This window comes from Sus scrofa, chromosome X (genome assembly GCF_000003025.6).
Source record: "Sus scrofa isolate TJ Tabasco breed Duroc chromosome X, Sscrofa11.1, whole genome shotgun sequence".
In the NCBI taxonomy this organism is placed as follows: Eukaryota; Metazoa; Chordata; class Mammalia; order Artiodactyla; family Suidae; genus Sus; species Sus scrofa.
In genome coordinates, this window is record NC_010461.5 from 110795981 (window position 1) to 110915728 (window position 119748).

At 48.8% G+C, this 119748-nt stretch overlaps 6 protein-coding genes, 2 long non-coding RNA genes and 1 pseudogene across 13 annotated transcripts; 5 read left to right on the forward strand and 4 right to left on the reverse strand.

Annotated features, from left to right (window-relative positions):
* On the reverse strand, positions 14170-15495 carry LOC100521485 (protein FAM127). Its single transcript, XM_003135416.6, has one exon. The coding sequence runs from the start codon at positions 15418-15420 to the stop codon at positions 15079-15081; it is 342 nt and encodes a 113-aa protein (XP_003135464.1). The 5' UTR covers positions 15421-15495; the 3' UTR covers positions 14170-15078.
* On the forward strand, positions 17932-19259 carry LOC110257712 (protein FAM127). Its single transcript, XM_021079958.1, has one exon. The coding sequence runs from the start codon at positions 17997-17999 to the stop codon at positions 18336-18338; it is 342 nt and encodes a 113-aa protein (XP_020935617.1). The 5' UTR covers positions 17932-17996; the 3' UTR covers positions 18339-19259.
* On the forward strand, positions 21344-24886 carry LOC106508243. Its single transcript, XR_001304961.2, has 3 exons — positions 21344-21756; positions 22430-22514; positions 24084-24886. It is a non-coding gene; the product is annotated as an uncharacterized LOC106508243 (long non-coding RNA).
* LOC100517446 lies at positions 30386-30821 on the reverse strand (annotated as a pseudogene).
* Positions 37267-38608, reverse strand: LOC100518170 (protein FAM127). The gene has a single exon (XM_021080821.1). It carries the CDS (start codon positions 38530-38532, stop codon positions 38191-38193), a length of 342 nt encoding a protein of 113 aa, XP_020936480.1. The 5' UTR covers positions 38533-38608; the 3' UTR covers positions 37267-38190.
* Positions 38969-46978, forward strand: LOC102157543. Of its 2 annotated transcripts, XR_002340885.1 has the most exons (3): positions 38969-39280; positions 44303-44404; positions 46668-46978. It is a non-coding gene; the product is annotated as an uncharacterized LOC102157543 (long non-coding RNA). The 2 variants fall into 2 exon arrangements; XR_002340886.1 differs by lacking the exon at positions 44303-44404 and having other exon boundaries at positions 38995-39280.
* CT55 (cancer/testis antigen 55) lies at positions 52247-94297 on the reverse strand. Of its 3 annotated transcripts, none has more exons than XM_021080816.1 (5): positions 94023-94295; positions 65781-65962; positions 61581-61725; positions 53403-53515; positions 52247-52653 (listed from the first exon to the last, which is right to left on the reverse strand). In XM_021080816.1, exons 1-5 carry the CDS (start codon positions 94138-94140, stop codon positions 52462-52464), a joined length of 750 nt encoding a protein of 249 aa, XP_020936475.1. In that variant the 5' UTR covers positions 94141-94295; the 3' UTR covers positions 52247-52461. The 3 variants fall into 3 exon arrangements, with proteins under 3 accessions (XP_020936475.1, XP_020936476.1, XP_020936479.1); XM_021080817.1 differs by lacking the exon at positions 94023-94295 and adding an exon at positions 68945-69545; XM_021080820.1 differs by lacking the exon at positions 53403-53515 and having other exon boundaries at positions 52625-52653; positions 94023-94297.
* On the forward strand, positions 76836-80743 carry LOC110255250 (small integral membrane protein 10-like protein 2A). The gene is made up of 3 exons (XM_021080823.1): positions 76836-78081; positions 78855-80159; positions 80568-80743. Exon 1 carries the CDS (start codon positions 77521-77523, stop codon positions 77755-77757), a length of 237 nt encoding a protein of 78 aa, XP_020936482.1. The 5' UTR covers positions 76836-77520; the 3' UTR covers positions 77758-78081; positions 78855-80159; positions 80568-80743.
* Positions 94330-108087, forward strand: ZNF75D (zinc finger protein 75D). 3 transcript variants are annotated; one of them, XM_005657920.3, is made up of 6 exons: positions 94330-94630; positions 96923-97450; positions 98639-98831; positions 99531-99622; positions 99957-100083; positions 107164-108087. In XM_005657920.3, exons 2-6 carry the CDS (start codon positions 97004-97006, stop codon positions 107880-107882), a joined length of 1578 nt encoding a protein of 525 aa, XP_005657977.1. In that variant the 5' UTR covers positions 94330-94630; positions 96923-97003; the 3' UTR covers positions 107883-108087. The 3 variants fall into 3 exon arrangements, with proteins under 3 accessions (XP_005657977.1, XP_005657978.1, XP_003135457.2); XM_003135409.4 differs by having other exon boundaries at positions 94347-94713; XM_005657921.3 differs by lacking the exons at positions 98639-98831; positions 99531-99622.

A 119748-nucleotide genomic window follows, 5' to 3' on the forward strand; every position in this document is an offset into this window, starting at 1 on the left:
GTTAATCAGGACCATTTTTGGAAGATTGAAGAAGAAATGGCATTTGTAAATAGAAAAGGGAGGTTATTTTTCATTACCGTCTCAGCTCTGAACCCTATAATAAAATAGCAGAGACTTGGTGGCTTAAACATCAAAACATTTATTTCTCAGAGTTCTAGAAGCTGGGATGTCCAAATTCAAGGAGCTAGTTCATCAGTGTCTTGTGAGAGCTGGGTTTTTCCTTTATCCTTACACCTTACACGGTCGGGGGCAGGAGGGGGCACTCCTATCTCTTTTTAAAGGGACTCTACTCTCGGGAGTTCCCATCGTGGCGCAATGGTTAACGAATCCAACTGGGAACCATGGGGTTGCAGGTTCGATCCCTGGCCTCGCTCCATGGGTTAAGGATCCAGCGTTGCCGTGAGCTGTGGTGTAGGTCACAGACGTGGCTCGGATCCCGTGTTGCTGTGGCTCTGGCGTAGGCCGGCAGCTACAGTTCCGGTTAGCCCCCTAGCCTGGGAACCTCCACATGCCGCGGGAGTGGCCCTAGAAAAGGCAAAATAAAAAATAAAAAAATAAAAGGACCGTACTCTCATTTTGGCACTCCAACCTCTTGACCTCTTCTAAACCTAATAACCTCCCCAAATGTTCAAACACCATCACATTGGGAATTAGAGCTTCAACATATGGATTTGGGAGGAGGAATACGAAGATTTAGTTCATAGCAATTACTTTGCCATCTCAATCATTACAGTTGTCATTCATACTTTGTTTCCCTAACTTCGTTCTCAGCAATTTATTCTGTCCCCCACCATAAAGCCCCACCTCAGAAGTGACTATCAAAGGAAGGAGAAACATAAATACTGAAACGAGAAGATGTATATAAATATCAGAGGCATGAGAGAGAAAATGCAATCAACCTTGGTGGTGGTTGGGGCCAATGTTGATTTGAACTCTAAAAGTTAAGATAATATCACACCAATTTTGTAACACACGTGTACAAAATGTTCATACAGAAAATACAGACACAGAGGGGACAACGTGGTCCTCGAGTGGTTTCGCGTCCTGAGTTTTCAGGTTCTGGAGCAATCCTGGTAGAGAGAATTTGTGTAATAAGTGGTTTGAAAGCACAACTTTCAAATTGATACAACCATAATTCCCACACAGCTTGTTGATGAACACCTGTCAAAATTTTATTTAATGCATTATTCAGGAAAGCAGCAGAATGACAGAGTTAGTTCAAAAAATCCTTTATAGCTTGTGGGAAAAAGAATTCAGTAATAATTTTGTTAATTTATGTACAACCCTGGCCTATGTCCAGAAGAACATCACTTCTTACTATATTTCTACAAATGAATTCCTTAAGTCTATAATATTTTTTGCAATTTTCAGAAGGCTCACTTTATTGCATTTAAAAGATGTCCTTGGGTGTTCCCATTGTGGGGCAGCAGAAATGGATCTGACTAGTATCAATGAGGATGCAGGTTCGATCCCTGGCCTCGCTCAGTAGGTCAGGGATCCAGCATTGCCTTGAGCTGTGGTGTAGTTCGCAGACGCGGCTCAGATCCAGAATTTCTGTGCCTGTAGTGTAGGTGGGCAGCTATAGCTAGGATTTGACCCTTAGCCTGGGAACTTCCATATGCCTCTGGTGCGCTCCCCCCCACACACAAAAATGTCCTTGAATTAGAGGTGAAAGTCCATGGCATAACAATGTGGCTGACGTTTTTGAGCACTCCCTATGTTCCAGAACCTTACACAAATGTTCTTGTTTGATCTTTAGCACCCTCGTGAAGTAAGTGTTGCTGTGGCTATGGTGTAGGCCGGCCTGGGAACCTCCATATGCCACAGGTTTGGCCCTAAAAAGCAAAACAAAAAGAGAAGTGGTAGAACTGGGACTCACATTGAAGATTCCAGAAGCTCTGTACTCTTAACCAATACGATGCCTGTGCTGCAAGCATTTTTATTTTTATCTTTTGTCTTTTTTTTGAGGGCCACACCCGAGGCATATAGAGGTTCCCAGGCTAGGGGTCTAATCGGAGGTATAGCTGCCGGTCTACACCACAGCCACAGCAATGCCAGATCTGAGCCACGTCTTCGACCTACATCACAGCTCATGGCAACGCCAGATCCTCAACCCACTGAGCGAGGCCAAGGATGGAACCCGAAACCTCATGGTTCCTAGTTGGATTCATTTCCGCTGCACCACGATGGGAACTCCCATTTGTATTTTTCACAGCTCTATTGAGATATATTGGGCACACCATAAAATTCAGCCATTTAAAACGTGGGCGTCCAGGTCTTTTAGTTCATTTACAGAGTTATACAGACTGCTTAACCTCACTAATCATCAGGGAAACGCAAATCAAAACTGCAATGAGATGTCACCTCCCAGCTGTTAGGATGGTTATTATTAAACATAAGAAAAAAAGTGTCGGCGGAGATGGAGAGCTCCTCCTACAACAGCTGTCACGCTCTTGGTGGGAATGTAAAGTTGTGCAGCCACTAGGGAAACCCCTATAGAGGGCCCCCCCCAAATTAAAAACAGAATTACCATGTGATCCAGCGATTCCACCTCAGTGTATTTATCCAAAGAAATTGAAATCAAGATCTCCAAGAAAGACCTGCACTCCCACGTTCACTGTGGTATTATTCACAATAGCCAAAATATGGAAATAATCTAAACCTCCATCAGTGAGTAAATGGTTAAAAAAAAATGTTGTATAGGAGTTCCCGTCGTGGCTCAGTGGCTAATGAATCCGATTAGGAACCATGAGGTTGCAGGTTCGATCCCTGCCCTTGCTCAGTGGGTTAAGGATCTGGCATTGTGGTGAGCTGTGGTGTAGGTCACAGACGCAGCTCAGATCCCACGTTGCTGTGGCTGTAGTGTAGGCCGGCGGCTACAGCTTTGATTCGACCCCTAGCCTGGGAACCTCCATACATACAACGAAATATTCTTCAGCCTTAAAAAAGAAAGAAATGAACTCTAGTTGGCTTGAGCCCAGGTCATTCACTTGGCATCTCCTGGGACTCTCTTGCTCAGTCTTAACTGTCAGTTGTGGCACATTTGCAGCAACCCCCGCCTGGAAAGGACATGGAGGCCAAGGGCCCAAGCCCTTAGGACCAGGTAAGCCACCAGGACTTGCAAGGTGAAAACCCGAAAAGGATGGCATTTTATGCTGGGTAGTAAAGGAGGAAGAGGGTGAGCCACGATTGTGGCGGGGAGACCAATTACAGCAACAGGAGCTCATTACACGAACCTACATCTTCTTTTTTTTTTTTTTTTTTTTTTTTTTTTTTTTGTCTTTTTGCCTTTTCTAGGGCCGCTCTCGAGGCATATGGAGGTTCCCAGGCTAGGGGTCCAATCGGAGCTGCAGCCACCTGCCTACACCACAGCCACAGCAACGCGGGATCCAAGCTGAGTCTGCGACCTACACCACAGCTCACGGCAACACTGGATTCCTACCCACTGAGCAAGGGCAGGGATCAAATCCGCAACCTCATGGTTCCTAGTCGGATTCATTAACCACTGCGCCACGACGGGAACTCCCCTACATCTTCTAAGTGTCCTCTCAGGAAGAGAAGCCACGGAAACCATGAAGAAGATGCTCCCCTAACCTGGATGGAGAAGCAGATCCATGCCACACAAGGGGTGCACAAAGGTACACGTGAAAGTGTGCCACTCAGATCTCCCTTCAGCCAAACCTTCTCTGAGGATAAGACTGAGCAAGCACCCTCCAGAGGCTGCACTTTTGGACCCCATGTCATCTTCACACTGAGGTCATGCTCTCTTTAGGCTGCTGCCAGTCAATGCCTAGCGGAGCAGGGATACCAGAGCTGGACCATTTCTGTCTGACACAGGACTCTACTAACAGCTCATCTTTGCTCGGAGCTCCCCATTTCCCAAAATGAGATTTTTTTGCAGGCATAACCTGCAGACTAAGGCTGTTTCTTTTTTTTTTTTGTCTTTTTTTTTTTTTTTTGTCTTTTTAGGGCTGCACTCATGGCATATGGAGGTTCCCAGGCTAGGGGTCCAACTGGATCTGTAGCTGCCACCAGCCTATGCCACAGCCACAGCAAAGCATGATCCGAGCCATGTCTGCGACCTACACCACAGCTCATGGCAATGCCGGATCCTCAACCCACTGAGCAAAGCCAGGGATCGAACCTGCAACCTCATGGTTCCTAGTCCAATTCATTTCCACTGTGCCACGACGGGAACTCCTAAGGCTGTTTCTTCTCTATCTCCTTTACAGGTGTCAGCCTAGCATCATAGGCTGAAGACTCTCCCCACCTGTCCCTTCTCCTCTTCTTTATCCTCCACAGGCCTTCCCCCCAGTAAACTACTTTTTTTTTCTTTTTACAGCTGCACTTTCAACATATGGAAGTTCCCAGGCTAGGGGTCAAAACAGAGCTGCAGCTGCCAGCCTACACCACAGCCATGACAACACCAGATCTGAGCTACATCTATGCCCTACGCCGATGCTTGCAGCAACACTGGATGCTGAACCCACTGTGCCAGGCCAGGGATGGAACCCACATTCTCACAGAGACAACATTGGGTTTAGCCCACTGAGCCGCAGTGGGAACGCCTCTCCCAGTAAACTGCTTGAATGAATAATTAGCATCGGCTTTTTGGAGGACTGCAAATCACAATTGACAAAAATTATAAATTGGACTTCATATAAACTGTAAAAACCATAATACTTAAAAAGATAACTCTCAGAAGATTGAAAAGCAAGGTATAGACCTAGAAAAAAATGTTTGGAATACACATATCTGACAAAGGACTCTTAGCTAGAATATATAAAGAACCATTATAACTCAGTAATAAGGAGAAAAATGGCAATTAAAAAATGGCCCAGGGATTTGAACAGACTCCTCATAAAAGGAGATATATATATATAAATGGGCAATAAAGACATCACTATTCATCAGGGAACTGAAAATAAAAAATACACTGAGATAAGATTCACACACTGGAATGTCTAAAACTAAAAATAATAAATTAAGGAAGTTCCCTTGTGGCACAGCAGGTTAAAGATCCTGTGTTGCCACAGCAGTGGCACAGGATGCAACTGTGGTGCAGGTTCCATCCCTGGCCCAGGAACTTCCACATGCCATGGGTGTGGGCAAAAAAATAATTAGTTAAAATATGTTAAAATGATGACAATATCAAGTGTTGATGAGAATGTGGAGGAACCGGAACTTTCATGTATTGGTGATGAGAGTGTATAATTGAAAAACTGTTTTTCAGAGTTCCCGATGTGGCGCAGTGGAAACGAACCCGACGAGTATCCATGAGGACTCGGGTTCCATCCCTGGCTCACTCAGTGGGTCAAGGATCCCACGTTGCTGTGAGCTGTGGTGTAGGTGGCAGACTTGGCTCCGATCTGGTGTTGCTGTGGTTGTGGTGTAGGCCAGCAGGTGCAGCTCTGATTTGACCCCTAGCTGAGAACTTTGCACATGCCACAACTTCAGCCCTAAAAAGCAAATTAAAAAAAAAAAGAAAAAGAAAAACTATTTTGGAAAACAGCTTGGCAGTTTCTTATAAAGTTAAATATACAATATACACCAACCAGACAACGTAGAAATTCCACTCCTAGGTATTTGCCCTAGAAATAAGAACATATGCCCACATCAAGACTTGCATACGTATTTTCCTAAAAGCTTTACTCACAATAGCCTCAAAGTAGAAACTACTCACATTTCCATCAAACAGATTAATAAAGAAAACAAATATGGTATATCCATGCATTGGACTACTCCTTGGTAATAAGAAGGAATGAACTACCAAAACACGCTATAATATGGATGAGTATTAAAACATTATGCTATGGTGAGGGAAGTCAGATATCAAATAGTACATACTGGATCATTCCGTTTATATGAAGACCTAGACTAGGAAAAAACTAATTTCCAGTGGTAGATTGCTCGGACTAGGGGTATGACTGGTTGCAAAGTGGCACAAGCCAACATTGGGGAGTGACAAACCCTGTCTCTATCTCGATTCCGGTGGCTCAGACACACATATACGTATGTACATACACATTTACATACCGCGGGGTAAGCCTAAAATTAAGGCCCAGTAATGGTGTGCCGCTTGACTGCTGAGCAAGCCTGGAGGGCCTCCATGGCCCTCTCCGCTCTGCTCCCAAGGTGGGGTGGGGGTGGGGGGGTCCCCCGGCCAAACACCTCTTCCCATCACGGAGACGACACGCAGTTCTTGCTCATCTCCGCGTAGAGGGTTTCCGTCTCCCACCAGCGTGAGGAATGATCCACGCAAGCCCATCACATCCTCCCCCGGGGCAATGCGTGCACCGCACCCTCTTGATGCTGCAGCGCCTGCCTCCCCTAGCCCCTGCTGGCTCCCTGTGTTCCAAGCACACCCCCCACCAGGTGGCGTGCAGTGTGCCCCCTCCGAGGAGGATACGTGATCAATAAACTGTTGTTGATCTTGTCTGCCCAATGTCAGGGGTCATGTTGGTTCAGCCACCCCCATAACCCTAGGGCAGGAATCCCTCCCTCACCGACACGGTGCGTAGCGGGCAATTAAAACCCGCTCATACACACACATATACACATAGCCGCTGCGTATACTTTCCAAGACCTCCGAGTGGATGCCTGAAGCCAGGGGTAGTAGCCGACCCCACACATACCATGCTTTTTCTTATACGTGCAGGCGTCTGGCAAAGTTTAATTTATAAATGAGGCACAGCTGGAGTTCTCTTCGTGGCTCAGTGGTTCGCGAACCCAAATAGGAACCATGAGAATGACGGTTCGATCCCTTGCCTCGCTCAGTGGGTTAAGGATCGGGCGTTACCCTGAGCTGTGGTGTAGGTCGCAGGCGCGGCTGGGAACCCACGTTGCTGTGGTTCTGGTGCAGGCTGGCAGCCATAGCTCCGATTCCACCCCTAGCCTGGGAACCTCCACGTGCTGCAAGTGCGGCCCTAAAAAAATGAATAAATAAATAAATAAATAGGCACAGTTAAGAGATTAACAACAGTAACTAGTAATAAAAAAAAACAGTAATTAGTAATAAAATAGAACAATTATAACAATATACAAGAGTTGGGAGTTCCCGTCATAGCTCAGCAGAAATGAATCTGACTAGTATCCATGAGGCTGCGGGTTCGATTCCTGGCCTCGCTCAGTGGGTCAGTGATCCAGCACTGCCGTGAGCTGTGGTGTAGGCCAGCGCTATACCTCCGATTTGACCCCAAGCGTGGAAATTTCCATATGCTGCCGGTGCGACCCTGAAAAGCAATATGTATATATATATATACATACACACAAGAGTAAAGGTATGTGAATGTGGTCACTCTCTCTTAAAATATCTCATTAGGGAGTTCCCGTCGTGGCCCAGTGGTTAACGAATCCGACTAGGAATCATGAGGTCGCGGGTTCGGTCCCTGCCCTTGCTCAGTGGGTTAACGATCCGGCGTTGCCGTGAGCTGTGGTGTAGGTTGCAGACGCGGCTCGGATCCTGCGTTGCTGTGGCTCTGGCGTAGGCTGGTGGCTGCAGCTCCGATTCAGCCCCTAGCCTGGGAACCTCCATATGCCGCAGGAGCGGCCCAAGAAATAGCAAAAAAAAAAAATAAAAAATAAAAAAATAAATAAAAAAAAATAAAACTTATGAAATGGAAAATGGTATTTTCCATTTAACATTTTCGAACCATGGTTGACTGTGGGTGAGTAACTGAAACCACGGAAAGAGAAACGTTAAGATAAGGTAGGAGTCCTGTATGTATGCATGTATTATTCCAAAGTGCACTGAATAGACACTTAAAATGGGTTTTTGCTGCCTGTAAATTGTAACTCAATCCAGAGTTAATGTTTAAGCCTGTTAAAAAATGAGTTGAATATTCACAATTTAATGAGAGTCATCCTATTGTAATATGGTGCTATATGCCCATTAGATGAACTACTGAAACAGACTTCGTGGCTCAGGAAGAACTTCTGAGTGAAGTGGACAGATCCACTGAGTAGGAACTGGTCTGGTGAAAGTTGTGGGAAAGCAAAGAATACAAAATATTCCAGGCAAAGGGATTGAAAACCTAGAGAGAGCCTGGCCCATGTCAGATCCAAGAGTGGTCCAAATCCTACGCCAGAAACTTGGTCCCGTCCCAGCTCTCTACCTCCCACAACCTCCACATTCCAAAAAATCACCAGTGTCACTTTTTTGTCTTTTTAGGGCCGCACCCTCGGCATATGGAGGTTCCCAGGCTAGGGGTTGAATCAGAGCTGTAGCCACTGGCCTACACCACAGCCACAGCAACACCAAATCCGAGCTGCATCTGCAACCTATGCTGCAGCTTGTGGCAATGCCGGATCCTTAACCCACTGAGTAAGGCCACGGATCAAACCTGCATCCTCATGGATACTATTTGGGTTCTTAACCCGCTGAGCCACAGCGGGAACTTCCTGAATGTCACTTTTCTCGGCACATCCTCTTTGTCTTTAGGCCCTGGATAACTATTACCTGCAAAACAGGCATGATTGGACTTGGCCCATATTCCATCTTCCCGCATGCTATCTTCACATCAGCTTCAGAGTGAATACTAAAACACACATCTAGAAGTTCCCATCGTGGCTCAGCGGTTAACACACCCAACGTGTATCCATGAGGATACGGGTTCAATCCCTGGCCTCACTCTGTGGGTTAAAGATCCAGTGTTGCCATGAGCTGTGATGTAGGTCGCTCATGTGGCTCAGATCGTACGTTGCTGTGGCTGTGGCGTAGGCCGGTGGCTACAGCTCCGATTCGACCCCTAGCCTGGGAACCTCCATGTGCCACGAGTGTGGCCCTAAAAAGACAAATAAAAACCCCCCCCACAAATCTAATCATATCAGTCTTCCATTCTCTAACTTTCCACTGTTCCATGGTGAATACAGAGTAATTGATACAGGCCTTAGCATGACGTAGGAGACTTTCATGATATAGTTTTCTAGCCGTGCCATCTAGACTCCTAAAATGTCCTTTCCTGACTTTTATATACTAACCATTCTCGTATTCTTCTGAGCCTCAGATAGAGGTGGTCCTCTTTGATTGGAACCAAGTCTCAGCTCACCTCCTATTCCCTCTATTGAGATGGCCCTGCCTCATCTAGGGCAGACTTAAATGTTCCTTACCTTATGCTCTCACTATGTTGTATAAAAGCCCCAAGTCATTATCATTCCCTAAAAATAATTTAAATTATTGTTATCATAGCAAGTCCCATTTATGGAGTGCTCAGGCTGTATATTTAATTAAAATCTCATAAGGAACCTATATATATATATATGATCTTATCCACTTTACCTATGGCCTGGGAAGGTTAAGGAATTTGGGTAATGTCATAACAGCTGGTGCAACCAAGCATGGATTCTAGAACTTCTTAAATCCAAATGTGAGATTCCATATTCAATACGTTGCTGCAAAAACATCTGTGTTGCTAGCACTCTCGTATGTCTTTATATTATGTTATACAGAGATTTTGGAATGTACAAGAATTTATTAGGACAATTCTTAGCTCCCCAAATTATCCAGGTCCCATGACCAATATATAGACCTACTAACTAAGGGACACGTCTGATAGGGAGGATGGCAGAGTGAGTGTGCTGACCTATCTAAAAGGTTTTCTGAAGCTCTGTATAAGATTGACCAGAAAAGGGAGTTCCCGTCATGGCGCAGTGGTTAATGAACCCAACTAGGAACCATTAGGTTGCAGGTTGTTCCCTGGCCTCGCTCAGTGGGTGAAGGATCTGGCATTGCTGTGGCTATGGGAGTCTACAGCTCCAATTCGACCCCTACCTGGGAACCTCCATATGTCGCAGGTGCAGCCTTAGAAAAGGCAAAAAGACCAGCAGAAACGAATCTAATATCCGTGAGGATGCAGTTTCAATCCCTGGCCTCACTTAGTGGGTCAGGGATCTGGCATTGCTGCGACCTGCGGTGTAGGTCGCAGACACGGCGTGGATCCCGAGTTGCGGTGGCTGTAGCGTAGGCTGGCAGCTTTAGCTCCAATTTGCCCCCTAGGCTGGGAACTTTCATATGCTGTGGGTGCAGCCCTAAAAAGCAACCAAAAAAAAAAGAGTGACTAGACAATAAAGTTCGTACATGCTTACATGATCAAGGGGCCAATCCAGAGGTTAAGGGCCGACTGCACTGAGATTAATTTTCTTTCTCCCTATCTCTCTCTCTCTCCTCCCACAGACCTCCTGCACTGAGAGGAGCAGAGGTCCTCTTCCTATTTAAAGGGAGGTGAGGGAGTTCCCTTGGGGCTCAGTGGATTAAGGACCGGCATGGCTGCAGGTAGCACAGGTTCCATACCTGGCCCAGGAACTTCTGCATGCTGTGGGCATGGCCAAAAAAAAAATAAAATAAAGGGAGGGGAGTCTCCTCACATCTACCCATGTCAGAGTGAAGTGACATACAGTTTCTAGAAAAAGAAGCCACATGGACAGAACAGACCAGAGAGGTTTTCTCTTGAGACACAGGAACACTGGGCCTGTATTGGTTGAATTGCAACCCCCTAAAATCATGTTGGAGTCCTAACCAGCAGGGACCTTATTTGGAGATAAGGTCTTTTCAAGGGTAATCAAGTTATAATTGAGTTGAAAGAGTGCTGTCCTAAAAGCCCACCTTTTATCTGACTCTACTGGGATTTTTAACTTTTCCCTGATACATAAAGGCTGTTTTCAGCACTGGTGATTTAAGAGCTTAGCATGAGGAGCAGCAGTGAGGAGTAACGTTTTTACCTTTTCTGCCCATTTGAGAGCTCTGGTTTTACTGTCCTGCAGGTCATCGAGCAGGTTTGAACCTGGTTCACAACCTCAGTTGGGAATTCTTGCTGCACTTCTCACACCATCGAGGCTCTATAAATGGAAATGCTTTTCGGAAGCACGTCTGTCATTCTGCTGATCACTTGACTCTAATCCAGAAAGACCGAATCCTCATAAAAAGGGCAAGTTTGGGCACAGAGATAGACATGCCTCAAGGGACGATAATGCAAAGAGCCATGGGGAGAAGACAGCCAACTACAGGCCAAGGGCAGAGGTCTGAACAGAGCCTCCACTCCCAGCCTCAGAAGGGACCAACCTTGGAGACCTTGACCTTTAAATTCTAGCCTCCAGAGCTGTGAGACAACTGCTGCTGTTTCTTTGGGCAGCCCAGGCAAATGAATACAGAACCATACTTCTAATTTTTCTCTGCAGAATAAAGAAATGTCTAAGGGTCGTAAATCTACTTGAATTTTGAAAATGCCTGAACAAAATCCCTCTGTAACTTAGCAAATATCTGCCAATAGGCGCCCATGTTGTTAGGTAAATTCCCTCCCAGACGACAAACAAGCGCTACAATCCCAGGCCGCAATTCCTGCCTGACCGCAGGTGTCTCGCCCTCCAAGAACGTGAACCATGTGGGCTGAAAAAACCCTTCACAGCCCATGCGGCTGCCTTAGTGCCCTTCTCTCCCAGCACATGGTGTGTTTCCAGGAAGGAATAAGGAAGGTGGGTTCTTTTTTATTTGTTTGGAACAGTAAACAGTTTTAATTCCAAATTTGTGTTTCTGAGGGTGGGCTCTCTCAAATAACATCCTCAGAAGTCCCTCCAGCTTGCTGCAGGAGGCCGTGGTCGGCCCTAATTTCCATAGATTGGGCCCTGCACTGGGAATCATTTCTCATGAAAAATGGTTTAAAGTTAGCTTCTTTTACTGCCTGGCAGCTCATATATTTTCATTCCTTTTCCCAGTCTACTTCCCAAGTGTGTTTTCCTATTTAGACTAGAGTAGGAAATGAGAGAGAGGAAACAGAATGACAACTGAAAGGTGTGAGACTGCAAAGCAACGAAAAATGAACATCCCTTCTCTTGTTACAAAAGCCACTCCTTCATTCCCTCTACGGAATCTTGCTAAGGAATCTTGCTAAGATGTTACGATTAATTCTTGCAGAATATTGCCTCTCCCCTAGACATGTGTATCCCGAAAAAGGGCTTGGCAAGACACGACTGCCACAGGCCGAAGAACAATCCCCAACAGAGCCATTCCGGCAAGACGAAGAATGAAGGGGCATTTTGTGGGGTTTTGTTTTGTTTTGGTCTTTTTGTCTTTTTGCCTTTTCTGGGGCCGCACCCGAGGCATATGGAGGTTCCCAGGCTAGGGGTCGAATCGGAGCTGCAGCCACCGGCCTCCGCCAGAGCCACAGCAACGCGGGATCCGAGCCGCGTCTGCGACCAACTCCACAGCTCACGGCCACGCCGGATCCTTAAGCCCCTGAGCAAGGCCAGGGACCGAACCCGCAACCTCATGGTTCCTAGTCGGATTCGTTAACCACTGAGCCACGGCGGGAACTCCTGAAGGGGCATTTGGACTACTGTTTGTATTTTGTTTTTTTCAATGGCCCCACCTTCGGCATATGGAAGGCCCCTGGCTAGGGATCAAATCGGAGCTGCAACTGCTGGCCGACACCACAGCTTGCTGCGACGCTGGATCCTTAACCCTGAGCGAGGCCAGGGGTTGAACCCACATCCTCGTGGATACCAGTCGGGTTCTTAACCCACTGAGACACAGCAAGAACTCCGGGGGCATTTTGGTTGAGGGAGGTGGGGGCGACCAGCACTGTTCAAAGGACGCCCAGTCGCCCGCCCCAGCCCATCCTGCCTACCTCGAGAGCCAGGAGGACGCAGGCCATGGGAATGCGCTGGATCCACTGCAGAAAGTAAACTGCTTCCCAGCAGCTCCCAAACCGCTTGAGCAGACAGAATCTATGTTTAAACCAAACAGGGCATGTGCTTAGCACGATCAGCCTTCAACCCATCCAGGAAGCCTTCCTGCTGGCACCTTGAATCGGAACCTCAATCATGAGCGGCTTTCCATTGTTTGCGGGTTCCTGCGAAACCTAGCAACCCCACATTTTGAAAAGTAGCTCAAGGGGTTCCCGTTGTGGCTCAGTGCTAACGAATCCAACTAGTACCCATGAGGACGCAGGTTTGATCCCTGGCCCCGATCAGTGAGTTAAGGATCCGGGGTTGCCCTGAGCTGCGGTGTAGCTCGCAGTCGTGGCTCCGATCCCAAGTTGCTGTGCCTGGGGCATCTAGGCCGGCACCTGTAGCTCTGATTTGACCCCTGGCCTGGGAACTTCCACAGGCCCCAGCTGCGGCAGCCCTAAGAAGCAAAGCAAATAAAACGAAATAAAACACACCCTCTGACTTCAAGAAGCCTTGACCCATTACCAGCTCAGAGCAAGTTAACAATGTTTCCACTATTTCTGATAATAAAAGATGACTGATGCAAAACGAGGAGAATGTACCTCCAGCCCCACATACAGCCCTACGAACCAGGGCACGTGGATGGCAAAAATTACCTGTTCAGATGAAGAGGGTCAATACAGTGAAAAACCACTGCTGTCACGGACTCGTCTTGGCCCCGTTCTGGAAAAATCGCTCAAATTAGCAACGAGGCAGACTCGATGGAGCATTGTCCTATAAGCCCGTCTTTATCTGACCTGACTGGAAGGTTTAACTTTTCCCAGCCACAGTTGAAGCCGTGGAGGCTTTTGGCAGCCCTGGGGATTCAACAGGATGGTGTGAAGAGACACAGTAGGGAGTAACATTTTTTGCTTTTCTGCCCGTTGGAGCAAGTTGTCATTTTACTGTCCTGCAGGCCATCAACCGGGTCTTTACCTAGATTGACAAGAGCAGTTCTGCACTCCCTTCTCCTCCACTTCACAACCAAGCCTCCATAGAGGCATTTTTCTGAACCACCTGTCATTCCGCTGCTTCCCTGAATAATGGATTAAATAAAACCCTGACAGGTGTTCCCCAACAAACGTGTGGGATGCCTGATTTGTAAAAATTAGGTATTGTGCTCTCAGGCAGCGTTTTGGAAATGAGGGGATCTTTCCCCAAAGCCCCTAGCTGCCCTCTCCTTGCACCGCCTTGGCCAAAACCAGATCAAGAGCCTTTTCCCAAGGGGGCACGGAACTGACCGCTGTGCAAGAGTCAGCACCCCGCAGTGAATGACGCCCCCGCGCACGCGCGCGCACGGGGGGGTCTCCATCCCCGGGACCACCACGAGTCCAGGGCTTCTGCCTGGTGATGCAAGACTCAGCAGGAGCCACAGAAGGGCGGGGGCGGGACACACCTTCTGAGCAAGCCACGGGCTCCACTTACTGGACCAGGGAGGGAGAGGTGCCCTAGTCACTGAGACTCACTTCCTTTTTGAACAGCGTCTGACATTTATTGAAAATCAGGAAAAGACGTTTGTCCAGGTAGTGTAGAAGAGCTGGGCAGAGTGCTGGGGTTACTGTGTTGGACAAAAGGCACACGTCAGAGAGACAGCTGCACATTCAGAAGAGAACTGGATTCTGGGCGAAACTAACAGGTCCACAGGAGACAATGAGTGACTCGACGTGGCTGCCAGGCACCCCCGGGACCTGGCAGCCTCCTGGCAGGAGCAGGAGCAGGAGCAGGAGCAGGAGCGGGAGCAGGAGATGTCTCTGGGAGTAGGGAGGGAGTGGGCCCCGCTGACGGTGAAAGGCTGGCCGGCCCCTCCGCGGCGGTGGAGAGCTGTTGCAATCATCGTCTCGGGGGGCAGTGAGCGGCTCAGGCACCCCACCCCCCGGGGGGGTGGTGGTGAGTCCAGATCCCCGAAGGCTGCAGGGCGTCGGCGGGAGCGATGCGGTGGACGGTGGGGGCACGGCAGCGGCAGCGCAGGTCTCTGGGCACCCGGATGCCGGCCTGGGAGTCCGGCCAGGCGCCGGCGGTCGGCGGGCGCCGGGCTGCAGGTGGTCCGTCCCGCGTGTAACAGGAGCCCGGCTTGCAGCTGGAGCGCAGGACCGGGTCCAAGTGTGCACGGGAGGGGCCGGGCCGGCCCGAGAGGGCGGCGGCCGGTCCGCACCAGGCCTGGAGGCGGCGGAGGCGGCGGGAACCTGGAGCGCTATTCCTGGAACAAAGGCAAGCACGACGCGGGAGGGGACACGAGCGCGCGGGGAGAGCGCGGCCACCCGAAGGTGAGGGACGGGGGAGGCGCGGCGGGAGGGCGCCCGCGGCGGTCTGCGCGGCTGGGCGACGGGCAGAGCGGACCCTCCCGCGGGCACCCGCCCCCGGGCCCGAGGGGCTCCCGGCCTAGAAGTCCTCGTCCTCCACCCATCCAAAGACCCGCTTCATCTCGGCCAGGAAGCCCCGGTAATCGTTGAGGAGGGGGCTCTGCTTCCTGATGTAGGGGATCACCCACTGCAGGGCCGGCCCGGTGAGGCGGGTGATGAGGAACGTCACCTTCAGGCTGTCGTTGGAGAACAGGGTCTCGTCCACGAGCATGTAGGCGCCCGTCTGCACGATAAACTCCGGGAGCCGGTCGGTGTCGCCGTCAAACGTCTCGGGGAAGGGGATCGGGTTCCTCCACCGACGCGTCTGGGGCCGGATGGGTAAGGCCAGGAGGGCCTTGATCAGCTGCACCCGGCCGTCCATCGCGCCTCGCTCGCCTGGCTGGGCTGCAGGGGCCTCTCGGCGAGGTGGGCGAGGAGGCGGGGCGGGAAGTGCGTGTGCGGGGAGGCGGGGCGGGCCCGCCGGGGCGGGCGGGGCCGTGGGCGGTGCTCGGCGCCGGCGGGCCCCGCCCACAGTGCCTGGCGTCACGTAGTGCGCAGGCGCAAGATGGAGCCCGCGTAGGGCGGGCGGGGAGGGGTGTGGAGAGGCGCGTGGGGGCGGAGTTAGCGCTCGCTCGAGGAGGCGGGGTCAGAAACAGAGGGGCGGGGCTTAATATATGTATGTATATACAAATAAAGCACACAGAAAAGTTGGTGAACATTATTAATAATTAGGGATTGCAAACTAAAACCACAATGAGTTACCACTTCACTCCTATTAGCTTGGATAAGTAACAACAAAACCAAACGGGACAATACTAAGTGCCATTGAGTTTGAAGAACAAATTTATAACTCATACATTGCTGGTGGGAATACAGAATAGTAGAGCCACTTTGGAAAATACTTCTGGCATGTTTTAGGTTTCTTCCATGCAACTTTGCAGATACAATACCTCCTCTCTTGTGATAATCATTATTCTGAATTCTATAAACAGTTGTGCCTATTCTTGAAATTGATATGAAAAGAAATCATATGAAAAGATACATGTACAATGTTTATTGCTGCACTATATACAATAGCCAAGACATGGAAGCAACTTTAATGTTCATCAACAGCAGAGTGGATAAAGAAGAAGTGGTACATATACACAATGGAATATTACTCAGCCATAAAAAGGTATGAAATAATGGCATTTGTAGCAACATGAATGGACCTAGAAACTATCATGCTATGAGAGGTTAGACAGTGAGACACAAACATCATATGCTCTCACTTATATGTGGAATCTAAAAAAAGGATACGATTAACTTATTTGCAGAGCAGAAACACTCATAGACGGAAAAACTTATGGTTACCAAAGGAGACAGGTTGGTGGGTGAGGGATGTACTGGGTATTGGGATGGAAACGTTCTAAAATTAGGTTGTGATGATGGCTGTACAAGTATAAATGTAACAAAATTCATTGAATTAAAAAATAACTAGCTCAAAAAACAGAAGATAAAAAAAAATACCACAAAAAGTGATTCATATAGGTCTCTTTTATTTTGTTGCTAATCATCAGGGAAATGTAAATCAATACCACAGTGAGACAGCACCTCAAACTTGTAGGAACATTTATCATCAGAAATAACACACAAAACAAGAGTTCCCGTCGTGGCGCAGTGGTTGACGAATCCGACTAGCAACCAGGAGGTTGCGGGTTCGGTCCCTGCCCTTGCTCAGTGGGTTAACGATCCGGTGTTGCCATGAGCTGTGGTGTAGGTTGCAGACGCGGCTTGGATCCTGCGTTGCTATGGCTCGGGCGTAGGCTAGTGGCTACAGCTCTGATTCGACCACTAGCCTGGGAACCTCCATGTGCCGCGGGAGCGGACCAAGAAATAGCAGAAAGACAAAAAAAAGAATGAAATAACACACAAAACAAATGTTATCAAGGATGTACAAATATGGAACGCTTGTGCATAGTTGGAGGGAATGTAAATTGGTACAGCCAACTGTGGAAAAGAATATGGCGGGTTCTCAAACTATGATTAGAACTACCGTAAGTGCCAGCAATTCGAATCCTAGGTACATTTCTCAGAAAACACTAAAACTAATTCAAAAAATACATGCAGTGGAATTCCCGTCATGGCTCAATGGTTACAGAATCCGACTAGGAACCATGAGGTTGCAGGTTCCATCCCTGGCCTCGCTCAGTGGGTTAAGGATCTGATGTTGCCATGACCTGCGTAGGTCGCAGACACAGCTTGGATCCGTTTTGCTGTGGCTCTGGCACAGGCCGGTGGCTGCAACTCCGATTTGACCCCTAGCTGGGGAACCTTCATGTGCCCCGGTGCGGCCCTAAAAGCAAAAAAATATATGTATATAGCACAACATAAGAAAAAGACCCAATATTTTATAATAACTACAAATGGTATAACATTTAAAAATTATGACTCACTATACTAGACACCCGTAAATAACACAATATTATACGTGAATACACTTCATTTGAAAGTAAAATATAATAGAAATAATATGATATTAATTATAAAAAAGATTAGGTGCCTTAGGCTCTGACCCTGGTCCCTGACTCTCTACCTGGGCCCTTACACAGAACTCCTTGGCCGCGCCCCTCCAGTTCAGTCTACTTCACCCTCCAGAGGCCAAAAACCTAGACCAGGCCTTAGGAAAGTTCAGCCGCGCCCCTCTGTTTCTGACCCCGCCTCCTCGAGCGAGCGCTAACACCGCCCCCACGCGCCTCTCCACACCCCTCCCCGCCCGCCCTACGCGGGCTCCATCTTGCGCCTGCGCACTACGTGACGCCAGGCACTGTGGGCGGGGCCCGCCGGCGCCGAGCACCGCCCACGGCCCCGCCCGCCCCGGCGGGCCCGCCCCGCCTCCCCGCACACGCACTTCCCGCCCCGCCTCCTCGCCCACCTCGCCGAGAGGGCCCTGCAGCCCAGCCAGGCGAGCGAGGCGCGATGGACGGCCGGGTGCAGCTGATCAAGGCCCTCCTGGCCTTACCCATCCGGCCCCAGACGCGTCGGTGGAGGAACCCGATCCCCTTCCCCGAGACGTTTGACGGCGACACCGACCGGCTCCCGGAGTTTATCGTGCAGACGGGCGCCTACATGCTCGTGGACGAGACCCTGTTCTCCAACGACAGCCTGAAGGTGACGTTCCTCATCACCCGCCTCACCGGGCCGGCCCTGCAGTGGGTGATCCCCTACATCAGGAAGCAGAGCCCCCTCCTCAACGATTACCGGGGCTTCCTGGCCGAGATGAAGCGGGTCTTTGGATGGGTGGAGGACGAGGACTTCTAGGCCGGGAGCCCCTCGGGCCCGGGGGCGGGTGCCCGCGGGAGGGTCCGCTCTGCCCGTCGCCCAGCCGCGCAGACCGCCGCGGGCGCCCTCCCGCCGCGCCTCCCGCGTCCCTCACCTTCGGGTGGCCGCGCTCTCCCCGCGCGCTCGTGTCCCCTCCCGCGTCGTGCTTGCCTTTGTTCCAGGAATAGCGCTCCAGGTTCCCGCCGCCTCCGCCGCCTCCAGGCCTGGTTCGGACCGGCCGCCGCCCTCTCGGGCCGGCCCGGCCCCTCCCGTGCACCCTTGGACCCGGTCCTGCGCTCCAGCTGCAAGCCGGGCTCCTGTTACACGCGGGACGGACCACCTGCAGCCCGGCGCCCGCCGACCGCCGGCGCCTGGCCGGACTCCCAGGCCGGCATCCGGGTGCCCAGAGACCTGCGCTGCCGCTGCCGTGCCCCCACCGTCCACCGCATCGCTCCCGCCGACGCCCTGCAGCCTTCGGGGATCTGGACTCACCACCACCCCCCGGGGGGGTGGGGTGCCTGAGCCGCTCACTGCCCCCCGAGACGATGATTGCAACAGCTCTCCACCGCCGCGGAGGGGCCGGCCAGCCTTTCACCGTCAGCGGGGCCCACTCCCTCCCTACTCCCAGAGACATCTCCTGCTCCCGCTCCCGCTCCTGCTCCCGCTCCTGCTCCTGCTCCTGCTCCTGCCAGGAGGCTGCCAGGTCCCGGGGGTGCCTGGCAGCCACGTCGAGTCACTCATTGTCTCCTGTGGACCTGTTAGTTTCGCCCAGAATCCAGTTCTCTTCTGAATGTGCAGCTGTCTCTCTGACGTGTGCCTTTTGTCCAACACAGTAACCCCAGCACTCTGCCCAGCTCTTCTACACTACCTGGACAAACGTCTTTTCCTGATTTTCAATAAATGTCAGACGCTGTTCAAAAAGGAAGTGAGTCTCAGTGACTAGGGCACCTCTCCCTCCCTGGTCCAGTAAGTGGGGCCCGTGGCTTGCTCAGAAGGTGTGTCCCGCCCCCGCCCTTCTGTGGCTCCTGCTGAGTCTTGCATCACCAGGCAGAAGCCCTGGACTCGTGGTGGTCCCGGGGATGGAGACCCCCCCCGTGCGCGCGCGTGCGCGGGGGCGTCATTCACTGCGGGGTGCTGACTCTTGCACAGCGGTCAGTTCCGTGCCCCCTTGGGAAAAGGCTCTTGATCTGGTTTTGGCCAAGGCGGTGCAAGGAGAGGGCAGCTAGGGGCTTTGGGGAAAGATCCCCTCATTTCCAAAACGCTGCCTGAGAGCACAATACCTAATTTTTACAAATCAGGCATCCCACACGTTTGTTGGGGAACACCTGTCAGGGTTTTATTTAATCCATTATTCAGGGAAGCAGCGGAATGACAGGTGGTTCAGAAAAATGCCTCTATGGAGGCTTGGTTGTGAAGTGGAGGAGAAGGGAGTGCAGAACTGCTCTTGTCAATCTAGGTAAAGACCCGGTTGATGGCCTGCAGGACAGTAAAATGACAACTTGCTCCAACGGGCAGAAAAGCAAAAAATGTTACTCCCTACTGTGTCTCTTCACACCATCCTGTTGAATCCCCAGGGCTGCCAAAAGCCTCCACGGCTTCAACTGTGGCTGGGAAAAGTTAAACCTTCCAGTCAGGTCAGATAAAGACGGGCTTATAGGACAATGCTCCATCGAGTCTGCCTCGTTGCTAATTTGAGCGATTTTTCCAGAACGGGGCCAAGACGAGTCCGTGACAGCAGTGGTTTTTCACTGTATTGACCCTCTTCATCTGAACAGGTAATTTTTGCCATCCACGTGCCCTGGTTCGTAGGGCTGTATGTGGGGCTGGAGGTACATTCTCCTCGTTTTGCATCAGTCATCTTTTATTATCAGAAATAGTGGAAACATTGTTAACTTGCTCTGAGCTGGTAATGGGTCAAGGCTTCTTGAAGTCAGAGGGTGTGTTTTATTTCGTTTTATTTGCTTTGCTTCTTAGGGCTGCCGCAGCTGGGGCCTGTGGAAGTTCCCAGGCCAGGGGTCAAATCAGAGCTACAGGTGCCGGCCTAGATGCCCCAGGCACAGCAACTTGGGATCGGAGCCACGACTGCGAGCTACACCGCAGCTCAGGGCAACCCCGGATCCTTAACTCACTGATCGGGGCCAGGGATCAAACCTGCGTCCTCATGGGTACTAGTTGGATTCGTTAGCACTGAGCCACAACGGGAACCCCTTGAGCTACTTTTCAAAATGTGGGGTTGCTAGGTTTCGCAGGAACCCGCAAACAATGGAAAGCCGCTCATGATTGAGGTTCCGATTCAAGGTGCCAGCAGGAAGGCTTCCTGGATGGGTTGAAGGCTGATCGTGCTAAGCACATGCCCTGTTTGGTTTAAACATAGATTCTGTCTGCTCAAGCGGTTTGGGAGCTGCTGGGAAGCAGTTTACTTTCTGCAGTGGATCCAGCGCATTCCCCATGGCCTGCGTCCTCCTGGCTCTCGAGGTAGGCAGGATGGGCTGGGGCGGGCGACTGGGCGTCCTTTGAACAGTGCTGGTCGCCCCCACCTCCCTCAACCAAAATGCCCCCGGAGTTCTTGCTGTGTCTCAGTGGGTTAAGAACCCGACTGGTATCCACGAGGATGTGGGTTCAACCCCTGGCCTCGCTCAGGGTTAAAGAATCCAGCGTCGCAGCAAGCTGTGGTGTCGGCCAGCAGTTGCAGCTCCGATTTGATCCCTAGCCAGGGGCCTTCCATATGCCGAAGGTGGGGCCATTGAAAAAAAACAAAATACAAACAGTAGTCCAAGATGCCCCTTCAGGAGTTCCCGCCGTGGCTCAGTGGTTAACGAATCCGACTAGGAACCATGAGGTTGCGGGTTCGGTCCCTGGCCTTGCTCAGGGGCTTAAGGATCCGGCGTGGCCGTGAGCTGTGGAGTTGGTCGCAGACGCGGCTCGGATCCCGCGTTGCTGTGGCTCTGGCGGAGGCCGGTGGCTGCAGCTCCGATTCGACCCCTAGCCTGGGAACCTCCATATGCCTCGGGTGCGGCCCCAGAAAAGGCAAAAAGACAAAAAGACCAAAACAAAACAAAACCCCACAAAATGCCCCTTCATTCTTCGTCTTGCCGGAATGGCTCTGTTGGGGATTGTTCTTCGGCCTGTGGCAGTCGTGTCTTGCCAAGCCCTTTTTCGGGATACACATGTCTAGGGGAGAGGCAATATTCTGCAAGAATTAATCGTAACATCTTAGCAAGATTCCTTAGCAAGATTCCGTAGAGGGAATGAAGGAGTGGCTTTTGTAACAAGAGAAGGGATGTTCATTTTTCGTTGCTTTGCAATCTCACACCTTGCAGTTGCATTCTTTGTTTCCCCCACCTTGTTTGAGCAGTCTAATCAGTACCCATCCAAGAAGCCTCACTTCAGGAGAGAGAAATATTATGCACAGTAAAAGGTAAGATGGATGAACACATGTGAGATGAGTGCAAAATGCAATCACTACTTGTGTGTGGGTGCTCAGTGCCCATAATTAGTTGAAACCCATAATTATGATAACATACAGAAATTTTGTGGAGTTCCCCTTGTGGCCCAGCGGAAACGAATCCAACTAGGAACCAGAAGATTGCAGGTTCGAACCCTCACCTCAGTCAGTGGGTTAAGGATCCATCGTTGCTGTGAGCTGTGGTATTGGTTGCAGATGAGGCTCAGATCCCGCGTTGCTGTGGCTATGGTGTAGGCCGGCAGCTGTAGCTCCAGTTCTGCCCCTAGCCTGGGAACCTCCATATGCCGCAGGTGTGGCCCTTAAAAAAAAAAATTGGTGACACTGAAATATATGAAAATTTAATTTGGGAACAAATTGGCCTTTGGATGATTCAACATCCCAGGGGACACTTGGATCTCGGGGGAATCCTTGTAGATTGCACTGGTGAAATATTTCACTCTTCTCTCGACCCCAGTAGCCTAAGTGTGCCCCTATACAGATAGGCAGCCTGAGGGTAGAGATGGAGTAGGCAAGGGAATTCCAAACCGACCCTGTGGGAGGGTCCCTGATCTGTCTACCAGAAACTTGGTGGGTGCGAAAGGGCAGGCTGAGAGAGGGTGTACCAGAAATCCCTTGTGCATCACAGCTTCCTCCAGCAGCCTTTGCAAGGATCTCACACCCAATTGCTTCTGAAGATGCTGAGACACCGATTCGGCTTCCATCATGGTACCGTAAGTACTTCAATTCTGCATCAAGCAGTTCTGAGCAGCAATGAGTCTAAAATGAGAAGTAGCACATCTAATGGGACCAGGGATGGAAAGAAAGGACAAAGACGGGTCAAAACACACACTCAGTAAAAAAAAAAAAAAAATAAAAAATAAATACAATGAAAAAGTAAAAGGAAAGCGTATCATGATGTCACACTATTTAGTAGCCTGGGAAATGGTCATGCCCGAACATTAAGGAAAAACTGCATTCTAGCAGTTGAGGGCAATCAAGACCCCCACTGCCTTCCCACCAAGCATCTAATCACAGACCCCCTACTGAAAGCACTGGACTTTGTGTTTGGTGCGAAGGAAATTCCTGACGTCATGGTGAGGGAGGTTTTGGCCCAGAGAAGACGGCCTGGCTGCATTCGGCGGCTGCTGGCCGGGACCGGAGCTCCCTGTCTGCCCCGAACGGGCTCCGTTTGGTCCTCTTGGCGGTCGCACCACCGTCCCCCACTCATGCCCAGGGCTCTTCGCGCCCACGCTCGCCCTGGCCCTTGATCGACGGTCACTCAGGGCCTGCTGGCCCGGACTCCCGCCTCGGCGGGTCCCCTCTTCTCCAGCCCCGACTCCAGGCGCCCGCCCTCGTCGGCCTCCTGATGGCAGAGGCCCTGCCGCGAGGGCCCGGCCGCTCCCAGAACCCATTTTCCGCTCCCTGCTGTCGCTGCTCCTCCGCGTATTATGGCAGCTGAGAGCGTGGTGCCACCCGATCAGAGGGCGAGCATTTAGAATTTCAGAACTTGTTGGAGCTACAGGCACTGTAAGCCTGAATCTGGGTCTTGAGCTAAAGACTACAGCTGTACCTGTTTTGCAACCTGCATCATGTCTGAGTGACATATTGACTCAAGCTAGAAGCAAACACATTCTTTGCCGGGTCCTGACGGCAGAGTCCTAAAACGAAAGTGTGGATCAAAATCTGTGACATGCTATTTTGACCAGTCACAATCTCACTCCAGAAAAGTTTTTCAGGTTACACTCTCACTATGGTGTGAGGGAATGTCTCTTTGCTCCTGTCATTAAATTTTCAATTTTTTTTTTGTCTTTTTGCCATTTCTTAGGCCGCTCCCACGGCATATGGAGGTTCCCAGGCTAGGGGTCAAATCCGAGCTGTAGCCGCCGGCCTACACCAGAGCCACAGCAATGCGGGATCCAAGCTGAGTCTGCCACCTGCACCACAGCTCACGACAACGCCGGATCCTTAACCCACTGAGCGAGGCCAGGGATGCAACCCGCCACCTCATGGTTCCTAGTTGGATTCATTTCCACTGAGCCACGACGGGAACTCCTGTCCTTCCACTTTTGCACCCCGTTCTCACCCCCAAGTAATGAGGTGGATGAAGGCAGGTAACATCTGAAAATATGAAAATAATATAGCTAGGATTTTTTAAAAAAACATTTTTAGATCTCTGTAAGAAGCAATATTTAACTTGTAATGTGAAAGCCTCTCAATCAGCTTTCAGATATTGGATGTTAAATAACATCCTAGGGACGAAGTCAGTGGCGAAGTTGAATTTAGACCTTTTCAAATTCCAGGGAGGCCTGCAGGGATGAGCGGTTCTCATCTTCCCGGAAGAAAAAAAAGAAGTATGTTCAAGGGATGAGTTAGCCACGTTGCCAGGCAGAAGAGGGGATGAAAAGGAAAGAATGCCTGCCATGAGATGTTGAGAGAAAATAAGAGGATCAAACATCAAAAAACTTCCGAGGCAACTACCGCAAATGTGGAGCCCACGGTCACACGCGTCAAGAAATCTTAAGCAGGGGATTTAGTTTAAAGTGGGTCTGGACTGATTGTTTAGAGAATATAGAGTTAAAGAATATGAACATCCAAACTGACTTTCAACTTGGAGAATTGACTACAACCTTCCCAAAGTCTCCACTACTGCCGTTGTTACCTTCCTGGAATCTCACAGAGACAGCCTGTCTTGGAAGCCAAAGTTGGGTAACAGCATCCTTCTCAGCTCTTTTCTCTGCTGTCATTACTTGAATGGCAATATGACCCTGGCTGGATCCAGAGTCCGTCTCTCCTCAACCACCCAGTTATCGCCCAAGAGTTCGGTGGATATTCTGGCTGAATGTCCAGTTTTAGCAGCTCCCTAGATAGCCGAGTGCATTGAGTAGGACCCTCCTGGGCAATCCTGGCATCTCAGACCGCCAGGGGTCATTTCGGCCCATTTTTTGATGAATCTATATCCACACAATTTACATAATGAATGCCCATCAGGATGAGGAGCAAAGACCTTGCTGTTTAAGGTAGCTGTAACATCAGGGCCAGCCCTGTCCACTCTGCCTAAAATAAAACATGTTAATATCTAGGAGTTCCCGTCGTGGCGCAGTGGTTAACGAATCCGACTAGAAACCATGAGGTTGCGGGTTCGATCCCTGCCCTTGCTCAGTGGGTTAACGATCCGGCGTTGCCGTGAGCTGTGGTGTAGGTTGCAGACGCGGCTCGGATCCAGCGTTGCTGTGGCTCTGGCGTAGGCCGGTGGCTACAGCTCCGATTCGACCCCTAGCCTGGGAACCTCCATATGCCGCGGGAGTGGCCCAAGAAATAGCAACAACAACAACAACAACAACAAAAGACAAAAGACAAAAAAAAAAAGGACAAAAAGACAAAAAAATAAAAATAAAAATAAATAAAACATGTTAATATCTAATATTAAAAGTGATGAAGACCTATGTGTATTGGGATCCTAATATGTACAAAAAATGTTAGATGTACCACGTGCCCATAACTTTATCTCATCATCACTCCTAGGATGAGGCCCATATATCTTCCCATTTCTTCAGAATAGCACACATAGACAGAGAAACGGGTATTTGCAAACAAAAGGATATATTCCAGGTATCTTTTTTCCTTTTTGTGTCTTTTTAGGGCCGCACCCTCATGTGGAGGTTCGAAGGCTAGGGGTCAAATGGGAGCTATAGCTGCCGGCCTACACCTCAGCCACAGCAATGCGGGATCCAAGCCTCATGTGAGACCTACACCACAGCTCACGACAACACCGGATCCTTAACTCACTGACTGAGGCCAGGGATCGAACCTGCATCCTCATGGATGCTAGTCAGATTCATTTCCTCTGAGCCACGATGGGAACTCCTACTCCAGGTATCTTAAGCAGGTATGTTTAAGCATTTAGTACAAATAACTGTAAGAAGGGCTGGAGGGGCAGGCTCTAGCTCTCATGTCATTTTGCATAGTATTAAGGGTATTAAAACTAATGCCCATCAGAGTTCCTGTCGTGGCACAGCGGTTAGCGACCCGACTAGCATCCATGAGAACATGGGTTCGATCCCTGGCCTCGTTCATTGGATTAAGGATCCGGCATTGCTTCGAGCTGTGGTGTAGACTGCAGTTGCAGCTCGGATCCAGCATTGCTGTAGCTGGGGTGTAGGCCAGCGGCTACAGCTCCAATTGGACCCTTAGCCTGGGAACCTCCATATGCCGCGAGAGCGGCCCTAAAAAGACAGAAAAACAAAAAACAAACAAACAGACAAACCAAAAAACTAATGCCCATTGACGCAGATGCTGTTAGTACTCTGTTTTTACCCCTTTAGGGCTCTTGACCATTTTCCAACGTCTCAGCTCCCCTGTGCTTTTGCTCCTAATAGCCAGAATCTGCGTCTCTTTCTTATAGGACTGCCCCCAAACTACCAGAACCCCTTTGTCTGTAAGCATGAAGAGCTAGTATCTCACAATTTAGGACATTCAGAGAAGAGTCTTTAGCCAATAATTGCTGGCTGTTAGGTGTCCATACCTTCGCTCCCTTGCGCCTGATTAGGACCAGAATGAAGAGTGACCTACACTGCGTCCAGAGTTCCCCCGCTGGATTGTGTCAAAGTGAACCTCTCTGAGACCTTGGTTGATAAAGTATTGCTTGGCTTTTTTCCCTTCCCCAGTCTACCTGGTCTACTTCCTCAGTCTCCTGTCAGGGTATATTTTGGAACTGTTTTTTTTTTGTTTGTTTTTTTTGTTTTGTTTTGTTTTGTTTTGGTCATGCCCATGACATGTGGAAGTTTTTGGGCCAGGGATCAAACCTGCGCCACAATAGCAACCTGAGCTCTGGTGACAGTGCCAGATCCTTAACCCGCTGTGCCAATGCAGAATTCCTCGGACCACTTCTTTTTGTTGTTGTTGTTGGCCTTTTAGGCCTGCGCCTATAGCATATGGAGGTTCCCAGCCTCGGGGTTGAATCGGAGCTACAGCCAGCGGCCTACACCAGAGCCATAGCAACATCAGATCTGACCCTCGTCTGGGACCTACACCACAGCTCAGGGCAACACCAGATCCTAGCGAGGCCAGGGATCGAACCCACAACCTCATGGTTCTTAGTCGGATTTGTTTCCACTGCGCCATGACGGGAACTCCGAACCACTTCCTGATATACTACTTTTATATGAGCCCTTGGTCAAATACCATATGATATCATTTATATGTGGGATCTAAAATATGACAAACATGAACTTATCTATGAAATAGAAACAGACTCAGACGTAGAGGACAGACTTGTGTTTGCCAAGGAAGAGAGGGGGAGGGAGTGGGATGGATTGGAAGTTTGGGGTTAGCATAGACAAACTAGTATATATAGGATGGTTACACGACAAGGTCCTACTGTATAGCACAGGGAACTATATTCAATATCTTGTGATAAAGCATAATGGAAAAGAATATGGATGTGTATAACCGAGTCACGTTGCGGTACAGCAGAAATTAACACAACCTTGTAAATCAACTGTACTTCGAAAAAATTTTTTAAAACATCATCCATTTTAAAGTTCGCTTTATCGGGGGAGTTCCCGTCGTGGCACAGTGGTTAACGAATCTGACTAGGAACCATGAGGTTGAGGGTTCGATCCCTGCCCTTGCTCAGTGGGTTAAGGATCCGGCGTTGCCGTGAGCTGTGGTGTAGGTTGCAGACGCGGCTCGGATCCAGCATTGCTGTGGCTCTGGCGTAGGCCAGCGGCTACAGCTCCGATTCGACCCCTAGCCTGGGAACCTCCATATGCCGCGGGAGCAGCCCTAGAAATAGCGAAAAGACAAAAAAAATAAAAATAAAAAATAAAGTTCGCTTTATCTATCTTCTTCTTATTGACGGGTGCCAGTTCTTTATATATTCTTCATATTAATGTTCTACATCTAAAGAACACACCTGTAATTGAACAAATTGGGTTTATTACTCATTGCAGCAAAGGAGAACCTACATCATGGAGAACCATGGGGAACTCAGTTAAGACGGTGCTTTACCGTAAGACGGTAAAGTATTTGGGCTTTAGCTGGGTAATTTGGGGGAGGTTTTGAGTAAGCAAGGTTTTGCTCTGGATTGGCTGCTGTCAGGAAGTGGGGGAAATTATATTGTTGGGTGTCTGAATAAATATTATCTATAGGGAGGGCAGACATAATTAGTGCTTTTTTGTGTCCTGTTTGAGAAATCTTTGCCAAACCTAATATCATAGTCTCCTCTAAAACTTAAATTGCTTTAGCTTTTAGATTTAAGTCTATAATCTATAGTGAGTTAATTTTTACGTATGCTTGGAGGTAGGGGTCAATGTTTACTTTTTTCAATATGGATATCCAGTTGACCCAATAACCTTTATTGAAAAGACCATTCTTGGAGTTCCCACTGTGGTTCAACAGTAAGGAACCTGACTAGAACCCATGAGGATGCAGGTTTCATCCCTGGCCCCGCTCAGTGGGTTAAGGATCTGGCATTGCTGTGAGCTGCAGTGTAGGTCAAAGACAAATTGCGGATCTGGCAGTGCTGTGGCTATGGCGTAGGCTGGCAGCCGCAGCTCCAATTTGACCCCTAGCCTGGAAACTTCTGTATGTGACAGTTGCACCACTATTAAGGAAAAAAAAAAGACCATTCTTACCCTCACTGAATTGAGATGGTGTCTTGGTCATCAATCAGGTGACCATTGGAGTTCCCATCGTGGTGCAGTGGAAACAAATCTGACTAGTATTCATGAGGATGCGGGTTCGATCCCTGGCCTCTCAGTGGGTTAAGGATCTGGTGTTGCTGTGGCTGTGGTGTAGGCTGGCAGCTGCAGCTCTGATTCGACCCCTAACTTGGGAACTTCCATATGCCATGGGTGTGGCCCTAAAAAGCAAAAAAATAATAATAATAAAATAGAATAAAATAAGAAATAAAATAAATCAGGTGAGAATATAAGTGTAGTTTCTTTCTGGATTGTTCATCGTATTTCATTCATCTGTCTATCCTTGTACTAATATGATATGCTTTTTTTTTTTACAATAAGCCTTGCTGTCATCCAACTTTGTATTTCTTTTCAACAGTGACTCAGCTATTCCAGATGCTTTGCCTTTCCATATAAATTTTAGAGTCACTTTTAAATTTTTCTTATGGTTAATAATTTTTGTATCATGTTTAAGAAATCTTTGCTTAACCCAAGATCACGAAGATATCCTCCTGTATTTTCTTCTAAAGCCCGCTTGATTTTTTTTTTTTTAGGGCTGCACCTATGGCATATGGAAGTTCCTGGGCTAGGGGTCTATTCAGAGCTGCATCTGCAACCTACGCCACAGCTTGTGGCAATGCCAGATCCTTAACCTGCCGAGCCAGGCCAGGCATCACCAGCATCCTCACTGACACTCTGACAGGTCCTTAACCCACTGAGCCTCAAGGGGAACTCCTAAAGCCTGCTTGATTTTGTTGGAATTACATTGAATCTAAAAATAAATTGGGGGAGAATATATATTGTAACAATTTTCAGCCTATTTATTAACATCTTATAGACTTCCATGTACTTTATCATTTAATTCAGTAATATTTTGGATTTTCCAGTGTTGAAGTATTGTGAATATTTTATTCCTGGGTATTTGTTCATTCATAACGCTATCATAAATGGTATTATTTTTGTTAAATACTATTCCCACTAATTTGTGCTTTTTTTAGAATAACAAAAAATATTTTACTAAAACATAAGATTTACAGAAGTTTCCAGACAAGCCATACAAAATGGTCACAAGCTTTTTCCCAAGGGGAGGATTCTATACTTGACAGCAAAATCACAATGTTCTTAGTGAGGGCTGTGATGTTTAATGTTCCCTTTTTGGTTCAAACAATCAAGCTTGTCCCTCTACAGCATCTAAATAAAGTTAGACTTGGTAGAAAGCATATTCTAAGGAACTGGTCAGCTGCTTTTATCCAATGCAATTAGGTCACCATAAAAGGGGGGAAAGGAGCCCATAAAATTAAAGTAAAACTACTCCCCCCCAAAAAAATAAATAAATAAAAACACCCACACGCCTGCAGCTAACCCTGACAACTACCTTCATTCACAGGGAATATGCTTAAACCATGTCGGGCGGGGGGGTTGGGGGAGAATAAAAGCAGAGAGGGCCACTGCTTTTAAACGTTTCACAGTCATCCCGATGGTACTTCTAGCCTCTGCTCATGCTTTACAACAGTAAATCAGGACAAGACATAGATTTGCTAATGTGCATTTAATCATCAAAAGACGGAAGATATTTGAGCTTTTATTCCGTAATGTTTCTAAGACTGTGTCCATTAAATGCAAACAAAAAAGGGAGAAGTCTTGGCAGAGCAGAAGTGATGCATACTTGATGATCGATCGCAACGGAATGAATCTGATTAGGAACCATGAGGGTGTGGGTTCGATCCCTGGCCTCACTCAGTGGGTTAAGGAGCCAGTGTTGCCGTGTGCTGTGGTGGAAGTCGCAGACGCCACTTGGATCCTGCGTTGCTGTGGCTGTGGTGGAGGCCGGCAGCTGTAGCTCCAATTCGACCCCTAGCCTGGGAACCTCCATATGCTGCGGTGCAACCCTAGAAAAGACAATAAATAAATAAATAAATAAATTTCATGGCATATAGCCTAGTCCATGCTCCAGCTGTTTCTATGGCTCAGGCTTCATTGGTCTTCCACTGTCCACTTGGGAGCACTTCACCAAACCTGGATCAATAGCAGAGCTGTGCGGATCTGCAGTGCTGGGAACCACTTTCAAAATATCTAAACATATTCTTCCCAATTTGTCTACATTAGGATGATAAATTTTGGTCATGAAACGGACTTTAGGGGCTGCCATTGGGTATTCTTCTGGAAAGAATAGTTGAAGTTTAAAAGTCCCTCCCTCAAAGAGGGAGTCCTGGGGGCCAGCTATGACCACAGGAAAATGACGAGCGTTGCTCTCATCTGGTTCTGCCTTAATGCCAGGAACTGGTTCTGCCAGCAAACGCTGGGTTTCCTTGATAATCCTGCAGGGTAGCCTGGCCATCCTGTCACATCCCAAGGACGGCCTCTGGTCTTGTCTCTGGCTCTGCTCGCCTCACACACGAGTTTAATTTGTTGTTAGTAAATAGAAATATAATGAATTTAAAAAATTTTTAATTTTTTGGCAGCCCCTGTGGCATATGGAAGTTCCCTGTCCAGGGATTGAATCCAAGCTGAAGTTGTGACCTATGCCACAGCTGCAGCGACACTGGATCCTTCACTCACAACACGACAGCAGGAACTCCCAAATACGGTAAAGTTTGCTTTTGGTCTTTGGGTTTTGTTTTTTTTTTTTTTTTTGCTTTTTAGGGCTGCAGCCGCAGCATATGGAAGTTCCCAGGCCAGGGGTTGAATCAGAGCTGCAGCTGCCGGCCTACACCGCAGCCCACAGCAACGCCGGATCCTTAAGCCACTGAATGAGGCCAGGGATTGAACCCAGTCCTCATGTATCCGAGGTGGGTTCATGACCACTGAGCCACGATGGGAACTCCCAGTTAATTTTTTATAACAGCTTTATTGAGATATAACCCACACACTACAATATCATTCTTTTAAAGTACCGCACACGTAAGCAGTTTTGAGTATATTCCTCATATCCCTTCAACACTTGATATTGTCATTATGTTTTCTATTACCAATATAAAATAGTTTTGAAATGGGATCCTACTTTTTTTTTTTTTGGCCGCCCCATGTAGAGTTCCCAGGCTAGGGATCAGATCCAAGCCGCAGTCATGACCTAAGCAACAGCTGTGACAACACAGGATCTTTAACCAGGACCAGGGATCGAATCTTCATCCCAGTGCTCCCAAGATGCTGCTGATCATTTGTGCCACAGCGGGAACCCCTGGGATCCCATTTTTATTCTACTTAAAATCTCTCTGATTACTAATGTGCTTATGCATCTCTCTGAATATTCCTCACTTGGAATGGATAGTTCATATATCTTTTGAATATCCTCTATTTGTCCTTATCTAACCATGCTTCTCCACCCTACTCTGTGCCCAGGAGGCTGATCTTTATGGACTGCATAAATGGTTTCCTTGCCTTCTGGCTTCTGGTTGAGTTTGGTCCATGGGAGGGCTCTAACTCTACCAGATTGAAAGATGGTTGTGGCTTAATTCCTCTACCTCTATCTCAGGCCACAAATCCCCCTGTCCAGGGACTCTCTTCTATAGCTTCTATGTTCTAGTAACCGGTCCTTGCCCTTACCTTACTTTATGCTTTGGTGGGAGATAACAGCTCATCACTTTTGCTAGCCTCAGGCTCTTTCAAAATCCCTTGTTGGTTTCAGTATTAGTTAGCTATTGCTGCAATAATGCTGTATAAGAAATCTCTCCCAAGCTTATGACAGTCACCTGTTCTCCCTGCTCAAGTGCTGTGGTCTGGAGTTCCCGTTGTGGCTCAGCAGTTAACAAACCCGACTAGGATCCATGAGGATGCAGGTTCGATCCCTGGCCTGGTTCATTGGGTTAGGATTCGGCCTTGATGTGAGCTGTGGTGTGGGCTGCAGATGTGGCTTGGATCCCATGTTGCTGTGGCTGTGGTGTAGGCCAGCAACGACAGCTCCATATTCGACCCCTAGCCTGGGAACCTCCACATGCCGCGAGTGCAGCTTGAGAAAGCAAAAAAAAAAAAATAAATAAATAAAAAATAAAAAAGTGCTGTAGACTGTCTGGAGACTGTTCTGCCTCAGGATTCAGTTTACAGTTAAGGTGGGTTTGGCTCTAGGATGCAAATGGTGTTAAGATCTGTTCCACATGAATTACTGTGTTGCCCAAACAGAAGGATCAGCAGCTACCTGGAGCAAAGCTTCCACAGGAGTGCAACAAGAGGATCTCAGATCCACCTCTCAGAGTATTGACAACAAAAGCAAAAATAAACAAATGGGACCTACTCAAACTTCAAAGTTTCTGCACAGCAAAGGAAACCCTAAACAACACAAAAAGACAACCCACAGAATGGGAGAAAATCTTTGCAAATGAATCAGCTGACAAGGGATTAATCTCCAAAATTTATAAACACCTTCTGCAGCTCCATACCAAAAAAACAAACAAACAAACAAAAAAAAAACAACCCCATCAAAAAATGGGCAGAAGATCTAAACAGACCGTTCTCCAAAGAAGACATACAGATGGCCGAGAAACACATGAAAAGATGTTCAGCCTCACTCATTATTAGAGAAATGCACATCAAAACCACCCTGAGGTACCACCTTACACCAGCCAGAATGGCCATCATCCAAAAGTCTACAAACAATAAGTGCTGGAGAGGGTGTGGAGAAAAAGGAATCCTAGTACACTGTTGGTGGGATGGGATATTGGTGCAACCACTGTGGAAAACAGAATGGAGATTCCTCAGAAAACTAAACATAGAACTACCATCTGATCCAGCAATCCCACTCCTGGACATCTACCCAGGGAAAACCACGACTTGCAAAGACACATGTACTCCAATGTTCATTGCAGCACTATTTACAATAGCCAAAACATGGAAACAACCTAATTGTCCATTGACAGAGGAGTGGATCCAGAAGATGTGGTACATATACACAATGGAATATGACTCAGCCATCAAAAAGAACGAAGTACCAGCATTTTTAGCAACATGGATGGACCTAGAAACTATCATGCTAAGTGAAGTCAGCCATACAATGAGACACCAACATCCAATGCTTTCACTGACATGTGGAATCTGAAAAAAGGACAGACGGAACTTCTCTGCAGAACAGATGCTGACTCACAGACATTGAAAAACTTATGGTCTCCGGAGGAGGCAGTTTGGGGGGTGGGGGGATGTGCTTGGGCTGTGGGATGGAAATCCTGTGAAATCAGATTGTTATGAGCATTATACAACTACAGATGTGATAAATTCATTTGAGTAATTAAAAAAAAAAAAGAAGACGAGCAAAACCACACAAGCAGGACCAAGCCTAGATTCAGAGGATCAGGTGTATACACTCCATCCCAAAGATTGGGGGGGAGGGCAATGAGGAGCGAATATTGGCACCTCAGTTATCCAACCTATCACAATTCCTTTTAATCATAACAGACCCTTTAACTGTCTCGTCATTTAATTCTCTCTTGTTACTGCAGTTGTGTGGACAGCTGTTTCTTGTCCGGACTCTGATTAAGACTATCACGGAGTTCCCATCGTGGCTCAGTGGTTAACGAACCCGACTAGCATCCATGAGGACGCAGGTTCGATCCCTGGCCTTGCACAGTGGATTAAGGATCCTGCGTTGCTGTGAGCTGGGGTGTAGTTCATAGACTCAGCTTAGATCCTGCGTGGCTGTAGCTCTGATTCGACCCCTAGCCTGGGAACTTCCACACACTGAGGGTGCAGCCCTAAAAAAAAAAATTAAAAAAAAAGGACTATATCGTTCTCATAAATTTCTATAGATGTTCCAGTTTTCAGGGACACACATTAATACCCCATTTTTAGTGCAGCTTCCTTACTTTCCTTTTTTGTGGGGGTCCCCCCAAAGTCTTTACTCCATCTATGGCATCAAAGCTCTCCCACCTCTTGTGACTCCTACTAACAACCTAGACTGTATATGTCTATATTTTTCTTGATATCTAGCAAATCATTCATATGTAAGCCTTTTGGGGTTAATGTGTATTATCATAAAGGGGGGCACATTATGCAGTTTTATGCATATTGCATTTTGAAACCTTGCAAGTATCTCTCCAAATCAACTGCCATAAATCCGTCTCATTCCTTTTTTTTATTTTTATTTTTATTTTTTTTTTTTGTCTTTTTGTTGTTGTTGTTGTTGTTATTTCTTGGGCCGCTCCCGCGGCATATGGAGGTTCCCAGGCTAGGGGTTGAATTGGAGCTGTAGCCACCGGCCTACGCCAGAGGCACAGCAACGCAGGATCCGAGCCGCGTCTGCAACCTACACCACAGCTCACGGCAACGCCGGATCGTTAACCCACTGAGCAAGGGCAGGGACCGAACCCGCGACCTCATGATTCCTAGTCGGATTCGTTAACCACTGCGCCACGACGGGAACTCCCGTCTCATTCCTTTTAAGTCCCGAATTATGTTCCATCGTGTTGATTCCATTCCCCCACTGATGAGTGAAGTGGGTAATGTGACGTTCCCAGACCTCACCTTTAGGATGAAGGCACTTGTTGCCCTAGCTGCTAGGAGTGAGGCTGCTGGGAGTCACAGCAGCAGTAATTCCCTCCAGGAATTACTACGGCTCGAAGGGAGCTGCCGTGCCCGGAGTAGATGACTTGCTCTAGGTGAGACCCCATCCAACCATTAGTCAGTGTGGGGGCAAAAAGACCTGGCCTCATCTCCTCCATTCATTTTTCTGAATGGCCATCCTAGCTTTAGCGATGCCTGTAGGACCAGCTGAGGCCTCTAGTGCAACTGCATAGCTCGTCAAATTCTCCCTTTGCTCCAGCCTGCTGCCTTCACTCTCTTACAAGTGTTTATGAGATCTGTTTCGGGGGAACGTTCAAGTATAATTATTTGGTGCTAGAAGTGGTCCTAAGAAGCAGATTAGGAAATAGGATTTTGGAGAACAAATATTTGCCAAGTGACTAGAAATGGGGACTTTATCACAGGTGGTAAGTGATATACTGATAACCCCTGTGATATGGTTGTGGTGCAATTGTCAAAACTTTCATGGAGTTCCCTGGTGGCCTAACAGGTTAAAGATCTGGCATTGTCACTACCGTAGCTCAAGTGCTAGGGGTTGGATCAGAGCTGTAGCTGCTGGCCTGAACCACAGCCACAGCAACTCGGGATCTGAGCCACGTCTGTGACCTACATGACAGCTCATGGCAACGCCGGATACTTAACCCACTAAGCAAGGCCAGGGATCAAACCTGCATCCTCATGGATGCTAGTCAGATTCATTTCCGCTGAGCCACGACAGGAACTCCCTGGCCTAAGAACTTCTACATGCGACAGTTGTGGCCAAAAAACAAAACAAAACAAAACAAAAAACAACAGCAACAACAAAAAAAACCACCACAAAAAACAAACGACTGAACAAAAAAACCTTGGCTAGTGGTAAAATGAGATTGGATGCCAATGGAAGGAATTTTCTTGGAAGGTACAGTATCTCAGGAGTTTGAGAGTTCAGGGGAAGGGATAATCATAAAGATTACGAAAATAGACGATTGTTACCAGAGGCTACTGATAAAACTGCAGAAGGACAATGAAAGGCTAAGGATGATTAAATACCAATTTAATGTAAAGCTGAAAGCCAAAGGGTCTGAAGGCAGAAGGCAGAGAAGTCGAAGGATAGGCCTGTAGGCTTTATTCCTTTCTCAGGCAGTCACAGTCGTCTTTGCTTTCTACCACACATCAGGCCAATCCATGGTGAACTGAGCTCAGCCTTTCCCCACCGCTTTCTGTATTCTGGAACAATAACCCAAATTAAAAATGAGGCAGGAGTTCCTTTGGGGCTCATCAATTAACGAACCCGACTAGGAACCATAAGGTTACAGGTTTAATCCCTGGCCTGGTTCAGTGGGTTAAGGATCCGGCGTTGCCATGAGCTGTGGTGTGGGTCACAGACGCGCCTTGGATCTCGTGTTGCTGTGGCTGTGGTTTAGGCTGGCGTCTACTGCTCTGATTCCACCCATAGCCCGGGAACCTCCATATGCCACGGGGGCAGCCCTAAAAAGCAAAAAAAAGAAAAAGAAAAAACCCCCACAAAAATCAAAAAAGAGGCAGAGCTGATTCCATGGCCTTTTAACATCACACCAGAGTGGGGCCCTATAAGCCCATCTGAGCATCATTTGACTATAAGGCAATTGACCTTTCCCAGCCAAAATAAAGCAGCAGAGGCTTTTATTCAGAGTAGCGATATAATGGTTAGCATGAAGGGAAACAGGATGGAATAACATTTTTTGCTTTTCTGCCCATTGGAGCAAGTTGTCATTTTACTGTCCTGCAGGCCATCAGCCGGGTCTTTACCTAGATTGACAAGAGCAGTTCTGCACTCCCTTCTCCTCCACTTCACAACCAAGCCTCCATAGAGGCATTTTTCTGAACCACCTGTCATTCCGCTGCTTCCCTGAATAATGGATTAAATAAAACCCTGACAGGTGTTCCCCAACAAACGTGTGGGATGCCTGATTTGTAAAAATTAGGTATTGTGCTCTCAGGCAGCGTTTTGGAAATGAGGGGATCTTTCCCCAAAGCCCCTAGCTGCCCTCTCCTTGCACCGCCTTGGCCAAAACCAGATCAAGAGCCATTTCCCAAGGGGGCACGGAACTGACCGCTGTGCAAGAGTCAGCACCCCGCAGTGAATGACGCCCCCGCGCACGCGCACGCGCGCGTGGGGGTCTCCATCCCCGGGACCACCACGAGTCCAGGGCTTCTGCCTGGTGATGCAAGACTCAGCAGGAGCCACACAAGGGCGGGGGCGGGACACACCTTCTGAGCAAGCCACGGGCCCCACTTACTGGACCAGGGAGGGAGAGGTGCCCTAGTCACTGAGACTCAATTCCTTTTTGAACAGCGTCTGACATTTATTGAAAATCAGGAAAAGACGTTTGTCCAGGTAGTGTAGAAGAGCTGGGCAGAGTGCTGGGGTTACTGTGTTGGACAAAAGGCACACGTCAGAGAGACAGCTGCACATTCAGAAGAGAACTGGATTCTGGGCGAAACTAACAGGTCCACAGGAGACAATGAGTGACTCGACGTGGCTGCCAGGCACCCCCGGGACCTGGCAGCCTCCTGGCAGGAGCAGGAGCAGGAGCGGGAGCGGGAGCGGGAGCGGGAGCAGGAGCAGGAGATGTCTCTGGGAGTAGGGAGGGAGTGGGCCCCGCTGACGGTGAAAGGCTGGCCGGCCCCTCCGCGGCGGTGGAGAGCTGTTGCAATCATCGTCTCGGGGGGCAGTGAGCGGCTCAGGCACCCCACCCCCCGGGGGGTGGTGGTGAGTCCAGATCCCCGAAGGCTGCAGGGCGTCGGCGGGAGCGATGCGGTGGACGGTGGGGGCACGGCAGCGGCAGCGCAGGTCTCTGGGCACCCGGATGCCGGCCTGGGAGTCCGGCCAGGCGCCGGCGGTCGGCGGGCGCCGGGCTGCAGGTGGTCCGTCCCGCGTGTAACAGGAGCCCGGCTTGCAGCTGGAGCGCAGGACCGGGTCCAAGGGTGCACGGGAGGGGCCGGGCCGGCCCGAGAGGGCGGCGGCCGGTCCGCACCAGGCCTGGAGGCGGCGGAGGCGGCGGGAACCTGGAGCGCTATTCCTGGAACAAAGGCAAGCACGACGCGGGAGGGGACACGAGCGCGCGGGGAGAGCGCGGCCACCCGAAGGTGAGGGACGCGGGAGGCGCGGCGGGAGGGCGCCCGCGGCGGTCTGCGCGGCTGGGCGACGGGCAGAGCGGACCCTCCCGCGGGCACCCGCCCCCGGGCCCGAGGGGCTCCCGGCCTAGAAGTCCTCGTCCTCCACCCATCCAAAGACCCGCTTCATCTCGGCCAGGAAGCCCCGGTAATCGTTGAGGAGGGGGCTCTGCTTCCTGATGTAGGGGATCACCCACTGCAGGGCCGGCCCGGTGAGGCGGGTGATGAGGAACGTCACCTTCAGGCTGTCGTTGGAGAACAGGGTCTCGTCCACGAGCATGTAGGCGCCCGTCTGCACGATAAACTCCGGGAGCCGGTCGGTGTCGCCGTCAAACGTCTCGGGGAAGGGGATCGGGTTCCTCCACCGACGCGTCTGGGGCCGGATGGGTAAGGCCAGGAGGGCCTTGATCAGCTGCACCCGGCCGTCCATCGCGCCTCGCTCGCCTGGCTGGGCTGCAGGGGCCTCTCGGCGAGGTGGGCGAGGAGGCGGGGCGGGAAGTGCGTGTGCGGGGAGGCGGGGCGGGCCCGGCGGGGCGGGCGGGGCCGTGGGCGGTGCTCGGCGCGGGCGGGCCCCGCCCACAGTGCCTGGCGTCACGTAGTGCGCAGGCGCAACTTTGAGGCCGCCGTTAGGAGGGCGGGACGGGGCCAAAAAGGTGAATGGGGGCGGAGCTAAGGTCCGCTCGAGGAGGCGGGGTCAGAATCACGGGGCGGGGCCGAAGTTTCCTGAGGCCGGATGTAGGAGTCTTAAGCGGTGGGGGATCCACGAACCTGGCGGGTGGTTTGCAGTGCGCAGGCGTAACACGAGGGGTCGCGCTAGGTTCGGAGTGGACTGTCCCTTCCCTGCACAGGAAAGAGAAAGGGGGAGTGGGTAGTAGCCACTCAAGGGGTGTGGTGGAAGCGGGAGGGGCGGGGCCAAAGTTTCCCTTGGCAGGAGGCGGATGAGAGGCGGGGGCCAGGGGAGGGGCCCAGGACTCAATGCTCCTGATTAGGCAAGAGCTGGCAGCTGGTGGAGAGCTGAGTCCCTTTTCTAGAAGTAGAGTCCTACCTTTTCCTCCCCTCTCCCCTAGTGTATCCTTTGCAGACCCTCGGACCTGGACACCGTTTGGTGCGCTTCTGTGGGCACATTCCCCTACTGATTCATGCATCTGTCAACTGAAGTATCACGCCGCTGGTTGTAGGTATGGTTGTCTTGCACCATCATGGGAAACCCCAGCTATTAGTGGGCATAATTCAGAGAAGCATATTCATAGAGTAATGCACCATGACAAGTGAACTTAAAGAGGGTTAAATGATAAGAAATCTCTTAATTTGGTATATTATGGTACCGAAGTAGACTATTAGTATAGAAACTGAAAGACAAAAGTGAGAGGTGTTGGATGTTTTCTAAGTATGACATTATACATCTCCATACTTGAGAATAATGGAAAGAAATAACTAAGACATTAACCAATTGAAGAAGGGAAAACGAAGTATTACAGGTTATATTTGAATTCATTTGTATGGCTGAGTACAAAATTGATATAAATTCTTCACAGGCTTTCATATATGCAGAGAATAATCGGTTAAAATAGATAATGCTATTAATGACTTAATTCAGAAAAGCAGTTAAAAAGAAGTGGTTCCTAGGAATATACTTGAAAAATCATAAAATCCACTTAACATTTTTTTTGTCTTTTTTTTTTTTTGTCTTTTGTTGTTGTTGGTATTATTGTTGCTATTTCTTGGGCCGCTCCCGCGGCATATGGAGGTTCCCAGGCTAGGGGTATAATCGGAGCTGTAGCCACCGGCCTACGCCAGAGCCACAGCAACGCAGGATCCGAGCCGCATCTGCAACCTACACCACAGCTCACGGTAACGCCGGATCGTTAACCCACTGAGCAAGGGCAGGGATTGAACCTGCAACCTCATGGTTCCTAGTCGGATTCGTTAACCACTGCGCCACGACGGGAACTCCCCCACTTAACATTTTGAAATGCCAAATAGGGGATATAAAAGAATACTCAAGAGAACACAAATGCATACCCAGGTCTGAAATAGGGTGGCCCAGCATCTTAAAGATGTTGATTTTCCCTGTGTGAGGAGAGAAGAGGAGGTGGGACTTAGGTGCTGCCTCAGAGGGTGTACATGCTGCCTCAGTAGCTGGAGAAGCTGAAGGGTAGACCCAGCTGGAGGTGGTGGTGGTGGGGGGAGCTACAGAGCCAGCTGCTGCCCCAGCCCAACAAGGTGACAGCCAATTTGCCTCTACCTGCCTGAGTTGTTATAGTGCTTGGTGACACTGTGACCTTCAAGGGCAAACTATCTTTTATGGACCTAGCTAATCCAGAATTATTCACAAGTAAAAAAAATTCCAAGTATATGAAACACTAATTTTATGACACTGGATATCATGCAGTCAGGGTGAAGTTCCCTAAGGGTGAAAAAAACACTTAAAGCGAACCCTAGTGCTGCCTCAGCTTACTGTCAGGAGCAAACCTCCAGCCTGCCTGCTGGTCTATTTGTTGGCATTTGCTGGTATCACGTGGAAAGCAGATGTGAGAAATCCTCCAAGACTCCCAAAGCTGTCTCTTGGTTCTTGCCCTGTAGGTCCTACCTTTCTATTGAGGGTGTTTAACGCCTCCCTCCTGTTATATTTCTTTCCCCAGATCCAGGTCCCCTCCATCCAGACTTGACACCTCTGATTGCCACTTAGTCCCTCTGGGGAAGTTAGCATGGGAGGGTGACAGAGCCCTCCCAGGTCTGTGGATAGTGACAGCTCAGGGGGAAGCTGAGGGAAGATACCATTGGGCAGCCAATGGATCCAAGCATCCAAGCACATCTGAGTTGTGACAAAGATTCATTCCTAGCTTCACAGCACATGCTTGGGAAGGCCATCTGTTGCCACCTGTGGCTGGAGTAGGTGGAAATGGAACCTGGTTGGCAATAATACCCCAACTGTCACTGACCATCTGCTCATGTAACACCTCAGTCCCTTACAAACTGCTCACCACCCAGAAGAGAATTTCTTAGAATCTCTGGAGAGAGACACACACTACGGGGACAGTATACTGGTTGGGGTGAGGGTGAGCATAGCTGAGTGGGAGTAGCTCACACCCTAATGCGTGACTTATTCTTTAATACAGAGACCTTAATAATAGGGATATAAATAAAGCTCCAGCTGCAATGGGAGAGTAGGGGAGCTTCTATGACTTCTGCATTTTGAGGGCTCCCCCAGGCAGGATGTTACATGCAGCTTGGGACCTCTAGACTGAACAGCAGGAATAGGGTTGCCAACACCTGCAGTCCAAGATCTTCCTGGAATCCCGGGGACAGACCCTGGCCCATCCACCCTGGGGACACATCTTCAGTCAGGACAGACCACAGAAACCTTGCTCTCCTTTTTCCTGGAAGAAGATGTTAAGGTCTACAATGCAAACATTCCTTAAGCAGCTGAAAACTCATCTCAAAATTTCCTGGGACTGGGGTGCCCAAAACCAGTTTTCAACTGGAAATGCTCATTGGTAAGGCGTTTTATACATGCTCAGCTTTAGAGAAGAAATGTAATTCCAGTTTACTGAAGATTTTACAAACAGTGGGTAGAGCATTGCAGACAATGTCAAAAAGATTCTGACCTTGACTCATGAAGAACTCTTTTCTCTTTTTAACCACACCCACAGCATATGGAAGTTCCTGAGCCAGAGATCAAATCCCAGTCCCCTTATGCCACAGCTGCGTAATGCTGGATCCTTAACCCACTGTGCTGGATCGAACACACACCTTCCTAGAGACAACACCTAATCCTTAATCTGCTGTGCTACAGCGGGAACTCCTTGACCATGACTTATGTATCATGATTCTGGCTCTTCAAAACCAGGTCTCTCAGGGGCATAGAGAACAGACTTGTGGTTGCCAAGAGGGAGGAGGAGGGAGTGGGATGGACAGGGAATTTGGGGTTAGTAGATGCAAACTATTCCATTTAGAATGGGTGAGCAATGAGGTCCTGCTGTACAGCACAGGGAACTCTATCCAAACTCCTGGGATAGACCATGATGGAAAAGAGTATAAAAAAAAGAGAATACACACACACACAATGTATAACTGAGTCACTTTTCTGTACAGCAGAAATTGGCACGCAACATAATAAACCAACTATACTTTAATAAAATATTTTTTTAAAAAGCCAGGTCTCACCTCTACACCCACCACACTGCTTTCCACATTCAACCAGGACACTCTGCTGGAGCGTTTTTTCTGTTGCCCTTGGTGCATGCTGGCCATGACCCAAAGCCAGGAGGACGTGCAAGAGACTTATTACCCCTGGCAGTAGCTTTATGAAAAAATGATTGCATTTTGGTGGGTACATATTCCAGCTTCCTGTCTCATACTGGGCATGGATTTGAGGCGTATCTACACAGTCTCCCGTAGGCCCACTCCCAGGAAGCTCCAGTTGCCCACAGTTTCCACTTACGGCGTTGCCAGATCACCCCCTCAATTGGCTGCCTTCCTTCTAAGTCTTATTTCCTCACCCTTTATCTCTGCTCCCTGGGATTCTCTCCCAAGTCAGCTACTTGTATTCATGGGTCTGTCTCAGAGTTGGCTTCCTGGGAACATGTACACAGATACCTGTCATATTACAAATGCATTTAGGAATTCCATCGTGGCTCAGTGGAAATGAATCTGCCTAGTATTCATGAGGATGCAGGTTCAATCCCTGGCCTCCTTCTGTGGGTTAAGGATCCCTGCGTTGCCTTGAGCTGTGGTGTAGGTCACAGATGGCAGATCACAGAGTGAGGCCAGGGATCAAACCCTCATCCTCAAGGTTCCTAGTTGGGTTCATTAACCGCTGAGCCACAAAGGGAACTCCCTGCTTCCCTCCCTTTTTTGCAACCACTTGTCCCCAGGGTCTGTTGAGCATGGGGAGGGACGAAGGGTCAAGGTGGCAAGTCTCTCTTATCTGGATGGACTTGAGCAACTGTGTTTTGTGTTTTTTTTTAATTTTTTTTTTTGAGAGGGGCACACCTGCAGCAATATGGAAGTTCCAGGACAAGGGATTGAATAGGAGCCGCAGCTGAGGACTACGTCACAGCCACGGCAACACCAGATCCAAGCCACATCTACATCCAGCTTGCAGCAACACCAGACCTTTAACCCACAAGCAAGGCCAGGGATGGAACCTGAATCCTCATGTACACTATGTGGGGTTCTTAACTTGCTGAGCCAGGAGTTCCCGTCGTGGCTCAGTGGAAACAAATCTGACGAGTATCCATGAGGATGCAGGTTCCATCCCTGGCCTCGCTCAGTGGACTAGGGATCTGGCGTTGCCATGAGCTGTGGTGAGAGCAGCAGCTACAGCTCAGATTTGACCCCTAGCGTGGGAACCTCCATATGCTGTGGGTGCGGCCCTAAGAAAAACAATAAATAAATAAATAAATAAATTAATTAATTAACTTGCCGAGCTACAATAGGACTCCTTTAGCTGTGTTTAAAGCTGACTGTTTAAATTTCCTCCTTTGGTGAGGTCTTTCATGGCTACTTTGGAGACCCCATCTCTGGGTCTTGAGTCCCTTCAGTTCCCTGACACATAACCTCCGCACACAGGAGAACTCCCCCACCCTCCCAGTTACTCCCATTTTAAATGTATTTGTGATTCTGACTTCTTCCGATGGTGTCCTTCAAACTCCAGGGGAGACCAAACAAGACCTCCAATTGGCCTCCTTGAAGCTCTAGTCCCCTAGTAAGTTAGGGCATTTTCCACTTGTAAGCCCAGCAGCTTTTCTAACTTCTCTCAAGGAGGCCCTCTTGACTCCAAATCCCTCCTACTCTGTGTTAGTAAACAGTTTCCTAAGGTGAGTGGCCAGAGTTCACCTGTTTGTGGCCTTTGGGTAGCAGGAAGAAGTGTAGATGTCACATAAATGATGGGAGATGATATGAGAAAAAGCATGTAAATATATACGTATATCATATGTATATATGTGACTGGGTCACTATGCTGTACAGTAGACATTAACACAACACTGTAAATCAACTATACTCTAATAAAAAAAAACCTGCATCAAACCAAAAGAAGTGAAAACATGGCTTCAATTTTAATGGTTCCATCAGGGGAAAGATTTGTTGATCCACACCATTTTCTGGACTTTTTCATAATCATCAAGGGTTATAGGCGGGTAAGTCACATGACTTTTAGGTAAAGACCAACTCCACCCTGGTGTCGTTTGTGTCAGGTTCCACAGCCACCTCCTCAGAGCCTCATCACTCCTGTGCTTCCCCAGCTGCCTACCCAGTAAAAAGCTGATGACATTTTTGGAGGCCAGGGCGGATCTGAGGTATTTGTCTGCTACCCCTCTCATGCTGGGCGTGGACTTCCTGGGACTGACTTTAGAGGTTCTTTTATCCATGACTGGTTGATGGCACAGATGGTTTCAGGAAGAGAAGGCCTGCGAAAGTTGATGGAATCCAGAATTACCTGTAGGAGAAATACAAAGTGCCCCGGAAGCTCCTCTGCATTTTCATCTCCCGGACACACACACACACACACACACACACACACACACACACACACACACATGCAGTTATTAGATACTGGCTTGAGACAACATCTGATTTGAAATGTCAGCTTTATCATTTCTTTGATTCCCACATATATACGAAAATATTTTAAGAATCTTTATTTTGTTCCATTGACATAGTTATCAATTCCTGTTTCAATTGCTAATCCTATAGGGTAAATTTTAATATATCATATAACAAGCTCCTCCCCTGCCTTGGCTAATCCTTTACATTTTCTCTCTTAGGTAATTTTACAATCTAGTCCTCCAGTTCCACGTACACAATCAAAATCCTGTTACGATTTATGACTGGGATTGCACTGAACTCATAGATTAATTTAGAGAAGAATTGATACCATTCCAAAATTTAGTCTTCCTTTCCAAAAAAAGGTTTTTTAAAAATACTATTTTAGGGTCCAAACAGCGAGCTTATAAAAATTTTCGTGTATATTTTCCTTATGTTTTTTAAAAAGAGAATTCTATTTGTAAGTGTTTTACAATGCTTGGGACAATTTGAATAGGACAGTTTATTTCTATTATATTTCCTAATTATTAGAAGAGTATGTGAAATTCTTTATGTGTTTAACTTACATCAACCAACCTTTTCTGATCTAATTGCCTTAGTTTTTCCAGAAAGGCAATCCCTTAAGAAAAAGACAGTTTTGCCACTTCCTTTTGTTAATCAAATACGGCACATTAATAATAGTTCCTACCCCTCTCCAATTTTTTTAGACATTGAACACAGTATCTTAGTGTCTTTACATGGTTCTATGTGGGATGGAAAGAGACTGAGCCTTCCTTGCCACTCAAGGAAGAGCGTGTATGACCTGGGTCCTTCCCATCAATAGATCTCCATGTCTCAGTTTCTTCAATTGTCGTGTGACACTTACCACGGTGGGGCCACCAGTGTAGGAATAGGTCACATCTCATCATAACAGTCATGGTAGGTTCTTAGGACAGCACAATTTTCAAAGCCCCGTCCTCACCGTTATCCCTGTTACAACCTGTGAAAATCCATGTCCTACCACTAGACAACACCCACTTGAATCACTCATAAATGTTAACTATAGAGTTGTATATTGGAGACTTGCAAGGTAATATGACATAAGAAGTATGGCCAGAATTTCTCACAGCCCAAATTTCTACAAGCAAAATCCCCATTTTATGGTGTGAATTGTGCACTATAAAAGTAGTCATTTCAGGGCTGTATCCAAGGCTGTACTCAGAGATTGAGAAAGAAGCAGAAAATTCTACCTGGGACTGTTTCTGTTTGGAACTTGAAGCCAAAAGTGCTGGATATTGTCCAGTGGACTTATTGATAGGCAATGGATATTGGCAACTCCTCACACAGGGGAAGTTTTGATGCAGAGATTTTTGAATGAGCCAGTGAAAATCACTGAGGCCAAGATAACTGAGTATCTGACCCAGGGGACAGATATGGACACGGTACCCAAATATGGGTAGTACCTGCCCCCTCTTGCAGGGCCTCTTAGTTACTCACTGTTTAGCCCTAAACCAGGGGTAACCTAGGTGGTAGCATTCATGGCCTGTGGTCATGAAGTCCTGAAAGCCATTGTGAGTCATCATGACTCCCCTTGGGCCTGACCAATCAGGCCATGACCCTCATAATAGGACAGAGAGAGAGAATTCTCCTTCTTAGTTCCCTCCTAGCTCTTCAGGACACTCATTCCGGAGAAACCTGAGTGTTCTGGGAGGTAAGGGATCCATCGAGGTAATGGAACCCTCTTTGGGACCATCGCCTTACTCATCTAACCTGATGAACCCTAACCCTGGTGGATAAAAGGGGGAAGGGTATGGGATTGTCACTTGGTCTATAGGGAAGTGAGAAGGAGCACAGCTCTACATACAGGCTTCCTTAGTTCCAGCCCCCGCTCTGTGTAACCTTGGGCAAGTCAGACGAGATCCCCCAAGCACTCTTGTATGAGCACTGCTAAAAACAAGCGCATGTGATGGGGGGGGAGGTGGCAGGGAAGAGGCCCCTGGGTCCAATGGATTAAATGGGTTTCACTATCTTTTTCAGGCCCTTTCAGCTGTGCTCTCTTCCTGAAGCCATCTGTCGTGTCAACTAGTCATGGATAAAGAAGCCTCTGAGGTCAGTCCCAGCCCACCTACAGTGACCATCAAGAAGAAAGATAAAAGTGCAAGATCCGAAAAGTTCTCCAAAAATGTTCTGATCTTTTTACTGGGGAGGCAGCTGGGGAGGCACAGGAGTGACGTGGACCTGTCAAAGTGGCTGTGGATGCTGACATGAGCTGCCCCAGGGTGGAGCTGGCCATGGCCAGTGAGTCCTAAAACCTACCTGCTCATGCCTGTCTGTAACTTTAGAAAAAATAAAAACAAGTAACAAACTCCTCCCTTGTTTCACCTGTTAAAATAAAAGGTGACTGTCACCCCTTTTGTCTTGATACGTTTTTACGCCAGTACAGTTTTCCTGGGTTACACTGGAGAGGGAATTCTATTCATTCTAGAGTCTATGCAGCAGCTCTCAGACATGGCACAGATGGTGCCATCACGCTGCACCTCAGATTTCCTCCACCTTTCATGTGAAAAACGAAGAAAGAAAAACCCAAGGGAACGGTTATGTGGCACTAGGTCACTCAAGGACCCAAGGCTCCTGTCCCCTAGGCATTTTGGAGACACATCCCCTCTGCTCTGCTCTAAAGCCTACTTGCTCATCCTGGAAGAAGACATTCAGAACACGCCATGAGGCGCAGGGCCATTTAGGAGATTCTTTTTTGTTTTTTTATTCTGATGCTCATGAGACCATCATGTAGACAGTCTACAGCATCCAATAGTCTTTGTTGGTTCCACTTGATATTAAGAAACACAAGGCATTTTAATGTGGGAACATCATACCTTCAGGGCTTTTTTTTTTTTTTTTTTTTTGCCATTTCTTGGGCCGCTCCTGTGGCATATATGCAAGTTCCCAGGCTAGGGGTCCAATCAGAGCTGTAGCCACCGGCCTACACCAGAACCACAGCAACGCGGGATCCGACCGCGTCTGCAACCTACACCACAGCTCAGGGCAACGACGGATCCTTAACCCACTGAGCAAGGCCAGGGACCAAACCCGCCACCTCATGGTTCCTAGTCGGATTCGTTAACCACTGCGCCACGACGGGAACTCCCCTTCAGGGCTTTCTGCAGGTGGCCCTCCCGCCGGTCTCAGCTCGGGGGACTCCCCAGGACACCGGGTCCCCGTGCTCCCCATCTCCCAGGGGTGGCCTGACCTTGCGCGGAGAACCGACTGGGGTCGCAGGCATCGCACACCCTCGCGTGAACGCTGACCACGCCCCCGCGGGAGGGCGTGGACTCACGTGGGAGTGGGGGCGGGGCTCAGGACCGGGGAGGCCCTGCTCGCGGAGGGAGGTCGGGTGGTGTGCGGCGTGTCGGGGCGGGAAATGTCCCGCACTTACTGGGAGCCGGAGGGCTCGAGGCGTCCACCTGGCGGGCCGATGTGCCCCTCCACGAGTCACAATCACCGAGACGAGATTCAGGAGTTCCGTTGTGGCTCAGTGGTTAACGAATCCGACTAGGAACCATGAGGTTGTGGGTTCGGTCCCTGGCCTTGCTCAGTGGGTTAAGGATCCGTCGTTGCCCTGAGCTGTGGTGTAGGTCACAGACGCGGCTCGGATCCCAAGTGGCTGTGGCTGTGGTGTAGGCCGGTGGCTACAGCTCCGATTAGACCCCTAGCCTGGGAACCTCCATATGCTGTGGGAGCGGCCCTAGAAAAGGCAAAAAGACAAAAAAAAAAAAAGGGACACTGTAACACATGGATGAATTATTCACAGTAAATGTGAAAATTTTATAAATCTCAATGTTCCCAACTATGGCATTCAAAAATTTATTTACTTAATTAACTTAAGATATGAAAGAGCATGAAATGTGATTTTGTTTTCAGGAACTGGCTATTATTTGAATACTGGAAAAATTCTCTAAGATTTTCTTTTCTTTTTTAGGGCCACACCTGCAGCATATGGAGGTTCCCCGGCTAGGGACCCAATTGGAGCTGCAGCAGTTGGTTCGTTACCACTGAGCCATGTTGGGAACCCCAACAGCTCTGTTTGTTAAAAGGCCTCTTGTGAGTTCCCATCGTGGCTCAGTGGAAAGGAATCTGACTAGTATCCATGAGGCCCCACTCAGTGGGTTAAGGATCCAGCATTGCCTTGAGCTGTGGTGTAGGTTGCAGACACGGCTCGGATCTGGCGTTGCTGTGGCTGTGGAGTAGGCCGGCAGCTGTAGCTCTGATTAGACCCCTAGCCTGGGAACCTCCATATGCCACAGATGCAGCCCTAAAAAGACCAAAAAAAAAAAAAAAAAAAAAAAAGGCCTCTGTCCTTTACAGAACTTAACAGAATCACTTGACTTCTGTGTGCCTGTGTTCACTAACCCTGTACCTCCTAACTCTGACTGTGCTTTCTCAGATGAGATGGTGGATGTAAGTTTCTAGCCCCATGCTTGAGTATATTATGGGTCAAAATTCACGAACCATTTTTCTCTCTTTAAACATGCCCACCCCACCAACAGCAGAGCCCCAGTCCCATTTTCACACCAATGGCCAGCATTTTTGAGCCCTTGTCATACTTTCTGGTCAATGGAATGCAAATAGTGCTCTTAGCTACTGTAGGAAAGTAATACGATGTGCGGAACCTGGGACTAATGAACACTTATTTTATTTGTTTATGGCCACACCCACAGCATGTGGATGTTCCTGGGCCAGAGATGAAACCTGCGCCACAGCAGTGACCCCAGCTGCTGAAGTGACAACACAGGATCCTTACCCTGCTGGGCCTAATGAACACTTTCTTAACTGATGTTCTCTTTAAGTCTTTGCCTTAAGCCTGACATGGATGGGATTTTTACAGGCAACCGGGGAATTGTAAAGATTATAGAGAGAAATTCTAGAGTGAAGAGCATCGGCAAGAATAAAGCAAAAGGAAAGCATGAAGCACACTGCAGGTCCCCTTTGGAGGAAGCATTTGCTGGTCCTTGTCACTAGGACATGGAATCTAGTGAGTGTAAGTAGTTCCAGGGATGGCAGGTGGAAAATTGTTTTATGACACTTGAGTTTGAGGTCCAGATAGACTGCAGGAGGTAACTGGTCACACATTTAAGAACCTTAGGCAGCACGCCTGGGCGGGAGTGGGAGATTTGAAATTCAGACCGTCAGTGGCATCTCGTGCCATATGTGACCACCTGAATGCAGTTGGTCTCCATGTCTAGAGGGCTTCAGAACCACTTGAAGGGCTGACTTCATGATTTTTTACTTTGAAATTTTTTTCTTCTTCTTTATCTATTCATTTTCGAAGAGCTGACTTTATTTATTTATTTATTTACTTTTGTCTTTTGTCTTTTTTTTTTTTTTTTTTTTAGGGCCACACCCGCAGCATATGAAGGTTCCCAGGCTGGGGGTCCAATCGGAGCTGTAGCCACCGGCCTACACCACAGCCACAGCACTGCCAGATCCGAGCCACGTCTGCGACCTACACCACAGCTCACGGCAACGCTGGATCCTTAACCCACTGAGTGAGGCCAGGGATCAAACCCACAACCTCATGGTTCTTAGTCGGATTCGTTTCCGCTGCACCACGATGGGAACTCCAAGAGCTGACTTTAAAGGGCAGTAAAGGGAGTGAATGCGTCTATGACTATCAAAAAGGCAAAATGTATAAACTGATTTCTATCCCTGATTGCTGTGCTTTCAAGCAGGGGTGAAAATGTCCTAAAATTAAGATTGTGGAGATGGTTGCAAAATACAGTAAATATACTAAAAGCCATTGAAATATACACTTGAAATAGGTGAATTGTATGTGAATTACATCTCAAGAAAGCTGGTTAAAATAAAAAAGCAGAGGTCAGATTTGGCCAAGGGATGTAGTGCCAGTGCTGCTCAAGATGAGTCTTCTCTCTTTGGCTTCACTGCATTTATCCCCAAATGATCAGAGGGGAATGTGCACATCTGCGCTTCTGGTGCGCGTCCCAGCACACGGGAGACCCAGAGGCGTGTGGTGGCAGGTCCCTGCATTTACATGCAATTTATTAAAACCCCATTTCTTCTTCCCTTTTTTTCCCTTTTCTTTTTAGGGCCGCACCCGCGGCATATAGAGGTTCCCAGGCTAGGGGTCTAATCGGAACTACAGATGCCGGCCTACACCACAGCCACAGCAACGTGGGATTCGAGCCAGGTCTGTGATCTACCCCACAGTTCATGGCAACGCCAGATCCTTAACCCACTGAGCAAGGCTAGGGATGGAATCTGTGTCCTCGTGATTACTAGTCGGGTTTGTTACCGCTGAGCCACAGCTGCAACTCCTAAAACCTCATTTCTTTTTTTTTTTTTTAAGAAGTTTGAAATCTTTTATTTATTTATTTATTATTTTTGTCTTTTTTAGGGCCGCTTCCCGCAGCATATGGAGGTTCCCAGTCTAGGGGTCTAATCAGAGCTACAGCAGCCGGCCTACACCACAGCCACAGCAACGTGGGATCCGAGCCGCATCTGTGACCCACACCACATCTCACGGCAACGCCAGATCCTTAACCCACTGAGTGAGGCCAGGGCTTGAACCCATAACCTCATGGTCCCTAGTCAGATTCGTTAACCACTGAGCCATGACGGGAACTCCAAACCTCATTTCTAATGCAGCCCAGCCTTATACTTTCTGCTCCCTGGTCCTGGCACCATGACATCATCCGTTTAGGGAGACCAAGTGCCCCCCTGAGGAGGCCGAGGTGATCGAGGACCTTGCATTCAAAATGATGGCAAAGGCCTCTGAGTTGACACAGCCCTGAGGCAAAATGTTCCAAGTCTGCTGGGCAGGTCCTGTGAAAGCAGATAGATTCTAGAGGTTGCTAAATGGATAAAGGAAAATTATTCACCTCCTCCCCAACCGCTGCACACCAAGTGCAGACAGATGTGCTCACTCCAGTGTGGAAATGTGTGAAGCAGCAGCTGCGATCGAACCACCACCTGATTAGGTTTCTGGCAAGCCACTGTCACTCTCCACGACAGCCTCCCACCCCCTCCAAATGGGAGAGCCCAGTGGGGAGGTGGGAGAATCCACGGCTCACATGTCTCTCAAGTTCAAAGGTGGACTTTTCTGTAATTCCCACAGTGACTTTCACGGGGACCTGGAGCCACCTGCCCCTTTCTAGCCTATGACTCCGTGGGTCAGGAAGCCAGGTGGGCAGTCACAGAACCCACATCCCATTAGGGCACAGGATTTGGGCCTTTGTGTTCAAGGCTATAACCTCAGCCCCCCTCCCATAAGGGGGCAATCACTATTTCTGAAGGGACTCAGTGGCTGTCTATCTGCTATAGAGGATACTGACTTCAGCTACCCGCCCACCCAGTGAGGAACGAACCACTAGATGGTTGGGTGGTCCCACCGGACCTGTAATGAACACTCATAATATTAAAACAAACAAACACAAACGAACTATGATGCACAGTGTGTTCCCCCCGAAATTGGTTCTTGGATTAGGAACTCTGTTCTAAAGGTAAAAAAAAAAAAAAAAAAAACAGAGAATGCAGATTAATTTTTAAAAATAAAGAGATCCACTAAAAAGAGAACATCATGGACATAAGACTATTACACGGGATGAAGATGAAAATGTCTTTAATCAATAATGGAAAATGCCAAACACTCTGCAGAAGATGCACTCTGTTTAGCCAAGCCACACAGGATTTGAAACCTTGTCTTTGAATTAATTGTTGAGGTTTAACTAAACTGTTTTCCTTCCAAACACATTTAAACCAGGCTCTGACAGCCAAGAGAAGAAAAAACTGCACAGGGAATAAAAACATTGCTTTCTTATTAACCCCTCTTCACTAGAGTCATAGAAATTGCTCTCCAAATATAGCAGGACTGGATGCTCTCTACCGCAACCGCATTGACGATGTCAGATACTTGAGGTACGTAGCCATCAGGAAGTTTCAGAGAATCCAGGGTGAAAAAGATATCATCACCTATCACCCCATTTCTTCCATGTAGGCTAGAGATGCAGGCCTGTAATTACAAAAAAAGGATCAGGCACTGTCCCGGGGGCTCACCGGCCCGCTCCAGCTTTAATCTGTAGGTCACGCCAGCTCAGCGATTCCCAACCTGGCTGCACATTTGAAAAGTCCAGAGTGCTACCCACAGAGTGCTACCCACACCCAGACCCCGCCTCACACCAGCGAGGTCAGAATCTCTATGGATGGAGCCCAAATCTAGGATTAGAAACGCCGCTCTCATCTATGATGGCCATTAACCTCTACAGTGACGGTGAGAGAGGAAAGCGATTGAGCGAGAAAGGAATGTGCTGGGAAAGAGAATATCATTGCCCCACTTCCTCCGTCACAGGTCAAGCTTCATCTGCACCTTTGCGCAAACTCAATTTCCCACTCGTTTGCGGTCTCTGCTACCCAAAGCACAGCCAGCATCGACCGTGGGCTCCAGTCCCGCCATCCGCCCCATTCATTCTTTCCAGCAATCTCCGATCATGATTTGTTTGCTGTTCTTGTTGCTCTCAGAACATTTTAATACCTCCCAGATAAGCCATGCAATTTAGATCTTAATTATATGTGCTCTGTATTAGTCTCTAATTATTTCCTTTCAGAAGCACAACCTTTTCAATAAGAAAATCGACTCCTCTTTGGCAAAGAATATATTCTCTTTTCGGCTCCCCAACACACCCCGTGGAATGCTGAGCACCAAAAGCGGTCACCACAGGCAGGATGAGCAGAAACGAATAAGGGCAACAGAAGACAAACTACCTCACGAACGTGCTTATGTCTCAGAGGCTTCACTGAGAGGGCCTTTCTGCTCCCTGTGTCTGGCTGGGTGGAAAACTCAACTTCTACTCGGTCACCCTGATAAGGCTCAAAACCTAAAACAGCCACGGAGAGAAAGGTGGGATTACCTCAATGTTGTCATGTTAAATTTCCCAAGTTACTTGTAATCCCCCAAAATAGCTTCTATTACATCAAAGGTACATTGAGAACATTTTTTTTTCTCTTTGGCCACGCCCTGTGGCATGTAGAAGTTTCCAGGGCCAGGGATAGAACCCATACCACAGCAGCAATTCGAGCCGCAGCTGTGACACTGCTGGATCCTTAACCCGCTGAGCCGCCAGGGAACTCCCATTTTGAACATTTAAAAACAGGTAACTTGCAAGTCTTCCTGTCAGAAAGGAAATGTATAATCCTTTAAGTAGTGATTCTCTCTACTGACTTAAGGTCAATTGGGGAAAAGCATCAACTGGGCGTCTCAGAGCAATCTTTGTAGGAGCAGCATAGGATTCATCAAACCACTGGTCACATTTTCAACTCCTGGAGAGGAAGGAAAATTCCTAAGGAAGAGCACACGTATGAGTCTGACTGCCTGAGTTCAAACCTTAGTACTGCCCCTTACTCAATGTATAACCTGGATCAAGTTACTTAACTCTGGGCCTTAATTTCTTCATCTGTAAAATGAGAAGCATAAGAGTAGTACCTACTACATGGAGTTGAAGGGACAATTACTCAGTACATACAGAACTCACAGAATAGTGCCTGGCACATGCCCAGCACCAAATAAATGTTGATTGCTATTATTACTACCAGCAGGAGCAGTAGAACACAGTGCTGTAGAAAGAAACAATTTTCTCAGGTGTTTTGAACTAACAATGAACACATTTTTTTTTTTTTGTCTTTTCAGAGCTGCACCTATGGTATATGGACGTTCCTAAGCTAGGGGTTGAATTGGAGCTGTAGCTGCTGGCCTACACCACAGCCACAGCAACACTGCCAGATGTGAGCTGTATCCACGACCTACACCACAGCTTTCGGCAACACCAGATCCTTAACCCACTGAGCAGGCTGGGTCGAACCTACATCCTCATGGATACTAGTTGGGTTCTTAACCCACTGAGCTACAACAGGAACTCCATTGTTTTGTTTACTTTTTAGGGCCATAGGTGTGGCATATGGAGGTTCCCAGGCTAAGGGTCTAATCGGAGCTGTAGCTGCCAGCCTATACCACAGCCACAGCAATGAAGGATCCGAGCCACTTCTGAGACCTACACCACAACTCACGGCAACGTTGGATTCTCAACCCACTGAGTAAGGCCAGGGATCAAACTCTTCATCTTCATGGATACTAGTCAGGTTCATTACTGCTGAGCCATGATGGGAACTTCGTATTTTATATTTTACATTTATAGACAAATATTTACATATTTACCCAATGGGTTAAAAGTCCCACACTGGGGATAACATTATTTATTTTTGCACTGCTAATACCAATACAAATTTGGAATAAAGCATCATAGTAAGCAGAAGTTTCTTAGAACCTAAAAGAAAAATAAAACACCCAACTGATGGAGCAGAAATGAACCTGGAATTGGCTGTGGTGTAAGCATAATTCATAACCACATCCAAACATTTATGATGTTCAACCAAAACTGAAGCCATAGTAATCAAAATTTCAGTGTGTGTGTGTTTATATATTCAAAATAACTGAACTTCACAACTTCTGGGCAAAGTTTATACTGAATACAAAAGGAAAATGAGGAGTTCTCATCATGGCACAGCATAAACGACTCCGACTAGGAACCATAAGGTTGCGAGTTTGATCCCTGGCCTTCCTCAGTGGGTTAAGGATCCACGGTTGCCGTGAGCTGTTGGTGTAGGTCACAGATGCGGCTCAGATCCCGTGTTGCTATGGCTATGGTGTAGGCTGGCGGCTACAGGTCCTATTAGACCCCTAGCCTGGGAACCTCCATGTGCCGAGGATACAGCCCTAAAAAGACAAAAAAAAAAAAAAAAAGGAAAATGAGTCAGCATGGTTAGTTTTCTCTTTTTACTGTACTGATGAGATTTTAGGCATGCTTTACCTCTGAAGGACTACTGTGTAAATCAGCCTGCCTGTCTTAACATGGTAGTGACTTTTTTTTTTTGTCTGTGCCATGGCATGTGGATGTTCCCAGGACAGGGATCAAACCCTTGCCACAGCAGCAACCCAAGTGGCTGCAGTGACAATGCTGGAACCTTAACCCACTGTACCACAAAAGACTCTGGTAGTGATTTTTTGAGAAAATGAGTATTTTCTGTTGTAATTACAGTCTGCTTAAAATCAGCTGGAGTTCCCGTCATGGTACAGCGGAAACGAATCTGACTAGGAACCATGAGGTTGCGGGTTTGATCCCTGGCCTTGCTCGGTGGGTTAAGGATCTGGCATTGCTGTGAGCTGTGGTGTAGGTTGCAGACACAGCTGGGATCCGGCATTGCTGTGGCTGTGGTGGAGGCCAGTGGCTGTATCTCTGATTTGACCCCTAGCCTTGGAACCTCCATATGCTACAAGTGTGGCCCTAAAAAGCAAATAAAATAAAATCAGCTGGAAATCTTTAATTAAAAAATTCAACATAGTGACAAAATTCAGGTTTTAAAGCTTTTGGAGAAATACAAGTATTGTTATGAAGTTTACAAAGAGAGAGATGTTGAAAAAAATGGAGGAAGTGAACAAGTTGAACCATTAGAGCTTAAATGGTGCACAAACTTGAAGTCAGATCATTGTACTTGGGAACATGTCAGCATGTGGCAAGAATCTTTGAATGTAGCTCTTATTTTGTACTGGAGACATTCATAATGTCTAACAGAATGGAAGGAAATTAAGAAAATCTACAAATTTGCCATTGGATTTCAATTTGATGAAACATTCAAAAGTTTGCATTAATGTACACAGGCTTTTCTCGAAATAATTTTACTTCTGAAAAATTTATAAATATTACTATTTTAAAGGTCCAAACATAAAACCAATCTGTTAGTCATATATAAATACTTCAAAAGCAGATTTAACTTTAATCACATGCGACACCCCCTTTTAGTCTTAAAAATGACTCAGTTTGGACCATAGAGGATATGGTCTCCCCCCACAGCTAGAGCTGTAGGAGAGGGTGGCCTTTTAGAAGCTACAGTCTTTGGTATAAAGTATAAAGTCACTGCCAACATGAGGCCTGGCAATGAGGTAGGTGGGGGGGTCTGCCCACTCCAGTCTCGCGACTGTGCTCCCCCCTGGCCAAATCCAATCATCAGAATGCCAGCAGCTGAATAACAGGGCCTTTAGTCACCACAGAGGCACACAGCAAACAGGGAAGAAAAAAATAAAAAAGGAGTTCCCATTGTGGCTCAGTGGCAATGAACCTGACTAGTATCCATGAGGATGCAGGTTTGATCCCTGGCCTCACTCAGTGGGTTAAGGATCCGGCTTTGCCCTGAGCTGTGGTGTAGCCTGCAGACCTGGCTCGGGTCCTGCGTTGCTGTGGCTGTGGTGTAGGCCAGCAGCTGTAGCTCCGACTTGACCTCTAGCCTGGAAACTTCCATGTGCTGTGGGTATGGCCCTGAAAAGCAAGAAAAAAAAGAAAAAGAAAAAAAGAAACAGGGGAGCTACTCTTGGGTTGAGTAAGATGATGGACTATTGGACAACTCAAGGCGTAAGGGAACGTCCAAAAAGGGATGAGCAGGTTATGGGGAACTTTCTTTTAATCTTTCAGTTGGGTACTTGAGCCAATAAATATATTCTGAAAAATGAGGAAATAACCTTATTTGTGATCCCAGGCTTCTGCCTGAGGTCACGCTGCTTACATAAGGATATACAGGATGTTCTGTATATACATTTTAGTGTATAACCTGAAAAGTAAACAAAGAAATAGCAATGCTGTGTGCGAGAGAGATGTCTCCACCTCTCCCCCTAGGCCAAATGCCCAATTCCATTGTAGCATCCTTCACCAAAATGGTTAAGATTTACTGCTTACTCACATAAAAAAAATAATCGGAGACACATCACTGAAGTTAACCATTTCCCATAAGCAGCACTCTTGGACCTACACCCTCCAACCTTGTCTGCAAAACGGGGCTGATCCCCACCGTACTGTGAGGCAGGTAAAACCAACCGGGATCCTGGACCCAGAGGCACCAATGAGAACACCTCCCACTGACATAGAAGCACATTCGTGTGGGCAGAAAACACACACACATTCCTCCTCTCACACACTCCTGCCACACACATCTGCATTTAGTCACCACCCACTCATTCCTCAACCCACTTACAAGCTTTTTCATCTCTATCATCCTATTAGGACTGACCGCACCAAGCCTACCTCGGAAGGGTCCCCAGAGGATTAAATCGGCTAGTGCAGATTCCGTACTTAGCACAGGGCTGGATTCCACAACATCTGGGTCCCACTGGCATTTACAATCTCATTTCATACCTGTCCCTCGTGCAAGTCACATGACACCTACTCACACACTCCAGCCGTCCTCCAGCCGTCCTGCCCCCACTGCAGGTCCCAGGACATGCCAAGCTTTTTCCACCTCAGGACGTTCCCCATGTTTCTTCCTTGGTTTGGAAGAGTTTTCCCAGCTGGCTCCTTCTTCTCCTTCATGTCTCAGCTCCAGTGTCACCGCCTCAGAGGCTTCCCCCAAGCTGCTATCTATACTATCACGCCGTGGTACTCCCAGTTTTATTAACCTAATACCTTTTATTAACCTAATACCTCGGTCACATTCTGGAGAGTAAAAACAATCTGCATGTCTGTGCCAGGGGGTGGCCGGGGGAGGAGGATTGCCTGAGCTCTGCCTCATTAGAATGTAAGTGTTATTAAAATAGTACTTGGAACAGAGCGAGGCTCTGAAGGATCCGCTGAATGACTATAAACAAGGAAAGAACATACAGACTCCCCATTATGTGGAACAACAAAATAATTAACACAATTTTCCCTTCTTTTAGACTCCCATTGTTTTAAATCATAAGTGCTTTTTGCCACTTCCACTGGGTTTTGTAATCAGATTAACAGCAGCTATTCTGACAATTCTTTTTTTTTTTTTTAAACTATTATTCTTTTTTTTTTTTTCTTTTTTTGTCTTTTGTCTTTTTTGTTGTTGTTGTTGTTGCTATTTCTTGGGCCGCTCCCGCGGCATATGGAGGTTCCCAGGCTAGGGGTTGAATCGGAGCTGTAGCCACCGGCCTACGCCAGAGCCACAGCAATGCGGGATCCGAGCTGCGTCTGCAACCTACACCACAGCTCACGGCAATGCCTGATCGTTAACCCACTGAGCAGGGGCAGGGACCGAACCCGCAACCTCATGGTTCCTAGTCGGATTCGTTAACCACTGCGCCACGACGGGAACTCCTATTCTGACAATTCTAAGTACGACTAGCTAGGTGCCCAGGTCTTCTTTTTCACCTACTCTCTCTCTCTCTTTTTTTTTTTTTTTTTGGTTGCTTTTTAGGGCCGAACCTGAGGCATATGGAAGTCCCTGGGCTAGGGGTGGAATCGGAGCTACAACTGCCAGCCTACACCACAGCCATACCAACTCTGGATCCGAGTGGCATCTGCGACCTACAGTACAGCTCACTGCAATGCCGGATCTGAGGCCAGGGATCGAACCCCCATCCTCAGGGATCCTAGTTGGGTTCATTAACCGCTGAGCCACGAAGAGAACTCCCCTACTCTGTCTTTCACCTTAGAGAGCCCATTACTCGAATTCACTCTACTTATGTTGCAGCAGCAAATCCCTCCATCCCTGCTCTGGGTCTCATCCTCTCTTTACAACCAGGGACCTCGTTCCATCAGTCCTTGCTGCTCCCTTCTTCACCTTCGGTCAATCTCTTTGGCATTACAAACATGTCCAGGTGTTTCCCATCTCAAGAAGAATTCTCCTAGTGAGGGCTACCATTGGTGGTGACTCCCTGTTGGCATGGTTATAGCCATGGTCATAGGGTCTAAGAGATTGCCTTTGGAGCCTAGCAATCCCAGGGGCCTTTCCTCCTAGAATTGAGTATTTTGGATTAAAGGGGTCTTAAAATCCTGTCTGCCATCAGACAATCATCTTTGAGGATTTTCAAGGTCAAATTCTGGCTTTTATTTATTTTCTTTAAATTTATTGAAGTATAGTTTTTTTAAATGACTTTTATTTTTTCCATTATAGTTGGTCTACAGTGTTCTGTCAATTTCTACTGTACAGCAAAGTGACCCAGTCACACACATACACACCCATATATATATATATATATACATATATATATATATATATATATATATATATATACACACATTCTTTTTCTCACATTATCCTCCATCGTGTTCCATCACAAGGGACTAGATATATTTCCCTGTGCTCTACAGCAGGATCTCATTGCTTATCCACTCCAAATGCAGTAGTTTGCATCTATTAACCCTAAACTCCCAGTCCACCCCACTCCCTTCCCCTCCCAAATCCTGGCTTTTAAACCCAAGAAAAGTAAAAGAGAAAGCTGCTTGGTGGGGCTGAACTAACTTCCTTTTTTTATCTAGGCTAAATGCAGCTCATGCAGCTTAACAGGTACAGTATTTTCACATCTATTCACCTTTCAAAATCTAGCCTGGCAGGGGGTTGCAGGCGTATGAGTCCTGCTGGGAAAGCATTTCACCCAGGCAGCCTCCCCCAGGTCTCGTCCATAGCAGTCAACCATTCTCTCTCCTCTGCTCAGTTATGTTTTTTGTTTGTTTTTAAGTCGCATTCTTTTAAGGTCCGTCTCTCCCAATTAGACTACAAGCTTTTCGTAGGCAGGGTTTAATAAAGTCTTAGTTATCTTGGTCTTGCTAATATCTAGTACTCTATCTTGAGCCGAATTAAACTCCAAGAGCATAAACAAATTAATGAATTATTGCTTTGGGCATAAAACAGAAAAATGTCATGCCTGATAATTAATGAACACAACACACACACACACACACACACACACACACACACACATACACACAGAAAGTGTTGGAGGAGGTTCCTGAGAAGACATGACCACTGGACCCACCAACTGAACCCGGGCAATTGGAGGTTCCTCATCTCCTCCGTTGACATTGGAATGTATGCTCCATCCACCGATCTCACAGCTGGAGCCGGTTCAAGGATGCAGCCTTGAGAGAGTAAGGTATTGCAGAGATCATTTGGGTGGTACATGTGACTGAACCCTGTTAAGGCCTCTGTGTAAACTTTTTTTTTTTAATAGGCATGAGTGTGGTTTGGCATCACATAAGATTTTTATTTATATATAGATATTTTTTGGTCTTTTGTCCTTTTAGGGTCACACCCACGGCATATGGAGGTTCCCAGGCTAGGGGTCTAATCGGAGCTGTTGCTGCCAGCCTGCACCACAGCCACAGCCACACAGGATCTGAGTCTCGTCTGTGACCTACACCACAGCTCACAGTAACGCCGGATCCTTAACCCACTTAGCTAGCTCAGGGATCAAACCCGCAACCTCATGGTTCCTAGTTGGATTCGATTCCGCTGCGCCATGACGGGAACTACCTCTGCATAAACTTTTAAGATTCTGATGAGTGGGTGCAGAGATCTACCTGTCTTGTGGCACCCGAGACAAGCCTCATATATTAAGTTCTTTTGCTTATTAAACCTGCCCCCTACCCACCTGGAGTGGTCCACCTCTTTCTAGGTCTTTCCTTGCCCTCCATGTACAGGGCAAGTTTGTGAACCAACGGAAAGGTACAAGTCTACATCCAAGTCTTATTTTAAAGCTATTGAATTATTTAAAAAAAAATAGTATCTCTGTATACTTGCAATGTTTTTCAGTTAGATTACAAATTCAATGCCTATGTGAATGAAAAAATTACGCAAATACGAATAACTGCATCCAAGAAATGAAAATGCAACAAATGATAGCATGAGCTTTTAAAAACATCATGTATCTGTCCCTCGATGTACATCCTTTTCAACTGCAAAGATCCACCTCAAGTAGAGAGCCTCCAGCTGGAGCCAAGGACAATGGAGAAGGCATTCCAGCATAAACTCCTCTCATCAATTAAACATGTCTCAAATTTGACCCCAGAAATTATGCCTGTCACCATCTTCAAATGCAATCTATAAAATTACAAAATAGGTAAAACCTAATTTTAAAATTTAAAAAATGTTAAATGGTACCTTTACAAACAACATCCAGAGAGAAGTAAGCTGTGTGATGAATGCAGCGGCCATCTTCCATCAGAGAGTTCATACAGCCCAGGGAAACTCTAGGGCAGGGGTCTGGCGGCCCATCATCGTGGCATTCATCGCAGAAAGCATCTACCTGGGGGATAAAGAAACAGTTACTTCCCACGTAAGTTTTAAAATCAGAAAGATATGCTTAAATCATTGTTGTTTGAGAAATGGTTTAAACAACTACAATAAACAGTGGTGAATATGTTTCACCTGACAAACATATCTTAAACATGATAAAATAATGCCTAAGCTTCAGTATTTTTTATTTTTTTTAAGAGCAGTTTAAAAAAACTGAACAGAAAGTTCCCATCTGTATATTCCTCTCCTTCACCCTCAGTTTCCCCCTATTATTAGCGTCATGTATTTTTCAATTAGTACCTTTGTTCAATTGATGAACCAATATCGACAAATTATATTTAACTGAAGATCATAGTTTAAATGAGGGTTCACGCTTTGCATTGTAATGTCATACATTTTTAATGTGTCTAAAAACTATTCATGCAACAAGGTCAATGCACTGATCATATTCATTTCAAAGGTAAAAGATATACTGTTCCTGCCTCTAGGAATTCACAAGCAAAGGGGAGAAAAAGGCAAAATTAATGAATTAAAAGCAAGTTTCGACACATGGTAAAAATAAGTGCAAAAATTGGCCCCTGAGAATTCCCAGTAAGAAGAGAATTTAAGACTGAGAGAATATAGGACAATATCTTGCAGAAAGTGGGATTTGACTTGAGCTGTGAAAGAAGAGAAAGATTTTATCAGCAAAGGAGGGTAGGGCTGAGGACAGGAATACAGAGATAGCAAAGGAGGAGGGAAATCGTATGTCAAGGGAGACGAACAAGGAAGAGAATTTTAAGATTCCAGATGAGGGCACCTAGGGAGGTGGAGTGACAGAACATGGCATGAAGTTGGCTCTAAATAAGGCAGGTCAAATTAGGGCTTAATTTATCTCCAGTAGGGAAGCATTCAAGACTTTTATTATTGGAAGTGTAAAGGCTTTCATATTTGGCTTTTCTAATTATACTAATAATACCTGTTCATTGCACAAAAATATGACACAGAAAAAAAGCAAAAGCCAATTATACATAATCCATAAATCTAATATCCATCTCAAGATAAACACTGACCACATTCTGATACTTACTCTGCTCCAGATGTTTTTACTATGCATAAATATCCGTGCACTCTTTGAAGGAAAAATTTAATAGTATATATATTATTAATGTACCACCAAATGATCACCACATACACAATGTTGTGTATATCAACAAATCACAAAAAGTACCATGACTGAGGAATAAAAGTTGCCTAAGAGGGCACGAAGGGTGATTTCTATTTTTCATTTTATATCCTTCTAGAGTTTAAATTATTTATATATGATTTTAGAGAAAGGTTTTTTTTAATCTCTTTTTTTTTTTGGCTTTTTGTCTTTTGTCCTTTTAGGGCCACACCCACGGCATATGGAGGTTTCCAGGCTAGGGGTCTAATTGGAGCTACAGCTGCCAGCCTACGCCAGAGCCACAGCGACACGGGATCCTAGCCACATCTGCGACCTACACCAACAGCTCATGGCAACGCTGGATCCTTAACCCACTGAGCAAGGCCAGGGATCGAACCCACAACCTCATGGTTCCTAGTCGGATTTGTTTCCACTGCGCCACGATGGGAACTCCTGATTTTAGAGAAAAGTTTATGTTAAACATTCAGTTGACAGTTGCTATCTAAATAATAGTAATAATAATAATAAAGTATATCTTAGCCATTTAAGAAAGACACAAAGAAAAGTTCAGTAAGTTTTCCATCTACGAAAGTTATATAACAAAAATCAATACTTTACTACATAGTGAGATCAAGCAGGACCCTGTGGGGCTTTCCTGGAAACAGATGCCCTTCCTCCTTCCCACCCATGGCCTCTTGTTTGTGGGAAAGCTTTGGCTTCTGGGGCCTTCCCCAACTTCCAAAGAGTAAATTTAATCAAAGAAGTGAGAAAATGTAGAAATAAAGGAAAACAGTCAAGCATGACAAAATAATAATTGTTTAGCCATAAAACAAAGTCAAAGACCTATAGTTCCTCCTCAAGGGCCATAGATAATATTCTGAGCCATATCCTTTGATCTGTTTTGCAGATACTGAAACCCCCACCAGGTGGCAGAAATTAACTGCATGCTGACCACCAGCATGTAGACCCCAGACCAAGTGGAACCAGAAGGTTGATAATGTTGACTTCGGAAATACTACCTGATTCCTCATCAGCAACCAATCCAAATAATGTCCATGAAGTAATCAGGCACACTGCTTCCCCCTTCCCTAACATAATAGAAGCTTTTTTTTTTTGTTTTGTCTTTTGTCTTTTTTAGGGCCACACTCAGGGCATATGGAGGTTCTCAGACTAGGGGTCTAATCAGAGCTGTAGCCACCGGCCTACGCCAGAGCCACAGCAATTCGGGATCCGAGCCGCATCTGTGACCTACACCACAGCTCACGCTGGCTCCTCAACCCACTGAGTGAGGCCAGGGATCGAACCTGCCACCTCATGGTTCCTAATCGGATTTGTTAACCACTGAGCCACAAAAGGAACTCCTAAAAGAAGCTTTAATTCTACCCTAAATTAAGATGGTTCTTTAGCACATTAGTCCACCATCTTCTCAGTTTGCTCACTTTCTAAATAAAGTCACTTTTCCTTGCCCCAAACCTCTTTTCTTGGCTTATTGGCCTGTCATGGGGCAAGTGGAATGAGCTTGGACTCCATTACAATAGGAGACAAAATTGGTCAGAACATATAATATATAAACACATTGATAATGGTTTAAATTATTTTAAAATTAAGTTTATTTTTATAAGTTAAATAAGTTAAATAAAAATATATATTGATAATGGAACAAAAATATTAAAACTCTGAGAAATAAAATTAGCAGGAAATATATATATACAACCTATTTCAAGAAAAGTATGAAACAATGCAGAAGCATACAAGGGGAGAGATATGCTTTTTGGAGGAAAAGACTATTAACATTATGTCAGTTCTCCCTAAATTAAATCTATAAACTCAGTCATATTAATTTAAAAATCCCAACGGGTATTGTTGTAGTTGTTTCGGTTGGAAGTGAGGGAATAAAACACAATGTTTTTAAATTGATACAGGAAAACCGACATACAGGAAATGGTCAGGACAATTCCAAAAATTTTAAAGTTTTGACAGGGAAACCAGGCTGTGGTGACCTTGAGATGTGTTATAATACTTTAGTAAATCGCACCATTTGATCATGCCTCCAGGGCAAGATAACAATCAAATGAGCACAACAGGAGGTCTCCATAGTTCCCTATACATTCTATAGGAATGTGGTACATGATGGAAGTGATTTTTCACCTCAACAGGGAAAAAGTGGATTATTCCAATAACGATATGGGGACAAGAGGACATCCATTAACAAAATAAGATGTGGATCTTTCTCTCAATCGCTATACCCCAATTAACTCCAAGCAGACTGATTATTTAGGCATAAACAAACAGATAACTTTCAGAAGAAAACCTAAGTCAATAAGTACGTAAATTTTGGAAGAAGCCTTTATAAGGCTCTTTATTGAACTGAAAAGCCACAGGCACTTTCACAGCCTGCTCCTGACAGTGTCAATTACTCCCATAAAACTGAAGCATAATTTGATCATATCTATTAAAATGGTAAACATCTTACTGAGGTAATGGTTGCACAGCTGTAAATTTACTAAAAATGTAATTGAAGGACACCCTTAAAATCAGAGAATCTTATGGTATGTCAATTGTACCTCAATAAGGCTGTTAAAAAGTGATTAAAATGCATGTCTGCTCACCTACGATTACGTTTCAACAAATGCAAACATTCTTTACCTAGGTGAAAAAAAGAAGTTCCGGGGGGCAGTATAGACTCGAACAATTATCACTGTTAACCATATTTTTAAATGCTGAAAAATACATATACAATTTATGTCTTTATAAACAGAAACCACTACAAAGAAAAGAACAAATGTCCCACACAATCCAGTGAATTGGACCTCAAATTTCACTCTCCATCCACTGTAACATGTCACCTCAGAGAAGCTCAATAAATAGAAGCAAGGGTGGAAGCCCCCCAGGAAGACAAATGGTCCCCAGACTTATCTTACTTTGATGGCTTTCAGTCTATATGTTCTATCTTCTTGCACAACTGCAGTAACCTTTTGCCCAACTTTCAGAAGCACATTGCCAGTGACAACATCACTGCTGAAGTAGATCAACTCATCAATGAATCCATGGTCACTACAGAATTTGGTCACGACTCCCTGGACAACTTTTAACTTGGTGTCACCTAAGAGATGAATAAAGGTTTCATTAATGAATCTCCAGAGTAAACATATATTATAAATGGGCCCTATCAAAGGAAGATATAGTAGCCAATGATCCAACTCTGGAAATAAATTGGGCTAGATTTGAGATACTGATGACAATGACAGTAGAGCCTAGTGGTTAAGTGTGCAAGACTCGGGACGTGGCACAGTGGCTTTATGCCCAAGTAGTGGAGCTCTGAGCTGAAGAGCACTGAGTCTGGAGCCAGGAGGCCTGGCATCGAATCACACAGCTCTTCCCTGTACCTACTAAATCTGTGTAATCCTGGGTTGGTGTCTTTCCTCTCTGAATTTATTTTCATCTTTAAAACAAGGGCAATGACAACTTCTGCCTAAAATAGTGGATCTTAGTAGTTCCCACTGTGGCGCAATGGGTTAAGAATCCAACTGCAGGAGTTCCCGTCGTGGCGCAGTGGTTGATGAACCCGACTAGGAACCATGAGGTTACGGGTTCGATCCCTGGCCTTGCTCAGTGGGTTAACGATCTGGCGTTGCCGTGAGCTGTGGTGTAGGTTGCAGACGCGGCTCGGATCCAGCGTTGCTGTGGCTCTGGCATAGGCTGGTGGCTACAGCTCCGATTCAACCCCTAGCCTGGGAACCTCCATATGCTGCGAGAGCGGCCCAAGAAAATGGCAAAAAGACAAAAAAAAAAAAAAAAAAAAAAAAAAGAATCCGACTGCAGCGGCTTGGGTTGATGCGGAGGCTCGGGTTTGATCCCTGGCCTGGCGCAACGAATTAAGGATCCAGCATTGCCACAGCGGTGGAGTAGGTGGGGGCTGGGGCTCAGATTCAATCCCTGACCCAGGAACTTCCATATGCCATGGGTGTGGCCATTAAAAAAAAGGAGTTGATCTTAAATGTTCCTACTACAAAAAATAATTATGTGAGGTGATGGAAATATTAACTAGCTTTATTGTACAAATGCTTCACAATATATACATATATATCATATCACATTGTACATTTTAAACTTACACAGTGTTATACGCCAATTATATCTCAATAAATCTGGGGGGAAAAAGGTTGTTATAAAGATTAACTGATACATGTATGTCAAGTGCTTAGAACTCTGAATGCCTCCCACAGGTTAGAGCTTATGTTAATTGCTGCCGTGATATCTGCAGCTAGACAGTCTACACGCATCCATTATTATATAACTTCATCATTATCAACCACAGGTTCAACAGGAGTATCTGCAGATTCTTAAACAACTAACTAGACAAAGCATACAAAGAGATTCGGGGACTTAAATCTAGCCCAAATGTGCATTTGAACCACTTGGGTTTATTTTTTTTCTGAACAAACACAGCTAGGAAACCACAATTTGGGATCTAAACCCAGGGACTCAGACTGCAGAGCCCACAATATGAACCACAACGCCTTAGGTGCTTGGCCAAAGACGCGGGAACTCGCTGGGGTTGGCTGGGGAAAATCTTGATTATAATAGGTTACAGAATCATTAGCCAAGAAAATCCTTAAAATTTCCAAAACAGGGAGGGGGGTCAAATTTGTCAGGTGAAATCATAAAATACCAGAGCATGGAAGGGACAAAGTGGCAACTTGCATTTGGGCACATGAAAACTTGTCCAGGAGTTCCCGTCGTGGCTCAGTGGTTAACGAATCCGACTAGGAACCATGAGGTTGCGGGTTCGGTCCCTGCCCTTGCTCAGTGGGTTAACGATCAGGCATTGCCGTGAGCTGTGGTGTAGATTGCAGACTTGGCTCGGATCCCGCGTTGCTGTGGCTCTGGCGTAGGCCAGTGGCTACAGCTCCGATTTGACCCCTAGCCTGGGAACCTCCATATGCCGCGGGAGCGGCCCAAAGAAATAGCAAAAAGACAAAAAAAAACCAAAAAACAAAAAACAAACTTGTCCAGAACTCTCCCGTGTGGTCCCGTTGGTAAAAGCAAGGGTAATTCCTGGACGCTGCAGTGAGAGCTGCCCGCTAAAAGCTACCCCGCAGCCTCGCATCGCAAACTTCGCTAAGACTCGGCCACCTCCGCGGGATTCGAACTCCCCAGACCGCGCTGAGAAGCTGCAGGGCAATTCTGGCACCTGGAAGCCTCAGCCCTGCTGAGGGAATAACGCTGCCCAAAGAGCTGTCTCCGGCCAACCGCCATCCGGAGCGCACAGCCGATCTACTCCTGTGGCAGGAAGGCAGCGCCGAGGTCAGGAAACGGCTGCTGGGCCGCGGGTGTCACAGGCCGCGTGACACTAGCCTGTGCCCTCTCTTCCCTGCCTGCGTCTCCCTGACCTCGATGTCACATGGACAACACCGCGACTTCTCTCACGGAAGTTTCTCGAGGATCAACGGGCGTGGATGCCCCTCAGGCCCGGTGCTGGGCACAGAGGCGCATTCGGCACACCTCAGAATGAACGCGATCGCAATCGGAGCAGGGACGCCGCCCTCTCGGGCAAAATCAGTTTAACGGATTCCCACCAACGAGATGACGCCTTCTCAGTGTCCCTCCGTCAGCCACTCAGTGCCAGACTCTGGGGTAGGTTTTTAGGGCACAGAGGTGAACAAATTAAACGCGGACCCTGTCCTCTGACCGATTCCTCTACGTGGCTTCAAATACGCGCCTATTTGTGAAACACAATCAGATTCATCCTCAAATCAGGGTGAGGCGCCATTTGGGAAGTCTGGAAAGGAATCCGCGGCACATGCGCATAACACCCCAATGTAAATTCCGAAGGCATCGGGAAATGCAGGGGTGGGACACTGCTCCCCAGGGGTCTTCTCTGTCTACACCTTCGCCACTCTTAGACTAGGGAGTCCAGGGCATGATCGGGGACCTGGGATCCCCTTCCTAAAGGGTGGCGCCGCCTGGGACACTCAGCGCCCTCGTGGCCCTCGTGGCCCTCGTGGCCCTCGTGGCCTAGAACCAGGGGCGGAATGCACCGCTAAGTAAAGGCCCGTGAGGAGGGGAGGGATGAGCAGAGTACCTTCCAGACGCCTCAGATGTTGCGTGCTCTCTGCCTCAGACGAATCCACCCTCCTCCAGAAGCCAAAAACCCTGGAAATAAACCGAAGCATTGTCCCGTTGTCAGGGCAGCCTGACAACAGGGCAACGAGGCTTGCTTCTGTCCAAGCCTCCGCCTGCCAGCCGCACTCTGATCACAGCAGCTCCTCAGAGGCTGCGCCGCTCCTCCACACCGCCCAACTTCCAGTCAGCGACCCTCGCACGGGACTTGGCCAAGGCTGCTACCCGAAGGGCTTCACAGTTCCGGTTGCCCACCCTCCAATAGGGGCGTAGTGTGCCGGATGGCGGCCAGTGAGATGCAGCGGGCTGGTGGGCGGGACTTTTGTGGCTCCTCCCACCACAGACCAGGCTGGAAATGTGGTGGCCAAGCCGGAAGTCGCTTCCAGTCTAATAACTTTTCGCACCTCTTAAGGCTGGGGGTTCCGCGTGTGGGCTTCTGCAGGGAGGTCCTGGTGCCTCTCTTGGAAGATGGCACAGAAGCTTGCCCCGAGGATGGAGGCAGGCTCCCAGTTATTGAGCCTCACTCCTCAAGGCCCGAGTTCTCCTATTCCTCTCAGAGCCTTCCACCCACCCACACCCCAACAGCCCCACCTCCTCACCCCTACACCCATTCCACACAGGGTTCAGCAGACAGCTCTAAGCAACAGAGTTGAGTGTTAAGCAATACCATCGATATTGGGGAAAAAATCTTTCACATCTGTTTGGGCCTCAAGACAGGTTGCGCTCAGCCCTGCTTGGAAGCTGAGGCGGACTGTGGCTCTATAGCAAAGCACTCACGGCCCTTAGAGACGCTTTCTAAGTGTGATCTGGAGATGAGGATGGCTAGGTGAGGAGGGTCAGGTGATGTAGCACCATGCAGGGAGTTTGAATTGCATCGCTGCTAGTATTTTTTGTTGGGGGGGGCACCATGCAGACATGGTCACATTAGGAATATTAAATGGGAGTTTCCTTTGTGGCTCAGTGGAAACGAACCTGACTAGTATCCATGAGGATGCGAGTTCAATACCTGGCCTTGCTCAGTGGGTTAAGGATCCGGCATTGCTGTGAGCCATGGTGTAGGTCACAGACTGGACTCGGATCTGGTGTTGCTATGGCTGTGGTGTAGTCCCGCAGCCTGGGACCTTCCATATGCCACACCTGTGGCCCTAAAAAAAATTAAAAAATAAAAAGAATATTAAATGAGGAGTTCCCGCAGTGGCCAGTGGCATCTTGCGAGCGCTGGGACTTAGTTTCAATCCCTGGCCATAGCGCAGTGGGTTAAGGATCCGGCATTGCCACAGCTGTGGCTTAGGTGGCAACTGCAACTCGGATCTTATCCCTGGCCAAGGAACTCTATATGCCTCGGGGTGGCCAAAAAAAAAAAAAAAAAAATTTGGAGTTCCTGTCGTGGCTCAGTGGTTAACGAATCCGACTAGGAGCCATGAGGCTGCAGATTCAATCCCTGGCCTTGCTCAGTGGGTTAAGGATCCGGCGTTGCCGTGAGCTGTGGTGTAGGTCACAGACTTGGCTCAGATCCTGCATTGCTGTGGCTGTGGTGTAGGCCAGTGGCTACAGCTCCAATTGGACCCCTAGCCTGGGAACCTCCATATGCCCCGGGAGCAGTACTAGAAAAGGCAAAAAGACAAAAAAAAAAATTAAATGAGGATTTGGATTGTCATCAAAGAACCACTCACCAAAATGTTTCTAAAACACTGTGTGGCTTTAAGAACCCCATATCCAGGTCACAGCTGGAGGCCATTTACATGAGAATATCTAAAACAGCATCTAAGTGTCTCCAATGTGCCCCCCCCCAAGACTTGAAAAACTTTTAGATGCTGGGCATCCACTTCCCAAAGCCCGCCAATATCTACGTGGGGGCCACTGATGCTGAATTCTGTTATGTAAAATGACTAGTACAATGAATACAATTGGCCCTCTGTACGCATAGATGTGGAGCCAGCAGGTACAGAGGGCCAACAGTAGTGAATCTGAAGGATTACAGGGTTGATCAAGGGGAAAATATGACCACGAGAAAATAGTACCCAAGTTTCGTTGGGCAATGCTATGACAGGTCTGCATGTAAGAAGTCCCCTGCTGCATGAACTGAGACCTGGCAGAGGCTAAGGGGTGAGTGTTTGGGGGAGGGGGGATGAGGTACAGCCACTGTGGAAAACAGTTTAGCAGCTCCTCAAAAAGTAATCATAAAATTACCATATGATCCAGCAATTCCTCTCCAAGGTGTATACACAAAAGAATTTAAAACAGATTTCCAAAGAAGTATGTGTTCCCAATGCCCATAGCAGCATCATTCGAAAAAATCAAACGGTTGAAACAATGCAGATGCCTTTCAGTGGATGAATGGATAAGCAAAATGTGATCTATCCATGTAATGGAATATTATTAGGCCATAAAAAGAAATGAAGAACTGATATACACTAGAATAAGGATGATTTTTGAAAATATCATGCTAAAGAAGCCAGGCTCTGAGTTCCCATCATGGCACAACAAAACCAATCCAATGAGGAACCGTGAGGTTTTGGGTTCAATCTCATGGCCTTGCTCAGTGGGTTAAGGATCTGGCATTGCCGTGAGCTATGGTGTAGGTCCCAGACGCGGCTCGGATCTGATGTTGCTGCGGCTGTGGTGTAGGCCAGCAGTTGTAGCTCCGATTCCGATTCCACTCCTAGCCTGGGAAAGTCCATGTGCCATGGGTGTGGCCTAAAGGGCAAAAAAAGAAAAAAAAAGAAGCCAGGCACAATGGCCACATATAGGATGAGTCCATTCATATGAAATGTCCAGAGGGAGTTCCTGGTGGCTTAGCAGGTTAAGGATCCAGCATTGTCACTGCTGTGGCTCTGGATCCTGCTGTGGCACAGGTTTGATCCCTGGCCCGGGAATTTCCCCAAGGCATGGGTGTGGCCAAATAAAAAGCATCCAGGAGTTCCCTTCGTGGCTCTATGGAAACGAATCTGACTAGTATCCATGAGGATGCAAGTTCGATCCCTGGCCTCGCTCAGTGGGTAAAGGATCCAGCGTTGCCGTGAGCTGCAGTGTAGGTCGCAGACATGGCTTGGATCCCAAGTTGCTGTGGCTGTGGTGTAGGCCAGCGACTACAGCTCTGATTTGACCCCTAGCCTGGGAACCTCCATATGCCATGAGTGCAGACCTTAAAATAAAAAGCATCCAGAATAGGCAAATTCAGAGAGACAAGAAACAGATAAGTGGTTGCCAGGGTATGGTGGTGGGAAGTGGGGATGAGTTGTGACTGCTCAGTGGGTATGGCGTTTCCATTTAGGGTGAAATAGTGGTGATGGCTGCACAGTTTTGTGAATGTTCTTAATTCCATTGAATTGTACATTTTTTAAAAATTTATGTAAATTTTATGTAAAGGAAAACTTTCTCTGCTCACAGTACTTTTTTTTTTTTTTGTCCTTTTAGGGCTGCACCCTTAGCATAGGGAAGTTCCCAGGCTAGAGGTCGAATTGGACCTGTACCTGCCAGCCCACACCACAGCCACAGCAACACCAGATCTGAGCCACATCTTTGACCTACACTACAGCTCACAGCAACACCATATCACTGACCCACTGAGCAGGGCCAGGGATTGAACCAGCACCTCATGGATGCTAGTCGGACTCGTTTCTGCTGCACCCCAATGGAAACTCCTGCTCACAATATTTCTGACACCAAATGTGTGGGTTTTCTACACTAAGCAATTCTCCCATTCTGTGTGGACCCCAACTGGGTGTCCTATAATTTAATTCAACCTTGACACTAACTACCCAGAGTTAGCACAGATCCCGCAGTTTAAGGGCTGAGTCCCATAAGTCTGCTCCCACTTCAGATGCCAATCACTCGTAGTGGGTTCCCAGGTTCCCTACACTTCATTATAGCTTGACTACAAATCAGGGTTTCCCATGAACGCCTTGGGTTCGAAAATTTGCTGTAACAGGTCACAGAACTCAGGGACACACTTAAGTTATATTTACCAGCTTAATATAAAGGATATTATGAAGGATACAAATGAACAGCTAGATGAAGACGTATTCAGGGAGAGGTCTGGAGGGGTCTCGAACATAGGAGTTTCTGTCCCTGTGGAGTTTGTGGTGTACCATCCCCCAGCACATGGACGGGTTCACCAACCTGGGAGCTCCATCTACCTGGTAGTTTAGAGATTTTATGGAGGCTTCATCATGTAGGCATGACCTGTTATTAACTCAATCTCTAGCCCCTCTCCTCTCCTCGGGGCTGAAAGCACCAAGCTTTTAATCATTACTTGGTCTTTCGGGTGATGAGCCCCCATCCTGAAACTATCTAAGAGCCAGTTAAGAGTTACCTCATTAGAATAAAAGACACTCCTATTACCCGAGAAAAGGATTTAGAAACTCTATACAAGATGCTTCTAGCACCCCAATCATCCAGGACATTATAGAAGTTTTAGGAGCTCAGTATCAGAAACCGGGGTTAAAGAAGTATGTATTTCTTGGACTTCCTGTGTAGCTCACGACAAGAAGTATGTATTTCTTTATTATATCACATAGGTTATGTCTATTTTACTACAATTAAAAAATCAGGGGAGTTCCCGTCGTGGTGCAGTGGTTAACGAATCCGACTAGGAACCATGAGGTTGCGGGTTCAGTCCCTGCCCTTGCTCAGTGGTTAACGATCCGGCGTTGCCGTGAGCTGTGGTGTAGGTTGCAGACGCGGCTTGGATCCTGCGTTGCTGAGGCTCTGGCGTAGGCTGGCAGCTACAGCTCCGATTCAACCCCTGGCCTGGGAACCTCCATATGCCGCGGGAGCGGCCCAAGAAATAGCAACAACAACAAAAGACAAACAAAGACAAAAAAAGACAAAAAAAAAAAAAAAATCAGGAGTTCCCGTTGTGTGCCATTCCAGTTGTTCTTTTTCCTTCTTAATGTGCCACCCTCCTCAGTCATCATTTCCTTTCTGGTTAAGGATATTTCTTTTTTTATTTTGTCTTTTTGTCTTTTTAGGGCTGCACCTGCGGCATTCAGAGGTTCCCAGGCTAGGGGTTGAATCGGAGCTGTAGCCGCCGGCCTATGCCACAGCCACAGCAATGCCAGATCCAAGCCGCATCTGCAACCTACACCACAGCTCTTGGCAACTCCAGATCCTTAACCCACTGAGCGAGGTCAGGGATGGAACCTGTGTCCACAGGGATGCCGGTCAGATTTGTTTCTGCTGAGCCACGTCGGGAACTCCCCTGTTTAGGGAAATATCTTTAGCCATTTTTTAATGGCCACACCTATGGTATATGAAAGTTCCCAGGCTAGGAGTGAAATTGGAGCTGCAGCTGGCCTATGCCACAGCAACAGCAACTCAGGATCCGAGCTGGATCCCTGACCCAAGTCACAGCTTGCAGCAACAGTGGATTCTTAACCCACTGAGTGAGGCCAGGGACTGAATCCACACCCTCATGGATGCTAGTCGGGTTCTTAACCTGCTGAGCCACAAGGGGACCTCTGATCCTAGCCATTCTGTGTGGTTAAGTCTGCTGATCAAAAATTCTCTTAATTTTCTTTCATCTGAGAATGTCCTTATTTCTCTTCATTTTCTTTTTTCTTTATAGGGCCACATCCATGCCATATGGAAGTTTCCAGGCTAGGGGTGGAATCAGAGCTGCAGCTGCCAGCCTACGCCACAGCCACAGCAACGCCAGATCCAAGCCACGTCTGCAACTTACTCCACAGCTCATGGCAACGTCAGATCCTTAACCCACTGAGGGAGGCCAGGGACTGAACCCGAATCCTCATGGATACTAGCCGGGTTCATTACCACTGAGCCACGAGGGGAACACCCTTCCCCTTCGTTTCTGAAGGATGTATTCAGAAATCTAGAATTTGCCTACGTATCTGTGGGTGGTAAACGGAACCACCAATTAGTCCTGCTCTGGACCACCTCTTTCAGTCCTCGCTGCTTCAGATTTCCTTTTTTTCCCTTTGACCATGTAGGTAAGACACTTGCATAAGCAGTATATATGATTTATTGGGTTTCTTTTTTTTTTTTTTTTTTTTTGGTCTTTTTGCCATTTCTTGGGCCGCTCCCGCGGCATATGGAGGTTCCCAGGCTAGGGGTTGAATCGGAGCTGTAGCCACCAGCCTACGCCAGAGCCACAGCAACGTGGGATCCGAGCCGCGTCTGCAACCTACACCACAGCTCACGGCAACGCCGGATCAATTAACCCACTGAGCAAGGCCAGGGACTGAACCCGCAACCTCATGGTTCCCAGTCGGATTCGTTAACCACTGCACCATGACGGGAACTCCTATTGGGTTTCTTAAACAGTCACATGGATGCCATAGAGATGTTTAAGTGTGATGCCGAACAGGCATTTTGAGAAGGCCTTACTATTCAGGCCAGCCCCCCTTGTGAAAGTAGGATGGAGCCATGCTGACTTATCTCTTGCAGACAGCTTTTAAAAAGTTATGACTATAAAGAAGCATGAGCATTTTCCCCACTTCATTAAGTAGTCTGGAAAACATGATCAAGTTTAGGTTGGATCTGGTTTAGAATAAAGATGAGAGGAAACCACAAAAGGGCTTTTAAACACACCAGCAAGAAATGCCATGAACTAGGGCAAATGAAAACCTGAGAGATTCTGTGCAGAATCCAGGGCAAACAGTGGGTTAAGAGAAGCACTTAAAAATCACTAGCGGGTATGAAAGAGTTCAGTACACGCCACCCCAAAATATGCCACTTCTTAATACTGTTTATCTTGAGCTGAAGACCTCTGAAAAACAGCACATGAAGGTGTTAGGGGACCATTGACTGAAAACGCTCACCTTGGCATAACACGGTAGTAGCGGCTTTCATGAGTTATCTCAAGAGGAGGCCCTGAAGAGGAACAGGGTGCCACCCTGAAGACTAACCAGGAGGATTTGGCAGGGGCCCCTAGGAGGGAGGAGACAACCTCCCAGAATCCTTGGCATTGGAATCCATCTTGGCTGAGAGGTGTGAAGGAAAGAACCTGAGTCAGACTAAATATGGGCTGAGCAAGGTGAGATTGGCCAAAGACAACCGAGAAAGCTAACCCCACTCCCATAAAACCAGAGACTGGGAACCACGTGGCTGAGCAGTTCTTCCGGGTTCCCTTACCCTGCTGCTCTCCACTGGGGGCTCCTTCCCAATAACATCTTTTGTTTTGTCAGCACGTGTATCTCCTCTGACAATTCATTTCCATGTTAGACAGGAACCCACTCTTAGGCCCTGGAAGCCCCCCGCCCCACACCTTCATGCAACAAAGGGAGGGGCTTTCTCTGAAATCCCCTTATCTGCGAAAGATAGATCTTCTAAAACGAACTCAATTGCCATAAATCCCTCCTTGGAAGTTTCACTAACCAGGGAAGGTGGACTCTCACCGCAGGAGAGGAACTAGAAATCAACACCACACCCAAACTCGGTCTCAAACAATCATACTCCCACCTATGCTCTGAAGGAGTCATTCATCTTTCTAACAATCAATTACTCTCCCCTAGATTGCCTACATCTTCCCTTCCCTTCCCTTATTAAGATGGTATAGAAGATCTCGAATCTCACTGTCATTCTGGGTATTTTTTTATGACACATCCGTGCAAGTAATATTAAAAATTAATGAACGAGGAGTTCCCGTCGTGGCGCAGTGGTTAATGAATCCGAGTAGGAACCATAAGGTTGCGGGTTCGGTCCCTGCCCTTGCTCAATGGGTTAACGATCTGGCGTTGCCATGAGCTGTGGTGTAGGTTGCAGATGCGGCTCGGATCCCGCGTTGCTGTGGCTCTGGCGTAGGCCTGTGGCTACAGCTCCGATTCGACCCCTAGCCTGGGAACCTCCATGTGCCGCGGGAGCGGCCCAAGAAATAGCAACAACAACAACAACAACAAAAAGACAAAAGACAAAAAAGAATTAATGAACGAATATATAATTTCTCTTCTTAATCTGCCTGTCTTTGGTTTTTCCCATTGACCTAGGAAGTGAATCTATATTGAATCTAGGAGGTAGAGGGAAAGTCTTTGCTCTCCTACAGGTAAAAGGGAAGGGCAATGGGCAATTCACGAGTAAAGAAATACTCAACAGCAACAAATATACCAGCAAGGAAAAAAATGCGCGTGCGGGTTCCACGAAACTCCACGGTGCAGTTAGCAGAAAAGTATGAACTAAAGAAAAGTACAATGGGTTGGTTGGCCCGGTTTTCTGTGGAGACAGTGGGGGAAAAGAGGATGGTGTAAACGTGCAGAGGATTCCTGGTGGGCTTTCCCTGCAGAATCAGCAGAGCTGTCTGAGCCCTCTGGCCTCCACGCCACTGCTCCCAGAGAGGGGCGTGGCCACGCTAGGGGCGGGGTTGCGCAGGCGGCCGTCGCTGTGGGAACGAGAGAGGGGGCGTGGCTGCCCCTGGCTGAGGCAGGGCATTGGCTGTGGCTGCCGCGGCGGCCAGAGCCCAGCCTGTAAGGGAGGGAGAGGGCGGGGCGCGAGGGCTGCCTGCGGGCGGCTCCAGGCTTCCCCTCCACCTGCCCGCCGGCTCGCGCAGCGGTCCACTGGCGGGGCCGGCGCCGGGCCAGGCCCATGGCGGCGTCCTCGGCCCTGTCTGCGGCGGCGGCGGCGGCAGCCCTGTCCGGCCTGGCCGTGCGACTGTCGCGCTCGGCCGCGGCGCGCGGCTCCTACAGCGCCTTCTGCAAGGGGCTCACGCGCACACTGCTCACCTTCTTCGACCTGGCCTGGCGGCTGCGCATGAACTTCCCCTACGTCTACGTCTTGGCCTCGGTGATGCTCAACGTGCGCCTGCAGGTGCGGATCGAGTGAGCGCCCGCCGCCACCACCGCCCGGCCACGACAGCAGGGGCGCGGGCATGAGGGACGGCGGGGCCAGGGGCCACCTAGACGGGCGGGAAGGAATCGAGACCGCTCGGGCCCCCGGGCCTTAGACCTCCGCGGAGGACACGGCCACCGAGCTCGGACCTGGCCGCGACCCGCCCACCCACGTCGCGGCTGGAGCCGCGGCGCACAGAAAGCCGCGAAACGGGCCCTTTGCATTGGCCTCGACCTGTTGCCTCCCCTTGGCCGAAGAGGAAAGCAGAAGGAAGACATTCTTCAGCCGGAAAGTGAAAGACTGGCCCGGACCCAAAAGGTAGGAGGCCAGAGGTTGGACTTGTGGGCTGGAGGGAGGGAGGCGGTTGCCATGACATCTAGAGGTCCAGGCACCTCGGTAGTTTGACGGCCACGTGGAAGGGTCCCCAGGAAGCCAGCTAGGAAAGCTGCCGAAGCAAGTGCAGGCAGGACGGACGGAGGCTCTCCAGCCTCCCTTGTCATGACCCCAAGATGGGGATGAGGGCGGCCTGGGCATCTCGGAGGGTCAGCTCATCACCCACGGAGGCGCTGGCCATCTCTCGCGCCCACAGCCCGGGTGGTGTCCCTGAACATGGGGGAGTGGAGGGAGGGGGTGGGGAGGCAGGCAGAAGGCCCCCCGCGGAGAGAAGAAAGATGCTGCCGCCCGTCTCCTCCACCCCCTGGGAGGCCGCCTGGAAGGATGGCTGTGTTCTTGGCCAAACCCCAAGTCTGTCTCCTTCTCAGCTTTTCACAAAGCTGCCTCCTGCCTGGCCTCTGGGGCCAGAGGACTGCCCTCTGCCTGCTCCTGCTGTCCCTGTTGCTCGCCTCCCTGCTCCCCAAGGGCGTCCTGCAAAGCGGGCATCCGGGGACAGGGAGGAGTGGGAAAGACGCTTCCTCCTTCCCTGCATGGCCTCTGGCAGCCCCCGTGTCCCGAAGGATTTGAGCGGAGGGCAGCTCTCGGGCTGGGGTGGAAGAGCAGGTGGGGAAGAGGCTTGTAGAGGAGGCGACACTTGGGGACACAGGGACCTCTCTGAATGGGGAGGCAGCTCTCAAGTCAGCGTTTCTTTCTTTCAGGACCTGGTGTTACAGGAGGTGACCCGCTCCTTCTCTGGTCTCCTCCAGGGAGGCAAGGTGGGCCCAGAGCTGCCTGGGGAGCAGCCAAGAGAAGGGCCCGACCCAGGAGGAGAGGAAGGGCCTTCCAGGCAGAGACCCTGAGAGCCGGGCTGGCCCAGTGGTCTGGTTCTGGCGAGAGGAAGGAAGGACGGACCTAGGACGCTGTGGGGGAGCTCTGTCCTCCTCAGCCACTGACTGGGGACACTGGGGCTCCCGGAGGGGGGATTGGCCCTTGTTACACAGATAAGAAGCAGTGGAGCTGAATCTGCCTTTGGCCTGCACCCCCACCCCACCCCCGAGTCTTCCGGAAGACCTGGCACTGTGGGATGGGGGAGGGGAGCCCAGGCTCCCTGGGGACTCGGGGGGAGGGCATGGGAAGGTGGGAAACTAGCTCTCCTTGGGGTGTGTGGGAGGTCACAGGGAAGACCAGGGGACTGAGCTGAGAGGGGCCCGGGAGAGACGGGTCCCAGAAGCCCCTGGGGCCGAGGGCCTCTCCCACAGAGCTGGGCCTCCCCCCCCTCCCCAGGCTTGACCCAGGGCCGCTCAGGTGATGAAGACAAGCCTGTCCATTTGGGGGATGGGGTGAGGAGGCTGGGGGTGTTGGGTGGCTCCGGAGACATGATGTGACCAGGGGGGAAGGCTGAGCCTGGGTGGGATGGGGCCGAGAGCCACGCGAGACCCCACCTCCCTGTCCCCAGGCTGGCCCACCTGCCCAGGTTTGCCTGGGAGAATCTCCACTAGCGGGGCACCCGTGGTCCTGGAGGCCCGGCCATGCTGTTGACTGGCACCCTGGGAGCGGCGCAGAGGGGGAGCCGGGAGAGCCCCTGGTCCTCCCCCCACCCCCCGGTCCCACACGTGTCCCCACACCGGTTGCTCGTGGTCCACGTCCTCAGAATTCCTGGGACTGAAAACCTCAGCCTGGTCGCCCCAGGGACGGGGTGGCCGAGCCTCACGCCATCTGCCCTCCTCAGCCACCCAGCTGGAGCCCGGGTCCCGGGTCCCGGGTCCCGGGTCCCGGGTGAAGATCTCTGCCGGCCTCACTGGGGCCTGAGGCCACCTGTAGCCCCCCACACCCCTCGCAGACTGTCACAGAGCGGGCCCGATGGCTTCCTGCCTTGTGCCACGTCGCCTGGGAGCCCCTGGTCCTGGTGGCCACTCCTCCACCCCAAGCTCGCCCACCCGGGGCCACTTCTGGGAGCCTGAGGACTGCGTGCGTGGATCTCTGGGGCAGCCTCCGAGAGACGGTGCCACAGGGCTGCATGGGAGGTGAGGAGCCGAGGATGAGGGGCCCCTTGGGGCTGATGACGCGGATGTGGCCCTTTCAATCCCAGGTCTCTCCCTCTGGGGGTTTGATCCCCAGCTCCAGCCTCTTCCCAGGCCAGCCAGGCGGGGCGGACAGAGGGCCTGAGAAGGGCCTGGGGCAGGCTCTTCCCTGAACGAGGCTGGGAGTTGGAGGGTGGCTCCGGCTGGGGCTTCTGGGCGCAAAGGGATTGGCCGTGGATGGGGCCCGGGGGCACGTCCTTAGCTTGTGTTCCTGCCCCTGCTTTTCTTACCAGCCTGGCCTTGCGTCGTTAGCCGCTTCTGCCCTCCCACCTCTGCCTTGTCACCCGCACGGGGCTCTTGCTGCTTCGAGGGCTCCCAATGCACTTTATTTATTTGCAGTCTGTTTTTCAGGCAGCGGAGCGTCTAGAAAGTCGGGCATCGACTTGAGTAAGACAACTTTCACTTTTCTGTGTGTGCCGAACTCTGCACCGGTCAGCACAGTCTGGTCAGAGCAACGTTCTTGTGTCGTCAAATCTTGGCGTCTAAGATACGAAAAAAGCCCCATGAGTTCAATAAAATGAAAAGAAATCTGGAGGCCTCCTGTTTCTCGGGGGGGTCGGGGGGCCAGTGGGGAGGTCACCCCACTGGTGGCCAGGAGCAGGGGGAGGGCCGTAAGGGGACGGGGCCGTGCCAGGGAACTGTGGCCTGGTCAGAAGATGCTCTGGGACCGACCTGCCCTGGACCATGAGGAGAAGGCAGCAGCACAGGCCTGGCCCAGGACCTGCCAACTTGACCCCTTCACGACCTTTCTTTGAATGACCCAAGTCTTTTCTTCATTTCAGGGCCTGATGTGAGAAAGTACTTAATTCATTAGAAGTCAGAGGGCAGGCTGGGGAGATGAGGCGCAATGGACTGTGTGCAGATCATGCTGTGTCCCTGCAGCAGCAGGTGGCAATGTCCCCATCACCCCCCTGCCGGCCCCGTGGTGCTGACTTTTGGAGAAGCTCAACCTCCACACGGGAAGCCTGCTTCCCTTCCCCCACCTTAGACGCAGGCTCTGCCCTCAGAGAGGACAGGCTGGGGGCTCTGAGGCTGCTGCGGGGGCAGGCGGGCCCTGGACAGGGGGCCAGGGGAGCGAGGCCTGTGGAGGAGCACAGCACCCGCCTCAGAGGAAGGAAGGCCCGCAGGACCCAGGAGAGAGGCGACCCAAGGAGACAGGGGGTGGTCACAGCCTGGGGTAAAGGGCCGGGGTGGGGGCACGCCTCACCTGTCACCAAGAGCACCCCAGAGGTCAAAGTACCTTGATCAGGGTGCCCCTTCCAACATCCGCCACCACAGGAGGGAGGGGTGGACCCCAGTCCCTGCCAGAGCCCCGAGCTTCCCGCCCCTTTGTCCAGACGGTCGTGTTCTGTCCCCGATGGCCCCGCACCCACCGCAGTGACCAGGTGGCCTGGCCCAGCCAGGATGGGGGCGCATGAACCAGCGATCGGGGCCGAGGCCCCCTGGTGAGGAAGGGCCACACTGCCCGCCAGGGAGGAAGGCAGGCTGGCACGTTGCCCTCTGGTGAAGAGCGGCGCCTGGGAGACCAAAGACCTGCGCTCTGATCCAGCTCCTTGGCTGGCCACCGCGTGGCCCCAGGCCAGCTGAGGACACTTGTATATTCTCAGTTAGGACCCACAAAAATAATATCCTTAAAAAGCCACAGAGATATTTTCAGATTGGACAAGTGACTTTTTACCAAGGTGTCAAAGCAATACAATGAAGAAAATATTTTCAACAAATAGTACTGGAAACATTGGGAAAGCACACCTTTAAAAACAAAACTTAACTCACATCCTATGCAAAAATTAACTCAAACAATTATGACATCCATGCCAGAGACAAAACCGTAATACAAGCCCCCTGCGGATCCCTGCCGGTCAGCGTTGCACCGCTGGGGGCCCTCGCCCCAGAGTCAAATTTAATACAAAGTCAAAGCCTATCAACCTGGGAATCACAGCGCAATGGCTAAAGCAGGGGCTCCCTCCGCCGTCTCACACCGACGCCCACTCCTCCCGCTCCCTCTGTGCCTCAAGACCGCCCTTCTCTTTCTTCTCTTCCCTTTGTCAAACGGGTGACCCTGTCTGTCCCCCAAGGCCTTAGCAACCCACCAGGCCCCAGGGCTGTCTGATGTAGTTCAAGGAAGCCGCCAGCAGATGGCGCCAGGAGCGCCGGCCAGCCTCGGGCTGGAGCGTTGGGGCAGTCGCCCAGCTTTGGCCCAATCCGCTTCCTGTCGAGGAATAAACCATGAGGATGCGCCATGGAGGTTCTCGAGTTCTGCGAGGTGCGAGATCTTGAAAATAAGAACCTATGAACTGATTGTGTGCTTCCGATTTCTATGCACGCTACAAGATGTGCAGACGCGTCCGGGGAGCAGGCACCCCCGTAAGTCAGCAGGTACTTTCCAGAACCCCTGCAGTACTGGAGAGGGCCACTCCTATCTCTAGACCAGGCGCAGGGCCGTTGCTGCAAGCTTGGGAGGGGTAACCAGCTGAGTTGGCCTCGGGCTCTTCAGCGTTCGAGGCCAGAGGCCAAGTCCCTGACGTTCTCTGCGCCTCACTTCCTTCATCTGCGCGATGATCAGTAATTCTGAGGCTCTGCGAGGAATCAGTGAGATAACGCACATCAATCAATGAACACTGAGCACAGTGGCTGACACGTGGAATTCGTCCTCCCCGAGGACTTGTCTTTATTAGGGATGAGTCTGATAAGGAGCTGGTCAGACCAGCTGCTTGGTCGCAGGACATCAAAAGGCAGCACCATGACAGGGTCAAGAGCACAGACTGTCCTTAGACACAGCAGCTCTGCCACGTAAAGAGGGCGGCTGGACCCCCGGGCCTCTCTGAGCGCAGCTTTGTGACTGGTCAAGTTAATGGGTGCAACATCCACCTGGAGGGCTGTTGGGGGTCAAATGAAGCAGAGCCTGGGGAAGCACCTGGCTCATGGGAGGGCTCCATGAGTGGCAGCTGTCGTGGGAACCCACTGCAGAGGCTCCTCCACAGCGCACCACCCTGACTCAACACACTCCTGCCTCATCCACCTCTCAGTCACCCAATTCTCATCTGCTCACCCTCAGCTGCACAAAGAGGAGAGGCAGCATTCCCAGCGCTAAGCGTGCTGGAGAGAAAGGAAGCAAATTCTCTGTATGCTGAAAATAGTTCAAAATTTGGAGTTCCCATCGAGGCACAGTGGAAACGAATCCGACTAGGAACCATGAGGTGGTGGGTTTGATCCCTGGCCTTGCTCAGTGGGTTAAGGATCCGGCGTTGCCCGTGAGCTGTAATGTAGGTCACAGATGCCTCTTGGATCTGGCATGGCTGTGGTGTAGGCCAGTGGCTACAGCTCCGATTAGACCCCTAGCCTGGGAACATCCATATGCCGTCGTGTGGCCCTGAAAAGACAAAAAGCGAAAAAAAAATAGCTGGAAATTCAAAAGTGGGGGGGGTGGGAGTACCCTGGTGGTGCAGTGGGTTAAGGATCCAGCATTGTCATTGCTGTGGCTTGGATTGCTGCTGTGGTGCGGGGTCAGTCCCTGGCCCAGGAACTTCCGAATGCTGCAGACGCTGTCAAATTTTTTTAAAATAAAAAATACGAGTTCCTGTTGTGGCTCAGCAGGTCACAAACGTGATTAGTATCCATGAGGATGCAGGTTCGATCCCTGGCCTCGCTCAGTAGGTTAAGGATCCAGTGATACTGTGAGCTACGGCGTAGGCCAGCAGCTGCAGCTCCAATTGGACCTCTAGCCTGGGAATTTCCATATGCCCCAAGTGGGGCCCTAAAAAGTAATAAAAAGGGGGGGGTAAAATAGTTTTTTTGTATTATTTATAAAGCAGTTGGATGTATGAGAATTTTGAGTTTGGCACAGTGGGCTTTAGGCTAATGGCCCTACCTACTGTGAAGAAGTTGACAACATAGGGGCTTGCCCGGAGGAACCACCTGCAGCTGAGGACAGGACAAGAGGGGAAACAGCAGTGGTTACCTGAGGGCACACTCCCCTCCCTCAACTCGCTCACTTTTCTCCAAAGCCCCAAAACAGCAGTTTATAATCTTTTTGGCGGCTTTCAGAATCTGATGGAAGCCATGGCTTCACTTCAGGAGAATACGGTAGACATCCACTTCTGCACCCAACTTCCCAAACGTTTACAAAACGTCCAAGCCCATCCGTGGACCCTCCAGAACTGTGCTGTCCACCATGGGAGCTGCTAGGCTCTCGAGGACACAAGTCAAAATTTATTAAAACTAAAATCTCAGCGCCCGGCCACATTTCAAGTACTCAGCGGCCATCAGAACAGAGGCTTCTACTGGACAGCTCTGTTCCGGAATCCCCCCCACCCCCGACCAAGGCTAAACCCCCTTGCCTTAGATAAGCCCCTGCTGATGTGCTGGCTTCGAAACCCACTCTCAGCCTAATTCCAACGGTCCTGTGTTTCTGCATAGAGCTAGGCCACAAAAGAAATGGGGGCGCAATACTCACGATGGCAAAGAACCCTGAAAGTCCATCTACCTTTGAGTTGCCCCAGCCCCCTCCACCTTCAGCCAAGGGCATCCTAGCCGGAGCCACCCATGCCTTGCAAAGACAGCAAACCACCAACCCCTCTCAGTCCGCTCCCCTGGAGGTCACCGCCAGCTCAGCCAACACCACCGGGCCCCTCGCCCCGCAACAGCATTCTAAGTGACTTGCTCACAAGAAAACGACACGGCAACGGGGCAGGTCAGCGGGCGTCGGGTCTGCCCTAACACCCACGGACATTTATCACACGCGTCACGCTTTGTGCCAGGTACTGTCTGAGCCTCCCACACGGGAGTTCCTTTCGCCCTCATCCATCGTCAGGAGGTGGGCTCTCAGACTGCGCCCGGAACACAGAGGAGGGCACCGAGCTGGGGCTTAGGAGGACTTGAATCACTTATCCCAAGCCACAGAGCAAACGCCAGAGGGAGGTGGTCGGGAGGTTAGAATCGAGAGACTCCTGCACAGCTCAGGTCTCAACACACCCACATGCCCTTAGCGCCATCTCCGAGGTCACAGAGGCCATCCCATGCCTGTCCCCGCAGGTCTCAACGCTGGGCCCCGCCCGGTGCCAGGGCTCCTCTCTGTCCGCAGGGGCCCAGATGCCCTGTACCCGTCCTCTTCCTTGTAGTGGGACAACGGAAACATACCCAGCATCCCACCCGCCTCGCCCCAGTGGACACTGTCCCCATAGCACCCTTTATCCGGAGGGTAGCCTGGGCTTTGGCAGCAGACCACCTAGCGATCACCTGCTAGCTCTGGGCCCCTGGCACCCAGGGCTTCTGTCTGTAACCTGCCAACAATCCCAGCATCTCCTTCACAGAAGGACCTGCGGGCGAATCCCACTGCCTGGACAGGAACAGCAGGGTGCCTGGCACCGAGGAGGCGCTCAGGAAAGGTCGTTCCCTAGGGAGCTTCGATCCACCCCGCCCCGCCCCACCAGCCCCCCACCAGGCACCTAACCGTCGCTGGGGGGCGTGCAGGGACCACGCCGCTCGGGGCTCTGGACCCGCCTTTCCTGCGCTCCAGCCTCCCCGCGGGGCAGCCCTCCCTGGACGGTCCCCAGCCTGCCACCGCGTCGGCCAGGGAACTGACCCTCCGGGTTGCCCCCCTCCACGCCCCGCGGCCCTTCCGGAGGAAAGCTTCCCTCCACCCAGGGGCTCCTGGCTTCTCCGCAAACCCTCCCGAAATGACCCCGGGCCCACAGGGCCCGTGCAGGAAGAGCTGTGTCCGGAGAGGGCGAGGGGAAAGGCACGGGGGGCAAGTCCACAAGCCGGTGGGAAACCCGATGCCCGCGGCGCGGCCCCAGCGCGCTCCCCGGGGAGGAGGTCCCGCCGCCCGGGGGGCGCTCCCGGCCCCGGAGCAGCCCGGGAAGGCCCGGCCGGGTGGCCGGGAGCGGCGGCGGGGACCCGGGCTGGCCAGGGGCCCGCCGCCCGGCGCTCCTCCCCGCGCCCTCGGCCGGATCGGGGCTGCAGGCGGCGGGTTCGCGCAGCCGGAGCGGGATGGGAGCCCCGCTCCCCGCGCCCGCGCCCCAGGGACGGCCACGCCCTCTGGCCGCTCCGGGACTCACCGCCTCAGCGCCCACGGCTCTCCCAGGCTCACCGGGGGCAGCTGCCCAGGGCGTAGGCGCGCGGTCGCGCTGCGGGCTGCAACCTGCGGGCCATCCAAGCCAGGGCGCCGAGCCCGCTGCGCGGGGGCCAGAGTGGGACCCCTTGGTCTGGACTGGACTCTCTCGGAGTCGCCGACTCCCGCCTCGCATCCTCGCAAGGAGCCGGTGCGCCTTTGCAGTTGGGCACGTTTGGTTTGCAGTACAAGGGCTCCCAAGAGGAAAGGGCTTCTGAGAGTGAACGTGCAGGAGCTCCCTCGGAGGGTTCTGCTTCCCGGAGGCCACTGGTCCCCGAAATACCCTCAGGCGGCTTCTGGAGCTTTGCTGTGGGTGGGTGGGTGGCTTTGGCTTGTGAGATGCGCACCATGGAGCAGATCCTGGGGCTGCTGGTGTCGGGGTGCTTCCTGACCATTCTGTCCCAGGAGATCCACGGCAGGGTGCAGAAGCTGTACACACACATCTCACCAAGAGGCTGGGAGTCTTTTCAAGTACACGCAGAGAGAACTTTCGAGACAGGGAGATTGGAGGGGGGGGGAGCGGGGGAGAGAGATTTGAGTATGGGAACTTTTTTTTTTTTTTTTTTGCCTTTTTAGGGCCACACCCGCGCCATATGGAAGTTCCCAGGCTAGGGGTCCAATTGGAGCTGTAGCGGCTGTCCTACACCACAGCTCATGGCAACGCGGGATCCTTAACCCACTGAGCAAGGCCAGGGATCGAACCCATGTCCTCATGGATGCTAGTCAGGTTTGTTTCCGCGGCGCCACAGCAGAACTCCCTGAGTATCTGAACTTTCATCCTCCAGATTTGGCCCCAAGCACACAGAGGGAAAGTGAAGAGTGCCAGTTTCCCCAGGGAGGCAGCGCCACTGCTGCAATAGTCAGAGTCATCTTGGATTAAAGTGATGGGGACAGAGTAAATGGGACAAAGTAGGTGATTAAAAGTTAATCCCACTAGGGGATTTTGTAGGTAGAGAAAAAGTATAGGAGACCCTTGAAATTAACAATTACTCAAGAAAGCAGACTTAAAAATTGTGTGTGTATACGTAAAACCGGGTCACTTTGCTGTACAGCAGAACAGCAGAAATTGGCACAACATTGTAAATCAACTATAATCAAAAAATTTTAAAAAGAAAAAAGAAAGCAGAAAGAAAGGAGGCTTGCTTAACAACTAAACCAAGCAGGCCTGCTTAACCACAAAACTAAGTGGGCTTGTTTAGCAATAAATCCATGCAGCAGAACCCTGAGACATTCGCCCAAACAGTAAAACAAGGGTGGAATGAGACCTATCCTGCGCATTGAAGTCAGCAAGTTAATGATCCTTGATTTTTTTTTTTTTTTTTTTTTTTTTTTTTTTTAGGGCTTCACCCAGGGCATATGGAAGTTCCCAGGCTAGGGGTTGAATTGGAGCTGCAGCTACTGGCCACAGCCCCCTCCATGGCCACACAGGATCTGAGCCGCGTCTGGGAGCTACACCACAGCTCCCAGCGACAGTGGATCCTTACTCCACTGAGCATGGCCGGGGATCAAACCTGTATCCTCATGGATACTAGTCGGGTTTGTTACCACTGAGCCAGACGGGAAATCTCTTTTTTTTTTTTTTTTTTTTTTGTCTTTTTTAGGGTAAAGATTCTTGAGAAGGGGCTTTTTCTGCATGTACTAAGAACACAAATATTGGAGAAAGGTGACATTATACTGAAACCAGAGATAATGTACCCATATGTTACCAACTTTTTGCTCATTTCCGTAGCACCATGACAGTCCTGGTTGGGACATAAAGGGTCAAAAACTCCCCTGCCCCACGAGTAGGAGTTGATAGAAGACTCAAAGAAGGACCAAGAAGGCGTTCTTCTCCCCCCTTCTCATTTTCCTTTTGATTATAAAACTGTACCCCACTCCCTCACCTGCCGGCTTGTATTTCTCAAAAGTGTCCTATACTAATAAGCTCTTTTCTTACCTGTCACTCTGCCTGTTGCTGAGTTCTTTCTGCGCCAAGACAGAAGAATGTGTGCTTTGCTAAGTCCTGAAACAGGTTCTGTAGCTTCAAAAGGGGCTGGAATCCTGGTTCTGTCCACTAGCTCCATGACCTGGGGCAGGTCACTTTCCCCTTTGGGCCTCAACTTCCCCTTTGGTAAAATGGCTTCTGGGATTGTTTTAAGGATTAAAGGGAGGGCAGCATGTACACTTTTTTTTAAAGACATGGGCACTAAGCATTGTATTGTATTGTATTTTTGGCCACGTCCAAGGCACACAGAAGTTCCCGGGCCAGGGATCAAACCTGCACCGCAGCAGTGACGCCAGAACCTTACCCACTAGGCCACCAAGGAACTCCCAGCATGTACCTTTTGATCACACTGCTGGCGTGTAGCCGGTGCCTACAACTCTGAGCTGGCCGCCCTGGGGCACAGGCTGGTGGTCCTAGCTCCTCCTCTGCTGAGGTCGGAGGAGCGCTTGAGCCCAGGACGTCTGGGCTGTGGTGTGCTCTGCGGATCAGGCCCTGAGTTCAGCATCGACAGGGTACTTCCCAGAGGCCGGGGGCCCCAGGTTGCCCTGCAAGGATGAGCCCGCCCAGGTCATTAGCCCTGCTAATCCGCGGCCATCCCGCCCCTGTGAAGGGCCACTGCCTTCCGGCCTGGGCAGCAGAGCACGACCTCCTCTCTGGCAAACTAACAAAACTGTTCGCTGTTAATTAGGGTCAGCGGTCTGGTGCCCCCTGCAGAGCTGGGTCTCAGTTCCTGGGGATCCTAGAAACACTGCTTGGCCCTGAAGCTTGGCAGTCCCTGCCCTCAGCAACCCCCCCCCCAAGGTCACTGTCTGGCAGGGAGGGAAGGGGGTCCGGAGACCTGCTGGGGAATGGGGGGCTCCGGAAAGAATGCTCCCCCCCGCCCTGCACACACAAACTCTCTCCCCCACACACACAGAGACATGTGCACGCTTTCATTCCTGGGCATGGCATCGCCCCAACCCTGCCTCTAGTTTAAACCATCTTTTACTCCTGCTGGGTCCACGGGCACAGACTGCAGCGCTCTACTGAAGGTTTGCCCTCACACTCCTATAACAGTTTCCCTTGGTGCCGGGCCTTGTTGTGATGAAAAGTGACAGCAGGTTGGCTGCGAAGCCACAATCCATGGGCTGGGAACAGAAATGCCTCTGGAGGAGGAGCCTTTGCCTCAGGAAACAGAATGAAGTCACTGAGCTTTAAGCTGGAGCCAAGGGACACTCAGGGAGGCCCTGGCCCTGGGCTGCATGAGCCACCGGGCCTCAGCTCCAGAAGAGGCCCCAGCTGTAAGGGGACAGGGGAGGAAGTTGTCTGGGCAGCTGGGGGAGAAGGCTTTGCAGCGGCCTCACTGACACCAGCAGGATGGGAGCTGCTAACAAGAAAGAATTTCTTTTTTTTTTCTTTTTCTTTTTTTTTCATTTTCTTTTCTTTTTTTGGCTGCACCTGAATTATATAGAACTTCTTGGGCCAGGGACTGAACTTGTTTCACAGCAGCGACCCAAACCACTGCAGTGACAACACCAGGTCCTTAACCTGCTGTGCCATAAGGGAACTCTAAGAAAGTGTTTCTGAAGTCAAGGTTCTGAATGTGGAGTGAAAGACCTGAGGAATGGTAGTTTGGGAGGTTTCTGGAAGGGGGGACTCTTAGTAGAGTCCCTCTTTTAAATTAAACTTTTGACATTATTATAGATCGATGCCCAAGAGGTGTGGGGTGTCAGGATCCTAGCAATAGAGTCTTCTCCAGAGGGGTGCAGGGGACTAACACGGATGTGGCCTCAGTGGGTAAGGACTTCTTTTCCAGGGATGACGACTGGGCCATTTGTGACCAGGACCCCGTCCCTTAGACATCCACCTCCCTGACCCCTGACCCCAGATCTGAGCTGGGCCATGCAACCTCCACAGGACGCATCCCTTGATCCCATGTCCCCTTCACTGGGATCAGTTCAGCACCTGCCAAGTGGCACAGGAGCTTCAGATTAAGCCCCAGCCTCCAGAGGTTCCAGAAGAGAGGCTGCACCATAGTGGACTTCCCATGGCAGAACCTCCCCCAGCCCAGGACCCCCCCACACACACACACACAGTCAGTGTCTTAGGATTCTGTGCCTGCTTGAAATGTTTGACTCCTTGCAATTTCAAGGTACTTGTTCTTCTGAATCTCTTGTACTTTCTAGTCTCCATGAGTTACCTTTAGGCTCCTCCCCAAAGACAAATATTTCAGGGGCTCTCATTCAATGTTTCGGTTTATCCCCTATCAATGGCCTTAAAAATTCAGGAGGGAGGATCTGTGTGCTGAGATTTTCATCAGGCATTACTTACAATTGTGGAAGTTTGGAGCCATGGAATCTATCCAAAATAGGTGATTGTCTAAATAAATAATATGCATGGATGTGACGAACTATGATGCAGAAATGTAAGATGATGCCCATAAAATATGACCAAAAATTAATCACTGGCTTTTGGTGGAGGGTAAAGAGGCGTTCACCGTCCAATTTTTCCAACTCTTCTACATGCAGGAAAATCCTCATGAGAAAAAGTTGGGGCAAGTCTTACAAAACAGCATTATGGTTCATGCCCATCCAGAGACCCCCCAAAAAGGAAAAAAAAACATAAAACATGATCCAGGTTTTAGTCAAATAGAGCAGGGCAGGGCTGAGGTGTGTGTGGATGGCATGAAAGATGCGGGGAGGAGTAAAGTTGCGTTATTACTAAGCTTTCTCTCCGGTTACGATGGTAATTTAGTAATTTATGCGGAGTATAAATCTCCTAAGGATGTAGCCTCTCCCTCCCCCCACCCAGCGACCCAGCGCAGCAAGAGCCCCCCTGCAGATCTTATGATGTCATCGAACTGTGTTGCTCCTTCTCAGGCCGCTGTGCCTTGAAGCTGGAGCAAGGAGGAGGCCCAGACACTTGCCCTTAGGCCCTAAAAAGGCAGGCCGAGGAGAGGCTTGCTCGGTCCCTAACTTAGCCTCCCTCTGGCACCCTTCACACACGCGGCTGCGCTCGGCTTTAAGGAGACGACGTTATACAAAATACTGCATATGTAAAAAACCAACTAGAAAATCTATTAGCACTACGAGCATTTCTCACTTTTCTTTCTCCTCAGGAGCTCAAGAATATCAGGATCAGTCAAAGGAAAAATGTGTTTGTTTTGAAGCATTTTCTTTTACCCTTCAGTCTAGCTTGCAAGCACTAGCCCTTGAGAATAAAAAGCGAATTCCGTTCTTGAAAAAAAGACGACTTTCCTTGTGATCATACAATTTCTTATGAAAAAGGGATTATATGTGTTTCTTTCGCCTCCTGAAAGGTTCAAGAATGCCTCTTGCCTGACACTAGTACACAGAAAAGCGGCAGTACGAACAATCCAGGAAAAATTTAAAATAATAGGCAATGCTTGTTGATAAAAATTTGCTCATATCACACTCTCAAAATGTTTTTATAGATTTTGCAGTTAACATTAATATCCTTATAAAATGGCCAACAAGCGCCTGACGATATGTCAGTATTATCAGCTATCGGGGAAAAGCAAAGCAAAAGCACCGTGAGATACCCCGTCACATGTACTACAATGGAGATAATTTAAAAAGACAGATCGTAAAACGTGTTAGCCAGGATATGAAGAAATCAGAACCCTCACACACTTCGGTGAGCTAATCCCTACATTTTGAAACACTAAAAAGAGAAAACATGTACAATCTAAAAGGCATATTCTTTCCCCCAAACACTTCCACGTGTATATCTACACAAAACAAAATGTGGTCAAACCACACAATGGACGATTATTCAGCAGTAAAATAAAACAAAGTTCTGACACATGCTACGACATAGATGAAGCTTGGAAACATCAGGCTTAATGAAAGAAGCCAGGCACAAAAAATCACATCCTGCATGATTCCATTTACACGAAATGTTCAGAATAAGCAAATGTATAGAGACAGAAAGTAGATCAGTAGTTACTGAGGGTTGGGGGGGAATTAAAGGAAATGAAGATTTACAAATAAAGCGTTTGCTGTTGGGGAGTTCGACATGGCGCAGTGACTTAAGGAACACCAGGTCGCTGCTGTGGCACAGATTTGATTCCTGGAACTTCCACATGCTGTGGGCATGGCCAAAAAAAAAAGGGTTTGGTGTTGACTATAACGGAGTACCATGTTGGTGGCATAGCTCTATGTATATACTAAAAACTGCTGACTTTTGGCGTACTGCAAATGGGTGAATTGTATGATTTGTGAGTTATATCACAATAAAGCTGTTTTAAAAATCTAATTACTAGAACCAGAAGCAAAGTTAATATTCTGAGGTTTCGGTTTCTAAAGCTACCACTTTCCAAATGGAATCTACTTTGGAATCGTTTTTTGGTCACTACTTGTTGCATCTCCTTCAGCACGAAATGAAACTTTTGAAATTCATTTGTAGCATCAACAGAATCATGGAGGGAGTTTTCTCTTTTCTTTGAGCATATAAGCCATAGTAGGTTATAAGGAAAATTGAAGAGATTCTTATATTTATTTCTGTATTCATTCTAAATGGTGAACTATATAATATATAGATAATTTCTATTGAAGACAATTTCAAGGAATAATTTTGCACATATTAATATTAAATTCCATATTAATATTAAATTTTAAAACCTTATTATATCAAAAGAGAGAGCAAGAAAGAGAAAGAAAATGCCTTTATCTGACCATCTTCCTTGGTTAGTGATTCAGTTGTAAGGTAAGCTTGGGAACTGTCCAGAAGCAACAGTGCTCTGACTTCCCCTTCACTGTCATAAAACACTCAGTTGAAAGTGTACAACCCCAGGAACAAAGCTTTGATAGAATCATCCTGAAAATGATTCTCGGGTGGAGCAAACATCTTGACTAGGTTTACAATCACAGATAACGAACTGTGTCCTCTCGCAAACTTTTAGGCGGCTTTGCTTTGCAAACAAGGATTGACCTTATCTTCACCTGCATTTGCATGTAAAAAGGCAGGCAGGTGCTCCTTGTTTACTTTCCTCCTGAGCCGGCAGATATCTGGTCCCCTCGCCTGAGCGGTCTCTTACACCGACTTCCAAAATACACCCAAACTACATCGGTTTCATCTCCACCGTAAAACTGAGATGCGCGCCGTTTCTCCTCTTTGATTCACATGGATAACTTTTGTCCAAATGGCTCAACACTAGGTAAACACTGATAATTTTGGGACGCTGACAAGCCGAGACATTTGGGTTCTTAGATGCCTCTCCAGAGGACTATGCAAAGCATTACAGGACAACTAAGACGAAACAAAGTTCCTGTCCTTAAGGGAAGCATCATGTAATAGCAAAAGCGCGAGATATGACAACAGGAGACCAAAATTGGTCTAAAATCTGCCACCGGTAATCCATGTGACCCTGCAGACATCGCGTCGCACATCTCAATTTCTTTATATTTCAAAGAGAAATAGAAATGGAACCTGCACCATGCGGTTAAAACCTACCTAAAACAATAAAACCATAATAGTTGGGAAGGACGCGCCAGCGAACCAGGAAAGCGTTTTATGTACATGCATGGCCGGTTCACTTTGCTGTACCCCTGAAACTAACACATTGTAAGTCACCTATTCTCTAATAAAATTTATTTTTTAATGTACTGTTGTTATTGATCTAGCGAGGGGCTGGACCACCAGGACCAAAGCCTCTTAACTCAAGGAGTCCCAGGAGAAGCCTAGTAATGACTCTCGGGGAGGTGGCCCTTACCAGGTGGACTTTCCAGGAGAAAGGGCCACCGGCTGCTCGAACGCGACGCAGGAGTAACCTGGACGCACGACCCTCGGCACGTCCGGGGGACCGAGATCGTGGCGCCGGGCGTCAGCATCGTTCCCAGGCGACAAGCCGCCTTCGCGGCGCCTCCAGGCCTCCCGCGGGCCGGAGACTCGGCCTGAACTCTTTTTGGCTTTCGGGGCTGAACCCGGGATGGGAAAGGCGGACCCGCGGGCCGGTTCCGGACTCCGCAGGTGGAGGGCGGGAAATGCGGGGCGTGGCTGTCACGCAGCCACCGGAAACGTGTTCTTCCTTTTCCGGTCGGGGCCCGGTCCACAGCCCGCGACCCCAAAATGGCGAGGCGGGGTTCGGTCTTGGGACGCTAGCGGGGGCGGGCCGGGGACTGAGCTTCCAAGGCCTCCGCGCTCCCGGATTCCGGCGTCTTGGCGCCCGGCTCGCCGGGCCTCGTGCTTTCCCGGCACCGGCCCCGGGGGCGCGGGAACCCGGACCTTCCTTCCTCCCCGCGGCGGCGGGAGGCGTGGCGACTTCACAGCCGAGCCCAGAAAGAGGGAAGTGGCGTCCACGGAAGCCGGAGCTGTGAGGAGGTAATCAAGAAGCTGGTTTTCGCTCTGGATTCGGTCAGGAGAGCCCCCGAGAGCTACCGGCCGCACGTGCCGGCTGCGTGGCGGTGAGCTGGAGGGGCGGGGGCGCAGCCTTTTCCTTTTCGCGGTGGCATCATTGCCGGGCTGGGGGTCTGTCTGCAAACCGGCAGGACCTGTTCTCAGCGAGGCGCGTACTTAGAGCCCTACAGCCGCCTCTAACCTCCGGACGCAGCCTCTCTGTAGCCTTGCGTGTAGATGAAACCCAACGAGGCGCCGGAGCGCGCTAGGAGGTTGCCCGCGTGCTGCGTGCTTGTGGGCGCCCTCGCGGTCGAGCCAGGAGGTGTAAGTGGGGGATGGGGCAGTAATGCCTACTAATGAGCCCAGCGAAACTTGCCCGTTTCTGCGGGCTTATGATCATATCACTGGAGAAAGGCGCATTTCAGCTCCAGAGATAATAGTTTCTCCTGACCAAGAAATCCAGGAATTGTCCCTGTACCTCCCGAGCCTGGAGAGGCAGCAAGGCACCAACCGTTTCTTTGAACGCCCGTGGCATCCTTGAAAGAACTTTGTTGCTGTTTCACCTCCGAGAAAATCCAAGGCCATCCTCAGCCTTGCTTAAGGTCTCTGTGACCCTGAGAAAATAAAAAGTCAGGAGAAAGGTTACCTTTACTAAGACCCTTCCTGTCTCTGAAGAACGTTAATCGTCACTGTTTCTCCTTTCCTTTTTTACACCTTGACATTGGGATTTCTTGTAAACAAAGCCAACTGTAAGTTTTTCCAGTAAAGGAAGCAAAAGTATTCATACACAGATACAAAGCTGCATAGTGCCCTTTATAAGTCTTCCCAAATGGTAACCCCCCAAACTGTTGATATCTGATTGTTGGGTAGGGGAATATTTTCCGAGAGGAATAAGGTTACTTTTTCACTAATTATTTCTTTTCTGATCTGGCTGGCTTAGTTTCCCTTCCAGTATTAATACAGTGGAAAAGAGGCTATCAAACATTCCATGAAGCAAAGGCGCCAGTCTCCATAGGAGGATGAAGGGGCATAGACGTTGTTTTCCCCCTGCCTAAAGACAGGAAACTAGGATCATCTATTAAAATTCAGAGAGGGGAGTTCCCATCGTGGCGCAGTGGAAACAAATCTGACTAGAAACCATGAGGTTGTGGGTTCGATCCCTGGCCTCGCTCAGTGAGTGGGTTAAGGATCTGGTGTTGCTGGGAGCTGTGGTGTAGGTCCCAGATGTGGCTCAGATCCTGAGTTGCTGTAGCTCTGGTGTAGGCTGGCAGCTGTAGTTCCAATTGGACCCCTAGCCTGGGAACCTCCATATGCCGCCAGTGCGGCTCTTAAAAAAAAAAAAAAGACACCCCCCCACAACAATTTTAGAGAGGGAGTTCCCATTGTGGCCCAGTGGAAAGGAATCTGTCTAGCATCCATGAGGACGTAGGTTCAATCCCTGGCCTCGTTCATTGGGTTAAGGATCTGGCCTTGCTGGGAGCTGTGGTGTAGGTCGCAGATGCAGCTTGGTTTCCACATTGCTGTGGGATAGGCGTAGGCTGGCAGCTACAGCTCCCATTCGACCCCTAGCCTGGGAGCCTCCACCTGCTGTGGGTGCGGCCCTAAAAAAAGACCAAAAAAAAAAGTAGAGAAAGTCAAATATGCTTCATCTGTGAAGGTGGTACAGGAAGCACACAGATCAAGTATTGGTTGATATCAGAGCTCCTTTTAGTGAATGGGTGTCAGTTTTTCACCCATCAACCTTAAAAAAAAATAAAACAGAAAAAAGGGAGTTCCCATTGTGGTTCAATGGGTTAAGAACCCAGCTAGTATCTATGAGGATGTGGGTTCGATCCCTGGCCTCGCTCAGTGGGTTAAGGATCCAGTGTTACTGAGCTGTGGTGTAGATCACAGGCTCAGTTCGGATCTGGCCTTGCTGTGGCTGTGGTGTAGGCCGGCAGCTGCAACTCTGATTCGACCCTTAGCCTGGGAACCTCCATATGCCACAGGCATGGCCCTTAAAAAACAAAAAAGGAGAGAAAAAGTGACCAGTTGACATCTGTCTCCCCTGAGCTGTGCTTTGTTTCAAAGTTGGGCAACAAAGGAAAGAGGAGCAACATGTCCTGAAGTTGTCTTGAGTCATCATTGAATGTCCCAACACTTGACAGTTGATTTTTTTTAAAGGAGAGCTAGGAAGGGACTTTTCTGTTCATTCGTCTCTGAAAATTGTAAATAGCAAGTAAATATGTGTCGTGTGGCTCTCTTCTTGACGTCTACCTTTTTTCTCCCCTCCCTCAGTGCCCTTGGGGAGAAGATCCACTCATTGGTTTTTGTACCAAGCCTGACAAGGCCTCAGTTGTCAAAGGTGGCACCAGGAGGATGTCACATATAGGAGTAAAACTGTTCCTAGAGCAAATGATGATGAGACATCTGAAGGTGAATGCATGCTTGTACCCACACATGGAGGCCTTGTGGGAGACTAAGGGGTCTGTGAAAGAGAGCTGCAGTCAGAGTAAGCAGTCCAGCCCACAGATGGACAGTCTTGGTCCTGAGAGCGCTCGCCAGCACTTCCGGAGCTTCTATTATCATGAAGCACCTGGACCGCTCGAGGCTGTCAGCCAACTCCAGGAATTATGCCATCAGTGGCTAAGGCCAGAGATCCACTCAAAAGAGCAGATCTTGGAACTGCTGGTGCTAGAGCAGTTCCTGACCATTCTGCCCAGGGATACCCAGAACTGGGTGCAGAAGTATCATCCACAGAGCATCAAAGAGGCTGTGGCCCTGGTAGACCGCTTTCAGAGAGAACCCGGTGGAATAAGTAATGAGGTGAGAAGAAAGACTCCTTCCCTGTACCACGAAATAGGGTAAAGGTGGATGCGTCTGGGTGTGAGGGGGCGCTCGCTGAACCATGAGATGGCTGGGGTCCCTCTCCTGTTGTTCCCTTAGGACAGCTAAGTGGGATCTGAACTCAGACTTGAAGAGACAGTTGGCCTCCAGGTTTGGGGCTTCCTGGGAGTCCTTCCTGGCCTCAGAAAAAAGAAATGCATTTTGCCCTCTTTGGGGCCAGGGTGAATTGTGGGTGGTGGGCCTGGAGGGGCATGGCCAAGGAGAGGACTTCGAGAATCAAGGGCAAGAAAGAGACGGGAAGGGAGCAAAAAACCCTGAAAGCCTGGGCAGCACTTAGAGATCAAAGAAGAGAGAGGGTAGCAAAGCAACGTGTAAATCCTGCGTCTCTGGGGAGACGGCACAAGGAGAGGAGAAGTGGAAAGAAAGAAAGGGAGGGGGACGAGGATCCAGGGGAAAGAAGTGTTCCCCCAGAGAAGCGGAGAGCATCAGGTACCGAGGGCGCTGCCCTCTGTGGTGGGAACACAGAGCCTCCATGGCCCTCCCTGCGTGCTCTGTCTTGGCCTAGCAGGTGAGTGGGGAGCCAGGGTCTGTCCTTGGGAGCTGGCAGCACGTGTTCCTTCCTCGAGAGCCCAGCTTGAGGCACACACGTGTCTTAGTACAACTGAAGCATATGGAGGAAGGTTCAAGTCCAACTCTCTCCTTGGTTTTCCCTCCACTCAGCCCTTTCTCCATTGAAACCTTCCCTGGACATGGGCGAATTGGAAAATCTGACCAACAGGAAAAGCTTTTTTATTCACTTCCTAATTTTTAGCGAAAACCAAAAGATGAAACTCCAGTAAGTCAAGGGTCCCAGTCAAGAAAGCAAGCCAGTGACAACAGGGGGAGAACAGGCGGCCCGCTCCCCCCTGCTCGTGGCCTGAGCTGTGGCCCGACCCGGAGGGGTGGAGGCTGGCAGCAGTTACCCCTCTTTCCATTTCATCCTAATTCCCTCAGATCATGGCTATAGTTCCTTGTGAGAAAACCGTGGCGCAGTTTCTCTTCATTTTAAAAATTACTTCCTTTAATGTTACACACTTCCCGAATCTCGGCTCTACTCTTATTTGTCCCTCCACCACCACCCCAAAACCAAACGTTCTTTGCTAATGAGGATGGGGACCTTATTTCTAGGTCACAGCCCATGAGCTGGGAAAGGAGGCAGTGCTCTTGGGAGGAACAGCAGTGGCCCCAGGCTTTAAGTGGAAGCCAGCAGAGCCCCAACCAATGGGTGTGTTCCAGAAAGAATGTTGGAATACATACCGGGTACTGCAAGAACAGCTGGGCTGGAATACTCACAAAGAAACCCAGCCTGTAAATGAAAGAGGTGAGGAGTTTCATAATAATTCTCTTCTCCTGCAAGCTGTGCTAGTAATTGGTTCAGCTAGAATGTCATGGGAATTTTCCAGGCACCCAGCCATGCTGGCAGTTAGGATGTCTCTCTGGTGGGACTACAACGGGCCAGCTGTGGGTGAAGGTGAGGGTCATTCTGGGGTGCAGAAATATCCAAACCGCAGATCCCTGCTATTCACCATGTGGACCTTGCTCCTCAGAACTTTGAAGGGAGAGAAGGAGATGGAGCAGGGACAGGTGGGGTCATCTCACCCTTAGAAGTTGGGAGAGCAATGGACCATCAGTGGTAGGACAGGAAGAAAATTGTACACCAGGAAAAAATAATAAAAGACAAAATTCTCCCACATTTCCTACGATACACTGGAGGACCTGAGGCTTTCATATTCAGACACCTCTAATTCTTGCCCAGCTCAGTGAGAAGAAGAAAAAAAAAATACTGGATTTTCTTTTAGTGATTTCTGCGTTTAAATCTGGGGAAAGAGTTCAACTGGGGAACCAATTCTGTGGAATGGTGGATATTTGGTTCTTATTTGCAAGAAGGCCACTTGTGGCAACACACACACTCACACACACTTTACTGAAGGAGTCCTGCTTTTCTATATTTTAGAAATCAGCTCAGGATATTCATAAACAGAAAAGAGAGCAATTTTTTTCTGGCTCTTTTCCCCCACAGCTGTGCCTGCTCAACAGATTCTAGCCTTTTCTGAGCAGAAAAGCACCCCGAGCTGGAAGAAGGGATCTGAGCTCATCTTGCCTGAGTCCCAGGTGAGCTGTACTTTCCAGCTTTTTCAGGCAGCCTGAACATGGCCTTGTCTGCTTTTCTCTGCTGCCCACGACTCACAATCCCTGGCAGGTGCTTTGAGGCATGTTAGCCCCAGATGTTCTCCAGGCAGCTAGGCTTGGCACATGGGAATTGGGCACCTCGCAGGCTGTGTACTGATCTCGTTGGCGCCATCCTTTTCTGCCGTCTCACTTTTCTCCCCTTGAATCTTATACTCTTAACATCTTCAGTGACTGGCCTGCTGTGTAATTCAGAGATGAGTGATACAACAGCTTCTGTTGTGGCAAGTACTGAACTAAAACTTCCTCTCTCCTCTAGAGTTCATTGACATTTGAAGATGTGGCCCTGTCTTTTTCCGAGGAAGAGTGGCAAATGCTGGACCCTGCTCAGAAGATCCTCTACAACAATGTAATGCAGGAAAACTACGAGAATGTCATCTCTCTAGGTAAAGGCCCTTTCTCGGTGTAATCTGTTATGCCCTCGGTGTATGGCAAATGCGCCCCTGTGAGAGAGTCCCAGTGTTCTGGCAGCTGGCTGGTTCTCCACTTGATGGCATGAGGGAAAGGAAAGGCATTTCCAGATCAGCTGGAGAGCTTTTTCAAATACACATCCCACTTGTTTGTTCTAAGTAGAATTCTCGATGTGTCATATTCTTGCCCCACCTTGCAAACCTACTCTTCCTGTGTCTTTTCCATCTCAGTAAAGGGCACCACAATTTACCCAGTTGCTCAGACCCAAAACCCCTCAGTTATCCTTTATGCCACTCTTTTGTTACACCCTACACCCGATCTGTCAGCCAGTGCGCTTACCTCTGTCTTCAGCATAGATCCCGAGTGACTGCCACGTCTCCATGCTCTTCCACCGCCACTGTCCTGGTCTAAGCCCCCTCATCTCTAGCCAGGTCTACTGCAATGCCAGTGGATTCCCATGCCCGCATCGTGCTCATGTGTCCCCCTTAGGTTTAGTTCTCAGCTTCCTCACTGCACATCCACCCACAACCACATTAGAGAATAAAGATATTAAATCTAAGATTCTGCCCATTTAAACGTTTGGAGTAAATAAGAGTATAAAAGAGTCATTCACTCTTCCTGAGAAATAGTCTAGAATTAAGATCGCAGTCCATGACCTCAAAGTTTTACTCTCAGAGCATTATTGGTGCCCCCAAAACTTAAAGCGATCCATTTAGAACAAGAAGAAGAACCATAGACCCAAGGTCCCCAAGAATTCAGGGGCAGTCTTAGAGAGTCTCCTTATAGAGGTAAGTGTATACATCAGAAGAGGAGAAAATTGCTTGATAGGAACCTTTACAGAGGCTTAACATTTTAAAGATTTTGTCCCTGTATTTTTTTTTTTTCTCTTTAGGGCCGCACCTCCTGCACATGGAAGTTCCTGGCTAGGGGTCGAATCAGAGCTGCAGCTGCCGGCCTACACCACAGCCACAGCAGCTCAGAATCCAAACCACATTCCTGACCTGTGCCACAGCTGGAGACAGCATCGGATCCTTAACCCACTGAGCGAGGCCAGGGATCGAACCCACATCCTCATGGATTCTAGTCGGGTTCTTGACCTGCTGACCCACAATGGGAACTCCCTCCTGTATTTTTTAATTAAACTTTTAATTGAGATAATTACAGATTCACAGGCATATTTAAAATGTAATACAAAAAGCAGCCATGTTTACCCATTTTCCCTCGGTGATAACGTTTGCAAAAGTGTAATATCACAACCAGGATATTGACATTGACACAGTCCCCTGGCCTTACTCATATGTCCATTTTTCCCTGTATTCATGTGTGTGTGTGTGTGCGTGTGTGTGTGTGTTTAGTTCTGTGAAGTTTTATCACGTGGAGGTTTGTGTATTTACCACCACAATCAAGATAATGGACAGTTGGAGTTCCTGTCGTGGTGCAGTGGTTAATGAATCTGACTGGGAACCATGAGGTTGCGGGTTCGATCCCTGGCCTTGCTCAGTGGGTTAAGGATCCGGCGTTGCCATGAGCTGTGGTGTAGGTTGCAGACTCGGCTTGGATCCTGCGTTGCTATGGCTCTGGCATAGACTGGCGGCTACAGCTCCGATTCGCCCCCTAGCCTGGGAACCTCCATATGCCGCGGGAAGCAGCCCTAGAAAAGGCAAAAAGGCCAAAAAAAAAAAGAAAAAAAAGATACTGGACAGTTATGTTACCCTAAGAACCCCTCCTGTTGCTTTTTTATAACCACACCTGCTTCGCTCCCACACTCCACCCATCACAACCTATGCCAACCACTGATCCCTTCTATGGTTTTAAAATTCCGCCACTTCTAAAATGTCTTATGAATAGAGGGATGAGGTATGTAGCTTTTGGGGATTAACTTTTCTCCTTCAGAATAATTCCCTAGAAGTTCATTCATGTTATTGAGTATGATCAATATTCATTCCTTTTTACTGCTGAGAAACATTCCATGATATTGAGGTACCACAATTCGTTTAGCCAGTCACCCATCACAGGACCTCTTTGCTAGTTTTTGGCTGTTGTGGGAGTTCCTGCTGTGGCACAGCAGGTTAAGGTTCTGGCATTGTCTCTGCAGCCGTGTGGGTTTGGTCCCTGACCTGGCACAATGGATTAAGGCTCTAGTGTTGCCTCAGCTGTGGCGTAGGTCACAACTGAGGCTTGAATTTGATCCCTGGCCCAGGAACTTCCATTTGCTGTGGGTGTGGGGAAAAAAAAATTTTTTTGACTATTGCGAATAAAGCTGCCAGGAACATTCATGTGCAGGATTTTGTGTAGGTATGTTTTCATTTCTCCAGAATAAATGCCTAGTGAGGGCAACTGCTGGTTTATATAGTGATTACATGTTTAATGCCAAACTGGTCTTTACAGCGGCTGCACCATGTTACACTCCCAGCCAGCAGTGGATGTGATGCAGTTTCTCCACCTTCTCGCCTTTGTTTAGTAGTGTCAGCATTTTAAAAAGTATTTGTTTGCCTTTCTGTTAAGTTTGTAGTGTTGTTTCATTACAGTTTGGATTTGTCTTTCCCTAACAGCTACTGATGTTTTATAGCTTTTCATGTGCTTAATTTGCCGTCTCTTCAGTGAAATGTCTTTTGCCCATATTTTAATGAGATTGTCTTTTAACTGTGGAGTTTTGAGAGGTCTTTATAGACTCTGGATTCTGGTGCTTGAATATGTGGTTTGCAGGTAGTTTCCCCAAGTCTGTATATTTTTCCTTTTATCCTCTTCCCAAAACTTTTTTAATTTTGATGACCAATGTTCTCCCTTTTACAAATTGAATTTCGATATCAAGGCTAGCAGTCAGACTAGCCATAGAGCTCTAAAATTGTCTGTTTTTCCAAAAAGTTTTATAATTTTACATTTAAGTCCCTGATTCATATTGAGTTGATTATTATATAAGGTAGGACGTTTAGTTCAAGGTTCGGGTTTGTTTTTTTTTTTTTTTTTGCCTGTGGAGGTACAGTTGCTTCAGCCTCATTTGTTGAAAAGTCTGGCCTTCCTCCATTGAATTGCTTTTGCAGTTTGTCAGAGATCCATTAGGTATATTTGTGTGCATCTCTTTTGTTCCACTGAGCTATGTGTCTAGCCCTCTGCCAGGACTGCCTTCCTTAAGTACTGTGGCTGCATAACATAGTAAGCCGTGATATCTATCAGAGTGATTCTTCCCACTTTATTTTCTATCAAGATAAAATTTTATTTTAGCTAGTCTAGGGCACGTCCCTTTTCATGTAAGTATTAGAATAAGCTTATCTATGCCTACAAGAAACTTTGTAGGCATTTTTCCAGAAATTTCATTAAACCTATATATGAATTTGAGGAGGACTGATATCTTTGCTGTGTTGATTTTTCCAGTCAATGAACACAAGAATGTCTGTTTATTCAGGTCTTTAATTTCTTTCATAAACTGGTAATTTTCAGTGTCCATGTTAAGTATATGCAGAGGCATTTAATTTTCATTGGAGCAATTGTAGATGGTATTGTTTTAAATTTTGGTTTCTGCCACTAATTTTATGGGTTTTTTTTTTTTTTTGGCTTTTCAGGGCCGCACCCTAGGCACATGAAGGTTCCCAGGCTAAGGAGTCTAATCCAAGCTACAGCTGCCAGCCTACACACAGCCACAGCAATGCGGGATCTGAGCCACATCTGTGACCTACACCACAGTTCACGGCAATGCCGGTTCCTTAACCCACTGAGTGAGGCCAGGGATCGAACCCGCCACCTCATGGTTCCTGGTCGGATTATTTCCACTGCACCACTACGGGAACTCCTAATTCTATGTTTTGTTCTTTCATCTGTGACCCTACTGAGCTTGTTTATTAGTTTCCAGAAGGGTTTTTTTGGTAGATTTCTTGGGATTTTTATACATAGAAGGCCACATGATCTGCAAGGCCTTTTATTTCTTTTTCTTACCTTCTTATTGCAACAGCTCTAACTTCTGGTACTATGTTGAATAGTGGTGAGAGCAAACATCTTTGCCTTGTTCCCAATTTTATGATAAAAACATTGTCTTTCACTATTACCTATGATGTAAGGACAGGGTTTTTTGTTGATAATCTCTCAAGTTGATATAACTCCTAACTTTGTGGGTGTTTTTTATTTATTTATTTATTTATTTATGTCTTTTTGCCTTTTCTAGGTCTGCTCCCGCGGCATATGGAGGTTCCCAGGCTAGGGGGCGAATCGGAGCTGTAGCCACTGGCCTACGCCACAGCCACAGCAATGCCAGATCTGAGCCACGTCTGCAACCTACACCATAGCTCACGGCAACGCGGGGTCCCCAACCCACTGAGCAAGGCCATGGATCGAACCCGCAACCTCATGGTTCCTAGTCAGATTCGTCAACCACTGCACCACAATGGAAACTCCTGTGGGTGTTTTTAATCAGTAAGAATGGGTGTGGAGTTTGTCAAGTACTTTTCTGTCAGTTAATAGGTTTATGATCTTTCAAAGCTTGTTGATATGGTGGGTTATATTGATTGATTTCAAATGTTGAACCAGCTTTGCATCCCTGCAGTAAATCCTACTTGATCATGGTAGATAATTCTTACATATTGTTTCATTCCCAGTTTGCCAGTATTTTGTTGAGGATTTTTGTATTTAAAAAGATATTAGTCTGTAGTTTTCTTTTTTAGTACTGTTTTGTATGATTTTACTGACCTTATAAAGTGATTTGGGAACTTTTTCTTCCTGTTCTCTTTTCTGGAAGAGATTGTATAAAAGTGGCGTTAATTCTATAAATAGTTGGTAGAATCCTCCAGTGACACTACGTGAACCTGGAGATGTCTTTATAGCTTTTAACCTATAAATTCAATTTCTTTAACGGTCAAAGTGCTATATTCAGACTATTTCATATTGGTTGAATTCTGGTAGTTGGTGGATTTTGAGGAATTGACCCATTTTTTTCTAACTTTAAAATTTCATAAATATGTTATTTATGTGAATCCCTTCTATCTCTTTAATTGCTGCAGAATGTGTAGTGATATACCCAGTTTCCTTTCTGATACTGGTGATTTGTGTTTCCTCTTTTATTTTTGTCAGTGTTGATACAGGTTTATCAACTTTATTAATTTTTTGAAGAACAAGCTTTTTGGTTGATTGTGATTTCTCCTCTGATCTTTATTATTCCTTTCTTCAACTTGCTTTAGTTTTATTTTGCTTTTTTTCTAGTTTCTTGAGGTGGAAAGTTAGATTATTCGTTTGAGACCTTTCTTCTTTTCTGTCATAAGCATTTAGGGCTATCCAGTTTCCTCTGAGCACTCTCTTAGCTGATTCCACATATTTTGACATGTTGTAATTTCATTTCCATTTAATTAAGTATTTTTAAATTTTCGTTGAGATGTTCTCTTTGAATCATGGATTATTTAGAAGTACATTGTTTCTTTTCCATTTATTTTTAGACTTCTCTGTTGTCTCTCTGATTTGATTACTAGCCTGATTCCATTTTGGCAGCAGATTGCCTTTTCTCATTCAGGTTTTGATTTTTCTTCTTCTTTTTTTTTTGGTTCTAGGTCTGATGGGTGATTTTTATTGTATCCTTATCATTTTGTCTATTATGTTAGGAGAGTCTGGTTCCTAGTTAAATATTTCCTTTTCTTTTTTTCTTTTTTTTGTCTTTTTGCTATTTCTTGGGCTGCTCCTGCGGCATATGGGGGTTCCCAGGCTAGGGGTCGAATCGGAGCTGTAGCCACTGGCCTGCGCCAGAGCCACAGCAATGCAGGATCCGAGCCGCATCTGCAGCCTACACCACAGCTCACGGCAACGCCGGATCGTTAACCCACTGAGCAAGGGCAGGGACCGAACCCGCAACCTCATGGTTCCTAGTCGGATTCGTTAACCACTGCGCCACGACGGGAACTCCAAATATTTTATTTTCATGGGCAGTCACTCTGTCTTACTTTAGCACATAGGTTCTTTCCTACTTTTGTGGAGTATGTGTCCAGGGAAAGTATAATGTACAGAGCCTTTATAATGTTATTTTGGTCTCCTTGGTTTATATGATATTGACGGGATTCCCGTGTGTCCCTCCTGGTGTCGCCTGAGGGTAGGGAAGATATTTATCTAGGCGGAGTGTCTCTTAGTACTCAGTATGTTGGCTGGGTCCCTTTTGCTAGTTCTGCACCTGTCCATCTTGGGGTCTCCTGACTGGGGTTCTGATGTTGTCAGATTTCCCATTCAGACTGGGGAAGGAATAAGCCTATCCAGGCAGCCTTCTGTTGCCCAGGTTAAGGTTCAGAAAACACTAGATCTGGGTTGCCTTCTTTTTGGATGTGGGGATATGAGACACCTGCCGTGTTACTCATCTAGTCCTGGGGTCCCAAACCATTTCGCTTTGTTCTTACCACTTTAGAATTCTCCGTTGGCTGTGTCTCGCATTCTTTTTTTCTGGCTGCACCCATGGCACATGGAAGTTCCTGGGCCAGGGATTGAATCTGAGCTGCAGCTGAGACCTACGCCACAGCTGCAGCAACACCGGATCCTTTAACCCACTGCACCAGGCCAGGGATTGAACCTGTGCCTACGCAGCAACCCAAGCCACTTCAGTCAGATTCTTAACCACTGCACCACAGTGCAATCTCCATGTCTTGCATTCTTTAGTGGGTTTGTTGTTGTGCCTAGCAAGGATCACCATGGAGAAGTGGGTCTGTGCCATTTTGTCCAGATTGGACTGGCAATCACTTGTTCCTGTATTTTTAAAATTAATTTTTTTTAGGGCTGCCCCTGTGGCGTATGGAAGTTCCCAGGCTAGGGGTTGAATTGGAGCTGTAGCCTACACCACAGCCACAGCAACGCGGGATCCAAGCCTTGTCTGTGACCTACACCACGGCTCACAGCCACGCCAGGTCCTCAACCCACTGAGCGATGCCAGGTATTGAACCTGCATCCTTATGGATACTAGTCAGGTTCTTAATCCGCTGAGCCGTAATGGGAACTCCTGTTCCTGTATTTTTAAAAAGCAATCATCTGTTTTTCTCTTCATTCCTATAGTTTTCTTGTTCTGGGACATGGATGGCTGATTCTTGTCTTTATTCCAACAGGGCTAAAGCTCAAAAATGACACTGGAAATGACCAACCTATATCTCTTTCTACATTAGAAATACAAGCCTCAGGATGTAAAGCATTAAGAGAGGCCAGAGTGAAAGTTGCCCCGAAAACAACGGGCAAAGAAAATCATGGCAGTACACGCAGGGTACGGAAACGGCATCGAGCTTTTCTAGGGAAGAAAAGAAAAAAACTGTCAACTTGTAGGCAAGAGCTTCCAAAACATACGGATCTTCATGAGAAAGGCCATGCAGGAGAGAAACCTTTTAAATGTCAGGAATGTGGGAAAAGCTTTCGAGTTAGCTCTGATCTTATTAAGCACCAGAGAATTCACACTGAAGAGAAACCCTATAAATGTCAGCAGTGCGAGAAGAGGTTTAGATGGAGTTCAGATCTTAATAAGCACTTACTAGCACACCAAGGGATAAAACCATATAGATGCTCCTGGTGTGGGAAAAGCTTTAGTCATAACACAAATCTCCACACACACCTGAGAATTCACACAGGGGAGAAGCCCTTTAAATGCTATGAATGTGGGAAAAGATTCATTCAGAACTCCCACCTTATAAAACACCAGAGAACACACACAGGTGAGCAGCCTTATACTTGTAGCATATGCAGGAGAAATTTTAGCAGGCGGTCAAGCCTTCTTAGACACCAGAAACTCCACAGGAGAAGGGAATCGTGTCCAGCGTCGTCACCATCTAGAACCTGACCCTAGAGGTGATGAAAGAATACCGGGGGCCGAGGCGCCCAGTGCTGTAGGAAGCTGTCGTCAGCAGAATGGGAGGGGCACACGCCACGCTTCACAGAAAGCAATCTAAACTCGCTCTTTTGTTCAGCTTTGTATCTTCAGTGCCTAGCACAAGACTGGTACATAATGGTTTCTTTCCAAATAAAAGAATAGAATTGTTCTCATATATCCGGCGTTACCTCTCTGTCTGTTATCTGTCCAGTTCCTCCGCTTCCCCACCCCCATGAGCTGAATTCTTCAGCTCTCAGGTCCTCAGCAAATACAGGATGGCACGAGACCTGCTCCCATTCTCGGGAGAGGTGGGAAATACAGAGTCTGCAGGTGCTCTGAAGGGAGCTCCGAGAGGGTTACTCGGAGGCAGTTTCTGCGGCTGTCGTTCTGTCTGCATGAACAGCCAAGCCCAGGGTTGGGGAACTTTATTCCCGAACAAGAAGAGAGGGTTGCGTGTTTGCTGCCGGAGAAGTTGTCTCTTCCCTGAGCTCCCACCACTGCAGTGTTTTCTGTCAAGGGATTCCAAGCAGCAAGCAGAGGCCCGAATGCCAACACACACCCAGGGACTGTGGAAGCACCTGCCGACTTCCTGCCCATCCTCTCAGCACGGAGGTATTCAGAATGAAACGGTGAAGGAGCCGGTCCAGGCCCCCCGCCAGGCAGCCGTCTCTGGACGGCCTAGGGCGGTGGTGAATGGCCTTTTTGACTTGGTATGGAAGGTTCTCAGGGATGCCACACTGCTCCAGGACCTGATGGGACCTAACAGGAGGCTAATTTGTATGGCTCTTCAGCCACAGCCCTGTATATATGGATGCTTTGCAGGAAGGCCTGGAGATTCTGTAAACAAACTTACCGAGAAAAGCAAGGAGAGCCCTGTGGCCTCATGGCTCACAGCCTCGATGAACACAGGATGCTGGGAGGGAGCCCCAGTCAGAGCAGCATAAGGCCTGGGCCTTAGAGGGATGTCTCAGTGGGAACTCAGACGGAAACTGTTCTTTTTGCCACGTTGGTTCCTCTTCCTTCCCCACAGGCCTCAGTGACTGTAGTTAGCCCCCTGTATCTACAGTTTCCACATCCACGGATTTAACTGACCATGGATCAAAAGTAATTCCCCCCAAGTTCCAGAAAGGTACAAAGGGCAAAACATGAGTTTGCTGCATGCTGGTGACTATTTACATAGCATTTACACTATACCAGCTATTAGAAGTAATCTAGAGATGATTTCAAGTATGTGGGAAGATATGCGTAGATACATAAATACTACACCATGTTGTATGAGGGACTTGAGCAGCCTCAGATTTTGGTGTCTGTGGGGGTCCTAGAACCAAGCCCCCGCGGGAGGCAACTGTATCTCCTAAGAAGACGATGGGAAGGGAGGGCGGGGCCATTAGAAGACATGGGTTCGGATCTACGTCAGGTCCTAGTTTCAGATGGCCAAACCTTCTATGTAATTATTATTTCAAGAAAAAAAATACTTTTTAAGTGACATGACATGTTTCATATCAAATTTAAACATTAAGCACAACCCCATTGTAACCAAGTTACCCAGAGATAACAAAGGCTCACTTTTTTCGAATGGGTGTCTTCAGATCATTTTCCCATCAAGAGCCCTCTCTAAACTTGTCCTGTTTGTAAAGTGAAGGTAGTAATTCCTTTCTCTCAGGGCTGCTGGTGAGCAGTAAAGGAGACGTGAGCATGCCTAACACTGGCTACAGAAGATGGTCCATAAACATTTGGAGCATGCGTCCTTCATCTTTCGGCTAGTTTTAAAAAATCAACATTGCTGTGAGCTGTGGGATGGGTTGAAGATGCAGCTCAGATCCCATGTTCCCGTGGCTGTGGTGTAGACCAGCAGCTGCAGCTCCGATTCAACCCCTAGCCTGGGAACCTCCTTATGCCGCAGGCGCGGCGCTAAAAAGACAAAAAAAAAAAAAAAAAAAAAAAAAAGTGAAGGAAATACTACATCAATGGAGCCAGCAGTTACTGCCCATTTATGAGATTCAGCAAAGTTCCTGAAGATGGGCCAGCAAAAGGGTACTCTGTTTTCCCAAAGCTGCCATCCCCACTCATAAAACCTATTAGCTTCAGAGCTCATCTTGCAGGTCCTCGTCTATACTGACATTCCCAGGACAGGTCAAAAACAGGGGATGTGGGGGCCTATTTCAGAGATCAGTTTCTTTCTTTCTGCTTTTTTTTTTTTCTTTTTTTTCTTTTTAGGGCTGGTCCACAGCATATGAAAGTTCCCAGGCTAGGGGTCAAATCCGAGCCACATCTGCGACCTACACTGCAGCTCACAGCAACGTTGGATCTTTACCCCACTGAGGGAGGCCAGAGATCAAACCCGCATCCTCATGGATACCAGTCGGGTTCTTAACCCACTGAGCCACAGTGGGAACTCCAGAGATCAGCTTCTCTCTCTCTCTCTTTTTTTTTTTATGAGAGTTGCAACATTTATTTCAGGTTCTCTCTTGGGTTTTTTTTTTTTCTTTTTTGCCATACGGGCAGTATGTGGGAATTCCTGGGCCAGGAATTGAACCTATGCCACACAGCAGCAACCAGAGCCACAGCAGTGAGGATGAAGGAGCCTCAATCCGCTAGGCCATCAGAGAACTCCTGAGATCAGCCTCATGGCAAGTGGCAGGAAGACCTTTAGATGTGAATGGGCAGAAACAGGAAGAGAATTGAGGATTCGGGGTTCAGATATTCCACTGCCCTTTGAAGACGAGACCTTCTTGTCCCAGCTCTTGTGAAACAGGGCATAGACACTGGGGCTCCTGACCGATTCCTTAGGACCTAGTCTCCCCTTTCAAGCCCCCGACAGCCTCGCAGGGCCGCATGCCCAGTGCATCCGGACCAGTCACATCCGCCCTCACCGCTCAGGAGAGGCCCGGGTGGCAGGATGGAGTGAAGGGGAGATGTCTTCCTGCTTCATGCTCGCCAGCCACCGCCCCAGCACGTGGCCAAGGCCTCTGTGAGGACACAACCGGAGAACATCCCGTGAAGGCCCGGGGACTGGAGAAGCCGGACGGATTCCATTCCAGGGACAGAATGGAGAGGCATAAGCCCCAACTTCGGATCCCCAAGGCGGAGAGGGCACCGCGGAGAGAGCTGGCCTGAGCCAGGGGCGAGGGGTGTGGGCTCACAGCCCCGTCCCTGTGCCCCTGCCCTCAGCGAGTGAGGGGCATTAGGGAAAGGATGTGCTGAGCAGAGGGATCGAGCAAGGAGCCGGGAGAGCGGGGGCACAGGTCCTCTTGCCCTCCAATCCGTCTGCATTTGTGACGCCGGAGGTTGTAAGTCAAGGGCTCGGGGCCAGAGTGCTGCCCGCTGCGGCCGAGGCACCAGGACATGGCCGCGTGTCCAGGCCCATTCAGGCAGGACCTGGCTCTTCAGCTTCTCTCTCCCAGAAAACAGTGACATGGCTGCTTCTCAGGGGCCCCTTTGGGGCCCCTCCAGCCCTTCCCCGGCCCGGCAGCCTCTTCCCCTTTCGCTGCCACGCCCACGCCACTTGGCCAGCTCCCCTGGCTCAGAGCAGGGGAGGAAGAGGCGCCCAGGGATGGGGCCTAGTGACGGTGAACTGTTCCCCTGTCCCCAGAGAGACAGGGAGAGGAGAGGAAAATACGAGTCCTGGTCTAGTCTTTGTCTAGGAATTTAAATACTCTCCTTGCCACCTCCTCTATTTTTTAAATAATTTTTTTATTATTATTATTTCGCTTTTTACGGCCACACCCGCAGCATATGGAAGTTCCCAGGCTAGGGAGATCCAAGCTGCATCTGCGACCTGCACCACAGCTCACGGCAACGCCAGATCCTTAACCCACTAAGGAAGGCCAGGGATCGAACCCACAACCTCATGGTTCCTAGTCGGATTCGCTTCCACTGTGCCATGACGGGAACTCCCTCCTCTCTCTAGTCTTTGGAAGACTTTAATAAGTGTTCTGTTGTTGGTCATGGCAACAGTGGGTTGCGGGGGAAGCTGTCCCTAATGTAAAGGAGGGACCCCTTACCAAAGTCTGCCCCTGGCTGCGCGGGGCAGCCGGGCACAGTTGCTGCTAAGCCCTTGCATTCTCCTTATCATCTCTGCCTTTCTTTCCTGCCTCTGTGCTGCCTGCTCCTTACTACCATCATGGGTTCAGGCCAGGGGCATGGCCGTGGACAAGAGAATAAGTCTCAGCCCCCGCCAAGACTGAAAAATAACCCTCTTAACTTTGTGTATTGTCTGCTTTTTAAATCCTTCTTAAGGAGTTCCCACTGTGGTTCAGTGGGTTAAGAACCCAACTAGTATCCATGAGGATACGGGTTTGATCCCTGGCCTTGCTCAGTGGGTTAAGGATCCAGTGTTGCCACAAGCTGTTGGCATAGGTCGAAGATGCAGCTCAGATCTGACATTGCTGTGGCTCTGGCCTAGACCAGCGGCAACAGCTCCAATTCAACCCCTAGCCTGGGAACCTCCATATGCCATGGGTGGGGACCTAAAAAAAAAAAATTATTCTTAAAACCGGTAATGTGGAGTTCCCCTCGTGGCACAGTGGTTAATGAATCCGACTAGGAACCATGAGGTTTCAGGTTCGATCCCTGGCCTTGCTCAGTGGGTGAAGGATCCGGTGTTGCTGTGGCTCTGGCGCAGGCCCGCAGCTATAGCTCCGATTCGACCCCTAGGCTGGGAACCTCCACATGCTGTGGGCGGGAGAGGCCCAAGAAATGGTAAAAAAAAAAAAAAAAAAAAAAAAAAACAAACAAAAAAAAAAAAACAGGTAATGTCAGCTGAGAGGAAGACAGCAGCATAGGGGATCCTAAGTAGATTATACTCTGCATTGTCCAGCCCTCATCCCGCAGATCCTAACGCAGTGGATGAAACCTTCCTGAAAATTCTCAAGAATGGAGAAGTGTCTTCAGGCTCAGTGGACGCAGGCCTACCCGGGCCCAGGCCCCTGAGAGTCCTCGTACAAAGACCCTCCCTCTCCCCTGCCAAAGGGATCCAAAGCCTTTCTTCCTGTTGGGCTGGCAAGGAGCCCTCTGGGAGCTGGGCACACCCACAGGATAGGCCAGCACCCAAAAAAATGTGTCTTTCCTTCAGTGTCTCTGACAACCTGAGAAGCAGGGTTTCCTTATCAGGAATCCACGGATGACGTCAAGGAGCCTTCAAAATATTGAGCACGTGGGAGTTCCCGTCGTGGCGCAGTGGTTAACGAATCCGACTAGGAACCATGAGGTTGCGGGTTCGGTCCTGCCTTGCTCAGTGGGTTAACGATCCGGCGTTGCTGTGAGCTGTGGGTAGGTTGCAGACGCGGCTCGGATCCCGCGTTGCTGTGGCTCTGGCGTAGGCCGGTGGCTACAGCTCCGATTCGCCCCCTAGCCTGGGAACCTCCATATGCCGCGGGAGCGGCTCAAGAAATAGCAACAACAACAACAACAAAAAGACAAAAGACAAAAAGGAAAAAAAAATATTGAGCATGTGGGCTTTTGTCTGAGAAGCTAACCCATACTTTTTTTTTTTTTTTTTTTTGGTCTTTTTAGGGCCAAACCCATGGCATACAGAGGCTCCTAGGCCAGGGGTCAAATCAGAGCTGTAGCCTCCAGCCTACGCCAGAGCCACAGCCACGGCAGATGAAAGCTGTGTCTTCAGCCTACACCACAGCTCACAGCAATGCCAGATCCTTAACCCACTGAGTGAGGCCAGGAATTAAAAGTACATCCTCATGGATGCTAGTCAGATCCATTTCCGCTGAGCCACAACGGGAACTCCTTTTTTTTTTTTTTTTTTTTTGGCTTATCAAAAGTCTTCCTGACCGCAAAGCATGTAGGCACAGTTACTGCTGCAGTTCCTTAAAGCTGTATCCCCTACACCCTCAGATCCTTTAGTGCATTAGGGACAAAAGGGCCCTTGAAAAAGCCATGGAGACTGGCCCCTGTTTGTTTTCCTTTTTCAGCTGCACCCACAGCATATGGAAGTTCTTGGACCAGGGATTGAATCCGAGCCACGGCTGTGACCTACACCACAGCTCCGGCAATGCTGTATCTTTAACCCACTGCGCCCCATTGGGAACCCTGACCAGCCCCTGGTTTTACAGAAGAGACAACTGGAGCTTAGGGGGCTTCCTTTCTAGGGCCTTGAGGCACAGGGGGCATTGGAATAGAGTCTACCGAGCCCCGGCCTTGAGACCAACGTCCCTCTCTTCACACATCACAATCCCCTCACTCCTGGTGGTGGCATCTCGGGAAGGGTCGTCACGCTCAAATTGTGATCTCTTGGCTATCTCCCTTGCGGCTGGGGATTCCTTTTTAGCTGTCGCCTGTTCTGTTGGTGGAGGGCTCCAGACACTGCTCTTCTCTCCAGATAACCACGTGGTGGGGCTTCCCACCTCCGAGCTGCTTAAGACAGCGCTTCCCTGTTAATGGGGTTCTGCGCCTCCGAAAGTACTTCTTGGGGGTTCCCACTGTGGCTCAGTGGGTTAAGAACCTGACTAGTATCCATAAGCATGCAGGTTCGATCCCTGGCCTCGCTCAGTGGGTTAAGGATCCAGCGTTGCCATGAGCAGCCGTGTAGGTCTTGGATGTGGCTTGGATCCCATGTTGCTGTGGCTGTGGTGTAGGCTGGCAGCTGCAGCTCCGATTCATACGCCATGGGTGCCGCCCTAAAAAAAAAAAAGAAAAAGAAAAAGTACTTCTTGTCCCTGGACAGACTGTGACCAGAGCATCCTCCCCATTCTTAGGCCCAAAGGGGTCTGGGGCTGTGGGGGTCACAGGAAAAGCTGGGCAAGAGGGGCGTGTTCCTGGAGAGGCAGGTGCTCCTCCAAACACCCCAGGTCCTCGTTTCCGTGCCGCACGTTCATTCATTGTCCTCAAGCCCCGTGGTCACCCTTCCACTGGGTTTTCAGCAGCTCCCATGTGGTTTAGGTCCCATTCCCTCCCTCTCTCGCCAGCTCACAAATTTCGGCTGCAGACCAGGCTCTTAATCTCTGTTCAGTTATTCTTTGCCTCCAGCCCCCGGCATTGCTCCTGACCTGTCCGACCCCCTCCGCATTGCATGCCCCTGCCCTCCTTCTAGCCCACCGAACTCACCCCATACCCATACCAGCTGCTCTTGCCTCTTACAACAGTATTTAAAACCCAGAATTTGGAGTTCCCATTGTGGTACAGCGGAAACGAATCTGAGTAGGATCCATGAGGTGGTAGGTTCAATCCCTGGCCTCGCTCCGTGGATTAAGGACCTGGCATTGCCATGAGCTGTGGTGTGTGTAGGTCACAGATGCGACTTGGAGCCAGTGTAGCTGTGGCTATAGCAAAAAAATAAAACCAAAGAGATTTTTTTTTCCTTTTAGGGCCGCACTTGCAGCATATGGAGGTTCCCAGGCTAGGGGTCGAATCGGAGCTATAGCCGCCGGCCTACACCACAGCCACAGCAACGCGGAATCCGAGCATCACCTGCGACCTACAGCACAGCTCACAGCAACGCTGGATCCTTAACCCACTGAGCGAGGCTAGGAATCGAACCCACGTCCTCATGGACGCTATGTTGGGATCTTAACCCCCTGAGCCACAATGGAATCCTAAAACCCAGATTTTGCTAAAACACTGATTTCTGGACCTCTGCCCACCCCCCACCCACCACATCCCGGAGTTTGTACCTCAGTTATCTGGGGGCAGGGCCAGAAAACTGACATTTCCAACAAGTTCCCACGTGATGCTGATGCGCCAGCAACCCCACCTCGAGAACTACTGTCTGAGGACCCCTCTCATGCACTTTCTCTGGAGGCAGAGGTTGCCTTAGAAGCTTAGTAGCTCTGTCGAAGGCTGGCCCCGGGCTGGATAACAAGGGAACCTCCCTGACCACATGGGCCTGACCACTTTAGGGGTAAACATGAACCGAATCAGCATTTTATTCTCCTCCAAGTGGTGAATCACTACCACAAATTAAGTGTGGGTATAAAGTCTCCCCGTGTTCCCTGGATTTGGAGGCCTCTTCGCCTGCCTCCTTCTTCTCCCCGCCCCACCTCTTCGGGCCCCCGCCCCCGTTTCAGTGTCCTACTCCTTGTGGCTCCTGGACGTGGGCCGGCACCAGCTCTGGGCCCCCTGGGTAGGAGATCCACAGAATGTTCCTGAACTGGCAGCTCTGCCATCTGCTTCTCGGGGGCCCTGGAGAATCATTACCATGAAGTGGCTGCACTGCCAGGACCTCTGGGATCTGGTGGCCTGTGGGGTGGATCTGACTTAAACGCCCAGGAAGCATCTCTGTAAATTGGTTTTCCTCCCTCCTGCGCCTCCACTATCTGCCTGCCTGCCGGCCCGTTGTAATGAGACCTGCCCAGCACACCCCGTCCCCTCTGGAAGCTGACCTTGGCAGAGGTCACAGAGCAGCCCAAAATGATGTAGGTGCGGAAGCAGAGGGACCTGCTTCTCTCCAGGAGATTCACTTTCTCTGAGTGCCCCTAACTCCTTCCTCATCTGGGAGATGGTCAGGGGCTGGAACCATCCAGGGCCCCAGAAGTGAACTTGACAATTGGGTCAATAAAGTAGACCCTGGGGAGTTCCCGTTGTGGCTCAGAGGGTTATGAACCCAACTAGTATCCATGAGAATGTGGGCTCAATCCCTGGCCTCGTTCAGTGGGTGGAGATCTGGCGTTGCCATGAGCTGTGGTGTAGGTCACAGATGTGGCTTGGATCTGGCGTTGCTGTGGCTGTGGTGTAGGCCGGCAGCTGCAGCTTTGATTCAACCCCTAGCCTGGACCAGGACCTTCCATATCCCACAGGTGAGGCCCTCAAAAGAAAAAGAGAAAAGAAAAAAAAAATTAAACCCGTAACACTCTTGTTTTAATTTATATTGGGCTGTATTAACAATTTTCCTTGGGATTGAAGGTCCAAGGGGTGCCTTTTTGTAAAGCTGATTGTGCCAAAGACTTAACTGCAATTTATTTTCATTGAATCAGAGCATTCAAGCCCACTCTGGCTTATTGGAGAGGAATGGGCATTTGACCATGGGGAATTTATGAAAGGCAAATATTCTGTTGGTCAGGGGTAGGCATAATTTTGTCCTCTGTTTTGTGTTTGGTAATTCTCTCCTAAGAGTATAATAGGTGCCTTTTAAAAACTTAGTGAATATCCCCAGGTACAACTGTATTAGTTTCCTAAGCCTTGTACTGATGAAGGCTAGGAAATGTTTGCCAATCGGTACATATCAATAGATGCTAAAGTTAATTCAGAACCTGTGTTGTAGAATTACAAAAACCAATTTGCATAATTTAATCTTTTTGTTGCATAAATTCTTTTAGTAAATTTTGGATTTCCAATTGGGTAAAACTATAAACCTATATTTAGGTTTCTAATCTCCCCAGCTATCCAGTGTTCTGGTTTTTGAATAGTTACTGGATAAATTACCAGGCTCCGCCTCTCTCCTGCTCAACCCCAGATCTGTGGGGTTTTTGTTTGACTATTTGTTTTGTTTTGTTTTGCCATGCCCAGGGCATGTGGAAGTTCCTGGGCCAGGGATGGAACCTGAGCCCAAGCCATAACAATGCCAGATCCTTAGCTGCTAGGCCACCAGGGAACTCCCTCCCCCACCAATTTGGTAACTGCCCAGCCAAGGACCATCAGCAGGATGTGGAGAGCAGCTTGAGACTCGGGAGCTCTGCCCTTTCTGATGCTATGAGGATCGTGAGCTTTGCCTTCCTTCCTCTTCGGAAGTGGGATGGAGACGAGGGGAATGGTGCCATTGGACAGACGAACTTTGAAGGGACTGAACATAGCAGATATCCAACTGAGACTGAGCCAAACTAGGGAGTTGGCTGAGATGACCACAAAAACGAATGCTAAGGTCCCCTGGGCATTCCCTATGTGCCAGACACTGTCCTGAGTGCTTTAGCAGTACCATCGCTTTCAATCTTCACAAACTCCTCCGGGAAGAAGTGTCATCGTCATCCCCCCTTTACTGAGCAGGGAACCTGTGGATCAGAGTTTAAGGGTCTTGCCTGAGGTCCCCTGGAACTGGGACTGAAAATTCAACAACCTGGCTCCTGAGCTTGTACACCTGACACTTGTGGGTGCAACATCATTTTCCCAATGCGAGCCAATGAGAGTCCTTTACATAACTCTTACCCTGCAGGGTCAGAGTTCAGCAGGCCAGTTCATTTTGTAATGGCAGGTAAAGATGCTACATTAGCGAGATGTACCTGGGTGTTTCACCCGGACCACAGGACTTATTCTGAGAAGTCACATTTCTCATAGGACTAACAATTGGTCTGGAAGAGAGCAAAAAGAGGGGAGAAAAACTCTTTTCCCCCTTCTCCCACTACCTCTCTTTAAGTCCCAGGATCTGATTGGTTAGGCAACAAGAGGTGTCATGATGACTCATAATGGTCCAGAAACTTCTGGCCATGTGCAATGGCAAGATCTAACAATGCCTGCCACCACCTGAGTTACTGCATGTTCAGGGCTGAGTACAATGAATTAGAAGAGCTGGGAGATAGGGCAGATGTTCCCTGTGTTTGGGTACCATCTGCATATCTGTTCCCAGGACACTTGGCTCTCTTGTCCAAGAGCTCTCCCTTGACTGGAGCAAAGATCTCTCCGTTAAAATTCCTCCCATGGGAGGAATGATAAAGAGTGTCCTAATAGTGTCCATTCATTTTAGCAGGTCAACTGGGTCATGCGAGAGACTGTGGGCTCAAGACCCAATTACCCAGTGAAAGTTTCAAGGCAATTCCATCCAGGTAAGAGTCTCTCTCCACTTCCTTGCTCTCTGGATCCAGCCGCGGCAATGACTCTCAAATTACAGCTTTTTGTTAAATACCAGTTCACACACATGGGGCATTGGTTAATTGTAGAAAATACGATGGTGAGCGGTCAGACCTTTTATGTCATGTTACCTTGCGAGTCTCGGAGACAGAACAACTATCATTAACATGAAAGCGTGTGACCCAGGTGGCTACTGTCTCGGGGTGGGACATGGGTTTTTCCACCAGTGAAGTTTGTGCTCCTGCCTTGACCTTCACTTACACGTTGATTCATTGTTTGTTTGTTTGTTTGGGGTTTTGGTGTCTTTCTTCCAAGCCCCAGTGCCTTTCCCTTGGAGAAAACAGCCCGAGTCTTGGGTCAACCTGCCTTGGGGTTTGCACCTCTCTGCGTCTCAAATCTATGCTCCTGAGGAATCTTGTTTTATTGAAATAATTTTACAGCACTGACTCAGATTTTTTTCCTTTCTTGTAACAGAAAATACAAGGGAGAATGACATTTCTAGGGATGAAACTAATAAGCTATCTCCCCACTCCTTTCCTGTACTCCAGCATCTCACACCCTCGCCCCAGGAGAACGGCCCTTAGCAGTTTGCTGTAAACATTTCAGATCTTCTCCTTTGCATTCACATTTATTGATATAGGTGATTCTGGAGAAAGACAAATGGAGGGTTAAGACGTATATTGTTTTTTGGAGTTCCCGGCGTGGCTCAGTGGTTAATGAATCCGACTAGGAACCACGAGGTTGCAGGTTCGATCCCTGGCCTCACTCAGTGGGTTAAGGATCCAGCGTTGCCGAAGCCGTGGTGTAGGTTGCAGACGCTGCCCGGATCCTGCATTGCTGTGGCTGTGGTGTAGACCAGCAGCTACAGCTCCGATTAGACCCCTAGCCTGGAAACCTCCATATGCCATGGGGGCGGCCATAGAAAAGACAAAAAAAAAAAAAAAAAAAAAGGCGTACATTGTTTTTTGTTTCTTTCCTCAACTACCATTTCTTGGAGATCCTTTCTAGGTCAGTACCTAGAGGACCCTTCACCCTTTTCAATAGCTGCATTTTTTTAAATGATTTTTATTTTTTCCATTATAGTGGGCTTACAGTATTCTGTCAATTT

Coding starts and splice junctions, on each gene's coding strand:
- LOC100521485 (XM_003135416.6), bottom strand. CDS start 15,420: ATGGACGGCCGGGTGCAGCTGATCAAGGCCCTCCTGGCCTTACCCATC.
- LOC100518170 (XM_021080821.1), bottom strand. CDS start 38,532: ATGGACGGCCGGGTGCAGCTGATCAAGGCCCTCCTGGCCTTACCCATC.
- CT55 (XM_021080816.1), bottom strand. CDS start 94,140: ATGCTGACGCCCGGCGCCACGATCTCGGTCCCCCGGACGTGCCGAGGG. Junction 53,516..61,580: donor TCTGGATGTTGTTTGTAAAG/GTACCATTTAAC, acceptor TGGCTGTTTTAG/GTTTTGAGCCTTATCAGGGT. Junction 52,654..53,402: donor GACATAAGCACGTTCGTGAG/GTAGTTTGTCTT, acceptor TTGTAATTACAG/GCCTGCATCTCTAGCCTACA.
- ZNF75D (XM_005657920.3), top strand. CDS start 97,004: ATGTCACATATAGGAGTAAAACTGTTCCTAGAGCAAATGATGATGAGA. Junction 97,451..98,638: donor CCGGTGGAATAAGTAATGAG/GTGAGAAGAAAG, acceptor CCTTATTTCTAG/GTCACAGCCCATGAGCTGGG. Junction 98,832..99,530: donor CCAGCCTGTAAATGAAAGAG/GTGAGGAGTTTC, acceptor TTTCCCCCACAG/CTGTGCCTGCTCAACAGATT.
- LOC110255250 (XM_021080823.1), top strand. CDS start 77,521: ATGGCGGCGTCCTCGGCCCTGTCTGCGGCGGCGGCGGCGGCAGCCCTG.
- LOC110257712 (XM_021079958.1), top strand. CDS start 17,997: ATGGACGGCCGGGTGCAGCTGATCAAGGCCCTCCTGGCCTTACCCATC.